The sequence below is a fragment of the Temnothorax nylanderi genome, unplaced genomic scaffold (assembly GCF_030848795.1).
Source record: "Temnothorax nylanderi isolate EJ_2023f unplaced genomic scaffold, tnyl_v1.0 TNYL_tig0435_pilon, whole genome shotgun sequence".
Classification (NCBI taxonomy): domain Eukaryota; kingdom Metazoa; phylum Arthropoda; class Insecta; order Hymenoptera; family Formicidae; genus Temnothorax; species Temnothorax nylanderi.
Genome location: NW_027249497.1, coordinates 1 through 144,179, shown reverse-complemented (window position 1 = coordinate 144,179; position 144,179 = coordinate 1). Strand labels below are relative to the sequence as shown.

At 37.8% G+C, this 144,179-nt stretch overlaps 11 protein-coding genes, 4 long non-coding RNA genes and 2 pseudogenes across 32 annotated transcripts in view; 6 read left to right on the top strand and 11 right to left on the bottom strand.

Annotated features, from left to right (window-relative positions):
• The window catches only part of LOC139782714 (uncharacterized), a 5,368-nt gene extending 1,234 nt beyond the window's left edge, over window positions 1-4,134 (top strand). The window contains exon 4 of the mRNA XM_071721750.1: window positions 3,487-4,134. Coding sequence (XP_071577851.1) covers window positions 3,487-4,134 — 648 coding nt within the window. The remainder of the gene's footprint in view (window positions 1-3,486) is intronic.
• An 8,824-nt stretch (window positions 4,135-12,958) lies between these two features.
• Window positions 12,959-14,793, bottom strand: LOC139782713 (uncharacterized). The gene is made up of 5 exons (XM_071721748.1): window positions 14,753-14,793; window positions 14,274-14,424; window positions 14,001-14,163; window positions 13,610-13,926; window positions 12,959-13,516 (listed from the first exon to the last, which is right to left on the bottom strand). Exons 1-4 carry the CDS (start codon window positions 14,791-14,793, stop codon window positions 13,679-13,681), a joined length of 603 nt encoding a protein of 200 aa, XP_071577849.1. The 3' UTR covers window positions 12,959-13,516; window positions 13,610-13,678.
• Window positions 14,794-14,809: 16 nt separating this feature from the next.
• Window positions 14,810-16,555, bottom strand: LOC139782712 (uncharacterized; annotated as a pseudogene).
• Window positions 16,556-18,619: 2,064 nt separating this feature from the next.
• LOC139782711 (uncharacterized) lies at window positions 18,620-22,522 on the top strand. The gene is made up of 2 exons (XM_071721747.1): window positions 18,620-21,867; window positions 22,006-22,522. The coding sequence occupies exons 1-2, from the start codon at window positions 18,620-18,622 to the stop codon at window positions 22,520-22,522; spliced, it is 3,765 nt and encodes a 1,254-aa protein (XP_071577848.1).
• A 170-nt stretch (window positions 22,523-22,692) lies between these two features.
• Window positions 22,693-23,769, top strand: LOC139782710 (uncharacterized). The gene has a single exon (XM_071721746.1). It carries the CDS (start codon window positions 22,693-22,695, stop codon window positions 23,767-23,769), a length of 1,077 nt encoding a protein of 358 aa, XP_071577847.1.
• Window positions 23,770-24,881: 1,112 nt separating this feature from the next.
• LOC139782716 (uncharacterized) lies at window positions 24,882-32,706 on the bottom strand. 2 transcript variants are annotated; one of them, XR_011720956.1, is made up of 4 exons: window positions 32,092-32,706; window positions 31,238-31,978; window positions 30,984-31,094; window positions 24,882-25,942 (listed from the first exon to the last, which is right to left on the bottom strand). It is a non-coding gene; the product is annotated as an uncharacterized lncRNA (long non-coding RNA). The 2 variants fall into 2 exon arrangements; XR_011720955.1 differs by lacking the exon at window positions 32,092-32,706 and having other exon boundaries at window positions 31,238-32,055.
• On the bottom strand, window positions 27,023-28,110 carry LOC139782707 (uncharacterized; annotated as a pseudogene).
• Window positions 32,707-45,908: 13,202 nt separating the features above from the next.
• Window positions 45,909-50,827, bottom strand: LOC139782723 (uncharacterized). Its single transcript, XM_071721759.1, has 2 exons — window positions 46,627-50,827; window positions 45,909-46,547 (listed from the first exon to the last, which is right to left on the bottom strand). The coding sequence occupies exon 1, from the start codon at window positions 49,360-49,362 to the stop codon at window positions 48,115-48,117; it is 1,248 nt and encodes a 415-aa protein (XP_071577860.1). The 5' UTR covers window positions 49,363-50,827; the 3' UTR covers window positions 45,909-46,547; window positions 46,627-48,114.
• Window positions 50,091-51,296, bottom strand: LOC139782709 (uncharacterized). Its single transcript, XM_071721744.1, has one exon. The coding sequence runs from the start codon at window positions 51,294-51,296 to the stop codon at window positions 50,091-50,093; it is 1,206 nt and encodes a 401-aa protein (XP_071577845.1).
• Window positions 51,297-71,606: 20,310 nt separating this feature from the next.
• Window positions 71,607-88,924, bottom strand: LOC139782722 (uncharacterized). Of its 2 annotated transcripts, XR_011720968.1 has the most exons (4): window positions 88,789-88,924; window positions 73,107-73,275; window positions 72,553-72,713; window positions 71,607-72,475 (listed from the first exon to the last, which is right to left on the bottom strand). It is a non-coding gene; the product is annotated as an uncharacterized lncRNA (long non-coding RNA). The 2 variants fall into 2 exon arrangements; XR_011720969.1 differs by lacking the exons at window positions 73,107-73,275; window positions 88,789-88,924 and adding an exon at window positions 72,829-73,066.
• On the top strand, window positions 86,879-89,367 carry LOC139782720 (uncharacterized). Of its 6 annotated transcripts, none has more exons than XR_011720965.1 (5): window positions 86,879-86,899; window positions 87,252-87,602; window positions 87,914-88,033; window positions 88,240-88,574; window positions 88,813-89,367. XR_011720965.1 is itself a non-coding variant. In XM_071721754.1 (5 exons), the coding sequence occupies exons 1-5, from the start codon at window positions 87,114-87,116 to the stop codon at window positions 88,957-88,959; spliced, it is 744 nt and encodes a 247-aa protein (XP_071577855.1). In that variant the 5' UTR covers window positions 86,959-87,113; the 3' UTR covers window positions 88,960-89,367. The 6 variants fall into 6 exon arrangements, 1 of the variants encoding a protein (XP_071577855.1); XR_011720967.1 differs by lacking the exon at window positions 86,879-86,899 and adding an exon at window positions 86,932-86,950 and having other exon boundaries at window positions 87,478-87,602; XR_011720963.1 differs by lacking the exon at window positions 86,879-86,899 and adding an exon at window positions 86,959-87,130.
• Window positions 89,368-89,563: 196 nt separating this feature from the next.
• Window positions 89,564-91,444, bottom strand: LOC139782721 (uncharacterized). Of its 3 annotated transcripts, none has more exons than XM_071721756.1 (4): window positions 91,161-91,444; window positions 90,498-90,734; window positions 90,295-90,394; window positions 89,564-89,943 (listed from the first exon to the last, which is right to left on the bottom strand). In XM_071721756.1, the coding sequence occupies exons 1-4, from the start codon at window positions 91,262-91,264 to the stop codon at window positions 89,758-89,760; spliced, it is 627 nt and encodes a 208-aa protein (XP_071577857.1). In that variant the 5' UTR covers window positions 91,265-91,444; the 3' UTR covers window positions 89,564-89,757. The 3 variants fall into 3 exon arrangements, with proteins under 3 accessions (XP_071577857.1, XP_071577859.1, XP_071577858.1); XM_071721758.1 differs by having other exon boundaries at window positions 90,498-90,711; window positions 91,161-91,443; XM_071721757.1 differs by having other exon boundaries at window positions 90,498-90,705; window positions 91,161-91,443.
• On the top strand, window positions 91,392-96,403 carry LOC139782708 (DDB1- and CUL4-associated factor 11). The gene is made up of 11 exons (XM_071721743.1): window positions 91,392-91,398; window positions 91,610-91,670; window positions 91,737-91,830; window positions 92,044-92,284; window positions 92,397-92,543; window positions 92,633-92,808; window positions 92,884-92,976; window positions 93,152-93,398; window positions 93,566-93,718; window positions 93,815-93,921; window positions 94,310-96,403. Exons 1-11 carry the CDS (start codon window positions 91,392-91,394, stop codon window positions 94,442-94,444), a joined length of 1,461 nt encoding a protein of 486 aa, XP_071577844.1. The 3' UTR covers window positions 94,445-96,403.
• Window positions 96,404-104,446: 8,043 nt separating this feature from the next.
• Tan (C45 family peptidase tan) lies at window positions 104,447-122,520 on the top strand. Of its 8 annotated transcripts, XR_011720959.1 has the most exons (9): window positions 105,609-105,913; window positions 106,568-106,754; window positions 107,608-107,805; window positions 108,833-108,937; window positions 109,731-109,947; window positions 110,084-110,324; window positions 119,960-120,095; window positions 120,186-120,417; window positions 120,535-121,913. XR_011720959.1 is itself a non-coding variant. In XM_071721752.1 (7 exons), exons 2-7 carry the CDS (start codon window positions 106,641-106,643, stop codon window positions 120,036-120,038), a joined length of 954 nt encoding a protein of 317 aa, XP_071577853.1. In that variant the 5' UTR covers window positions 105,608-105,913; window positions 106,568-106,640; the 3' UTR covers window positions 120,039-120,481. The 8 variants fall into 8 exon arrangements, 3 of the variants coding, with proteins under 3 accessions (XP_071577853.1, XP_071577854.1, XP_071577852.1); XR_011720961.1 differs by lacking the exon at window positions 105,609-105,913 and adding an exon at window positions 104,447-105,559 and having other exon boundaries at window positions 119,960-120,417; XR_011720960.1 differs by having other exon boundaries at window positions 105,608-105,819; window positions 119,960-120,417.
• On the bottom strand, window positions 115,302-117,964 carry LOC139782725 (uncharacterized). Its single transcript, XM_071721760.1, has 3 exons — window positions 116,458-117,964; window positions 115,968-116,118; window positions 115,302-115,816 (listed from the first exon to the last, which is right to left on the bottom strand). The coding sequence occupies exons 1-3, from the start codon at window positions 116,984-116,986 to the stop codon at window positions 115,699-115,701; spliced, it is 798 nt and encodes a 265-aa protein (XP_071577861.1). The 5' UTR covers window positions 116,987-117,964; the 3' UTR covers window positions 115,302-115,698.
• A 658-nt stretch (window positions 122,521-123,178) lies between the features above and the next one.
• LOC139782717 (uncharacterized) lies at window positions 123,179-123,755 on the bottom strand. The gene is made up of 3 exons (XR_011720957.1): window positions 123,670-123,755; window positions 123,428-123,586; window positions 123,179-123,336 (listed from the first exon to the last, which is right to left on the bottom strand). It is a non-coding gene; the product is annotated as an uncharacterized lncRNA (long non-coding RNA).
• Window positions 123,756-139,646: 15,891 nt separating this feature from the next.
• LOC139782715 (uncharacterized) lies at window positions 139,647-142,376 on the bottom strand. 2 transcript variants are annotated; one of them, XR_011720954.1, is made up of 6 exons: window positions 141,776-142,376; window positions 141,498-141,656; window positions 140,353-140,649; window positions 140,198-140,259; window positions 139,976-140,109; window positions 139,647-139,895 (listed from the first exon to the last, which is right to left on the bottom strand). It is a non-coding gene; the product is annotated as an uncharacterized lncRNA (long non-coding RNA). The 2 variants fall into 2 exon arrangements; XR_011720953.1 differs by having other exon boundaries at window positions 140,353-140,635.
• Between the last annotated feature and the right edge of the window lie 1,803 nt (window positions 142,377-144,179).

The window sequence follows — 144,179 nt, the reverse complement described above, 5'->3', positions numbered from 1 at the left end:
GGGAAGACGGAAACGTGCCGTACAGCATGGTGAAACGTTTAATTACATCGGCCGTGCTCGGTGAGCAAGAGGACGACGACGACGACGACGACGAGATGCCGACTCTCGTGTACGTCAAGGGATGCCAAAAACGAGAATGGCTGGTGGATCTGCTCGAGAATTATGCGAGAAAAAACTTAACCATCGAGACTTTGGATGCGGATTACGAAGATGTTGAATCTTTAAATAATCTAGATGTTACCAATACTGTGCGATGTGGAAAACATGTTAAGAATTGCGCATTGCAAAATGTATTGAAAATATTTAACTGGTGGTCGCGACGCCAGAGAAAGATGTAATTTTTTTAAATAAAAAAAATATAAATTTTACAATGTTTAATTTCCTTTCCCCTTTAGTCGATAGTATAAAAATTAAAGAATAAGTAGGTATACGTGACGAATTCTAACTCGAGAGCTTCGAGGGGGATGGGGTTATCAGTTTTAGACGAACATGTCTGAACATGTTTCGCGGTTGATGTCATGCGGAGGGGGGATGGGGGAATATACGTCTTAACCCTTAGTCTGTAAACGTTTTTTTGGCACCTTTAGTCTGTAAACCTGGGTCGTTTTCGTCCTGACGTTTGTTTAAAGTGTTAAAGTGTTACAAAAAATCTGAAAAAATTCATGGAGGTAATTCAAACCTTCAATTTGAAGTAGGGGAGACCGGGGCTAAACCGCCAGTTTTTTTTCGGTGCCGATTTTTAACAAAAAAATAAATAATTTTAGTTAAATGGGGTATATCACTGTAAAGAGTGAACCTTTAGCTACAAAATTTATATAGGAAATTTTTATCTATGTTGCTTTGTTTAACCGGTATAGAGCAAAAACGACAACGGTGGAAAAATTGAAATCTCAAAAATGCCGGGGTTGAACCGCCACCCCCCGGGGCTAAACCGCCACACTCCATTTTCAATATATATACGTACATCTAATCCTGAAAAATGATAGGATACATTTTAATAATTGTTTTTTAAGAGAAAAATATAAAAATTTATTTAAAATTTTTATGCAAAACATTATTAAAAAATAATTGTTTTACCTATTCCATAAAACAATTTAGGCACGTGAATACAGAGGTTAACCAAATCGTAAACTCCCCAACGGCACGTCACATTGTCAACGCGGGCAACCACGGGAAATACGCGTGACGGCGTTCCGGTGCCATAGGATCAGTGCGGACCCTCGAGCAACCTAACCAAGCCGCGTTTCTCGCGGGGGAGCGATAAATAGCGACAGGGGGGTTAGAAAAGCTCGCGGTGGAGCGCGACAATTTTACCGACTCGACGGCGTCCTCGCGCCGATTCCTCGACGCGCCGACGACGACGACGACGACGGCCACGACCACCACGACGACGGCCACGACCACCACGACCACCACGACGACGATGACGACGACGACGATGACCACCACCGACACCACCACCACTACAACGGCGGCGACAATGACGCCGAGACTATGCGGCGAACGCTGGACGATGCGGTCGCACGCGCAGACTGTCACTGACACAACGACGATTTACCGCGGCCGGGAGTCGGGACGATCTACCGCGCGCGCGGCATGTCAACTCTCGCGCGGAAATCGCGGGATCTCAGAGCCGTGCCGTGCCTCGCCGTACCTCGCCGACGTGCCGTGAGCGTGAGCGATCTCGAAAACAACGGTCCGCCATCTTTTCGGTCTGCCAAAACACCCGTTTTGCGACGATACGTGCGTACCATTTCCCTCCTACACAAACTGACGCACGTGCAAGGGAAGACAGAATCACGCTCGAGGGAAACCTAACCTGAAATCGCCGTGAGCTGAAGTCGTGTGCCCGGCGCGCCACAGTGACGAGACTGGCGGACCAGCCCCGGGTGCTTACTGGCGGATAAGCCCCAAACATAAGTTTCAAGTTTGATCGCCCACGAAATATTAGACATCAACGATAATGAAAAAACTACACTGGATTCGTGTTCAGCATGCATAACTCTTTATAATCACGTACCTCGAGATTTGGAGAGCAAATATTATTGTAGATATTACAATATTTCCACGCGCAGAAAATTTCACTTTCACCTTCCGAAAACACGTTTGCCCTCGTAAAAATCATAACACGGCAGGTAACCTGCCGAAACTCCGTTGGTCACATGGGTACCATAAGCAGCGTTTACAATGTTAATAGCGAGTTCGCACAATATACAGGTTCCGAGATATTTGATTTGGCGGTTCAACCCCGTTGGCGGTTTAGCCCCGGTCTCCCCTATCAATCATAAAATTATAAACAATTTAATTTTTTCACATAATTTGTATTAAAAAAATGGAGCAACTAGGGGTAAAATTATTTGTTTACTCAAAAAATCATAACTTTAAGACAAATAAAGATATCGAAATGAATCAAAACGGAAATTGAAGGGGAAAAACGTACCTTTCATAAAAAAAATATTGCATGCAATTATTTTGAAATAAAGTGCTTAAGTTTTGAACCTGAAAATTGCCAATAAATTAGCCCCAAATTTCGTAGTAAAAACAGTAATAAATATATAATAATTCAAAAATTAGTAATAAAATCAATAAGAAGTCAATAGTTAAGGGTCACAACATTCTTTTATTATCAAAAAATAAAAAATTACATTTCTTGAAATCCTAATTCGTGGAATGGGCCACTTTCCACGCACGTGTGATATAAAAATATTTTTGTAATTTTTTTAATCAATAAGAAGTCAATAGTTAAGGGTCACAACATTCTTTTATTACCAAAAAATAAAAAATTACATTTCTTGAAATCCTCATCCGCGGAATGGGCCACTTTCCACGCACGTGTGATATAAAAATATTTTTGTAATTTTTTTTTCGCGGTCAGAAGTTTTTGTGACACTTTTACGGACACAATGAATACTTTAAAACGGAAAAACGAAAAAAAATTATTTACGGTTTTGACTAACGTTGACTGTAAAGGTGGGTCGTTTTCGTCCGGAGAAGAATTTAAGTGTCTGCTGCGACGGCCGGAGGGAGGATGGCACGGTGAAAGTCGGTAAGCGGGTCCTCGGGGAGCATAATTTTTTTTACGGAGGCATAGTAGCGCCCTCTTTTCCCGTGTTCAAAAGTTACAACTACATTTGATTTTCGCCCGGACGAAAACGACCCAGGTTTACAGATTAAGGGTTAATACAGAAAAAAATCCTACCTTAGTCCCCTCTCCTAAATTTCAGAGCTCTGATTGCGCGTTCCAGAAACATTAATTTCCCCCTCCTTCATCATAGTTTTGGAAGTTGCTGCGTATACTCGATTAATTTTATACGATTAGTCTCGTATCGGCTGCTTGTGTCAACGGTCCGCTTCTCATAACCGAGAGAAAGAATGTATTCCGTTGAAGGAAGCAATGGCGGCAGTAGACGTATGAATTATTACGTACCGATTCCCGATGTTGAAACTCCAACGTGTGAAAACAAGTAAGTTTTGTTTAATTTATAGTTATATATTTTTATATCTTTTTGCAAATTGTATTATTTTGAAAGTAATCTCATTATTTTTTTCTACAGCATCTCGTTGGAGCGTCGCGCGGTTCGTATACTAGGCAGACGATACGCATTGACATCAACAGCTTATAAATATTTGGATATTGGAATCAGCGTGGGACCTGTGTCCTTTGTGGAACTACTTCTCGGTGATAACCGAGGAAATCAGATGGTGTTGGCTCATACGACGTGGACAGCGCTAATTGAAAGACGTGCGGATATCAAACGACTCCTGCAGTCAACCGCACCTTCATCAATGTTGATTCGAGATCTGCGTATAGAACTCGTAAAAATACGTGATGCGAATGTTGTAAAACTTACATTATATAATAATTGCATGTATATGAAATCATCGACCGTATTCTTCTTGTTCGAACTAGAACATTGCGTCGAAAATGTGTATTTTCAACTATGCCAAAATGTTCATGGCGTAAGTGAAAAATTTAAACAATTTGTAATCATTTTACGCCAAAATTGTATAACCGATAAATGTGATGCAGCAAGAATCTTGCGCGACGTTTTTGATAAAAATTCGATTATTGATTGCGAATTATTAGCTTATGCTTTAGACAATATTGTATACGATGCGACACATGAGAAATAAATTAATGTTTATATGATAAAAAGTTTATTATCTTTCATTTCTCCCAATTATTTATTATAAAGGAAAGAAACGCGAAGTGGAATAAGAGAGAGAACGCGAACGAAGAGATGCGAACGAGAGAGAACGCGCGCGAGGGAGAGAGAGAACGCGAACGAGAAGACGGTCCTTTTCGAAAGGAAGAGAAAGAAAAGAAGGGAAAGAAAGAAATAACCCGCGACGTCATAACCGATCGATGCTACAAAACGTGACCCAGTAAACCTGTGACCCACATATGTTCACCAAAAAACCGATAAATTGTCCTAAACAACGTGCGTAAAGAGGACATCGCGATGGTTAACTCTAGACATGCACAGCGGGGGTCTCCGAGAGACTCCCAGGCCAACTTTCTTTTTCGGCGTTTCATTGTTTCTCTTTTTATTACCCCATATATCTCGGAGTTTTTTTTAACGTACATCTAGGGTTAAGTCGCCTAAAATTTTTGGTCGAGTATCTACGTCGACCATCGATGCTCGCATCTGCAGTGCGAGATGATATTCGTTTTATAAATTCTGTCATCGACGTTCGTCAATACCCTAATGCCCCCCCCCCCCTCCCCGCGCTTGATAACCTACTTTTCTTCCTACAAAGAAAAAATGAAAAGGACCGCGGCGTCACGCTAGTTGAGGGTCATAAATTATAGCCGCCTGTCATAGGCGCTCGCTCGCATCTGAAGTGTGAAATGATATCTGTTTATAAATACTATCGGCCGAACATCGACATTTGTTTATAGAACATGTCCCGACGCGCTCGCCGAAACCCTACCCCCCCTTCCCTAGGACCCCTCGCCCTCGAGTCCCCCCCCCCCGCTCCCCCCTCGGAGCGCACGCCGAAACCTTGATACTCCCTTCCCTAGGACCCCCTCGCCCTCGAGTCCCCCCCGCCCCGCTCCCCCCTCGGAGCACCTGATATAGAAGTCTCAATATTACCCTACTACCGAGCATTATTTAAAGAATTGTCCGAGTAAAGGTTGTTGCAATCGCTGTCGTCGAGCACACCATTCTCTCCTTCACAGCGATAGTGAAGAGAGTGGTGCCAAAGGCGAGCCTTCCGCGATGGACTCGCCGTCCTCCTCGCCGTCAATCGTGTCAGTCGCCGTTGCCTCCGAGCCACAAGCCGCACCCTCATCGTCCGTTCAAACCGTGCATGCTACTCGAGATTTTGTAAAACCGCCGCCTCACGTGCTTCTCCCCACAGCATGGGTTAGCCTAACTACAATAGAAGGCCGCACCTTTAAATTACGTGCTCTATTAGACCAGGGCTCGACATACAGTTTCATTTCGGAATCGCTTTGCCAGACTATGCGAACCAGGTGTCATCGCGCCGGGTTAAAAATACACTGTTTCGGAGAGAAATTTAGTGGAGTCGCGCGGTCTCAAGTTGATCTCACGCTCGCGCCCTGCGACGGGCAGGGCCCGGTATTCCCTTTTTCGGGCTACGTATATCAAAAGATTACGGCTTATGCCGCCTCTCAAATTCAGCCGGCCGCAACGTGGCCGCATCTACGCGATTTACCGTTAGCGGACCCTAATCCTTCCAGTAATCACCCGATTCACGTACTCATCGGCGCAGATTTATACGGGTCGCTGCTACTAAACGACCTCCGGCAAGGTCCCGTTGGCATCCCGACGGGCCAGCTCACCGTTTTTGGATGGATACTCTCCGGTCCTGCCGACACTGCTCGCCCAGCCGGGGAATCTACTCCCGTCCTGCATTGCGTCTCCTGTGAGGATACGAATTCATTAAATCAGAGTTTTTGGGAAGATGAAGGTATCCCCACCCGAACTCCTCTCACCGAATAGGAGGAACGTTGCAAACGCCACTTTGCTACCACGCATTCTCGCGCTACGTCGTGCGTTTGTCGTTTAAAAACGGCCTCCCTCACATGGGCGACACTTTTCGCAAGGCATTGTTCTTGTATTCCAAAATGGAACGCAGACTCTCGCAGAAACCCGCGATCGCCACTCAGTATCACGATTTCCTAAAAGAATATGAATCCATGGGGCACATAGAGGCGGTACGCGCAGACAAGCGCCTTCAATACTCCGCGGTGTACATCCCGCATCATTTTGTTTTACGCGAGTCTAGTACGACTACAAAGTTACGCGTCGTGTTTAACGCGTCTAACAAATCAAGCGATAAAACTGCGCTCAATGATTTTTTAATGGCTGGCCCTAAGCTCCAACAAGACATCGCTGCGATAATCATGCACTGGCGACTATTCCTTTACGTGTATATGGCGGACATCGCGAAAATGTTTCGGCAAATCTTAGTGCATCGGGATCCAACGAATTCATTGGCGCCCTCCCAAAAGTCTGTTGATTCTCCTCTATCGCTTACTCACCGTGACCTACGGTCAAAAGTCATCGCCGTTTCTCGCATTGCGCTCCCTTCTTCAATTAGCTCGCGACGAATGTAAAGACTTTCCTGACGCTGTCTCCATTATCGAAGAGTCGACTTACGTTGATGTTCTTTTCGGAGCGGACGACCTCCAGTTTCTGCTGGAAAAACGCAAACAACTCGTTGGCATGATGAATCGGTGAGGTTTCCCCCTCCGAAAATGGGCCGCGAATTCGGCTGAACTTCTGACGGATATCCCGGAGGATCAACGTGAATCCTCGGACCACCCGATCAACCGGGATGACACGCTTAAGGTCCTCGGCCTGTCTTGGTCGCCCCATGATGACTTGTTTCGTTTTGTAATTTCGCCATACGCCGTGACAGTTCATACCAAGCGCTCCGTGTTATCATTTATTGCAAAGCTGTATGACCCTCTCGGTTGGGCGTCCCCAATAGTTATCGCTGCCAAAATCTTGATGCAGGAGCTCTGGCTCCATAAAATCAATTGGGATTCCCCCATCCCCGATGATCTTCTGAATCGTTGGATCAATTACTGTTCTGATTTGCCTAATATTAGTGAAATACGCATCCCCCGATGGACAGGGATGCGGCAAGATAAAATTGACGTTGAATTGCATGGATTCGCTGACGCTTCCATTAGAGCTTACGCTGCGGTAGTTTACCTCCGAATCTCACATTCTCCAACAAACATTCAAGTAAACCTCCTCGCGGCCAAAACAAAGGTCGCGCCGTTAAAAACGGTAAGCGTTCCACGACTGGAGCTTAACGCTGTCGTTCTATTAAAGCCGGCTGCTGGAGTGGGTAAGAGACTCCATGCGCTTGATGCGAGCGCTCTTGTTCGGATGGACCGACTCCCAAATCGCGTTAGCTTGGATTCAACAGCATCCATCTCGATGGAATTCGTATGTCGCTAACCGCGTCTCCGAAGTGCAGACGTGCCTTCCGTCGGTGCGCTGGCAACATGTTCGCTCTCAAGACAATCTTGCCGATTGTGCTTCTCGCGGCTCCACTGCCTCTGATCTCGCCCACCATGACTTATGGTGGTCCGGGCCTCCGTGGCTTATCAAATCCCCGGCCTCGTGGTCAACACTCCCTACTCCTACCAAACAGGACATTTTGAAAACGGTGTCTGCCGAAGCGCGTAAGGCTACAGTCGGATCACGCCGATCCAACTCCGGAGTGGGATCTGCCCACCTCTTGCTCGAGCTGGATCCGGCTTCTTCGCATTACCGCATACATCCGACGCTTTGTCCAAAACTTAAGAAATAAAGTCGCCTCTTCGGTGATTGTAAAGTCGCCTTTTACCGCCTAAGAGATCCAAGAGGCCTCAGTCTTTTGGCTTCGGTCGGTACAAGCGACTTACTTTTCTGAGGATTGGAAAGCTCTGAATGCTCATTCCGCCGTATCGCGAGCAAGTCCATTACGCTCACTCCATCCTTTTATTGGAAAAGATCAATTAATCCGGCTGGGCGGGCGGCTCGAAAACTCTGCTCTGAGTTACAATGAGCGACACCCAGTCATACTCCCTAAACATCATATGTCGGAACTCTTGATTGATCAAGCACACCGATGCTCCCTCCATGGAGGGACTCAACTCACGCTCCGATTTCTACGTCAAAAATACTGGATAATTTCCGCGCGAAGTCTGATCAAATCTCATATCCATAGATGTGTTACATGCCTTCGATATTCCGCGAAAACTCCGACGCAACTAATGGGTGATCTCCCGAACCCCCGAGTCAATCCCTCTCCTCCTTTCTCCCACACGGGCATCGATTACGCCGGACCGATGAGTATTACCCCCTTTGTCGGCCGTGGTCAAAAGGGGAGCAAACACTACGTCGCGGTGTTCGTTTGCCTCGCCACTAAGGCGATCCACCTCGAATGTGTCGAGGATTATTCCACTGATGGTTTTCTTGCGGCATTTCAACGTTTTGTCAGCCGGCGCGGATTACCATCGGATATGTACAGTGATAATGGCACGAATATTCGGGGTGCGGATCGCGAGCTCCGACGCAGCTTTCGCGCTCTTACTAATGACCCCTTCCTCAGAGACACCCTCGCTAACGACGGTGTAAAGTGGCATTTTGTACCACCGGCTGCACCACATTTCGGGGGGCTTTGGGAGTCTGGCGTTAAAAGCCTTAAGCACCATCTCAAGCGGGTGGTCGATGCTCGTAACCTCTGTCTCGCCTGGAATTCGTGACTCTTATGTAAAATAGAAGCTTGCTTAAACTCGCGACCGATCTCTCCACTCAACGACGATCCGTCTGACGTTACCGCGTTGACGCCTGGTCATTTTCTTATCGGTCGACAGCTTACTTGCGTGCCAGAAGAGTCAGTACTCGAAATCAATGCGAATCGTTTATCGCGATGGCAACACGTGCAATTCATGCTCGAACAGATTTGGCGTTGTTGGTCGTCGGACTACTTACACTCGCTACAACAGCGTCCCAAATGGACCGAATCTCACGACAATCTCAAAGTTCACGAGTTAGTTTTGCTCAAGAATAACCTACTCCCCCCTTCAAAGTGGGAACTCGCTCGTATTCCGCAAGTCCATCCCGGACCTGACGGTCGTGTACGCGTCGTCACAATACGCACCGCCAATTCCGAGCTTAAACGACCAATAACTCAGATCTGTCGGTTGACTGCGTCTATCTCTCCGCCCGAACCAGTAGAAGCCCATTAAAATTGACCTATTGTTTGAATATTATTATGTTAAGAACATTGTATGATCATTCCTTGAATGCTGTAAGTTAAGTGTATTAGCGAATAAGAGCATAAATGTATATAGTGTATATAAGATATGTATATAATAAGGTTGCCGCACTCGCCCTCGTGCTCTCTTACGCGACCTCGTCAGCTACTTATCCTGACTTTCCCCCCTTTTTTTCTTCGCATTCCGCCGAATACGAGGCGGGCGGCATGTTGCGAATTGAAGATTCGACGTGAAAGCACGGATCGTTCGCGAACGCTCGAAAAGCACCGAGACGCGTATATTTACGTTCCCTCCCTTTTTTTTCTTTTCTCGAGCAAACGGCTCGCAGGTGCGGAGCGCGTGATCCGCCGCGTGATCGCAAGTGTCTCGCCCAATAGAATGGTCGCTAGACAATTTGGAGCCAATAAGACGATTTATCGTCACGACATTTCTAGTGGCATAACACGGAGCACCGGCCGCGATCGTTTGCTCGCTCCTGCCGGGATCTCATGCAGTGAACCCTCGAAACTTATACACGACGCTCGGTCGGATAATCGAGAGATCTGCGAAATAAAACGGAGTCGTATTGTAGCGAGTGCGCCATTCACTGTAAATAGCTTGAAATAAAAGGCGTGATAAGAACAAGTGATTCATTGTGCCTCCCCCTGCGTAGCGCGAGAATTAACGCCTGGCGATCCACTAACAATAATACTATACAGAGTGTTCGATTAATGTAATAAAAAAATCGCATATTCCATATAAAAAACTGAGTCAAAAAGTTCTTTACACAGTTTTTGGAAACCTTTAATAGGTCAGTAGCTAGGTAAGTTTATCCTGCAAAAGGTTGAGTGACAAAAAATATAAAATGTTTCTATTAACAGTATAAATTAAGCCTATTGTTGATATGTCATTAATAAACAGTATTTCATTAATAAACAATAATTATAATAAAATATGCTCAAACGGAGTCTTTTGTGAAATATAAAATATGAGATTATATAACATATATGACATGATTTCACCACGTGTAAAAATCAATTTTTAAAACATTATTTTTAAGTTTATTCGAATTGATTGTTCGTACAGATTTTGTGTTCTGACATATGCACTCTACTTATAAGTTGAAAGTGCAAGGAGTAAATATTTGACATGTTCGGAACATCGCGATTGTCAGTTACTGTCGCCAAAAAAGTTAAAAATTTGCCAACTCTCTTTTGACAACCGCAATTGACAAGCGCAACCGAAAATAACATTTTTCAACTAGCAGTTGCCATTGTTTGCGACGTATTGTAGAATGACCCTTAGATAAAGCATTTGTATATTTTTACAGGTGGCAGATAGTAAAGATAGAAATTAATAATTACGCAGATCTTTAGAGACGTAGATGTCTATTATAAATGCAAATAAATATCTATAACTTATACGTCACATAAATGCGTATAGTAAACTGTTGTGAGCATATATCCAGTACATCAAAAAACGCCACTGAGCGGCTACCTGTGAGCGCTCAATGAGCGCTCAGTGACCGATTGACCGCGTTCAGCAGACACAACTGTTGAGTTCGTCTTATCAACACTCTGCGTTGATTGGTTGGTTCTAAAAGTAAGAGCCAATCACGTTCGACTGCTACTGAGCGGCTTGGTCTGCTGAACGCGCCCATTGTGCTTCTGGATGCACCCATTGTAGATCGGCCCTTACGCGAAGAAAAATTCCGTTTAAGTGCTGGTCTACAACCTTGTTTTAGAGGGTATTTAAGCTCTAAGCCGTAAGAAATTGACCAATCACAGTCGAGTATTTTCCTCATATTCCACTGTGATTGGTCAATTTCTTACGGCTGAGAGCTTAAATACTCTTTAAAGCAAGGTTGTAGATCAGCATTAACGCTCGCGTAAACGTAGTATGTGCAACGTTCCGTAACGTGCATATTCGCGCATTTTCTATAGTAAACGTTACGTATACTATAGATAAATGCGCGCATATGCGCGTTATATGCCCGTATCAGACTACGGATTGGGATTGAGATTGGATTGAAATTTGACCAATCAGAGCAAAGTTTACTAAACTTGAGATCAGTTTTCTCTGTTCTAATTGATTAAATTTCAATCCAATATCAATCCCAATCCGTAGTCTGATACCGGGCTTTACGGAACGCAGGGTAATGTCTGGATTGACCTTTAAGCAGGGCACACACACTTTTCGTAGAACGTAACAGTAAGGTTTTGACCAATCGCGTTGCTCAATTCCTACTTCTACGGTTACAGACGGCCGAATCGAGCAACGCGATTGGTCGAAACCTTACTGTTACGTTCTACAAAAAGTGTGTGTGCCCTGCTTTAACGGGATTATGTGTGAACGTGTGAAGACCTAGCGGCTTTTTCCGCTAAATATAACCAATAATAATCTTTTCTCTGTCTGGAGTGTCTACGGTAGAGTCCCTTTATAAGAATCTGGACAGACTGGTCCTTATTTTCATTGGACGTGCAACACCATGGCGGAACCAATCACGAGCGATAAAATAGCGAGCCTTAGGAGGCTCTCTCAGGGCGTATTATGGAACTTTTCGTTATGAGCAACTTGATGACAACAATTGCCTTCTTACGAACAAAAGGTATAATAGGTTGTTGGAAACCACAAAGCAACAGGACGGAAACAGTTTCTTAATCAATAAGTTGCCAAAAACCTGACAGCATTTTTAAGGAAACCGTTGCCGTTAAAAAAAATAAAAAAAATAGTTAAATTTCTATTCTAACATAGAGAAAGTAACTTCATGTATTGTGTATAAACTATCACACACACACACACACACACACACACACACACACACACACACACACACACACACACACGCACACGCACACGCACACGCACACGCACACGCACACGCACACGCACACGCACACGCACACGCACACGCACACGCACACGCACACGCACACGCACACGCACACGCACACGCACACGCACACGCACACGCACACGCACACGCACACGCACACGCACACGCACACGCACACGCACACGCACACGCACACGCACACGCACACGCACACGCACACGCACACGCACACGCACACGCACACGCACACGCACACGCACACGCACACGCACACGCACACGCACACGCACACGCACACGCACACGCACACGCACACGCACACGCACACGCACACGCACACGCACACGCACATATATATATATATATATATATATTTGCAAATTGCATCGCGAAATGAGAGACAAGTTGCTATACAAGTTTGCTGTACAAGTTATCGAGAATATCACAGTAGTAATGTATAATGATAAGTCGTACATAGTTAACTAATTTTATAATTTAAAAAATGTTTCAAAATAGCTTATCTTATATAATAAAAAAAAAAAATACGATATTATTCCACAATAGAAAAAGCAATATGTTATATTCATCAATGTTTCTTGTATGCTAAAAGGTATATGTGTTCAAATACATTTAAATCATCTATATCGTAACGGAAATCTATAATCTACTTATATTTTACGAGAAAGGATTAATTAAATTCTTATAAAGAATTACTTATTTATAAGAAAAATATTTATATATTTATTTATTTATGTTTAAACTTCTGTCATTAAGTTGCATCGAAATATGTCGAATAATACAAAACAGAAAACTAAATACATTGGCAGTAATGTCATGTATATTAACAAAAATAAATACTAAAAAAATGTTTAAATTTGTGATATCATAAACGTTACTTATAAGTATCACAAGACAAAAAAGAACAAAAATTGAACTTATTAATGACAGACCATAGACCATAGACTGTTGTAAAAAAATATTTTTGAAAACCTTAAGATAAAAAATGTTCCGAAATAGCTTATCTTATATAATAAAAAAAAGATACGATATCACACAATAGAAAAAGCAATATGTTATATTCACTTATAGACTTATAGTACCACCTACTATCGATTGTATGCTTTCTGTACTCAAGCTTAAGATATATTCGGCGCTTTCCATATCTAAGGAAGTCAACAGAGTAACTGGTACATCATTAGCGGACGGCTCGTCTAGTAAATCTATGGAATCTGTAGAGTGCGGCGGAGTTGGCACTAAATTGCATTGCGTATGTACAAGCTTATTGCGAACTTCGTCAATGGATCTACGTCGTTTGGGCGTATAAACCTTGACGCATTTTCCTACCGTGCTAGGAGCATCTGTGCTACTCCCGGAACAGCGCTCCAAGTTGTTTTCGACTTGTGGAAGGCAAGATTGCGACAGTGTAGAAGTTCAATTTTTCTTGTATGCTAAAAGGTATATGCGTTCAAATACATTTAAATCATCTATAACGTAACGGAAATCTATAATCTACTTATATTACGTGTATATTTGAAACTCACTAAAAAGACATGTTTATTAATCATCAAAATTTGATGAGTGCTCGCTGCTGTCATCGCTATCATTCAGATCTAAGTGTTCAATGCGTTGTTATTGTTTTCATTTTCTGGTTGATTTCTGTCATCCTCGTGGTTGCCAACATCTTCATTGTATAACGCATATGCAGCGGCCTTTAAGTTTTTTCGGTTTTCTTGTATACCTGGGTGCCTACCCCTGGCATTCCGGATTTGTTGTTTCGCTACTTTCAAGGATCCGACAACCGCTCTTTGGAATTCTTCCCTGGTTGGTTTGGGGTAGTACTGATTCGATGCTACGGCTTCTGTAAAATAATACATTATTTAGTATCGTAATCAATTAATATTGTAATGACAGCAGAGTAACAAATATTCTTACGGTAAATCGCTTGGCATAAAACTGTATTATAGAATGGGACTTTATTAGCATTTACTCCCCACCACGTTAATCGTTCGACCACTTGCGTCGTTATGGCCTCCTTCATGCATTGATGCACGCTATCTTTTAATGTTATGCAGTTCAAGAATTTGAAGTAGCGTACCTATATAAATACAAATTATTACATAATACGTGACTGGAATATACGTTAATAAGGCAATTTTTTAAATTAAACATGTACATTAAATATAAATTAATTCGATCAATACTTACAGTTTCATCGTAGGCTGCAGCGTTGTCTTTCGTAAACATTTGTATTGCTTCTATTGTCGAAAATAAAAGGACTTGCGGCTTCGTGGACATTGCATTGACGGCATTGGAATCGATTTTTCGCTCTATTGAATCCAATCGTTTATTTGTTAGTCTGAAATAATTGATTACAATTATTAATATTATAAAACAAAATTATATTAAGTGTGTAAAAATTTCGCGATGCAATATTCAACAGTAACACTCCAACCCATTTGTTGTTTTAATATTTCATATTTATCGAAATTTTAAATAGACTGATTTTTCCAAACAAATGTACATTTTTCCCAGAACACGCCAGAAATGAGAAATATAATAGATTAAGAGAAGATTCAAATTGAGAAATGTTTTTCACAAAAATAATTATATAACATATCAACATATATTTAAATAAAGTATAATTTGAAGCATGTATTTATTTGAAGCCAACAAATAAATGGTACAACAGTTTCACAGATGAGTTAACATTCAAATGACAAAACATTTCACCTTTCAGTCTGTCAATAAGTGCTTGATAATGTCTCAGGAAACTCCGGATCCCAAAAACCTTTAAAAAGATTATATTTAGTATATATAACATACAAAAGTGATAATAAAATAAAATTTTATACCTTCTGGCGTATTTGGTCGCTCATATTTGCGTCGATGTCGCGAGCATTGATTCTTCCGTTTTTGCAATTCTTCTTTTGACAATGACAAATTGTTATAATACTGAAAATCAAATCATATGAATTACTTTTTATAAGAAAAATATTTATATATATATTTATTTATTTATGTTTATATTTATATTTATTTATATTTATTTATATTTATTTATATTGTTTTTTTATTCATATCTCATATATCTATACTGTTAATATTGCATTACTTCTCTGCATTCCCAGCAATCCCAGCCCTTTAACTTTGCTCTGTCAGCTTTACGTCGCATGTTAAGGGGATGCTGGAGCCGCAGACGAACTCGATCAGCGTCGATAAAGAAGTGCTCACCGATTCTTACACATACATACAGAACGCAGGCGAACTCGATCAGCGTCGATAAAGAAGTGCTCACCGATTCTTACACATACCTACAGAGCGCCTGCTCTAGGGCTACCCGTTATACTGATCCGTATGTTTTTGGCTGAATTCGGGGAGACGCGTAATATGTGCATATGAAATTTTCAAAAACACTTTTCTCTTATACTAAAGCTCGCAGCTCATTTCTGCAAGCGCAGGATTCTTCTTTATTGTATTTCCGATACCGCTGCCAGGTTTTTGTATACGTACACAGTCTAAAACTTTTATGTGCAGCAAATGTTGTCATAAGTCGACCGCAGAATCGAAAATAAAACTGTAATTTTCTAATTTTTTTTCGTTTTTCATACGCAAATGGTGTCTGCGGTATTCGTTATCGTCCATACTTTAATTCTGGACAAAAAATTTTTAATTCGGTGAAATCAATCAAAAGATTAGTGTGTCTGAAAATTTCGCGGTAAAACAGAGCTGTCTCCAGCATCCCCTTAAGCTGCTCTGAAATGTCCTTTCTTTTTGACCATCTGTAAATAATGTTTTCATTAGATATATAAAAGCAACTTACACACACATACATTATCACAATTATTAAGTGATATTTACACATTAAACTTATTCAATAACATCTAAAATTATCCATTTTATTTATATTTGCAGGCAGATAAAAAGTTTCGTCTTTGATATCGGTCTTGTTATGCATTTTTATTGGTGAAAGATAACTTATGTTAACTTTATCTTTCAATGTATTAACATTTTCTATTTGCGTAAAAGTATGTTTAGGCGAAGGACATAATCCAAAATCTATATGTTTTGCAGTTTTTCTCTTGAGTTTTAACCACTGTGACTTTAGACGCTTTAGACGTAACACTTTGCGTAAAACTGACTTCTATCACATCTTCGGAAATTTCACTAGTGTTGTTCACTAGTGTCGTAGCACTATTTTCAGTTACAGTTGCATTTGCATCATTATTCTTGACTGGATAAAATGCAAGTCGAGATTGTTTCAATCTCTTCCTTAGATATGGTCTAGAGTCGAGTATTGATGGACTTGGTGGTTGATTATTTTCATCGGTATTTATGTGCAAAGATTGATATGCATCTGATGAACTAAATTCCGTATCGGAACCTAATTCCAATAATGGGCTACTATTGCTTTCTTGCACATTAGCGTTATTCAACTGTTGTGACGTCGCTTCATCCTTTGTTTTTGTGCAAGGTATATTAACTGCCATTTGGGATGGAAAACGGCTACGAAATCACATATACACATACAATAATAATTAATCGATGAATTAAAATATGTATACATGACATAAATAATACCGAAATTGGCTTATATTCCAGAGGGTCGATTGTGTATTTCAAAACTTAGTAAAAATTACAAAAGTGAGCGAATTCACCAGGTGTTAACCAAAGAAATTATAAATATTATAGTAAATTCACTCACTTTTGTAATATACGTAAAGTGTATGTTTAATATAAACGGGTTAAATCATGAAATCCTCAATATTTTTTATTGTACTATTTGGTAAAATATGTATTGGGCATATTTTATTAGTCGAGATATTTGCATTTTACTTTAAAGATTAAAGATTAAACAACAGTTTTAACATGCACCAGTGCGCACTAGTGCAGAATTGCAAATTGAGAAATATTTTCAAAATATATATAATCAACATATTTTAAAATAAAGTATAATTTAAAGCATATATTTATTTGAAGCCAATCAGAATATCGAAATGATTATGAATATTCAAAATATATCAGTTTGTTCGGTAAATTCTTTTCTTAAATTTATTATCGGTATAATCGGCCCAGTCAAATTTGCTCCGACCGATTATCTTTTGCGACGACCATACGTCGGCGCGAGCTTCGCGTCGAGCTGGCCGTTCGGCTCTGTCCGGCGCTCCTCGGGCCGGTTCGCGCCCTCGCTGGGCCCGGCTCGCTGCACTGCAGATTCGTCTCGCCACCTCGCCGGTTCGCACGTGTTAGCACGGGTTCGCCATATTATAAGTTGTGCGCATTGGTTTTGATTCTGTTCGGGACTCGATCTCGTGTGTGTGTTGCAATATTAAAACAGACAACTCAGAGAAACAGTGTAATTCATTTCTCGACCCGCCCGATTGCGAGATAACGCCGTAGATCATTCGCGGGAGCGCAGCCACGCGCTACATATTTTACATTTGGTCCTTTGAGCCGGATGATACACACATCCACCTCACGCACGAGTCAGTCGAGCAAGCCTCCGAGCAACCAGAAAGTCAGCCAGTGAATCAGCGAATGCCAGCCGAAATCCTAGACAAGGTGATCTTCGGCCGTGGCAATCACGTGCGCGTACACCGGCACCATCAGGCACAAGGTCAAGATCAGTCAAGATCGACCGAGCGCCATTTCGGAAGGCGTACTATTTGCCTTCTCGTAACAACAGTTACGACGTCTGGAAATTTCCAGAGACGGACGAACATCATTGTCTGGTCTTTCCTGCCGCATTCAAGGCGCCGCATCCAAGGCGCAGCGAGCGAAAAGGCTAAAAAAGCAGCTATCCGCCTTCCACGAGGGCAGCAGATATCGAGAGACGACGGCAATCGTCGAGATACGGCGGGAATCATCGGAGGGACGGCGGAATCATTGAGAAGCGACGAAGGAAGCTTCCAGAGACGGCGGCAGAAACATCGAGATTCGACGGCGGGAAACTTCCGGCGGGAAATTTCCAGAGGCAACCGAGCGCCACCGTCACCCCCAGCCGCCATATTGAAGCGTTACAGGAGGGAGAGGGAGAGAGGGAGGGGGGAGAGAGAGAGAGAGAGAGAGAGAGAGAGAGAGAGAGAGAGAGAGAGAGAGAGAGAGAGAGAGAGAGAGAGAGAGAGAGAGAGAGAGAGAGAGAGAGAGAGAGAGAGAGAGAGAGAGAGAGAGAGAGAGAGAGAGAGAGAGAGAGAGAGAGAGAGAGAGAGAGAGAGAGAGAGAGAGAGAGAGAGAGAGAGAGAGAGAGAGAGAGAGAGAGAGAGAGAGAGAGAGAGAGAGGGGGGAACAACACATCGTCCCGCGCTTTTCGCGTTTGTTGTAAGGTAAGGGAAATTGTTTTCAGTGTTGTTGCCGACCAGATTCTTTCTTGTGCTTGTTCGCGTATTCGTTCCGTCCGTTCGCTTATCCGTTACGTATTCCGCTCGCGTATTCCGTCCGTCCGTTCGCGTATCCGTTACGTATTCGTTTCGTCATTTGCGTATTCGTTTCGCCACTTGCGTTTTCGTGGCGTCAGTCAGCGTATCCGTGTCGTTACTTCGTGTATTCGTTTCGTCATGGCCAGCGAACAAAATCTAGCTGCGTTAAAAAAGCAGCGCGCGACTACAAAGGGTTCGTGCACGCGTACCAGTACGTACGTCGGGTCAATTACGGCCGTTACGCCATCCGTAAGCGCTCAGCTCAAAGAGCGCAAGATAAAGCTGGACCAATATTGGTCAGAATATAACGCGGTGCAAACTCAAATCCAAATCGTCGACGAAAGTGAAACCACAGATCGTTCCGCGTTCGAAGATTCATATTATGCATTAGCCGCCAGAATTACAGAAATTCTTCATCACCACGACCTCCCCTCGCGGGACGCGGCAACACCGTCACCGGGAGTGTCCGGCGTCTCCAACAGGTCGGAGTCTAGAATAAACGTGCGGTTACCGAAGCTAGATCTGCCAAAGTTTTCCGGCAAGTACGACGAATGGTTTCCCTTTTTCGACGCCTTCAACTCAATAATTCATTCGAGCGATTCTCTTTCAAACGTTCAGAAACTGCAGTATTTGCGCGGATGCCTCTCGTCCGAGGCAAGCGATGTCATTAATTCTCTCGAGATTTCGGATTTAAATTACAATGTGGCGTGGCGCCTGTTGAAGGAACGCTACGATAATAAGCGAGTCATCGTGCATACACACGTCAAGGCGATCATGGAGCTTCCCTCCATGACGAAGGAGAATGCTGTGGAATTGCGTCAAATTGCGAATGGCGCAACGAAGCACATTCACGCGCTTCAGGCATTGCGGCGACCGGTCGCGTATTGGGACGATCTTTTAATATACGTTTTGGTTTCCAAACTCGATTCACTCACATCGCGAGAGTGGCAAATTTCCCTGACCGGCTCCGATCTTCCAACCCTGAAGCAGCTCTTAGATTTTATCGCGCATAGATGCCAAGTGTTAGAGGCCACAGGCAAATCAAGTATCAGCACGCGTTCTAAGTCAAACGCGAAGCATCAGGCCGCCTGTCACGCGGTCCTAAAATTCAAATGTAGTTATTGCAACGGCGATCATTCCATATATCGATGCAAGGATTTCTTGGCGCTTCCCATCGCTCGTAGAATTTCGGAAATTCGCACTCGAAAACTTTGTGCCAATTGTTTGCGCTCCACCACGCACGTAGCTAACAAGTGCACTTCGGGCTCCTGTAAGACATGCAAGGCCAAGCACAATACGTTGCTTCACGCGAAAACCGAAACTGAGTCTTGCGATGGCAATAATAACGGGGAGAATAAAACGGCAGCCACAACAACTCCCTCTTCAGCGGTAGTTACGCACTCAAGCTCTACGAGTGATAAACAAGTTATGCTCTCCACAGCAGTCGTCTACGTGGACGATCACGAGGGCTTGCCCAGGGAATGTCCTGTTTTACTAGATTGCGGATCGCAGGCAAACTTCGTCTCAAGAAAGTTCTTAAATCTTCTCGCGATAAAACCGCGGTCATCAGACATATCTATTTCGGGAATAAATGGAACGGTCACTCAGTCCTCGCAAAATGCTCATTTAAAGCTATACTCTAGATTCAATTCATACTCTGCTAATATCATTTGCATTGTCGCGGATCAAGTAACAAATAAACTGTCGGCGTTCAATCTCAAGCGTGACACATTTGACCTTCCACGTAATTTAAAATTGGCGGATCCTCAATTCCACAAATCTTTAGAAGTCGATGTCCTGATAGGTGCGGAATTATTTTGGGACATTTTATGTGTAGGACAAATCAAGGCCTCAGCCAAGCACCCTATCATGCAAAAAACTCGTCTAGGGTGGATTCTAGCGGGTCGCTTGGGTGGCATTTCCAAATCGGTTCAACGCGTTCAAGCCTTTCACGCGAATGTATCCAACGCGCAGTTGCACGAGCAATTAGGACTTTTCTGGAAACAGGAAAATGTCATGAACGAATCAAATAATCTCACGTTTGACGAAGCTCATTGCGAGCAGCACTTTCTCGACAACGTTTCGCGAACACCTCAAGGTAGGTTCGTGGTAGGGCTTCCCTTCAAGGAGCATGTTATCAATAAACTCGGTGACTCTAGAGAAATTGCATTAAAGCGATTCTTAAATCTTGAAAGGCATTTCAAACGGAATCCTGTCTTAAAGGATCAATATTCGCGATTCATGAGTGAATACCAATCACTAGGGCACATGCGAAAGGTGGACGTTCCACCATATGAGGAATCACTCTCCTTCTATCTTCCCCATCACAGCGTTTACAAAGCTTCCGATCAAGCTTCGAAAATCCGCGTTGTCTTTGATGCGTCATATAAAAGCAGCTCAGGACTGTCCCTCAACGACGCGCTCATGATAGGGCCCGTGGTCCAGCAGGATTTAACCTCCATTTTGATGCGATTTCGTACATTCGCATACGTGTTCGTGGCGGACATAATCAAGATGTACCGTCAGATTCTCGTTGACTCCGCGCAGACAAAATTCCAACGAATTTTATGGAGAACAGACACAGAATCAAACGTGGACACATACGAACTGAATACGGTAACGTACGGGACGGCTCCTGCCTCTTATTTGGCCACGCGGTGCCTTAAATATTTGGCCGAAATTTATGCAGCGCGCTTTCCGGTGGGGTCGAAGCACGTTCAGCGCGATTTTTACGTGGACGACCTTCTGACAGGGGCGGACAAAATTGAAGACGTCAAACTAGTTCGCGACGAGGTGATACAACTCCTGCGTTTAGGATCCTTCGAACTTAGCAAGTGGGCGTCGAACCTTCCAGCCTTGCTGGAGGAAATAGATGATCAATGCGGAGGACCAGTCGACATAAACAATAACGCAAATCCGCGTATTCTAGGAATCCGATGGGATCAGGCGTGCGATGTATTTTGTTATTCGTATCAAGCTCAGGAAAATTCGAAGATCGTGTCCAAACGAACAGTACTCTCCGAGGTGTCTAGATTGTTTGATCCACTTGGCCTTCTCGGCCCCGTAATAGTCACTGCGAAGCTCCTACTTCAGGAGCTTTGGCAGTCGGGTTGTCAATGGGACGAATCCGTCCCGCAGCATATTCACACGCGTTGGTCGGGTTTCAGATCAGAGTTAGCTAATTTAAATCAGTTGCGAATCCCTCGCAGAGTTAAGTTCGCCACGGACTCACAATCCGTGCAAATTTATGGGTTTTGCGATGCGAGCCAACACGCGTACGGCGCGTGCATTTACGTCCGTACTAAAATAAACGAAGATGAATTTCGTATCGAGCTATTATGTTCGAAATCCCGTGTCGCTCCGCTCAAAGCAGTAACCTTACCCAGGTTAGAATTATGTGCAGCGGTTTTGCTAGCTCAATTAACAAAAAGGGTCATTGATGCCCTCGAATAGGCAGAAATTCAGATATTCCTATGGTCCGACTCTACGATTACCCTAAATTGGATAGCGTCACCCTCTCGCAGGTGGGCCGTCTTCGTCTCCAATAGAGTTGGGGAGATTCAGCGTCTAACCAAACCAGAGTGCTGGAGGCACATCGCTTCCGCGGACAATCCGGCTGACGTGCTCTCGCGTGGGCTCAATTCCTCGCAGATACTAGACTCGCATTTGTGGTGGGAGGGTCCGGAGTTCTTGCGCTCCGACGAGACACATTGGCCGAAAAACGAGTTTCAAATATTAGGAGACGATACCCCTGAAAGACGAGCTGTTCTGGTGGCCGTCACTACGTCCGAGCCATCCATCGTCAGTGACTTGTTAGCTAGACATTCAAACCTGGACAAAATGTGTCGCATTTTATCCTACGTCTTCAGGTTCGGCAGGAGGCACCAGCCGTCTGGGCCAACAGTCTTTGTCTCTCCCGGAGAAATCGCTACTGCGCTAAATTTCATGTGTAGAGCAATTCAAAGGAACGCATTTCCCGAGGAATACAGGGCTTTAATAAAGGCGTTACCATTAGCTCATCAAGCAGATTGCTCCCTTTAGCTCCCTTTATCGATGGGAATGGATTATTGCGAGTGGGCGGCAGGTTAAAAAATTCCGGGTTACCGGCCGACGCGTGTCATCCCATACTTCTCCCGAGTCAGCATGAATTAACGAGGCGTCTAATATTCCGCGAGCACGTGCGCAATATGCACGCCGGAACACAGGCCACTATGGCTTTCGTGAGGCAGCAATTTTGGCCTCTTTCATTGCGATCTGCCACACGTAAGATCGTAAAAAACTGTATAACGTGCTTCAGGGTGAAGCCAATTCAATCGGAGGCGGTCATGGGTGCGTTGCCTAGCGAGCGCGTTACGCCCTCCAAACCCTTTGCTCATTGTGGCGTAGATTACGCCGGTCCGGTCATTCTAAGGGAGGGAAAGCGTCGCAATGCCCGTAACCACAAAGCGTATATTTCAATTTTTGTATGCTTCGCCACGAAGGCGGTTCATATTGAGTTGGTGAGTGATCTCACCTCGGAGGTCTTCCTTTCCGCGTTTCGGCGGTTCATATCGCGAAGGGGAAAACCCATCTGCATGTATTCCGATAACGGAACCACCTTCGTCGGAGCGCATAAACAATTAAAGGAGTTATATGATTTCGTTGGCGGCAAACAAGCACAAGCGAATGTTAAGCATTTCCTTCGTGAACAAGGAACCTCATGGTCCTTTATACCTCCCAACGCTCCCCACTTCGGGGAATTGTGGGAAGTAGCAGTCAAATCTGCCAAATATCATATGTCGCGTATCGTTGGACAAACTCATTTGACATTCAAAGAGATGTCAACGGTTCTCTGTGAGATAGAGGCGATTTTAAACTCGCGGCCTCTCACTCCGCTTAGTAGCGACCCGAATGATTTGACATGTCTCAGTCCGGGTCACTTTCTGGTCGGCACGGCACTAAACAGTATCCCTTCACAGGATTTGTATGACATTAACGAAAACCGTTTAACGCGCTGGCAACGAATCGAGCAAGTCAGACAGCACTTCTGGCAAAGATGGAGCGTCGAGTACCTACATTCCTTGCAGGAACGTTCCAAGTGGAAAAAAGACAAGGGAACGCAATTAAGGCCGGGGCAGTTAGTTATAGTCAAACAACAGGGTCTTGCCCCCTTGCAATGGGCGTTAGCCAGAGTCCAGGAAGTGCATCCCGGTTCCGACGGTGTTACAAGAGCAGCCACCGTCAAGACGTCAAAGGGCTCGTTCTTGCGACCCTTATCGACGTTGGCAATATTGCCAGTAGATACTTAAGTTTAATTCTAATTTCGATTGTCTATGTCGCGTCATTAAATATATGTCAATATTGCGTATGCGTTTCTAGATTATAAGTCACACATAGATTTATTTGCGTTACCAATTTTAAGAGGCTGTTTGAAAGCCGATCCTTTCAAGGCGGGCGGCATTATGTTCGGTAAATTCTTTCCTTAAATTTATTATCGGTATAATCGGTCCAATCAAATTCGCTCCGACCGATTATCTTTTGCGACGACTGTTCGTCGGCGCGAGCTTCGCGTCGAGCTGGCCGTTCGGCTCCGTCCGGCGCTCCTCGGGCCGGTTCGCGCCCTCGCTGGGCCCGGCTCGCTGCACTGCAGATTCGTCTCGCCACCTCGCCGGTTCGCACGTGTTAGCACGGGTTCGCCATATTATAAGTTGTGCGCATTGGTTTTGATTCTGTTCGGGACTCGATCTCGTGTGTGTGTGTTGCAATATTAAAACAGACAACTCAGAGAAACAGTGTAATTCATTTCTCGACCCGCCCGATCGCGAGATAACGCCGTAGATCATTCGCGGGAGCGCAGCCACGCGCTACATATTTTACACAGTTGTTCTTACTTTTGTAAGTGTACTCAGAATCAAAAGAGAATAAATTTTCATTACTTGTTTAGTTATATTTTCTAAATTACATTTTACAAATTCTTTCTTAAAAACAAACTCGTAAAGTTTAAAAACTTTCATGAGCTATTTATTAACAACTTTTAAAGAAAACAAATGTATATCCTTTAAAAAAAAGTTATTATCTACTTTCAATGTTAAAGTAGTTGTCTCGAAAATCACAATCCACAAGAAAAATTTGAAAATTTAACTGTATATTAATAAATGTGAGATCTACACGTTTGTGCAATTTAAAAGTTATTGACCGTCCCGAACCCGAGATAATCGCTTTCAAAAATTGCACTTTTCCTTTGTATTGCATATAAAGCGTATAAAAATCTGGTATTTTTATTTTTTACATTTAGAACAAACCACAACACAGTGATGAAAAACGAATATGTAGTAGAAGGACACTTTAGGAATACTAGTAAAAAAAACCAAAATTATTGACCATTTAGATTTAGAAATACAATAATAAATAGACCTCGATTTTTACGATTATTCGACGTAAAGAAGCGACTGGAGGACAAAAATAACAGAATAGTCTTTTGTTCTGTGTGTGAGGGACAGAACTATCCAAAAGTTTTCAGTCTGTAACTGTAAATAGTCGGATGTTTTCACGTTAATTTAGAGTATAAAATTTTGGATTGGACTGTCGCGAGACAACTACCTTAACAGTATGTTGATATAATTTAAAAAAAATACTACTTACTGCATTTCACGCTGTAAGTCGCGAAGTACTTCAATAACTTGCTGTGTTTCGTTTCCTTCTCTTGCGTTATTTTCCAATTGTATTTCATGTGTCGGTGTATTTTGAACAATTGGTACTGCATTTCCTAATTCTTGTATGTCATTCGATTCTTCCATTAATACATTTGCATTGGCAACATTTGCAACAGGTTGCCCGTGACTTGGTTGTAAATTGTGTAGCAGCGGCATTTCATTCTCCAGGGGTAGAATATTATTGGCTAAATGGTTGGTGGTGCTGTATTTTTCTAAACTCGATCTGTTATGTTTCATGTGATTCTCCATTAAATTCACGTTTGGTTCATGAGTTAATACACGATGAAAACTGTTTTCATTAATGGATTGTTGTGGTGGCATACTAGTTGCATTACTCGCATTAAACGAATGAAAATCATCAGCAATCTGTCGCTGCATATTTTTAGTAAAATTGTCTGTTGTGTGTTGTCTAATATTATTAGAAACATTCCGTCCAGTAAGAGGTATTGGATGGTACAGTGATCGATTATGTATTTGATTAGATGCATTTTCGGTCTGTGTTTCCGGAGTAAATGTATTTTGGTTGGTTTGATCGTACATAATGCGCGCCTTTGTAACCGTATATCTTGAATCGTTATTAGAATTTGAATTATATGTCAAATTTTCATAATTCATAGTATTGCGGATATCTTGCAAAGTAGCTGAAACTTTTTTCTTTGTTTTCTCTTCATTAATAAGCTTAGGTTTTCTACGCTTCATATTTTCTTCGCTCGATGTGGTTTCGTATCGATAAGGCTTTTTTGCTGATCTTTTTGGACGGTAAGTGGTTCTAAAAAAACAAAAAATAATCTGAACGTTAATATTGTGAAGATTTACATGAAGTAGCAAGTATGATACTGTTGTAACTGTAGAAAATTCCCACGTCACTGTATTATTTTAACATGCTTTGACCTCAACATTTTATTCATTACTCTAAAGATTTGAACAAGCAATGTATCGAAATTTTGCGAAAAACGTTTACTGACAGAGTCGACGAGCATACAGACTCAAAGTCGAAAATAATAATATAATCGTTTTATAAAAATCTGAGACGTTCAATTAATGTACAGGACTTATTTCAAAGTTAACAATGACATACTTCATAATCATATTCTCGTGTAGAAAGTAAAAAAATGTATTTTTTTCTTTGTACATACACTTGTGAATAAAAGATTTATTCACAATTTACGTGTTACATTACAGGAGTTGAAATACAACGTGAAAATGCATGCGTCGTGAAAAGTATAAATTTTACAATTACAAACCTTCAAATACTTGAAGATGGTCGATGGAAGGATACGTGATATGACGCAAAAAATGTTTACAATCACTTTTGATAGCAAAGTAATGTTCATTGTTATTATTTACATAAATATATTACGCAAACTTTATAGTATACCAACATTAACAAAATCAATAGTTTTACAATCAATTAGAGAAAACGCCTTCTAAGGTCAGGACTGAATCTTGGCTGCCTAATAATATTATTTGCGTAAATTTTATGCACAATTCTTAGTCCCAGAAAACTACACGCCGTTACTAACGGTGAAACGCAGGCTTAACTAAAGCCAGAACAGTGCAATCACATTTTTTAATTAATAATCAATTTACACTAACACAAATCATTAGAATATTAGAAATATACGATAAGAGAAGTACGGATGTATAGGATAGATAACACTCTTGAGATCTTTCAAGACCGTTAGTAACGGGGGGTGGTTTCCTAAGGCTAAAAATTGTGCATAAAAATCACGCGAATAATGTATTAGGCAACCAAGATTCAGTCCTGACCGTAAAAGGCATTTTCTTTAATTAATTGTATATCATATCGCGTTCCTGTTTTACTTATTATAAATTGTTTTGTTTGTTATTATTGCATTACTGCAACGACAAATTCGTGTTTTACCATTTTATTTTGCATTACTTCGTTACTAGAGAGACAAGTCCAATAAGGCATTTTAAAACATTTAGCTTTGATATTTTCTAATGGAATAATATCATAATCATGAGCTAATTCAGAACACTTGTAAATACCGACTGAGGATGAGCTGATGCCAATACTATAAAAATCTGCTACTTGCAGAAATTTCTTAACGACAATGAAATAATTATTTTCATATTGTAAAATATTTTTTACGCAGCATATACTTGAGTCTGATAAAATACAACAATTGTCGCGTACACAAACGCCAATTGTCATATCCGGAGTTTTTAAAAATTTGTATTGGTCATACGTTCTAAAATTATTGTCAGCGTAAGGTAATGGACCTTGTTCGTGTTTTTTCCACAGTTTAATATAATTATGTTGTACAATAGTTCTTTTTTTGCACTGCTCTTGCTCTGCACGTCTTGCAGCAATTTGCTGCAAGGAAAGATGTGGTTTTCTACACATTCTTCTGAAATAAATCATGTTGTTTTCGTATGGAAATGCTGAGTAACTATCTAAAGGGCCAAATCGGAGTACATCTTCAACTAAATGTAGAATTCCATGAATATTGTATGATAAAAAAGTTGATCCATAAATGTCTTCACAAAGTAACACAAATTTTTTGATAGCCATTTAGGAAAAAACAAGATTTTTATTTGTATTATATACCGACGATACTAAAATGCGCATGGAGATGTGGAAAAGCAAAAAATGATCATATACATAATCTTTAAGAACTTCTTTGAAACATACTACTCCAACATATAACATAATTAAACGCCACTGGGTGGCTTTGAATTGATCACAGTCATCAAGCGATTCAACGTGGCGTGCAAATTCTCGTGGGCAGTACTTTGACAGAACCTTCAATCGATTTGAAATAATTTGGATTTGACTCCTTGTTAATTTAGTGTTTTTTGTATAAGTTTCGCGTAACCATGTTAAAATTAATTTTTTCATTACTCCTAGGCAACACATATGCATATATTCGAAAACAACATCTTTGACCATATCAAAGGGTAAATGAGATAATGGACTTGAGCATTTATAATGCTCCTCATCTATTTGTCGTCTGTAATCTTCATTTGTGCGATGCCTATGCTCAATACCTCTAAGTACCATGTACCTTCCAATAGTAAACCCGTGAACTGTACATTTTGAGCATGGACAGGAAGAACGGTGATTTTTATGCCCTAAAATAAACGCTCTAGCTGGCGCATCTGCGATAAAGCATCGCAATTTTATTGAGAATTTTCTATCTTCAAAGATGATACCACCCTCATTAAAAATTTCATGTAAATCTGAGTTACAATACTGGAAAAACTCTTGTGAACTATTAGGTTTTTTTGGACCTTTGTACACCCCTATAGTTTCTGGAATAGATTTTGGAATATTAGCAATTCTGCACTGAATTGGCCAGATGTCATGTTTTCCACTTCTGTGTAATTGTGCGCCATCCGTACTAATGTCAATTTCGAGAACTTCTGGAATTGATGAAAAATTTATCTGTTCAAGGGTTCGGGCTAGGCATTTTTTTACCCCAAAATGTAAATATTCTCCTGGCTCAATTTTATGTAAAATTGGGCGAATTCGTGATGTAACGAGCAATGTTCGTATATCTTTAGGTAGAAATATAAAGCAATTATGAGTTCTTAGAACAGTTAAAATACGGTTACCAAGAACGTGATTTGCATCGACTAAAACAGCTGCTAAGTTTTCCTGAAAAATTGCTTTATCACTTTTATTCATAATGTCTACTCTACCTACGTTGTATGTACATAAAAGAAATTCTTCATTTGGAGGAAGGTGTGCAACCGGAGCAAGCCTCTCTTGTACAAAATAATTTGCGTTGCAGTCTTCAAAATTTTGAGGTTCCATAATATTTTCAGTCAAGTAAGTAATATTTTCACGCGAAGTATTTACAGGACAAATCAGACTATCATCTATCAAAAGTGATTTTGTCACACCAATTGCTTTTTTGCTTCCTCATAGAGGAAGCTTTGTTTTCGTGAAAAAATTTTTTTTTCAAGTATCTTTGGCAAAGTGTTTAGAATGTTCTAAAACGTCGAAAAATCACTTTTGTACAAAATGTCCGTGTGTATGTGTGTGTGTATGTATGTAACGCTTCTGTTGTCCGTTAATGCTCTAACTTCCGTAATTTTTTAGATATCGGAGTGCATTTTTTTTTAATCGATAGAGTATCATGTAAGGAAGGTTGGGATTGAATTGGGCAATGATCGGTAAAGCGGTTTTTTTTAAATAAAATTTTGAATTTTTGTAGAAATGTTCGTTTATGCTCTAACTTCTGCAAATTTGGAGATATTGATCTATTTCTAATTTTATTACATTTTTCAGTCTTTTCTACCCCTATTTCATATATAATGTTTTAAGATTTGGTTGATTAGACCCAGCTTTATACGCGATCAAAGGTCTATAATTTTGCTCGCATGTCCCTTATGGAAATGTGCCCTTGAGTGCTCAATGGCGGTCAGTAGGAATGTATGGTTGCCCTACAGTTGCAATGCGAATTATATGGAAAAGTTAATGGAAAATATTGAGTGGCAATAAGATGAATGGAAACGCAATGGCAAGATTCGAATGATAACTTTTTCCATACAGGCGTAATGGAAACTGCTAACGGCTTATGAAGGTTAAAACTTGTATATGGAACTTGCAATGCAAATTATATGGAAAAGTTAATGGAAAATATTGAGTGGCAATAAGATGAATGGAAACGCAATGGCAAGATTCTAATGACAACCTTTTCCATACAGGCGTAATGGAAACTGCCAATGACTCATGAAGGATAAAATTTGTATGGCATTTTTCTACCTTCAGCCAATGTTGTTCAGTGTGAATTGTAATGGAAATTCGTCAATGGTAAATAATATGCGTCAGACAATATATTGTATAGCATTTATTGTCTTTCACATTTTAATCCATAATAGACATTTGACATTCATCGTCAAAACGTTGCCGTAGTGAGAGGTGAAAGATTATTACGACAAAAAGTAAGTTTTTGAGTTAAATTTCCATGACTTTTGCATTTATTTGCGATTAGCTTTTAGGAAAAGTATTTTTGTAATCGAATGCTATAAACATTAACCTAACTAAGAACGTAGCTACAACTCTTTCAGGTATTTTTTGAGTTAAGTGCCACATAACCTACAAAAAGACCCTTAGGGTCTATAAAGGTTAGACTGTCCGTTGAACCAAAGGCAATGGGAAATGAAGGCATTTTTGCCAAAGATAAAAATTTCCACACAAAATCCCATTGGTATTACCAGTGTTAATACCAATGGCAATACTAATGGCAATACCAACGGCAAAACCAGTGGCAATACCAATGGCAATACCAATGGCAATACCAATGGCAATACCAATGGCAATACCAATGGCAATACCAATGGGATTTTGTGTGGAACTTTTTATCTTTGGCAAAAATGCCTTCATTTCCATTGCGTCTGGAACAATGGGAATTCAATGGCATTTTTTAATGGCAATAAAGGGCACATTTTGCTAAGGGATAAAGCTAAGTCTAATCAACCGAATTTAAAAGAATTATATATGAAATAGGGGTAGAAAAGACCGAAGTAAAAATTGTTTTTTGAGTTTTCGATGCCAATATGTGCTTATGTTCGAAAACGTCGAAAAATCGTAGAGTATCATTAAAGGTAGGTTGGTGTTGAACCTCAAACTTGAAATTAACCAAATCTTAACGAATTATATATGAAATATTAAAGAATTATATATGAAATATTAAAGAATTATATATGAAATAGGGGTAGAAAAAACTGAAGAATATAATAGAATTAATAAAAATTGCTAATAATGAAGGGTGTTTAATGCACCAGCTCACGCATGAGCCAGACCTTTTGATTTATAAGAAAGAAAAGACACAAACCTTATCTGAGGCGAGGAGAGACTGTATATTTCTGACAATGAGATAGCACGACTATCAATTTGAATCACAATCAAACGTGAGGAACATAAACGACGATAACATCTTAGTAAGCTGTGTGAAATACAATAAACGAAATAAATGATTAATATGGAACAAGCTTTTTCTTAGTCAAACTAAATGTTTAATTACTGTATAAGATAATACAGTTTATTCTACAAAATGATTGATAATATGAATATCAATCTTTAGCTTACCTCGAAGAAGTAATTATGATCCAGCTCAATATATATTGAAAAGATTGTTCCTTTTATACAACATCAGATAAATAAGCAATCATATCGGCAATATTAAATACAATATAATACAATATTTGTTCAACGAATAGTCGTTCTGGTTTAGATAATATCTGTCAATCTTAAATTAGACATCAACTTTCTGAAAGTAAGAAGTAATCTTTGTATTGATATCTTTTTTTTATGACCAGCTTCTTGCAGTTAATAACTGACTAGATTGCAATTAAGTGAGCAATCCAATTATATATGGACAGAACGACCATTCGTGGAAAACGAGAACGCTGTGGAATATTAAAACTTCTCCATATTAAAGATCACTATTTCGCATAGGACGAATAATAGTTAACGAAAGATAGATAACTATCTTAAACGTAAGAATATGTCTAAGATTTGTCTGACGACAAGAATTCTCTTCTTACCAATAGGAATATAAGAAGTGAAATCTAACGTTAATTGCGCTTTATCGAACGCAACACAATATTCATGGACTTTAAATAGCAGTTTCAAGTATCTAAATGACTTTTAGTAACGCGAGGATCCTTTACATGTATTTACAAATAGCTAGTCGGTTATGTTAACAGTAATCTCGGTTGCAACCGGTGAATCAAAGAAAGAGATAATGACTGTACTGAGCTCAGATTTTCAACGTGTGAAGCTTGGCGGCTTCGCTCGACGGACGAATTATAATGCACTCGTTCGCCCCTGAAACCAAGATCGAAATGTAACCGGATTTATGTAATCCGTTACATCGCGCTAATCGAAGATTAGCTTCCCCCATTACGGATCTCTGGTTTCATTAGAAAGACAGATTTTACCTTGTCACAGTAGACCTGATTGACTAAAGCGCTTGATCCTTGAACCAAGGATTTATCCGGGTGAGGCCAGAAAGATCGTCATCTCTTTTGCCGGTATGGTCTAATGGCCACTCTTTTCCTTGTACAGAAGAAGGATGCAACAATGGCGACGATCCCGTTTCTGTGATAGCAAGGAGTCGTGACGACGATGCCAGACTTTGTGCCGGTATAGTCCCGTGGCAAGCGAGCTTGTCTATGCTCACATATATCGTTGAGCCGTATGAACGATAGCCTCGCAACCACTATGTATTCTTATGATTTGATTAGCCTTTTAGAAAACTAAAACCGACTTCGTCTCACTGAAGAGAACGATGATACCTCGACTGATCTCGACAAGCGCCCGGAAACGAATGCTCTCTCCAACGATCGGCACGCTCATCGACGCACGCTTCGCTACCGGAACTAATGCCTCTTCCGGCGATCGGCACGCTCGTGGATCAAATCCAGTTGCGCCACGCTCTCAGCGCTGAACTATTGTTTTGAAACATGGCTGACACTGAAAGCGCGGGTCGCTCAAAATGATACAAATCCCGCCATCTACCTTATCTTGACTGCATTAGTATTATGATAAACGCAACAGAGGACAGCTAATATACAGTCTCTCTTTGTCTCTCACTATATCTCACTGAATCTACTTTCGCTTCAAACAAAGGGGTTACCGATTTTTATCTAAAAAAAAAACAACTAAATTTACCAAAATTTCTATAACTCTAGAACTGATTAACCAAATTTTAAAGAATTATATATGAAATAGGGATAGAACTTTCCGGGAATTGCCATAAAGTATACAATTTTTTATTACCGATTTTTGGAAACCGGTTCCGAAACTTTTAAGATTTGGTTGATTAGACCCAGTTTTATACGCGATCAAAGGTCTATAATTTTGCTCGCATATAAAGCTAAGTCTAATCAACCGAATTTAAAATAATTATATATGAAATAGGAGTAGAAAAGACCGAGGTAAAAATTGTTTTTTGAGTTTTCGATGCCAATGTGTTGCTTATGTTCGAAAACGTCGAAAAATCGTAGAGTATCATTAAAGGTAGGTTGGTGTTGAATTATCTTTTTTTTTGTTTATGGTATAACTTCCGTAATTTTTTAGATATTGGGATGTTTTTTTTTTTTAATCGATAGAGTATCATTCAAGGAAGGTTGGTATTGAATTTGGCGATAATCGGTAAAAGGGTTCTTTTTTAAAAAAATTTTGAATTTTTTTAGAAATGTCCGTGGTTGCTCTAACTTCCGCAAATTTGGAGATATCGATCTATTTCTAATTTTATTATATTTTTCAGTCTTTTTTACCCCCATTTTATATATAATTTTTTAAGATTTGGTTGATTAGACCTAGCTTTATACGTGATCAAAAACAAAATTAATATAAACGAAAAAGTATAATTAAAGAAAGTTAAGGAAGGATAGAGGTAGATAGACTTTTAGGAAAAAAGTAAGAAGAAGATGCAGCTTGTAAATTTTATGAAAAAGTTTGAAAAAAAATTGTGCAAATTAGAAATTTGCACTTGGCTTCCTCATCAAATTGAGATGTGGAAATTTGCACATAGCAAAGTCACAATTTTGAAGTGAGAAAGTAGGAAATTAGCAAATTAAATCCACAACGTATTGCTATTTTTAGTTTTAGTTTTTTTAGTTTTTTTAGTGAATGTACATAATTATGTACACAGGCCCCTAAAGGGTTAAGTGTGCAAGTAGAAACCTTCGCTCACAAAGCTTCCTCTATGAGGAAGCCAATACAAATAAATACTAATAATTATACATTAAATAAAATAAAAGCTTCCTCATAGAGGAAGCTTTGTGAGCGAAGGTTTCTACTTGCACACTTAACCCTTTAGGGGCCTGTGTACATAATTATGTACATTCACTAAAAAAACTAAAAAAACTAAAAATAGCAATACGTTGTGGATTTAATTTGCTAATTTCCTACTCTCTCACTTCAAAATTGTGACTTTGCTATGTGCAAATTTCCACATCTCAATTTGATGAGGAAGCCAAGTGCAAATTTTTTTTTATTGCACCATCTTTCTATATAATATTTTATATAATATATAATACTTTTTGAGATATTCAAGGAAAACTTGGTAACTTTTTAAATATATATTTAGCTTGTGATATCTTGATGATTGTTTGCCAGAGAAAAAAGTGGTACAGAGGACTTTTTAACTTAATTTTATTTCAAAAATGTGCTGTTGCAATAGTATACTCCAATTTTTTTTAAATATTTGTGTATGCATCTTCTTTGAGTGTTTACAAATATTTAAAAAAAATGGAGTGCTATTGCAACAGCATATTCTTAAGACAAAATCAAGTCAAAAAGTCCTCTATACCACTTTTTCCTCTGGCAAACAATTATCAAGATATCATAAGCTAAATATTGAAAAAGTTACCAAGTTTTCCTTGAATATCTCAAAAAGTATTAGGCAAATAAAAGAATTTTTCAAACAAAAGTTGTTCAAATTAATTAATAGAGAAAGATGGTACAATAAAAAATTGGGGTTTTTATTTTAAAAATTTGACTTAGGCCCTACCCAGCGAGAAATGATCCATCGAATCGACGTCTAATTGACGTCGAAATCATCGATATTACATCATATCGAAATAATGCTCGAAATTTGAAGCTTATTTCGATGTTTGTGCTATATGACATTTTTTTAAAGAAGAGATTATTTGTGACATACATTCATCGCGCCAGACTGTAAACAGGCAAATTATGTATTTTCTGTTAAGACATCGATATTTCATCATTTCGATATCGATTCAAAGCTATTTTTATTTGCCTGTCAAATATATAATAACATTGCCATTATATAGAATGCAATATGAATAAAAAATTATATTGTATTGGCAGACATGGATAATGTAAATATTTTATGATTTGAGCATTATAATAATTGCGTTACAATTTTAATTTTTTTAGGCTTCTATTTCCATTAAATAGTTACTTTATAACTGTAAAAGTCACAACAAAATTCCTGTTTGTAATTTGACAATTTTGAAAATTAAAATACACAATTTATATATCTGGCATAAACAGAGTATATTTACATATTTACAAGTGTTTATTGTGTCAGTGTCTTTAATCTCATTTTGCTTGAAAATGATTTTGCCTCCTCTTCGTTTGGTCTGCCGCGTTTCTTCCTTCCTTCCTTGGGCTGGTTTCCGTGGATGTCGAAGGTGTCCGTGCGCCTAGGAAGTTGGCGAGCGTCCACGCGCTACTGCCGGAGGTGTCTATACGCCGAGGAAGGCAGCAAGCGATCGTGTGCTACTGCCGAGGGCGACTAGCGCCTTGAGTCGGTGAGCATTCACGCGCTGCTGCCGTAGGCGTCTAGCGTCTCTGCCAGGCGACCAAGCGCCGTTTGTTTGGCTAGCGTCTCGCGCTGTGAGCCGGGCGACTGTGCGCCGTGAGAGTCGGCAAGCGTCTAGCGCTGTAGCCGGGCGACTCGCGCCGTAGGTGTCAGCAAGCGTCTCGCGCTGTAGCTGGGCGACTCGCGCCGTGGTCAGCAAGCGTCTAGCGCTGTAGCTGGGCGACTCGCGCCGTGTAGGCTCAGCGTCCGGGCGCTCTTGCCTCTTGGCGACTAGCGCCGAAAAATATCTGCCTCGGTCCCGTAGGGGGTCTCCTTTTATACTAGTCGGTGCGGAATGCGCGGGCGATGCGACGCCTAGCGGCGTTGTCGCGAACTGCCGGTAATGCAGGCGCCGCGCGGGCGTGTATCATTGGTGGCGCATGCCGCCACATTATCAAAATAAAAAATAAGTTTAATTATGAAAATAAATATTAATAATTGGACTTATTAAAAATTAAGTAATTTGTTCAGATATTGCGCTCGAATTCTTTTCGCGTTTTACAACGCCCGATCGTTTCACATTAGATGGCGCGACGCGCGAGTCGCCACTCTCAAAGAGCCCCCGCCTCCTTCCTCCCTCGTTAGGTGTCATGGCCGCACTTGCTTGCGTTTCTTCGAACGTGTCGAGTCCGTTACCTCTTTCTTGACGGATTGATCGTTGCGGCGCGTGTTCTAGAGACCAACCGACCGAGAGTTGGATCACCAGGGAGAGCTCACCGCCAGGAAAGGGAGAGCTGCGGCAGCTAGCGTCCGAGAGGGAGGATCGAGGCGAGGAGTCCGGTTCAGCGAGCGAAGCCCTTAAGAGATTCTCATTGGAACGCCATATTTGTTACTTTCATTTGAGGGTTCATATTTTTAGGGTTTATAGCGTCATTTTTAAGGATTAACCATTAATTGAAGGTTAACTATCACTTGAAGGTTAACCATTATCCAAAGAAAAACCCTTAAAGTTGGGTGTGATTTCGGACCGCCAATTGAAGATTAACCTTTAAATGATGGTTAACCTTCAATTGGCGGTCCGAAATCACACCCAATTTTAAAGGTTTTTCTATGGTGTTTTTTTAACGGTTAACACCAAAAGTTGAGTATTTTTCCATAAGGGCTGATTTTAGGAACTGTATGCTTTCATTAAATTTATTTTGTGTTCTTTCATTGTTTTCTTTTTTATTTAAAGCCATTATAGGACTTTGTGCAGTTATTAATCCAAACCATTTAGACATTATTTCAGTAAATTTTGCTGTTGTTTCATATTTTTTATTACCATTTTCATGGTCCATATAATTAAATGCACCACTCACATATCTATTTAACATATTCACTGCGTGACCAACTTTCATTTTATTAAACGTTGTCGTTTTAATAACATTTTTACATGCTATCCGTTAAAGTTCCCAAATTTATAATATTCCATTAAAAAAATGTAATTCAATAATAAAAATAAGTAAAAATGCAATTAAAAAATAGAAAATATTCGAATTTTCTCTTTACCTATAGATCGAAATTTCAGGATTGCTGTCTATAAATTTATCAAATTTTTTGATAGCCATTGGTAATGTCTATCTTATTTAAAAAAAATTATTTTCGAAAAAAAATGAAGAAAAAGTCTCTTAAAAATCGAAGTTATTGGAATCTCATTTTCTTATACGTCTGAAAAATTTCGAAATTAAGTCTAGAATTTGTGAGATTTTTTTGAAAAGAATCAAAACGGTCGCACTGAGAAAAACAAATATTTTTTACTTAAATCCTAAAAAAAAAACAGTCATATTGCCCATTAAACATTTTTTCGATATTTTCTTCGAAAAGTACAGTGAAAAAAGAAAAGAAAGACCACCTTATTTTTTACAATATCTTTTTTCTTCTTAAAGTTACAGGCATTTGAAATTTTCCAAATTTTAAACTGCATTTTTTTTAAATCCATAACTTAAGTATGAGTAGAGATAAAAATCTAAAAAAAATCATAGAAGCTACTTTCATTTAGTATGAAAACACAAAAAATTTTCGGCCAAATAAAAAATGGTCGAGGACAATCATGGGTTGAGTTGGCACTGTCACGTTCTGTCAAGTTAATGTAAATTGGTCCGTTTTTGGGTCAAAACATTCAAGTAATTTACCCGGGATTTGGACCAGGTTGTGCGATAAAACTAGATTAAAGGAAAACTCCTGTTGCCACGCTATTTGGCAGCGACAGTTAAGGGTTGTGGAATTAAAGGATTTATTTAAAAATTGGTTTCAAGAATTAAAATTACCTTTATTTGGGGAAGAATTTTCTTATAACAATTATTTAAGATCTGGTTTAAATTAAGATCTGTCTTGAGATTTGCAGAAGTCAGAATTTAATTAGCTCAAGTAAAGATTGTCGCAAGGAAATGATTAACTGATTGACAATTGAACTACTGACTCCCAACAACTACTACTGACTATCGATGATTTTTCGCGCTTATTTATATTCAAGTGGCAAGAACCCCCCGCGCGAGCTTCTCACCACTTCTATTGTCTTTACGTCTTGGAGGAGGAGGAAGGTCTTATCACTAGGTGTAATTTTATGCCCTGTGAGCCGCGGCCTGGGAATCGTCTCCCCATCAGAAATCGGATAATTAATCAATATTGATTACATTCTTGGCTATTTTAAGATTGGTTGAATTTTGCTCGCACGTAACACCTTCCCCCTTAAGTCATACGTGGTACGTTTGTTACCGCGTATGAATTATCAAAAAGAAAAATTGAATCGAAAATTATACATTATTTATTTTAGGTAATGGTTTTCATGCAAAATGTATAAATAAATCTTGTTTAATAAATTTTTAATTAATGTGCAAAAGAAAATAATATAAGTATAATAAATGTGTTAGTGTAGATATATATAATGAATGCATAGAGTAAAATAATGCGTATAATAATATATGATAGAGTAATATAAGCTAGATCTAAAATTTATAAGCTAAAACTATAATAATGCATATAATAATAATATATAAAATAATGCGTATAATAATAATAGAATTATATAATTATTAGTAGAATCGATATATATTCTATATATTCACTTATTTTTTTTTTTTTTTTTTTTTTTTAATATACTTTATATCTTTTAACCACCTCTATTTCTAAATTTATTCGCAACGCTCGTGCCCTCTCGTACATTTGCTTGTGTACAAGGAACTCTTCAATACAATCACGGCACTGCCGGGCCGGTCTCAAGCCCAAAATCACCTCTTTGCAGATGGAGCAGCAGAATCTAGTCGATTGTGGGAGCTCGAAACGTTGTGAGCTAAGGGAATGGTACCCCCATTTAATTTCATACCCATTGACCTCGGGGATTGCCTCATCCTCCTCGAGTGATGGCAGTTGATCTAGATAACAGCCTAGGCACATTTTTGTTCTTGGCCAGGAAGAGTTGACCAGTATCATTCCATCCTCCCCCTCCGGGTCGCGAAGGCACGCGCCGTTCATGATAGTTTCATATGTATCTTCGTGCTTCTCGGGCAGTACCCCGTCGATTGGCCCATAGAACTCATTTCTTTCTTCCTCACTCCTTTCATCAGGCGTCGGCGGTCTCATTTTGATACTATTTAACTTCACAGAGGGTACATCTTCAATGTCAGCTATATTTACTCTTCGATGTCTGATTCTGGTTCCCCCGATACTACTCGTGTGGGACGTATTTTGGCATTTCCCGGGGTCGCCCCTGTCCTCACGGGAATCTGTTCGTTTCCCTGATTTGGTGAATTCTGACGGAGATTATTATTATACAGGGTGATCCGAAACTATCGTTTGTCCTTAAAATGTCGTATTCCTGACTTAATTTTGAGACGATTTTTCCTTTACCAAAACTTTATCCGAAGCTTAGTTTTTGAGTTATTACGAGAAATATTCAGCGAATTACGGAACGAGTACGGAAGGTAGGCAGGGGCGGCGCGACTCACCGTCCGACGCGGGTGATTATGTGGGGTGCTCGCTGCGATCAGTGATCGGTGCTTGCTACACGCGATGGATGTACACACGATACGCGTACCACACACACACACACACACACACACACACTCACACACACACAATTACTCACTCATTCATTCTTACCTTGCAGAGATTCGATGTCTTCATACTGCTGATGAATATTTGCTTCATGACCGTTGATGTCAATGAGACGTTCCCATGACACGCCGAGTAATTCTCAGTCATCGAACGATTAATCGGTAATAATTAACAGCGATAAACCGGTAGATTTGCTTATTAATCTTATCGGTCAAGTGCGTGAGTAAATCCGTGAACGTGTCGATACGTGATACAATTTGTCAAAGAAAAAACTTCTCGCGTATTAGAAGTTTATTCTTTGACAAATTGTATCACGTATCGACACGTTCACGGATTGACTCACGCACTTGACCGATAAGATTAATAAACAAATCTACCGGTTTATCACTGTTAATTACTACCAAATAATCGTTCGATGACTGAGAATTACTCGAAGAAAGAAACACATTACGCACAATCACATCACAGTAAAAGGAAAACTTCTACTTGATTACATCACAGTAATTAAGTAGAAGTTATCCTTTTTTTATTAATTGTCACGTAATCAACACTTTTACGAATTTACTCGCGCACTCGATCATAAACAATTACGGTTAATGCAATTAATTACTACCGATTAATTAATTATTACTTTAAGAAAGATCACTTTAAGAAAAATCACTTTAAGAAAGAAACGCGTTAAATACTTGACTGCACAGCGCACGTTAACACGATGCTCGATGCGGAGCACTTCTCGACGACGACAACAAACAGTCAACAGGTTATGTTGGTACTAGCGCTGCCGAACGTAAACATGTGACATTATGGAGGATTCACACTGCGTTCGATTGCGTCTCCATCACGCGTGATTGGCACGAGACACATGTCTTGTGATTAGCTGAAACCTCCGCGGTACTTACGAAAACGTGTAGTATTACTGCGAACACAAGATGTTCCACGTAGAAATGTGTTGGTCGCTCTGAAAAGAGCGAATTTATCTTTGGTCGCTCTGAGAAGAGCGGATTGGTTTGAAATTGAAAAAATTTTATAACAGGTGCTCAAAATGACCACCATCCATTCTAACGCAAGCTCTCATGCGTTTTAATAAATTTCTTTCGACGTTCTCCATCATTTCTTCGTCGATGGCCCAAATAGCATGTCGCAATCTTGTATCTAAATCATCGACATCCTGGGGAAGCGTTTTATAAACTTTTTCCTTACAATATCCCCATAAAAAGAAATCTAAAGGATTGAGATCCGGAGATCTTGCGGGCCAACGTATCGGACCGTACCGACCCATCCAGCGTCCAGGAAAGTGCTCGTTCAAGTAATTGGTAACAATTCTGGCGTTGTGTGGCCCAGCACCGTCTTGTTGAAACACAATCTTGTTTCTCTCCAATAATGGAACTTCTTCTAAGAAATCTGGTAGATTATCTCTTAAAAGTTCCACGTATGTTTGGCCAGTTAAAATATCCGGAAGAACAATCGGACCAAGTATTTGAGTTCCCATTATTCCAGCCCACAGATTTATCTTCCAGCGAGTTTGGAAGCTTCTGGGTCGCGTAACTGCGGGATTTTCATCGCTCCAAAAATGCATATTATGCGAATTAAAATGTCCTTCTCGTGTGAATAATGATTCATCGCTGAATATCACACGAGAAGAGAATCTGGGATCTCGATCTACTTTTCTCAGAAAGTCTTCGCAGAACGTTCTTCTTGCACGATGATCTCCTGCTTCCAAATGTTGCACGCGTGTGTAGTGAAATGCGTGCAACTTTTCTTCTTTGAGTACTCTTTGCACGGTTCCATAGGATAAATTGAGTTCTCGAGCAACCACCCGAATACTCGTTTCAGGATTATGCTCGAAAGCACGTACAACTTGTACCATGTGCCGCAAATTTCTCGCCTCGCGATCTCTCCCAGTTTCGTGCATGTTTGGAAGGACATTGCCAGTCTCGTATAATCTTTGAGCTGCTCGAAGTATGACGGGAGCCGACGGATGTCTTTCTCGATTTGGATACAATTCGGCGTACCGTCTTGCAGCTACGTAATACTGTCCGTGACACTCGCCAAGTGCCATCAGCATGTCGTAATATTCTTCGTTTGTGTATCGTACTGCCATATCGTCCTCTTAACGCTTCTAATAATCGAGGGATTATTGATTCCAGTGTCGATCGCTCTATCCTATTTATACGATCTTCGCGGGGGTCGATATCCCCTCCCCGCGACCCGCGACGAATAGCGAGTTTCGCGAGTCGCGTGGGTCCACGCGACGCCCACGCGACGCGCATCGCGCGACCCGCGAAACTCGCTATTCGTCGCGGGTCGCGGGGAGGGGATATCGACCCCCGCGAAGATCGTATAAATAGGATAGAGCGATCGACACTGGAATCAATAATCCCTCGATTATTAGAAGCGTTAAGAGGACGATATGGCAGTACGATACACAAACGAAGAATATTACGACATGCTGATGGCACTTGGCGAGTGTCACGGACAGTATTACGTAGCTGCAAGACGGTACGCCGAATTGTATCCAAATCGAGAAAGACATCCGTCGGCTCCCGTCATACTTCGAGCAGCTCAAAGATTATACGAGACTGGCAATGTCCTTCCAAACATGCACGAAACTGGGAGAGATCGCGAGGCGAGAAATTTGCGGCACATGGTACAAGTTGTACGTGCTTTCGAGCATAATCCTGAAACGAGTATTCGGGTGGTTGCTCGAGAACTCAATTTATCCTATGGAACCGTGCAAAGAGTACTCAAAGAAGAAAAGTTGCACGCATTTCACTACACACGCGTGCAACATTTGGAAGCAGGAGATCATCGTGCAAGAAGAACGTTCTGCGAAGACTTTCTGAGAAAAGTAGATCGAGATCCCAGATTCTCTTCTCGTGTGATATTCAGCGATGAATCATTATTCACACGAGAAGGACATTTTAATTCGCATAATATGCATTTTTGGAGCGATGAAAATCCCGCAGTTACGCGACCCAGAAGCTTCCAAACTCGCTGGAAGATAAATCTGTGGGCTGGAATAATGGGAACTCAAATACTTGGTCCGATTGTTCTTCCGGATATTTTAACTGGCCAAACATACGTGGAACTTTTAAGAGATAATCTACCAGATTTCTTAGAAGAAGTTCCATTATTGGAGAGAAACAAGATTGTGTTTCAACAAGACGGTGCTGGGCCACACAACGCCAGAATTGTTACCAATTACTTGAACGAGCACTTTCCTGGACGCTGGATGGGTCGGTACGGTCCGATACGTTGGCCCGCAAGATCTCCGGATCTCAATCCTTTAGATTTCTTTTTATGGGGATATTGTAAGGAAAAAGTTTATAAAACGCTTCCCCAGGATGTCGATGATTTAGATACAAGATTGCGACATGCTATTTGGGCCATCGACGAAGAAATGATGGAGAACGTCGAAAGAAATTTATTAAAACGCATGAGAGCTTGCGTTAGAATGGATGGTGGTCATTTTGAGCACCTGTTATAAAATTTTTTCAATTTCAAACCAATCCGCTCTTCTCAGAGCGACCAAAGATAAATTCGCTCTTTTCAGAGCGACCAACACATTTCTACGTGGAACATCTTGTGTTCGCAGTAATACTACACGTTTTCGTAAGTACCGCGGAGGTTTCAGCTAATCACAAGACATGTGTCTCGTGCCAATCACGCGTGATGGAGACGCAATCGAACGCAGTGTGAATCCTCCATAATGTCACATGTTTACGTTCGGCAGCGCTAGTACCAACATAACCTGTTGACTGTTTGTTGTCGTCGTCGAGAAGTGCTCCGCATCGAGCATCGTGTTAACGTGCGCTGTGCAGTCAAGTATTTAACGCGTTTCTTTCTTAAAGTGATTTTTCTTAAAGTGATCTTTCTTAAAGTAATAATTAATTAATCGGTAGTAATTAATTGCATTAACCGTAATTGTTTATGATCGAGTGCGCGAGTAAATTCGTAAAAGTGTTGATTACGTGACAATTAATAAAAAAAGGATAACTTCTACTTAATTACTGTGATGTAATCAAGTAGAAGTTTTCCTTTTACTGTGATGTGATTGTGCGTAATGTGTTTCTTTCTTCGAGTAATTCTCAGTCATCGAACGATTATTTGGTAGTAATTAACAGTGATAAACCGGTAGATTTGTTTATTAATCTTATCGGTCAAGTGCGTGAGTCAATCCGTGAACGTGTCGATACGTGATACAATTTGTCAAAGAATAAACTTCTAATACGCGAGAAGTTTTTTCTTTGACAAATTGTATCACGTATCGACACGTTCACGGATTTACTCACGCACTTGACCGATAAGATTAATAAGCAAATCTACCGGTTTATCGCTGTTAATTATTACCGATTAATCGTTCGATGACTGAGAATTACTCGGCGTGTCATGGGAACGTCTCATTGACATCAACGGTCATGAAGCAAATATTCATCAGCAGTATGAAGACATCGAATCTCTGCAAGGTAAGAATGAATGAGTGAGTAATTGTGTGTGTGTGAGTGTGTGTGTGTGTGTGTGTGTGTGTGTGTACGCGTATCGTGTGTACATCCATCGCGTGTAGCAAGCACCGATCACTGATCGCAGCGAGCACCCCACATAATCACCCGCGTCGGACGGTGAGTCGCGCCGCCCCTGCCTACCTTCCGTACTCGTTCCGTAATTCGCTGAATATTTCTCGTAATAACTCAAAAACTAAGCTTCGGATAAAGTTTTGGTAAAGGAAAAATCGTCTCAAAATTAAGTCAGGAATACGACATTTTAAGGACAAACGATAGTTTCGGATCACCCTGTATATACGCCTGCGACATTCTTCTAATGTATGCCCGGATTTTTTGCAATACCTGCATATTATTGTTGCATTTAAATTTTGATTATTTGTGTTTTGTTGTAACCCTGAAGTTATTGGTTGTTTTTGATTATTACTATTATTATTATTAACATTATTATTAGTATTGTTCTGCGGATAGCCAGATGTACTTTGATTTCCGTTCTTACTATTTCCCTGAAATTTATTGATTTGCCAGCACCGATCTGCTGTATGGCCTTTCTTATGACAAAATTGACAGGTTACGACTTCAGCTTCTATACGTCGTGTTGATGCTCGCTTTTCACCGGGTGTATTCTCAGCAAGCACAACGCTCCTTATCATTTTAATTGTCTCTAATTCCCTTTCAGCATCGATTGCGCGACTCTCAACCTCTTCGAACGTTCCTTCTTTTGATATTATAATTTCGTTATTTAAACCGCGTAAGAAGCTTGTTTTTAGGTGATTTTCAATTGAATTTCGAAATTCTGGACTTATCTGTCCTGATTCCCTTCTTTGTGCATCAAGTATTCGTTTCCCTAATTCCCGGATACGATTTGCATACGTGACTACTTTTTCGTCCTTTTTCTGATATAAATAAGCTAATCGTCCCTGAGCTTCATAAACTGTCTCCCTAGGCCCGTATTTAGTTCTCAAAAATTCTACTAATTCTTGCATTTTATTGAAAGTTTTCCCGAGAATTGATCTATGTGCGTCCCCTTTTAATTTGTTACGTACTGCACGAACTAAGTTTATTTCTTGTGTCGGCGTGATCATGCTGAGTGCTTCCTCACAACCCGCGACAAAATATACAAAAGAAATATTTCCTCCATCAAAATTTGGCACTGCTTCTAATGCATCTCTGATTGAAAAGTGCAAATAATTACCTAGTGTTCCTTCATTTATGACCGCCATTCCTGAACTCGGTGGTCGTGAACTTTGTGATTGTTGTAATTGTTGAATTACTTGCTGTTGATGAGCCAAGGTCCTTCGTAACTCATCGATGTCCATCTCTCCTGTCCCAGTACCCGTTGCTGTTTCCGTTTCGGAAGGTGGAGTACGTAGCGTACGATTCATCTTAGTTTAATTTACTTTTGTCACTGTTTACTTTGTTCTTTTTTTTTTACACAACCTTTAGTATCCCACCGCTGTCACCAAAAATTTATGTCACGTTCTGTCAAGTTAATGTAAATTGGTCCGTTTTGCGACGAAACCCAGTCCCGGGGCATCGCCGGGGATGCTCGCATTGTACAGCGAGGCATCCACTCATCAGAGAACTGCTACGCAGAGTCGAGGTTGACTCGGCCGATCAGACAGCCAAAGACATCACCCTGATGATGTTCCGTACGGCAACTTTGCGATCGGGCTACATGCTACGGGAGACCGCTAGTTTCGCGGATAGCGTGGAACAGCTAATGAGGAAGAGCCTTCGACGAATGGTTTCGTCAAAACATTCAAGTAATTTACCCGGGATTTGGACCAGGTTGTGCGATAAAACTAGATTAAAGGAAAACTCCTGTTGCCACGCTATTTGGCAGCGACAGTTAAGGGTTGTGGAATTAAAGGATTTATTTAAAAATTGGTTTCAAGAATTAAAATTACCTTTATTTGGGGAAGAATTTTCTTATAACAATTATTTAAGATCTGGTTTAAATTAAGATCTGTCTTGAGATTTGCAGAAGTCAGAATTTAATTAGCTCAAGTAAAGATTGTCGCAAGGAAATGATTAACTGATTGACAATTGAACTACTGACTCCCAACAACTACTACTGACTATCGATGATTTTTCGCGCTTATTTATATTCAAGTGGCAAGAACCCCCCGCGCGAGCTTCTCACCACTTCTATTGTCTTTACGTCTTGGAGGAGGAGGAAGGTCTTATCACTAGGTGTAATTTTATGCCCTGTGAGCCGCGGCCTGGGAATCGTCTCCCCATCAGAAATCGGATAATTAATCAATATTGATTACATTCTTGGCTATTTTAAGATTGGTTGAATTTTGCTCGCACGTAACAGCACACATGGAATGCCCCATATATATATATATATATATATATATATATATATATATGTATGTATATATATATATATGACATAAAAAATAATGAAAATAAAACTTACATCAATATTATGATTATAAAAAATAGTTGGCTCAGCATCATCTTTTAATTTATGTGTACCATCTACGCGAGGTTTTTCCCACATTGCATCAGAAAAATGTGACTATAAATAAAATCATTTAGATTAATATAATAGTTCCTTCATTAGTTATTTATTATAAAAAATACATTTTTATACTTACATGACAAATAAGTCCATGCTCAGGAGGTTTCCAATTAGGCCACAGATTGTTGATATTTTTTATCCAATTTAATTTTTTTTTACATCTTTTGGAAATCTTCTCATAGAATATCCTTTTTTATTGTTGTTAGTACATTCAGGTATACAACAACCAGCCATTGTTGCCAGAGAACCCTTTTAAAAGTGAAAAACGTATATTTATCTATGTACATCTCGATATTTTTAAGTTTTGGTTATTGTATGAGATTGCGCCTGAAACGACGGCAACCGGCTTCTCTACCTTGCCCCTGCGATTCCCGAACAGTTATCTTATCTCTCTATTAAGCTAAAATAAAAATATAAGCAAACTCACTTTCTATGTAGACTAATTTGGAGATGATATAGATCTTTATATACAATGCGACCCGTTTTCCTTCGGTCTCGCTAGCCGAAGGGGCGCTGCCGCAAATTAACTACTAGCTTTCTCCAAAGTACTTCCCGTATAAGTTTTTCCCGACAAAACGTTCCAAATGGGCGCTAGGTGCGATTACGCGCACCACGTTCGATGACTCTATATTCGATCTCGATATCTGCCACCCAGGCGGGAGCTCAGGGCGTAACGTCCTTTTGTGGAGGAGTCAGGAGGGGGCGTAGCGCAATCGACACAGATTAAATAATAACAATGTATATTTCAGAGAAATCATAGACAAAATATAGATGGAATTGAAGTGTCAGTAAACGCGGTAATCTAACCGTGTTCGCGCGCGTGTGAGTGAGGAAGGGATAGTGCGTGAGAGACCACTAACACCGGAAGCTTGAAGTAACACAATAGTTTATTTAACAACCAAAAATAATGCCGAAATTAAAGAGTGACATAACTTATAAATGTATTTGAATTTAAGTGAACTCGGAAACGCGGGCGTTTTTACGCGAATTCTCTATCAACACTTTCTCGCTTGTAGTGTTGGATAACCCGCGCGTGAATGAGAAACTGACCATCACAATATCGCTCGATGACAGATCGTGACCTACTAATGCACTGTTGATGACTGGCCACGCGCCGTAAGTTCTACGGGTTTTTATACCCACGCGAGACAATGAACGCGCCAGGGATGACGAATGCTTAGCTAAGGTCAAAATGTCATGGAATAGAAGCTTCTCGAACTGAAATACCGAAGGTGCATATAGCCATTGTCTTTCAGATTAAAGTATCGATCGTCGAGAGTGACTCGGCTTTGTACGGAGAATAAATCTTATGACGTGAGCGCGAAGCAACAGGGGTGGTCCGCTGGATAAATATCGTGTTACACTGCCGCTGTGACTCATGACACAGTCGTCTAAATGAGAATAAGAATATTCAAGAGCATTCGTGATCTCGAGCATTCGCGATCTCGAACATTCCGCCCGCCTCGTCAGGTTATCTGACGAAATATAATTTAATGGCGAGACTAATACAATCTGTGAACCAACTCTACGTAAGTTACTACAAGCAGCACTCTCGCTCAAGGTCTTAGATATCTTCCGGGTCACCGACCCGTGGCAATAGAATAATCTTCGTCGTGGTCCGCTTCAGAGTGGTAGCTGCGGTCCGTATGGTGACCACTCGGACTTGCTCATCCTCTCCTGGGTGGATGGCAGTCACCCGTGCCAAGGGCCACTTGGTAGGTGCAGTCTGCTCGCCCCGCACCAAGCACAGATCACCAACTCGTGGGTTGTCGTCCTTGGTCCACCATTTCTGCCTTGAATTGAGAGCTTGGAGGTATTCGGAAGACCATCTTTTCCAGAAATGGTCCCTCAGCTGTTGAAGAAGTTGCCATCTAGATAGACGGCCGGTTGGCTCCTCTGCTAGTGACGGCTCATGGACAGCGCTGATGGCTGCGCCTATCAAAAAATGTCCCGGTGTAAGGGCTGCTAGATCCTCTGAATCGTCAGAGAGAGGTGATAAAGGTCTCAAATTGAGACACGCCTCCACTTGTGCCAGGAAGGTGGAGAGCTCCTCGTAGGTCAGGGTGGCGTCTCCAATCACTCTTCGCAGATGATGTTTTGTTGACTTTACCGCTGCCTCCCATATGCCTCCGAAGTGCGGTGCCGAAGGTGGGTTGAATCGCCATTGTACGCCGTCATTTGCAAGGGTGTTTGCAATGCTGTGATCCATGATGGCGTCAAGAAATAGAGCTCGTAGTTGAGCGTCCGCTCCGATGAAATTGGTCCCCTGGTCGCTGTACAACGCCGTACATAGACCTCGCCTGGATACAAAGCGCTTGTAGGCTGCTATGAATGCTTCTGCGGTGTAATCTGATGCCACCTCCAGGTGCACCGCTCGGGTGCTGAGACACACGAAGATGACCAGGAATCCCTTGTGTGCTTTCTGACCCCGTCTTTTAGTTGTCCTTAACAAGATCGGTCCTGCATAATCCACTCCCGTATGAGTGAATGATCGTGAAGCCCGTACCCGCGGAAGGTCCCCCATCAGTGGGTGTGGGGAAGCCGCCCGCCATCGCACACACCGCACACAACGGTGGATGTGCTGCCTCACTTTCATTCGTCCGCCTGGAATCCAGAAGCGTTGTCTTAATAGACCGAGCGTAAGCTGTACGCCACCGTGTAGAGCTCGCCGGTGGTAGGCGTCCACGATGAGGTTCGTCAGATGAGAGTGTCGTGGTAGAATCACTGGGTGCCTCTCGTCTCTGCTCAGAATGGCGTGCTTCAGCCGCCCGCCGACACGAAGTATGCCCTTCTCGTCTATGATTGGGTGCATCTTCAAGATGCTGCTCCGCCTCGACAACGCCTGACCGCGTGCCAGCGCTTGCAGCTCATCTGCAAACCAGGCCTCCTGTACGACTCGGATCCACCTCTGCTCTGCATCCTCGAGTTCCTGAGGCGTCAATGTTCCTGTAACAAACTGTTTATGACGAGATTGCAAAACATTAAGCCATCGTAGGCCCCATGCTGTAACGCGCAGCAAGCGCTGGAATCCAGAGAATCGGAGAAGATTCGGATCTTCCTCCGGGTCCTTTGATGCAAAGTGCACGTGCGTCCGCTGCTCAGGCAAGTCCCCGATTTCCTCTGGTAAGATCTGGCTGTAGAGTTTGTCTCCAGATTGAAGCCAGACTGGTCCTTGCCACCACAGATGATGCTGAAGTAACTCGCTGGGCGAGAGTCCTCATGATGCACAGTCGGCTGGATTCTCCTCGCTCGGAATGTGATGCCAAATTGCGTCCGGAAGAGCTCGCTGAATTTCAGCAACTCGGTTTGCCACGTTACGTTTTCCATTTTGACGGGTGGCCCTGTATCCAAGCTAGAGCCACCTTAGAGTCAGACCAGAGATGTTTTTCTGCGCCTGATAGGTCCAATGTTATCTCCACATCCTCGATGATCTTAACCAACAATGCGGCAGCGCATAGTTCCAGGCGCGGGAGCGATACTTGGCGAAGCGGGGCCACCCGCGTCTTCGCCTGCAGCAGAGAAATCTTACTCTCGCAGTCGTTAGTGACCTTGAGATAGGCCACTGCTGCAATTGCGTTCTGATGCGTCTGCAAAACCGTGAATCTCCATCCTGAGATTCTCTCCACCGGTGTTGAGCCAGCGCGGCACCAGCAATTTCTCGAGTAGAGGAAGCTCCCTGCGGAACAATTGCCACGCTCGGTGATCCTCAGGGCACAAAGGCTGGTCCCATTCAATTCGTTGTAGCCACAACGATTGTATCAAGATCTTGGCTCGTACCACCACTGGTGCAAGCCATCCTAGCAAATCGAAGAGACGCGCCGTCTCTGAAAGCACAATTCGTTTAATAATGTTTCCTTCTCCGCAAGGACGTACCTTGAATGCAAAGACATCGAGGCAAGGGCGCCATTGGATGCCTAAGGTGGAGTGGCCGACATCGGATTCCCACTCCCGCAGGCTGCGAGATTGTCGACGCTCCTCCGGAATGTCATGTAATAGTTCCTCGTCATTGGCGGCCCATTTGCTCAGTGGAAAGCCGCCCGCCGTGCAGATCTCAATCAGCTGATTTCTTAAGCCTCGTGCGCCTTCCTTGGAATCATCTCCGGCGAAGATGTCATCGACGTATGTGTCATGTTCCAAAACAGCCGCCCCGAGAGGAAAGCGGTGTCCCTCGTCCGCTGCAAGCTGATGAAGCGTCCGGATTGCAAGGTACGGTGCATATGAGAGGCCGTACGTCACAGTGTTGAGGCGATATTCCTGAACCGCCTCGGCGCGGTCTTTCCTCCAAAGAATCCGCTGAAGATCCCGATCGTCGGGATGTACCAAGATTTGTCGATACATCTTGGCGATATTCGTCACCATGACAAACTGATGCTGTCGCCATCGCGTCAGAATGGTGCCCAGAGTCGGCAATAGATTGGGCCCCGTGTATAGGTGCCGGTTCAGGGAGTCGCCTGAGGTAAGCTGCGCCGATCCATTGAAGACGACTTGTATCTTGACCTCGTCTCCGGCAGCCTTCAGGACTCCATGGTGTGGCAGGTAACAGGTACGTGTCTGTTTCAGCTCGCAGCTCTGCGGCACGGGGGTCATATGCTGCAACACTTCATAATCTTTTAGAAAATTAGCATATAATACATAGAGCCTTCCGTCAGACTCGAATTTCCGCTCCATGCCTTTGAGTGTTCTCTCCGCTATTCGCTTCGTCTCGTCGAGACGAGGTAGAGTCGGTGCGACTGGCAGGCGCACCATATATCGCCCATCTTCTGTCCGGCTGTGTGTCTTCTTGAAAAGGTCGTCACATTGTTGTTCGGTCTCCGTGAGAGGTAATGGAGCTCGCGTCGGCTCCTCTTGTTCCCAGAACTGTCTCACGAGAGCGCTTAAATCCTCACCGATTGAGCAGTGGTGAGAAATGGCTGGACCTCGCGGCCCAGTATCCTTGACGGCACCCGAGAGGATCTATCCTAGAGCGGTCCGCTGCGCCACGGGTGTGTACGGCTCCCCTTTCCGCACTCCGTCCTCCAGAATTGCTGCGTAGATGTCCGCGCCCAATAGAATCTCCACAGGATCCCTGGCCCGGAAGTCAGGATCTGCCAGCTGCAGATCATCGAGGTGAGGCCATGCCGCCTTCCCCCAATTGATGCGTTCTCCATAAATTGTTATGCGAGGTAACACCAATGCGGTTACCCGAATCGCCGCCTCGGTTGCCTGCGATGTAACCTTGAGATCGACCTTGCCCTTTGATGACCCCGTCTTGCTGCCACCCACTCCAAAGATGACGATAGAGGCGGGAGAGTGAGGAAGATGTAGACGCTGCACGAGCGACTCAGCGGCCAGTGAAACCTCGGAACCTGAGTCAATCAGAGCACGTGCAGAAACTTGATTTCCATACCTGGCCATTATGGAAACGCGAGCCGTCGCGAGGAGAATGACCGCTCGATCTCCACCGAGCTTGCTCGCATGTAGCGAGGAGGTAGATGCCCCTGTGGCATCGTTCCTGCGCTGACAAACGTCGTGGATTGTAGTGTGATGCCGCTCATCGCACACTCCACACGTCTTCTTTGACGGGCATGAAGAAGCGAAGTGCTCCCCGAGGCAGTTGTAGCAAAGTCCTTTACTTTCTACAAACTCCTTCTTCTGCGTAGGTGACTTTTCCTGGAACATGCCGCAGCCCGTGATGTAATGCTCCTTCTCGCACAAGGAGCACCTTCCGCTTCCGGGTTGCCTCCGTGCTGGCTGGGCCCGCCTCGCTTGCGGGTTGCCCCCGTTCGACCCCGCGGTCGTGCCCGACGCGGTCGTACCCGGCGCGGTTGTACCCGACGCGGTTGATTTCTGCGCGAAGTGTGTCCGCTTCGTTTGCGGATTGACACCATTCGCCTTGCCGGTCGTGCTCGATTCACGACCGCTCGGATGAAGAGCCTCCAAGGCTCGTAAGCGACATTCCATGAACGACTTCAGCTCGGCATAAGCTGGAGGGTCAGTAGAGTTGCTTATACTATTCTCCCACTCGCGCCTGGAGCTGGGATCTAGTAATTCTACTAAGATGTGCACGAATAAATCGCTACTGTTGTCGACAGGACGCCCGATGCTCTCGAGCGAGCTGACGGTCTGAATCATCGTGTGAAACAATCGTCTTAATCCCGGAACCGACTCGTCCTTCAACTTTGGCAGCGCTGTCAAAGCTGAGAAGCAGGCTCTCACCAATAATCGTTTATTGTCATAACGTCCGGTTAGCAAGGTCACCGCCCTCTTATAGTTATCCAATTGTTCGGGAGGGTCCCGTTAGCGCACGGTGCGATAGCGCACAGCCCGATAGCACACGTCGAATTTAAAATAATTCCCGATAGCCCACATCCCTTTAGCACACGTCCCGATAGCACACCAAATAAATGGCGCACTATCCCGATAACGCACCAACTAATATGCACATTTGCCCGATAGCACACAAGAAAATGAAACATAGTACCGATAGCGCACGAAATGTTGGAAGCATTATCCCGATAGCGCACGAACGTTTCTTTCCCGATAGCACACGAGGAGCGCTAAAGGGACGTGTGCTAACGAGAAAAAAAAGTTTCTTTCCCGATAGCGCACGAGGTGCGCAACATGGATGTGTGCTAAAGAGAAAGGACGCGTTTCTTTCCCGATAGCGCACGAGGTGCGCTAATGGGACGTGTGCTAAAGAGAAAAGATGCGTTTCTTTCCCGATAGCGCACGAGGTGCGCTAATGGGACGTGTGCTAAAGAGAAAAGACGCGTTTCTTTCCCGATAGCGCACGAGGTGCGCTACAGGGACGTGTGCTAAAGAGAAAAGACGCGTTTCTTTCCCGATAGCGCACAAAGTGCGCTAAAGGGACGTGTGCTAACGAGAAGAAAAACGTTTATTTCCCGATAACGCACGAGGTGCGCTGCAGGAACGTGTGCTAAAGAGAAATGACACGTTTATTTCCCGATAGCGCACGCACGTTTCTTTCCCGATAGCGCACGAGGTGTGCTAAAGGGACGTGTGCTAAAGAGAAAAAAACGTTTATTTCCCGATAGCGCACGAGGTGCGCTAAAGGGACGTGTGCTAACGAGAAGAAAAACGTTAATTTCCCGATAACGCACGAGGTGCGCTAATGGGACGTGTGCTAAAGAGAAAAAAACTTTTATTTCCCGATAGCGCACGAGGTGCGCTAAAGGGACGTGTGCTAACGAGAAGAAAAACGTTAATTTCCCGATAACGCACGAGGTGCGCTAATGGGACGTGTGCTAAAGAGAAAAGACGCGTTTCTTTCCCGATAGCGCACGAGGTGCGCTAAAGGGACGTGTGCTAACGAGAAGAAAAACGTTTATTTTCCGATAACGCACGAGGTGCGCTAAAGGGACGTGTGCTAAAGAGAAATGACACGTTTATTTCCCGATAGCGCACGCACGTTTCTTTCCCGATAGCGCACGAGGTGCGCTAAAGGGAACGTGTGCTAACGAGAAGAAAAACGTGCGCTAAAGGGAACGTGTGCTAAAGAGAAATGACACGTTTATTTCCCGATAGCGCACGCACGTTTCTTTCCCGATAGCGCACGAAGTGCGCTAAAGGGACGTGTGCTTAATAATTTCTTAATATAAATTTTACAAATACTTTTATTTTAGCGATACATATTCATTCCTCTACAAAGTGTAAGAAACGCGTCTATTCACACAAGCACACGTCCCTGTAGCGTACCTCGTGCGTTATCGGGAAATGAACGTTTTTCTTCTCGTTAGCACACGTCCCTTTAGCGCACCTCGTGCGCTATCGGGAAATAAACGCATCTTTTCTCTTTAGCACACGTCCCTTTAGCGCACCTCGTGCGCTATCGGGAAATAAACGTGTCATTTCTCTTTAGCACACGTCCCTGTAGCGCACCTCGTGCGTTATCGGGAAATGAACGTTTTTCTTTTCGTTAGCACACGTCCCTTTAGCGCACCTCGTGCGCTATCGGGAAAGAAACGCGTCTTTTCTCTTTAGCACACGTCCCATTAGCGCACCTCGTGCGCTATTGGGAAAGAAACGCATCTTTTCTCTTTAGCACACGTCCCATTAGCGCACCTCGTGCGCTATCGGGAAAGAAACGCGTCTTTTCTCTTTAGCACACGTTCCTGTAGTGCACCTCGTGTGCTATCGGGAAATAAACTTTTTTTTCTCGTTAGCACACGTCCCTTTAGCGCTCCTCGTGCGCTATCGGGAAAGAAACGTGCGTGCGCTATCGGGATAATGCTTCCAACATTTCGTGCGCTATCGGTACTATGTTTCATTTTCTTGTGTGCTATCGGGCAAATGTGCATATTACTAGGTGCGCAACTAAGTTTCCGGGTTTCACACATAGATGGCACCAATAACACATGTACTCGACTTACATGTCTGAAGTTGTCTGAAGTTATAGCTTGGACATCTGTTAACAATAACCAGTTGTTATATAAACACATATCGCAACGCAAAAATATTTTTTCTAACAACGGAGATGTCGAGTTTTGTGCCAAATAAACAGCATTTGCGGGAAGCTTTGCTTTTCTGCTTTAACTTGAAAAAAAATGCAGCTGAAGCACGTCGTTTGCTTGAGGAGGCCTACGGCGAACATGCACCATCGAAAACTACCTGTGAAGATTGGTTTAAACGCTTCAGAAGTGGCGATTTCGACACTGAGGACAAGGAGCGCTTTGGTGGGACCAGAAAGGAATCGTGTACTATGAGCTGCTGAAACCGGGCGAAACTGTCAATGGGCATCGCTCCCGACAACAACTGATCAATTTAAACCATACATTGCTCGAAAAACGGCCAGAATGGGACACGAGACACGAACGAGTGATATTGCAGCACGACAACGCTCCGTGCCATCGCAGTTCCATCGTCCAGGACACCATCAAAACGCTGAAATGGGATCTGCTACCGCACCCGCCGTATTCGCCAGACCTGGCGCCTTCCGATTATCACTTGTTCCGGTCGATGGCGCATGGCTTGGCTGGGCTACACTTGACCAATTTCGAAGAAGTGCAAAATTGGTTGGATGAATGGTTTCGGTCCAAAGACGCGTCGTTTTATTGTCGCGGTATTCATGTATTGCCAGAGAGATGGCGAAAATGTATAGCTAGCGAGGGACGATACTTTGAATAAACCATTTTTTGTATTTCTCTTGAAATTTTCCATTTTTTATTGATCAAAAAAACCCGGAAACTTAGTTGCGCACCTAGTAGTTGGTGCGTTATCGGGATAGTGCGCCATTTATTTGGTGTGCTATCGGGACGTGTGCTAAAGGGATGTGGGCTATCGGGAATTATTTTAAATTCGACGTGTGCTATCGGGCTGTGCGCTATCGCACCGTGCGCTAACGGATCCCGCTCCACGGGGTTGACGCACTGACACTCACACTCGTAACGATGATGTAAGATTGCCGGTATATAATATCTATATCCGGCTCGAAAGACCAGAAATGTTCGCGCGCGTGTGAGTGAGAAAGGGATAGTGCGTGAGAGACCACTAACACCGGAAGCTTGAAGTAACACAATAGTTTATTTAACAACCAAAAATAATGCCAAAATTAAAGAGTGACATAACTTATAAATGTATTTGAATTTAAGTGAACTCGGAAACGCGGGCGTTTTTACGCGAATTCTCTATCAACACTTTCTCGCTTGTAGTGTTGGATAACCCGCGCGAGAATGAGAAACTGACCATCAGAATATCGCTCGATGACAGATCGTGACCTACTAATGCACTGTTGATGACTGGCCACGCGCCGTAAGTTCTACGGGTTTTTATACCCACGCGAGACAATGAACGCGCCAGGGATGACGAATGCTTAGCTAAGGTCAAAATGTCATGGAATAGAAGCTTCTCGAACTGAAATACCGAAGGTGCATATAGCCATTGTCTTTGAGATTAGAGTATCGATCGTCGAGAGTGACTCGGCTTCGTACGGAGAATAAATCTTATGACGTGAGCGCGAAGCAACAGGGGTGGTCCGCTGGATAAATATCGTGTTACACTGCCGCTGTGACTCATGACACAGTCGTCTAAATGAGAATAAGAATATTCAAGAGCATTCGTGATCTCGAGCATTCGCGATCTCGAACAAACCGGCAGCTAATACACGCGCGGAGCACGTGATAGCATCATGTCCGCGAGACTCCCCTTCGAGCGGGCACAACACGCTATTCCTGACGTAGCACGAACGCAATATCGCGATTATCTCTGTTAATATTCGCAAAGACGCAACACTACACAATACCGCAATTATCTCATTAACATTCGCAAATACGCAACCCTAACACAATACGTCTAATCGCACGACAAATATCCACAAGTACGCCACACTATACCATAAACGCGATTAACACGTTCGCGAGATTTCCTTTCGAGCAAGCGCGACGATACTTGCCCGCGCAATGCGACACAAAATATCCGCGAGGCTCTCGGTAGGACAACGCAATATATCCAAACGCAATATCTCCCGAAACGCGCCGTCCGCGGCACGCTCTCACATACGCAACACTACACGATAAACGCAATATTTCCCGAAACGCACCGTTCACGGTACGCTTCCAAACGCGACAAATATTCAGATTTACAGATACGCAACACGATACATTAAACGCGAATTGACTGTCGGCCGCGTTAGAGTTTCCGAGGAGGGCCTTCCAATAAACTTTCCGGGTACGATCTCAGCCAGCCCCGCGCACGCGAACTCAACCAAATGCCACGACAAATCTAATCGGCATCCGCGGTAACGGGAGCCGGTCGCCACGTGTAGAGGTTAATCGGATCGATCTACACGGTAATCTAATCGATAATTGCATTCAACCGTACGGGGCCGTGGCCGAGATCGAGCCCTTAATATCGCGGCAGTACCGGAGTGGAGATCTTACAATTTGCTGCTCGCTGCTGCTCGGTGGCGTCGGTGCACTTTCTCGGGGATGTTACCTCGGCTGCGGCTGGTTCGACAGTGAAGAGTGGCCGGTCCGGCGCGGCGGGACCACGCTGGACCCCCGCGCACGCGCCCCAAGGCTCGCAGTTCTCCGCCCCGCCGATTGGTCGTGCGTGCCGCCCTGACTCGCGGCGCCGCTCACAATGTCCGTCATTTTCCGAAGCCCATTCAAATGGGGTGTCATATCTGCGGGCCCATCGCGGTTTCCAGCCCGGCTGGCCAGGCCATGGCTGTGCCGCTCGGCCTCTCGGTACCGTCGGAGGAAATGTCTGGGTCGTCCACCCGCGCTGCAGTCGCGGTGGTGCACACTTGGTTGTGCTGCGGCGGGGTCAGGATCGTGCCGTGCGAGACATTCCAATGCGCTTCCTCGACGGTAGACCCTGGTGGCTCGCCCGTCGGCCAACCACCTCGTCTAGCGTTCCCCACGTGCTCATCCGTCCCTCGCTGCGACATTAGTCGTTACATCTCTCCTTCATCATCGATCCCACGCTCCGGCACCACCTGTTGTTTCTATGAAATCTAACTTAAAATATAATTAGCGCAATTGACCCTCCCCTACTCGAGTCGAGGCGCCATCCCCGACCTTTCCCTCGGCCGAGCTACCGTCTGGGCGGTGGACGCGACAATGTCACGTCACAACAACGTCGACGATACAACGATTCCAGGATATACGATTTACGTGTAGTCATTGCCGCCATAGTTTTCCTTCCGTCTAGGGCATCTAGCCTAGAGTCCCTATATACGTGACATTCACGCCATGTTGTTGCACTCCCAAAGTCTGTCCAGACTCTTATAAAGGGACTCTAGTCTACGGTCGTATACGTTAAAGCCCTGTCTACAATGAGTTGTATCGTAAGTCGTAAGTCATAAGTGAATCGACCAATCAACGTAGAGTGTTGGTAAATGCCAATATTTATGACACTGACTTACGACAGGGATACGACGCGGTTGTGACCACGGTCGCGTTCAGTAGAGCGACTGCTAAGGCCCGGTCTACAATGGATGTTGTAAGTCGTAAGAATTGGCCAATCACAGTTCATTATTCTTCGACCGCAAGGAGAATAATGGACTGTGATTGGTCAATTCTTACGATTCACGACTTACAACACCCATTGTAGACCGGGCCTAAGGGTGCTGTCCCATAGACATCGGAATTATCGGAAAACGGAATCGGAAAGGTGGGATGGTGGGGAGCTACCCGAGTCGAAATTTTTCTCCTATTTTCGACCTTAATGTTCAATCTAACACCTACTTTCGACCAAAATGTTCAACCTAACACCTACTTTGATACTTTAAGCAGTCATATTACCCTATTTTGAACCTCTTCAACCTCTGGCTCCTATTTAGAATCTGACAATTCTGTTTGAATTAAGAAATCATGCTCCTACTTTAATGTTCCTAACGTTTTCTTAATCTGTTTTGATGTCAACCTATATAGAACTGTTATTTTTATTTAGTTTATTTTTATTATTATAGGTTTATTATATTTTCGATTAAATATTATATATGATTATTAAACGTTTATAATAACGTTTATCAATCAATCAATATATTTATTTGTGTCAGGAATAATTTCCCATTACAAAGGGGTTAGGCACAGCCATAATTACAATATAACAAAAATAATAATTTTACCTAATTGTCATACAATTACATCGCGATATAAGTAGTAAAAAGAAGCATAAAGGATATCACGCAGACGACAAGTGAAAAGACCACAGTATACAAATCAAAAGTAAAGTGCCACGAATAATCAGCGCAACAGACCTAAACTGCAGTGCGTAAAATAAGAAATTATACAAATTTTTTGTCGCCGCAATCGTTGCGTCCGTAACTATTACACTATATATAGCGTCTTGAACCTCACAGTCGATATGAAAAAAGCCAAAAAAATAATTGCGAAGTGACGCGTAAAAAGGGCATCGCATAATAATGTGTGGAAGCGTTTCATTTTCACTCAGACTACAAAAATAACACTTTTCTCTGGTATACAATTTAAACGACTTCCCATTCATAACAAAATTACAATAATAATTATTTGCTAATCTAGTTTGAGCTTTGACTTTATACAAATTCAGTGGGCATTTCTGCGGGTATGCCAAAATACCATGATATTCAGAATTTCTGCTAAAATGAAATTGACTTGATAAAGATTTATCATATTTCGCAAAATCCCGCTCTCTGCAAAACAATGTGTATCGCATAAGAATATCCTCACTGTACGATTGCCATAATTCAGCGTTCAAATCATCCCAAAGAAAGTCATAATTCAAGGGCAATAAAACAGCCTTAAGTTGAAGAACCCAGTTGAACGGAAGAGCCTCTTCCATGTTTACAACATTTTTTGCTAAGCTAATGAGTCTATTAAAGCATTTCTTCGGGAATCTTTCATTTCCCATCTTGAGCAAGCAAATAACCCAACCCAAAGCACTCTTTAAAACTTCAACGGATATATCTTTAAAACCTAATACAATATTTAACGTGCTCGTTGACGTATTTCTAGGTAAGCACAAGTAGTTTCTTAAAAAAATAAGTTTGAGCACTTTCTAAAAGTTTTAAGTATCGCAGACCCCACATTTGCGCGCCGTACAAAAGGACAGAGGAGATCATGGAGTCAAACAATTTCAGAATACCAGCCCAAGAATCTACTTGTAATCTTTCTATCATTGCTATTACTGTATCCGATGCCACCCTGGCCTTACATATCGCAGCTTCCGCAGATAAACGGCCTACAGAAGAGCTAGAAAAGGTTGTTCCTAAATATACATAAGATTCGACTACTTCAATATTCTTTTCATTACACTTAAATTGTTTGACTTTATCACTCACTCTGCCCGAGCTTCTAAAGATAACTATCTTGGACTTGCTCTCATTCACCTTAAGACCGTTTTTGCTGCAATGCTTGTCAACAGTTTCAATTATATTCCTCATCTCAGCTGCAGTTGATGCGAGTATAACTAGATCATCTGCGTATAATAACATTAACAAATCAAAATATCCATCAATCGGAATTCCCTTATAATTTTCAGATTTTAAGCAATGTACTAAGTCAGCAATATAAAGGCAGAACAAAAGAGGGCTCAATATTTCACCCTGCAAAACTCCCTTTGTGACTTTTACTTTGTTTGTTAGACCATCCTTTGCTTTTATAGTAACTACCGCACACTCGTATAAGCTTTTTATTACTTTTATAAATTTGGAGCTTACTCCTAGATCTGATAATTTTTGCCAAAGTCTTGAGTAAGGGATTGAATCGAAGGCTTTTTCAAAATCGACAAAAAAAGCAAAAACTTTTCTTCCTTTTAAGCGTAATTGGCATTGAATAGCAGCTTGCAGGGTGAAAATATTGTCTAGACAACCCCTATGACGGCGGAAGCTCGTCTGTTCCTCCGGGATTTTATTATTTTCTTCTGCCCAATTCATCAGTCTATCACCCATAATCTGAGTAAAAATTTTTGCGATATGATTAATGAGAGCAATTCCTCTATAGTTATTTGGGTTTAAATGATCACCCTTCTTGTGCAACATAAAAAGCGTAATCTCTGCCCAATCTTTAGGAACCACCTCTGTCGCAAGTATTTTATTAAAAAAAGACACTAAATAGAGCTTCCAATTTTCCGGACACGATTTAAAAAACTCATTTGTAAGACCATCACCACCCGCGGCTTTATTAGATTTTGCTTTCATTAAACTGCGTTCTAATTCCTCCAAGGTTATTTCTGAATCTAACTCTGCGACTTCTACATTCGGTATTACCTGGTTGGAAGCTTCTATTTTAGGTTATTGTTTTTGGTAAAAGGAATACCAGTCTTTCGCAGGTAAACTATGTACTGTACGACTTAGGGGTCTAACGCTTTTAATTGCACCCCAAAAGTCTTTTGAATTTTTTATACAAGCAAATTTGTCTGTAATAATTTGTTTATAATCTTTCTCTTTGTTTCTTAAAAGTGTTTTATATTCTCTTCTATGGCGTATAAATTCCTCGCGAATTGACTTATCTAAATTATTTTTAATAGATTTTTTTAAGAGCCAATTTAATTCCTTTTTGGATGTTCTACACTCCGTATCAAACCATTTCTTTTCATTTTTTTGTGCGTGATTTAAATTACTGTTTACTGTCATATGGGAACTTTTTGCAGCTTCTTTAACGGCTTCTTGCATTTTACTATTTAGTTCATCAACAGTTAAAACATTAAAATTTGCAGCTATATGACGTGACCATAATAGATTATTTTGAAAAGACGACTGGTTATTCGGTTTCCACTTATATTTATTACATTTCTTTTCAGTTGAGGTCGTATCTAGATTTTTTTCCCAAGGTAACCAAACATCAACAAACAACGGTAAATGATCTGAGTTAGTAATTATTTCTCCCACGAAAAAGTCTTTAATAAGTGCCGCTTCAGATATATTACACCAGACTATATCATTCACGCTAAATCCTTGGTCGCCAATAAAAGTAAATTTAGCAGGTCTATCACTAATAGAACGACCGTTTAACATTACAAATCCATTATCAGTCATAAATTTTTCGACCTGGACTCCCCTGTTATTTTTTTCTCTATCACATGAAACACTATTACTGTATAACGACGTGCCTTCGATTAAGTCCGCTTGTATATTATTAAATTCGCCTAATCTAACGTTAAAATCGCCGCCAATTAGGAATAATGAACATGGAAATCTCTCTTTAATATCAAAAATAATTAAATTCAGGTCTGAAAGAATTGCGGTTAATTCTAAATTTGGCTTGAAATAAACAGAACAAATAATAATATTAATATTATTATCATTATAAATTCTGGTAACTATCCATTCTTTTGTAACGTTTAAAATTTCTACCTCGAAAGCTTTGTTCGTTAACGTAAGCAATCCACCGCTACCTCTACCGCGAGAATTAATGTCACCAGACGCATTTGACGATACATAATTGAAATCATTAGAAAATTTTGCAATTCTTTCCTCTTTAAATTCTTTACACCAAGTTTCTGATATATTTAAAATACATGCGTTTGAAAAATCATCTAATTTTAATAGATTATTTATTCCATGTGCGTTCCAAAACAAAATCCTGACACCTGTTAGTTTTTTTTACCATTTTTGTTTACAATCGTGTTATCGTGAGTAATTTCCATATCATTAGCAGTGTTAGACGAAGTCATCACGGCGCAGGCTGCCCCCCGGTTTTGGTTCTGAAGTACAGTTGCAGTACCCTCTAAGTCAGCATCATATGCGACAATATTGGATCGGGTACCAGATGAATATTGAGCTTTTCTAGATGATCTTGCAGATGGCTTCAGTTTCTCCTGCACGCTGTCCCAGAAGTACCAGATTCCGTCTATCTGGATTTTATTAAACCCAAGTTTGATGTCCTCTTTCCCTTCGTCCTTCAGACTTCGTCTCATATCCCTCAGGTGCTTCGCAGTTGCCGCATCAGCTTGCGACAGATCATCATTGATGTAATACGGCTTTGTTCCCAAAATTGCTTTTTTGGTTTTCATAATTGTTTGCTTCGTGGTATAATTCAAAAGTTTTGCAACGATAGTGTTTCGTTTTTCATTCAATAACCTGGCTTCAACAACACAATCTGAGATTCCGAATTCTGTTTCGAAAAATCTTTCAACATCCACCTTAATATTAGCGTTAGAACGATTAATTCCCCTGACAATAACATTGTTGCGTTTTAAAATTCTATCGTGTGCAGCCAATAGGTTCCGAAAATCAGATATCTCAGATTTACAGCTGGAGACTGTGTGTTTCAAGTCAGCCATCGAGCTATTTACTTCCGTCAATCCACTGTTTACTTCCGCAGTCGTTGCAGCACGGTCTCTTGCTACATCCTAAGCAATTTGGAAGTGAGCTGCCTCACACGCCGCTACTCTGTTTTCTAAAGACTTTAATAGATCTTTCCATTCTTCGCTTTTTTGATCTATAAAGCTTCGTACTTCAGAGAATTGTTTTTCATTCGAGACAAACATTGTCTGGATTTGATTCGAGAAGGATTTTTCCAATCTCTCCGTCATTTGATCTATTCTGGAAAAAATAGCCAAATTTGGATCTTGGTTCGTGTCTCCGCTTAAACTCTGTGATGATAACTGAGTTTTTGACTTATCTCCCGTACCTGAGGTCCATATATTTAGCCCCTCATCTACGACAAAATACAAAAATATTAATATATTCGGATTGTACGTCGTTTGTACATGAATGTAGGGGAGACCGGGGCTAAAAGGTCAGTTTTTTTTCGGTGCCGATTTTTAACAACAAAATAAATAATTTTAGTTAAATGTGTTATACCACTGTAAAGAGTGAACCTTTAGCTACAAAATTTATATAGAGCAAAAACGACAACGGTGGAAAAATTAAAATCTCAAAAATGCCGGGGTTTAAACGTCACACTGCATTTTCAATACATATACGTACATCTAATCCTGAAAAATGATAGAATACATTTTAATAATTGTTTTTTAAGAGAAAAATATAAAAATTTATTTAAAATTTTTATGCGAAACATTATTAAAAAATAGTTACGAGGGTTCCTCTTTCCGCAGAAGTCACTCGCCCGACTTGTTTCACTCCTCGACGTCCGATGACTCTATTCGGTGTCTGAACGGTTGTAATTCCCGTCTCATCCATATTCCATATGCAGTGAGCCTGGAAATGCCCGGAAATGCCTTGGAAAAGCATCTGGACTGCTTACTGACCGATTAGCCCCAAACACAAATTTCAGGTCTGATCGCCCACGAAATATTAGACATCAACGATAATGAAAAAACTACACTGGATTCGTGTTCAGCATGCATTACTCTTTATAATCACGTACCTCGAGATTTGGAGAGCAAATATTATTGCAGATATTACAAAATTTCCACGCGCAGAAAATGTAACTTTCACCTTCCGAAAACACGTTTGCCCTCGTAAAAATCATAATACGGCAGGTAACCTGCCGAAACTCCGTTGGTCACATGGGTACCATAAGCAGCGTTTACAATGTTAATAGCGAGTTCACACAACATACAGGTTCCGAGATATTTGATTTGACGCTTCAACCCCGTTGACCTTTTAGCCCCGGTCTCCCCTACTATGATTTTTAGTGTTTGTACATTCTTAGTTAATTTAAAAAAAAATAAAAAAGTTTTACTAACAAGACCAATAAAAGTTAGCCCCTCATTATTTCAAAAATAATGATAAATCACAGTTTATTGTGCTTAATCGTTTGTACATCGTTTGTACATCGTTTGTACATTCTTAATAATTGATTTACTTTTCATTTAAATATATATTTTTTTGTTCAAAATATAAATAAATAATTTTTATTTGAATTTGGCGGGTAAATCTTCGGCCGGTAAGTGCGTTTACATTGGCGTCAATTCTACCAATGTCAAGACTCAAACAGTAGCCAACTGTTAAAACGAAAAAATCGCCTTACATTGTTTACGTGAGTTATTTTAATAGCTTGGTTATGTTATTTATATATAATTAGCTCACTACTATAGTTCACGGTATCATCCCAATGTTAGTTTTATTTATCACAAATTCTAATTCTACTATAAATTAATTATTTTATAATATATATTTTTTATGTTTGTAAAATTTTAATGTTTTGTTGTCTAGAAAATAATTTTTTCAATGTACGGCCTAGGTAGCAGAGTGACGTCAAAAGACGTATTATTCCGTCTTAATTCTAACGTCATGACGTCTTTAGACGTCATCTGGCTACCTGGGGATGAATGACCTTAAAGCCTCTTGCACAATGCCAGGCAACGGGCAATAGGAACAGGGAATAGAAATCAGAAATCATGTATAAATGCAGAATAAACAGTGACACAGGCAATTGACACAGAGTTTCCGTGTTGAAAATTCTGTGCCTGTTGCCTGTTGCCAACCAATCATAACATTCGAATTTTTTAGGTTGTAATTGACGATTTTTTGATTATTTCCTGTTCCTATTGCCTGTTGCCTGGCATTGTGCGAAGGGCTTAAAGAGCAATTGTCTCTTAATAAACTCCTTTAATAATTAATCTCTTATTTTTCCGTTAGAATGAGAATATTTTTTTTAATTTACTTGATAATTATAATTATATTTCCAAAATATCTATACGTTTACATGATTCATATATTAGTAATTACTAAATTATTATAAGTAATTACTAAAATTTATTAGAACTGAATAATTTTATAAATATTATTATTATTGTTAAATAAAATAGTAATAAATGAGAGTTGAAGTAACCATTGCTGTTTGCATTATTAAATGCACGGCAAATAACAAAAATTAAACAATATAATAATTTTTTAATTTTTTGTTATCTACTTTGTAACTTTTTTTGCCTTATAAATAACTTGATTAACGAAAATTTTAATATAAATTAATGAAAATAAGTTTTATTTTTATAATATTTTTGTATTAAAAGGTGGCGACAATAATACACATTTTTGTGTGTTGCATAAATAGCTATATATGATATTGATATGATTTATGTGTTTATTTTTTTTATTATTACAGTGAAACGTCCCAAAATGCCACGTCGTTCAACTGTTACGATAAAAGAGAGGATTGCGTTGGTTGAAAAATATATTAACAATTTCAAAAAAAACCTTATCCTATATCTACAGCTAACATTTGGAAACTGATGAGTAAAGAGTTAAATGGACGATGGTCTGCTTTCAATGTTTATGTGAATGTAACTCAGAACCGAATGGGTATTTTATCCACGGCATTAACGAACAAGGGAATACCTTTTTATAACGATACTGATGTCACATGCAACTCTACTATGAATTTGTCGACATTAAATAACAACCACGAAGATCTAAGTGAATTTGAAACAGAATCACATGATTTAGATGAGTTTAAAATTCATATTACGAGTGAAGAATGGAAACAGATGAAAGGACCAATTATGCAATATAATGATAATAGAACATATCCGATTTTACAACCTGGTGTATGGACAGACATTTTATCTCTAGCTCTTTATTATCAAATGGAACTTCCTTGTGCATTTGTTTTCAAACATTCAAAGATTTATGAAAGTTCAGACAGTCTTCATTATTTACGCATTGCAGGACATTGTAAAAGTAAAACATGTAGAAATCCAATTTTCTGTTACTTAACTTAGATAAAAATCCAGGAGATACTGATTTTGATTTAACAGTTAAAACGCGCGACACTATATGGGATAATAAACATGAAGATGGAAAACGACCACTTCGAGGACTGAGACGTCAAAAAATCGGACAAGAAGTTTTTTATCAAGGATGTGGTAATTGGCAGAAAAGTCAAGTTGCAGTTGATACTAAATTTGGACATCGTGTTGGACCACATATTCCCATTTTAAATATTCTTCGACAAGCTAAAACAGAGTATGTAAATAAGAAACTTGGAGTTGAACCTTCAGATGGGCAAGACATCATAAACACTATTGAACAAATGAAATACAAAGTGCCTTACCATGGATTTATTCATGAAGTGAAACGAGATAAATTCTTTGTTTCATTTAGTACTTCATCTCAACTATATGCTTATAAAAAATATTTAAATAAAATGAAGAAAAATTCAGTTATACAAGTTGATGGGACAGGAAGTATTATCAAGCCTCTCACACGTTACGATGGATCTAAATCGGGTCATATCTTTTTGTATTCTATAACAGTAAATTTTAATGAAACAACTCTTTCAGTTCATGATGCGTTAACTGAAAGTCAAGACACTAATACTTTATTAGGATGGCTTAATGAATGGCAAAGATTGGGTGCACCAAAACCAGCCACCGCTGTATGTGATTTTTCGAGAGCTTTGTTAAATTCGTTATCGTTGGCTTTTAATTACCAAACGATTAAAGCTTATATTGAAACGTGTTTTTTGTACTCATCTAAAAACAAAGAGTATTATTATCGACCTACAATTAATACATACATCCGAATTGATGTAGCTCATTTGATGAATATGGTACGTAAATGGCCGTGTTTTAAAAATATGCGACATAAAACAATTCGTCGTTTTTATTTATATGCTTTAGCTCTCATGGTTGATAGCCAAACATTGGAACAGTTTAGTGAAATTTTTTTGTTAACTTATACGGTTGCTTTTCATGAATTTTATGACACAAAAATTGAGACGGTAATTGGTGAAACTGTTATTGATGCTAGAAAGAAATTGGAAACATATATAGAAAATCGGCAATTTTTTATTCATATTGATGAGAGTATCATTTTTGATAATGAAAATGAAGTATATTCTGAAGATTATAGAGATAATACAATGTCATGTACTCATCAAAGTTACATTAAAGAATACATCGATAATTTATTAACTATTGCTAAAAGTTCAAAAACTCTGGGTACAGAACCTAATCCATTCTTTTTTATTGATTTTATTGACAGTCTTTTACCACTTGTGTATGAGTTTCCATTATGGTCTTCTGCTGCTCTTCCTGAGTTTACAAAACGTGCAAGTTCTGCTTCAGTGGAAGGACATTTTAACGATTTAAAAAACCGAGTATTAAAGAATTATCCTGGGCTTTTGAGAGCAGATAAATTTTTGAAAATAATATTTGAAGACCATTCTAGTAGTGCTACAATATTAACATCAAAATTAAAAGTTTCTAATCAGGAAAAAAATTCAAATATTGAGTCACCAGTAAGAATACTGTCAAATTTAAATAATTCAGAACTTGTTTCGCCATCACATGGATTCCAAGTATCGAGTATAGAAAATCAGAAAGACTGTATGTTTAATTGTCGAAATTTCCCAGAATCTCCTAACAATGAAGAAGAAATTGCACACAATAATAATAATAATAATCAAACTAATGATCAAAAATTAAATGAGCAAAAAGAAAACGTAAAGAAAAAATGTGGTTTTTACTATAAATCTCAACCAGATATTCGTCATCGTAACAATCGCATTAAAGATATTGATAAGTCAATGCTATTAAAAATGGTAATAACGTTAATCAACCGACTCTAATTGATAAACAACCCTATTTTGCTAGAAATACCTGTCCATTCGACTCTATAATACAAATATTATCCACGGCAGCTATGGATGAATCACAATATTTTACATCAATACAATCAAATACCAATGAGACAATGCAATTTATTCTCAATTTTATTAAAAGAGGACCTTGTGCAGATATTTACAAAGAAAGATGCAGACTTGTAAAACAATTATTTAGCTCCAAAATTCAAACTAATTTTGATGAATCGCGAAATATTTCATCGTTCTCTATTGATTTATGGAATAATCCAGCTGTTATCTGGATAACATGTTTTCAATCTGAACCAAGTGCTCTAGATACATACCATTGTTCAGTATGTGGTACTTATTCAGCACCTATCTCCACTTTATGTATTAATCACAATATAATTAAAAAAGATGGATTTAGTGCACTTCAGAAGGCATTACTTTTTTCTGAACGTTCGACGAAGTTACTTCAATGCCATAAAGAAAAATGTTATGGAAGCTGTTCTCGTCAAAGAACCTACAATAATGAAATATTTATTGAATTGGATATTCGCAAAAACATCAACGCTGTTACAGGAATAAAGTGCGAATTAAAAGATTTTCCAATAAAGTTAAATTTAAATACTAACGAATACAGGTTTAAACATTATTTTATTCTTTTAATTATCAAATTGTTCACTTTTATTTTGAAAACATGTCATTTGTTATTTACATTTCTTTTTAGATTGGCAGGAGTTGTTGCCCAACTTCCGGGACATTACGTTTCTTATTGCAGAAGAATTGACAATACTTGGGAACTTTGTAACGATATGAGTACTAAAGTCGTTCGATGCAATAGATTCGAGAAAGTAGAACCATCAGCTGTCATATATGTCAAAGTGAGCAGCAAAGAAAAAGAAGTACTTTCATCTACATTTAAAGACCAAAGTGACAAGAGTTTCCCAGTAAAAGAAACCTTAGATGATTCCGATACTCAATCGCACGATAACTGGCGCAACAAGGGTAAAAATGAAAAAATTTGCTGGGACGAATCATCAATTAATAACAGTATGAATGAAACTCCAATCGACACAAATAACATATCACAAGTCTCAGTATTGTCAGACGGGAGTTTTCAGCCAACACTGATGATTAATAATAAAGTTTATCCAATAATAGGAATAAAAAAAATTATACCGTAACTATATACTTATATACCTACTATGTAAAAAACTATGTGTAACAAGTTAACAACATTTATATTTTATATAAATATTAATATATTTATAAATATATTTTATATAAATATTTTATTTTATATAAAATAAATAAAGTAATAAATATTTATTTAAAAATATTATACACTAATTAAAATAATTATTATTATCCCTTTAACTGTATACGTGGGTCTACGGCGTCGGTGCAAAAACAACATCTGCTTGTAAATTAAAAATAAAATATTAAATAATAAACGATGTTTATCAAAATGACTATCAAATCATCAATTATAATGTAGACAGGTGTTTTGTGAATTTTTTTAGATTTGTTAAAAATATTTTAAGATGGGGAAAATAGAGAGCGTCCCGTTTGACCACAGCCCTCGGTGCCCGGAGTATTTTCACCAACCAATCAGATATTTTTATTTTAAATCAGCCAATTGATGACGTGGTCAATTGAGTCCTACTCGGGAAAATAACGTCGGACGTGACAGACCCACGTGTACATTATAAAGTTCGTAAAAAAACAACATATAAGAGAGTTATGTTAATTTGTGACAAATTGTACTATTTATTTATAATTTATGACTTTTATTCAACAAACAAAATATCGTGACATATTGATGACATAACCAAGTCTGTCAAAATAAATTCACGTAAACAATTTAAAAAGGTGAGATTTCATGGGCAGTGAAATGCTGCAGCAGCGAGCAGCAGTTTAGTAATTTCTTAGAAAATTCCTAGGAAATTACTAAACTTTCCTAAAAATTACTAAACTTTTCTAGAAATTACTTAGTAATTTCTAGGAAATTACTAAACTGCTGCTCGCTGCGTCGCGTTATCACAAGTTAACTAATCAAAACATCCCATTTTATTACATTGCTTGTGACGGGATGTTAAGATAACCAATCTTAACGACGGACGACACGACGCGTGACGCGCTCAGTGGAAACTCAGCCTAAGTGTTTACGCATTTACATAAAGTATTATGTAAAGCGATTTTTTTCCTTTTAACAGTTGGCTACTGTTTGAGTCTTGACATTGGTAGATTTGACGCCAATGTAAACGCACTTACCGGCCGAAGATTTACCCGCCGAATTCAAATAAAAATTATTTATTTATATTTTAAACAAAAAAATATATATTCAAATAAAAAGTAAATCAATTATTAAGAATGTACAAACGATGTACAAATGATGTACAAACGATTAAGCACAATAAACTGTGATTTATCATTATTTTTGAAATAATGAGGGGCTAACTTTTATTGGTCTTGTTAGTAAAACTTTTTTATTTTTTTTTAAATTAACTAAGAATGTACAAACACTAAAAATCATAGTACATTCATGTACAAACGACGTACAATCCGAATATATTAATATTTTTGTATTTTGTCGTAGATGAGGGGCTAAATATATGGACCTCCGTACCTGCCATGTTTATATTACCAACAGCCTCTTTCAGAGCAGAAGATTCCTTCCTTATCGACGCTAAAGGCGAAGCCAAGAGTGATAACAGTAAAACTGGAGACGATAGACCAGACAATGACGATGATTTTTTCTTTTGATACCCCAGAAAATGTGCACCAGCACCCTCGTCCCTTTTCCTTTTCAGATATGGCGTCAACGAGCAATCAGAATTGCACCTGTGTCTTCCCAATGCCACCGCATTTAATAGCCTACCTCTTTTGGGTTTTGTTGTATTCTTCTTTTGTTCACTATTTCTTGGAGAAGAGGTAACAGGCGTCGACCACGCTTCCTGGTTAGTTATAGGCAATTTCTCTGGCTCGGCCGAGTGGCGAGCATTACTTTCCAAAGCAAGGTTAAACTCAGGAGAAAACAATCGTTCTTGGTCGCTCATTGAGCCACATAACCCTTACGGAAAGAAACTACAGCGGATTACAGAAAATTATATTACAGGAACTACATAAAAGTATTACACAAAATTACAGACTGAAGTATTGTAATATACTGTAATATTTTCGTACTATACGCTCGGATTACAGGAAAATATTACAGGATTACAGGACTACAAGATTGCAGTCCTCTTAATACTAGAGGACACTGATTTCCGATATTCACCCGGCATAAAAAAAATTATTTTTTTCTTAGTTTTATTACTTTTTTATAACTAAATTTGTTTCTTAAGATGCAGTCTATGATTATAAATATTTTCTTGTATTTGAAAAACACACTTACCTTGGTGGGATTCGAACTCGGGACCTCGGGACCTCTGGATCGTGAGCCAACTGCCTTACGTGGTAGACTACTTCTTAATTTGATGTAAGTGTTATATATAGTCTACATATGTCATAACCAGCACAAATATATAATTTTTCAAAAATCATCTTAAGAAACAAATTCAGTTTAAAAAGAGTAATAAAATTTTTAATTGAATATATGATATAATATTTCTTAAAGTCGGGTGAATGTCAGAAACCAGTGCCGGCTCATTATGAAATCTATATATATATAAATGTATGTATGTATGTATGTATGTATGTATGTATGTCCTTTATACACTCTTGAACTATTCGACCGAATTTTTACCAAAAGTATATGAAATAGGGTTGGCTTTCTGTAACTTGAATGGATTTTGATGGCTCATATTGAATTGAGGTACAGCCATGATCACGAGGTAAGCGGTTCAATTGTGTAGTGAGATCTCGAAAGGGATGACGCTGATGTACGTCAATAACATATCGATGGTCATGCATTGCAAGAGAGATGTTTTCATTATTTTCTATAGCCAAAGGTATTGCAGAAGATCGTAGCACTCTGGACCCATCTGCACGTACTTTTTCCCATTGTGATGCATCAAAATGATTCTGAAATTGTGCCAAAATTAATCAATGCATCATGTGTAAATATGTCACATATGCGAGGAGTAATAAAAATATCTCACCTCACAAATGTAGCTGGAGACTCCAGGATACCATAATGTCTGTCCAATCCTCGACATCCAAACAGAACGTCTTTCAGGATCTTTAGGAAAGCAAAAGAGCTGCTTTCCCTGTCCCACCCGAACATTGCAGCCCTTTACTACACACGTACGGACCATTTCAACTGCATATAAAAAAACAGTAGTATGATTACAGTCTTATAAGATTTTAATGTAAGTAAATAATTAGGTAATAAACATTATACATTAAGTAATGACAATGCAGAGACACAAACTAACCTTATATTAAATCTGTTCAATGTTTATAATATGATATGTTAACTGACATTGGAAAAAGGGACCCATAATAATATAATAATATTACATATACTACGTTTACGCGAGCGTTACTTCTGTAGTAACTTACGATATATCACTCGTTTACGCGGAGTAAATTATCGTAAGTTACTACAAAATCCCGTTTACGCGAAGGAATTATCATAAGTTACTACAGAAGTAACGCTCGCGTAAACGTAGTAATATTCATATATTACATATTACGTAAAATAAGATTTTACCTTATAATTTCTAAGTCTCCTTCTGTATGTATGTACGTAGCACTGCATAGCTCGCTGTTGTATATGGAGCCTTACATTGCCATTGGTACACAAAATGGCGACTAAACCACGTGACTCAGTTGACCAATCAAAAGGAGTTCGCTAATGTCGCTTCTCTGATTATAGGACTCTACACACATCAAGACTGTCATTATTCTATTATTCTGTCAATAGACCTATTTGTAATGAGCCGGCACTGGTTTCTGACATTCACCCGACATTAAGAAAAAATTATATTCGTATATCCGATTTGAAATTTTATTACTTTTTTTAAACTAAATTTGTTTCTTAAGAATTTTTGAAAAATTATATATTTGTGCTGGTTATGACACATGTAGACTATATATAACACTTACATCAAATTAAGAAGTAGTCTACCACGTAAGACGGTTGGCTCACGATCCAGAGGTCCCGAGTTCGAATCCCATTAAGGTAAGTGTGTTTTTCAAGTACGAGAAAATATTTATAATCATAGGTTGCATCTTAAGAAACAAATTTAGTTAAAAAGTAGTAATAAAATTTCAAAATAAATATATTTTTTTTTTATGTCGGGTGAATTTCCTCATTAGAGTTCAAATTGACATCGATTCGACATTGTTTCGACATTGATTCGATTGCTATATTTTTCATAAATATCAAATAATTCTTCAAACAAAGAGGTTGGAATCCCTCCGTTTGCAGACTCTATTATGACATCAAAAAACGTTATAAAAGCGCTCTAGTTATCATACGAAATATATCGATTTTTCAAAGATTTCGATATCGATGAATGTCAAAGCTGTGACCACCTGAATACCGAAATTGATGTGAAGATCGATTTTATATTGATATCGAGATTTCGATATCTAATCGACGTCGATCCGATGTATCATTTCTCACTGGGTTAGATGTGAATAATAAGAGGTCGAAAGAAGGAGTAAAATTTCGACTCGGGTAACCAATTAGAATGATTCCGTTGCGTGTTTTCACATCTGGGTTCTCCATGGCGATTATTTTTCGGAACGAAATTCATGCATGTGCGTAATTCAAATATCTGGCGGTCACTGGCGGTTAAAGAGAAGTTGTGATACGTTGTATTTATATATTTATTTTGATTGAAAAAAGGGGAATATAATGTCATCTGCTGTAAGTATTGTAATTATGAGATACGTATGCTAAGTTATGTTATATTAGGTTATAATGTTGATATATTGATGGTCTAGCATACATTTCTAGCCTAACATACATATACAATATGCTTATAACAGTTTCAATGTGCGTAAAATTCAATTACTTTAATTATGTATATGATGTTATTTATTTATTATTAGACAGCAAAATGTGATTACTGTGGATGGTTGTTGAAAATGGATGTTATTTTGAAACATTCCTGTTTTGGTCTTTTCAACGCTGCATGTCAGATTCTAAGCGTGGATGAGGCTGAAAAAATTGTTATGACAGGTATGAAAAATTTTGTATATAGTGTATTTATGTAGTATTATATATAATATTTTTATGCAATGTAAACAGTACGAAATTTTCGTTACAATCAATAGTGAGTTTCCATTCTTATTGTTTAGATATCAATTTGATGGAGACAACAGGGGATGAAAGCCTAAATGATGTAACAGGGAATGAAAATAATGCTTCAGAACCACAAGAAGTAGATGAAGAGCTGATAAGTATAGTTCAACTACGACCAGCCTTGTATGATCCTTGTATATCACTTCAAGAAAGAACTAAATTAAAGAAAAAAGATCTATGGCAGGAAGTCAGTAATTGTCTAGGAGGTAAACTTATGATTCAACATTATCATTACATTCTTTTTATAAACATGTTTTTTTTTAAATTAATATTTTAGGAGCATATTCACCTATTAGCGCCGAAAAAAGATGGCAATATTTAAGAGATTGTTATACAAAAGCTAGGAGGAATTTTAAGAAAATACAGAGCACTGAAAAAAGGAGTGGTGCCGCAGGTACTTCCATAAATGAAAGAAATAAACCATCTTTCCGCTATTACGATGCAATGAGTTTTCTTAATGATACATTAGAATATGAAGAGTAAGTTATATTGAATGTGTTAAATGACATGTCGAATAATAACAACTTTTATTTTCTATTTTTTTTTCCAGAACATGTACATCTTTAAGATTTCCAAACAGGAAAGATACAGCTCAAGTAACGAATAACCTTCCTGTTCCTTAACCTTCCTGTTCAAATTCACCTATAGCTATGAATGACAGCAACGATTTAGAAAACAGGCCACCTTTAACGCCATCACCGGGTATCTCTGTAGCGACTTCATCTTTGCGAAGTTCGTGTTTAAAATAAATACACACACACACACACACATTAATATGAGGATATTAGAGTTTTTAATAATTTAATCTACTGTTTGGTTTCAGAAAGACAACATTCAAATAACATCGACGAAGTAGATAGAGCTTTTTTACCTTAAGCACGAATATTCAACCCAATCCTATATGGGTGTTTCTACGTAAATAGCGTTTTTTACTGTCCAAGCTTGTTATATGTTCATGATTGAGAGGAGGGTAAGCAAGCGTTGTGAAAGTTCACTACTGCATCGTATTTGAAGTATCGCACAATAATCTGTTAATTGGGGAGTGGCTTATCCAATGGAAACATGCAGAAACTCCTAAAATTTGTCAGTTACCTGGCCTGTCCATTGTCGAAAATTCTCTATTCCAGTTACACTTACTCCCTCCAATTGCAAACTCAATTGAAAATTCCCCATGTTCATTCAATCATAATATAGAACTAAGATTTTAACATCATTATTAAACATAAATCTCCCTTTGGAACCGAAAAAACCGGCTTCAAACTTGGTCCGGACATATGGAGTAAAATTGCACATTTTGAATTTTACCGCGGTTCCGCCATGTTGCATCGATTCAATGGGAGTCTGGTGTAGAGATTTCAAGAATTGGACATCAGGTGTGTTGTTTACATTGTTGGTGGTTGGTTGTTTTGAGCGTGATACAATCGTAATCGTGTATTTCACTTGAGAAAAGGTATGTCATAAAATTACGCGTCATTTGCCTGGCACATCTTTTTTTATTATATCGCAGTAAATTTTTCCTTCTAGTGGTAAAATTCTGATGATATTCGGTAGGCTAAACTTGATTTTTAATGGAAATTGGTTTACGTCAATTCAGGAGAAAGTGAGATTAATTTAACCATGAAATGTCAGTCTACTGGCATGTCATTCACCTGGCCATTCATGGGTTTGACGTTGAAATAAAATCAAACACGGTAAAAAACGTTGAAATAAAATCAAACACGGTAAAATACGGCGAAATAAAATCAAATACGGTAAAATACAGCGAAATAAAATCAAATACGGTACAAATACGAAAATGGTAAACCGGCATTTATCAAATTGAATTTTTTTGCTAATTGTGAATTTATCTCGGGAATAAGTAATTTTAGGAATTTTTTTGACATTTCCTCTCAAAATCACTCATTGTTGAGGTAATTCAATATTTTACTAGACATGCAAAGTCGACTCATTACCGCACTTTACCAGATCACTGATGAATAAGCCATTACTTTCAGGTTTTTGATGTTGTAGTACGCTGGCTTTCAGGGTGTTTCTGCTTCTATATTCACTCAAAAACAGGAAAAAAAAAATTTTTTTAGGTATGTTTGAAATTGAGAGATTTGCAATCTGAAAAAACGCTATTTACGTAGAAACACCCATATATTGATGGGTTTATGTTACGACTGGCAGAAGGAATGCGTCGACTTCCCTACAGGAAAAGATCACAGTTAGAGTTGGAGTTTTTAATAAAATTGCGTGAAATGGAGGAAAGATTGGGACTATTAAATAATTAAGAGGATATCTGTTATATCATATATTATATTATACTTAAAGTTTTACAAAAAAATATTGTAGACGTTATAAAATAATGAATCTATAAATTAATTTTAAAAAATCATTGTGTAATGCCTTCTCTCATTGCTGTTCTATGGCTCCAGCCACTCCATTATCATTTTCATAAGAAATACTTTTGCTATTTTCGCTTTCATTTTTTTATTTCTATAAAATAAAACATACTTATAAACAAAATATAATGTACTATTTTTATTATATACTGTCTTTAACAAATTAAAACTACTATAAGCATATTGTATATTTAATCGACTATAATTGGCCAAAATTTTCACAATTACACGACGTTTCGACCCAAGCTTCGGGTCCTTCTCAAGTAATCTAACAACAAACAATTATAAAAATCGCAGCGTCAATACAGCGGGTCAAAACATGTACGGAATTTAAATCGTGAGTAACACTTAAAAATACCTGATGAGGAAAACGTGCCATTATCAAACAATTCTCAGTCAACAAGTCGTGAAATTTTGATAGAAAAGTCACAGAGTGCTATAAAATAAATTTGTCAGTAAGTTGTCAAAAAAGTAAAAAGGAACACGAACAAAGAAAAAACTTAGTTACACAGAGAAAGTTTTCCAAAGGCACCGGTTCGTATCATGCTCGTTGAGTTAACGAAGTATCGTCAGAACGGCACAGCAATTACATGTTTATGCGATGGAAGTCGGAAACGAACTGAACATATCGCGTCATGTAGTTGAGAACAGATCGAAAGGGACGGAGCGGGTGACCCCAATACAAATTATAAACAAGAGATGACGTTGTCATAAATAGGGTTTAAGTTGTCCGTATCTTTCTGTAAATTAATGGTATCGGAATATTTTTTGATGAGAAACATTTCAGCGATTTCTCTTTTTTTAGTATTTTTTTCTTTATGAAGTATTTCAACTTCAGACCATTTAAATTCGTGGCCGAGAGAAACGCGGTGCTTGCTGACCACAGAATGCTGATGATCAATCTTTTTTATATCATTGAAATGTTCCGTGACGCGAGTTTTCAAGTATCGCTTCGTTTGACCAATATAGGAAGCACAACAATCGTTACAGTTGATTCTATAAACCACCTCAGTAGACTGGTTTTTATCGAGACGAAAACACGCAATGGAATCATTCTGATTGGTTAGCTCCCCACCATCCCACCTTTCCGATTCTGTTTTCCGATAATTCCGATGTCCATGGGACAGCACCCTAAGGGTGCCGTCCCATGCGAACGGAATTTCGGAAAACGGAATCTCGGAATCATTCTGATTGGTTAGCCTCATGGGGTACAGTACAAGCCCTATGAGGCTAACCAATCAGAATGATTCCGAGATTCCGTTTTCCGAAATTCCGTCCTGCATGGGACGGCATCCTAAAGGTGGAAGCACATAAAATTGCAGGAGCCATGAGCAGAATGCAGAAGCCATATGCGCATGCGCTACCCTTACGAAAAAGTAGTACTAGCAATCAGTACTCAGTACTGAGTGAACAGTACTCGTAGTATTGAGAGTATTAGTATGTTAATACTCATGAATACTGCAGAATGGTCGGTACTGTGTCTGTCAGTGCCTACAGTACTGGCAGTACCACAAGCAATAATACTCATTAGTACTCCAAAGTATTGAAGTGGTCAGTACTTTATCAGATTAATATTCGGAGAACTATTATGATAGTACTGCCAGTACTGTAAGAAACTAATAGGCACAGATTATTGATAAATTGGTTCTCTAGCACAGTCTTGGTTTTTCAATTGACCAAAGATTTGTAATAAACAGGATTTAAACAGATCTCTTCTACGTGTCACAGGGTACCCTACCTTTCACATTACATGTCACAGTGTACCCTACGCTATGGCTCAATCGACCCCACGCGTGGGGTCCACTGTGACAAACGCAGCATTTCGAAATATCATTATTTTTGCAAAATATTTCTGAAAATTTACTTCTTAAATCATTTACAAACAAATTTTATTATATTAAACATCGAATAGTCTCATTTATATTATAATGAAGTTATTAAAATTTTTAAATTCACATTTTTAATGTGATTTGAAAAAACGTGGTTCAAGGGTGCCCACTCTCCCCTACTGCGCCTGTACCATACGTTAGTATCTCACGATTATTTGATAAGTACTAAAAGAGTACTGAAGGGAGTACTGGTGGGAGTACCCAGATAACACACAATATTGTATAAATATGTTATGCTGCGTCAAATATTCTGTTAAGAGAATATTCCCTTACGGAAAGAAACTACAGCGGATTACAGAAAATTATATTACAGGAACTACATAAAAGTATTACACAAAATTACAGACTGAAGTATTGTAATATACTGTAATATTTTCGTACTATACGCTCGGATTACAGGAAAATATTACAGGATTACAGGACTACAAGATTGCAGTCCTCTTAATACTAGAGGACACTGATTTCCGATATTCACCCGGCATAAAAAAAAATTATTTTTTTCTTAGTTTTATTACTTTTTTATAATTAAATTTGTTTCTTAAGATGCAGTCTATGATTATAAATATTTTCTTGTATTTGAAAAACACACTTACCTTGGTGGGATTCGAACTCGGGACCTCGGGACCTCTGGATCGTGAGCCAACTGCCTTACGTGGTAGACTACTTCTTAATTTGATGTAAGTGTTATATATAGTCTACATATGTCATAACCAGCACAAATATATAATTTTTCAAAAATCATCTTAAGAAACAAATTCAGTTTAAAAAGAGTAATAAAATTTTTAATTGGATATATGATATAATATTTCTTAAAGTCGGGTGAATATCAGAAACCAGTGCCGGCTCATTATGAAATTACTTATAAAATATGAAATTAAAAAATAATAAAATGTGGTTAAAAAGTGATACATTAAATCTAATAAATTTCAAACAATATTTATAGAAATAATTTATATATATACAGCTGCATTGAAGTAAAAGTATACTATATATGGAGGTGGAGGGGTAAAAACCACAGTCGTGTAACTCAAATTTTTAAAAATATTTTCTCGTGTGCATAGATGCAATCTGTACAATATATAAATTGCATCTATGCACACGAGAAAATATTTTTAAAAATTTGACTTACACCACTGTGGTTTTTACCCCTCCATATATGATAAGACTCGCTATTTCAAATTTTATGGATTACTGGTAGCATTACGTTTAATACACATGTGTAGTAGTGTATTACACATTTTGTAGATTACATGTGTAGTCTACTACACAAGTCACTTACCACACGTGTAGTATATTACACATATAATGGATTACACGTGTAGTCTACTACACAAGTCACTTACCACACGTGTAGTATATTACATATATAGTGGATTACACGTGTAGTGGATTTCACTCTTCATGATTAGACGTGTATTCCATATTACAGGGATTTCACGCACTAAGTAATTACAGCGTGTAATAACTACAGATTATTGTGTTCCTTTCTGTGATAACTACAGGTGGTCCTGTAGTAACTACACAAGTGTAATATTTACTGGCTGTAGTTTCTTTCCGTAAGGGTTCTCAACGAAATCATCTATAAATGTTAATAGAATATTTTCGTTTTAAAGAATGTTCTATAAATGTACTGGAAATATTATAAAATTGTCAGTAGAAATATTCTGTTAGTATATTCTATAAATATTATAGAGTGTAACAAAACTAATCAAATTAAGCGGCGAAGTCGAACTACTACAGCGCCGCGCCACTCCGCGAGCACGTACCACGTACTAGAAACAATAATAAAGAACGCGCGCGCGCTGTGGAACGCTGGTCGTTGGGCACCGTGGCGTGAACAGGCCTGTTGTAACGTAAAGTAGGTATAATTTGCATCTTATGCATTTTTCTTGTCTCTTGGCGTTTTCGACCGAGGTGGGTTTCAATCCGGGTTTCAACGAAATCGAGCATTTATTCGTCAACGCGGGCGAAATGACCAGTAGATGCTCGATTTCGCTTGTAACTGGTTGAAACCCGGACTGAAACCCACCTCGGTCGAAAACGCTATCTCTGAGAAAATAATATACTTTTTATATTATAATAATTTTATATTTTTATTCAGATTCAGATCGAGTGATAAAAGTGTGCAATTAGGCATCTGCGACTACACAATCATTTACAGAGGTTATAAATTTTTTGTTTAGATAAAGTTTATATATGTAATACGTTCATGTATTACTATAACATAATAAAAATATGTGTTATAATAAACGTACAGAATTTACGCAATTATATATAATGTTATTTGTATAATTTTCCATCATATAATCCATATTTATATACAATCTAAATTGTACAGCGTGTTTTAATAATGAAAAATAGATTGAAAGAATATTCTGTATTATATTCAAGGAATATGAAAAGAAGCTTTTTAAAACTATCTGAATAATGTTTATAGAATGTTCCAGAAATATGTCATCCAAATCGTACAGCAGATGTTTATGCAAATATATATTTTAGGAAAAAAAGTAAGAAAAGGTAAAAGTGAGAATCAAAATGTTTTATCATATATACCTATATATATATATATATGATAAAACATTTTAATTCTCACTTTATACCTTTCCTTACTTTCTTTCCTATCAAAATATATATTTATATAAACATCTGCTGTACGATTTGGATGACGTATTTTTGGAACATTCTATAAACACTATTCAGATAGTTTTAAAAGTATTGGATGAGTATTGGATGAGTACTGGGAAGGAGTACTGACGAAGTCAGTATGGTCGAATTTAGTAGTACTTGAGTATTTATGTCTCCAGTACTTTCACCAATACTTTTTCCAGTATTAAAACCAGTACTAATTTTTCATAAAGGTATGGTATCTGTAGAGCTCTACAAATACCATAGCGTTCTGCATTCTGCCCATGGCTCCTGCAATTTTATGTGCTTCCACCTTAAGGGTGTCGGAAAACGGAATCGGAAAGGTGGGATGGTGGGGAGCTAACCAATCAGAATGATTCCGTTGCGTGTTTTCACATCTGGGCTTCCCATGGCGATCATTTTTCGGAACGGAATTCATGCATGTGCGTAATAATTCAAATATCTGGCGGTCACTGGCGGTTAAAGAGTGTTGTGATAAGTTGCTGTTGTATTTATATATTTGTTTTGATTGAAAAAGGGGAATATAATGTCATCTGCTGTAATTATGAGATACGTATAATGTTATGTTAGGTTATAATGTTTATATATTGATGGTCTAGCATACATTTCTAGCCTAACATACATATACAATATGCTTATAGTAGTTTCAATTTGTTAAAGACAGTATATAATAAAAATAGTACATTATATTTTGTTTATATTGTTCTATGGCTCCAGCCACTCCATTATCATAAGAAATAATTTTGCTGTTTTCGCTTTCATTTTTTCATTTCTATAAAATAAAACATATAAACAAAATATAATGTACTATTTTTATTACAATATATACTGTCTTTAACAAATTGAAACTACTATAACCATATTGTACATGTATGTTAGGCTAGAAATGTATGCTAGATCATCAATATATAAACATTATAACCTAATATAACATTACGTATCTCATAATTACAATACTTACAGCAGATGACATTATATTCCCCTTTTTCAATCAAAACAGATATATAAATACAACAGCAACTTATCACAACACTCTTTAACCGCCAGTGACCGCCAGATATTTGAATTATTACGCACATGCATGAATTCCGTTCCGAAAAATGATCGCCATGGGGAACCCAGATGTGAAAACACGCAACGGAATCGTTCTGATTGGTTAGCTCCCAACCATCCCACCTTTCCGATTCCCTGCTGAAAATGACCGATTGAATCCGATTGGTTCCGCATTAAATTTGGTGAAATTGAATCGAAATGAATGCGTTTTCAATCCGGTTAATCGGATGCCCGATTGGAAGTGAATCGGTTTTAATAACAAATCAATCGGAATCGTTTTTAATTCGGCATTTCCGGATTGATCTGAATCCGCCGTTATCGGTTTCAATCGTATTAATGCCAATTCATTTTAATCGGGTGAATAAAGTGACCAAACGAATCGTATTGAATCCGCATCAATCGTAAAATTTTAATACAACACCGGAATCGAATTTAATGCGATATTTCCGGATTCATCTGAATCCGACTGAATCGGTTTCAATCGTATTAATGCCAATCCATTTTAAGCGGGTAAATAAAATGACCACATGAATCCTATTGAATCCGCATCAATCGTGAAATTTTAATACAACACCGGAATCGGATTTAATGCGATATTTCCGGATTCATCTGAATCCGACTCAATCGGTTTCAATCGTATCTGCGCTTAATCCATTTAAATCGGGTAATTAAAGTAGCTATGTGAATCGGATTAAATCCGCCTTAATCATTAAAATTGTATACAACACATAATTTTTACGTAATAGAGTTTTTACTACAGGATTTCCTTTTGGTAAAGTCATGAGTTCTATATTTGCAAAACTGTAAAATGTTTTTATTTAAATAAATACTGCACATTGTAATAAATTCGTAGTACAAAGAATGGAATTATAATAAAGTAATAAATAATCCTGTTTATATATCCGGAATTCAAGGATTCTATCAGTTTGAATCGGTCAGTTAATCCGTATAAATCATTATAATTTCGTGATTTCGGGGTTCATGAAATCATAACGATTTAAACGATTGACTAACAAGGGAACCTCGCGAAGTGGAAAATTCTGATTTTAATGAAACTTTCCACACATGTAGGAGGAGTAAAAAGATGAATTTAGATATTTTTTGTAGCGGCCCAAAAACGGTTTTAAGGGGTGAAACCACTGCTCATATGTAGAGCGGTTTTTTGCTTTTCTCGATATATTTCGAAAAATATTCGAGATATCAAAAAATGTTTCAAATAAAAGTTTTATAGTAAAATCTCCTCTATTCAACAACATTAACAAAATTTTGAAAAAAAAGTTTTGTTTAAAAAATTATTTTTAAAAAATATTATATTAATGTTTTTGAATAGAGGAGATTTTACTATAAAACTTTTATTTTAAACATTTTTTGATATCTCAAATATTTTTCGAGATATATCGAGAAAAGCAAAAAACCGCTCTACATATGAGCAGTGGTTTCACCCCTTAAAACCGTTTTTGGGCCGCTACAAAAAATATCTAAATTCATCTTTTTACTCCCCCTACATGTGTGGAAAGTTTCATTAAAATCAGAATTTTCCACTTCGCGAGGTTCCCTTGTAAGACCGATTCAAACCGATAGAAAACGAGTGAAATTACATCCTTGAGTACGAATCCGTTTCAATCGTTTCCAATCGGTATAATTGTTATGAAATCATGACGATTCAAACCAATAGGAACCGATTGAAATTACATCGTTAATTGATTACGAATCCGTTTCAATCGGTTTCGATCGGTGTAATCGTTACGAAATCATAACGATTCAAACCGATAGGAACCGATTGAAATTACATCGTTGAATACCAATCCGTTTCAATCGTTTTCAATCAGTGTAATCGTTTATAAAATCATAACGATTCAAATCGATAGAATTCGATTGAAATTACATCCTTGAATACCAATCCGTTTCAATCGTTTTCAGTCGGTGTAATCGTTATAAATCCGTGATTTCCGGATCAAGAATCCAGATTCATGCGGATTCAAAATTTTTAATCGGATTCAATCGGTCATTTTTAGCAGGGTTCCGTTTTCCGATAATTCCGTGTCCATGCCCTTACGAAAAAGTAGTACTAGCAATCAGTACTCAGTACTGAGTGAACAGTACTCGTAGTATTGAGAGTATTAGTATGTTAATACTCATGAATACTGCAGAATGATCGGTACTGTGTCTGTCAGTGCTTACAGTACTGGCAGTACTACAAGCAATAATACTCATTAGTACTCCAAAGTATTGAAGTAGTCAGTACTTTATCAGATTAATATTCGGAGTACTATCATGATAGTACTGCCAGTACTGTAAGAAACTAATAGGCACAGATTATTGATAAATTGGTTCTCTAGCACAGTCTTGGTTTTTCAATTGACCAAAGATTTGTAATAAACAGGATTTAAACAGATCTCTTCTACGTGTCACAGGGTACCCTACCTTTCACATTACATGTCACAGTGTACCCTACGCTATGGCTCAATCGACCCCACGCGTGGGGTCCACTGTGACAAACGCAGCATTTCGAAATATCATTATTTTTGCAAAATATTTCTGAAAATTTACTTTTTAAATTATTTACAAACAAAGTTTATTATATTAAACATCGAATAGCCTCATTTATATTATGATGAAGTTATTAAAATTTTTAAATTCACATTTTTAATGTGATTTAAAAAAACGTGGTTCAAGGGTGCCCACTCTCCCCTACTGCGCCTGTACCATACATTAGTATCTCACGATTATTTGATAAGTACTAAAAGAGTACTAAAGGGAGTACTGGAGGGAGTACTGGAGGGAGTACTGATGGGAGTACTGGGGGAATACTGGAGGGAGTACTGAATGAGTATTGGATGAGTACTGGGAAGGAGTACTGACGAAGTCAGTATGGTCGAATTTAGTAGTACTTTGAGTACTTATGTCTCCAGTACTTTCACCAATACTTTTTCCAGTATTAAAACCAGTACTACTTTTTCATAAGGGTGGGACAGCACCCTAATGGTGCGATTCCATGGTACGGAACGTATGCGCAATGCGGAATTGGCGGAACGCTCGTGATTGGTTCGACCTCTTTTACGTTCGTTCCGCCGACTTTTATCCGCAAGTTTTTATTTTATCCGCACGATACGTGCGGAAACTGCGGAAGCCTACTTGTGTCCTTGTGTGCGAGTGTGAAAAGACAAAATGTCAGAATCTCAACAGAGATCCGTAAGAATATTATTAAAAACTATTTAAATTTTTGGCTTTGGTGGCAATTGGTGACAATTTTGTAGGTTATGAATGGAATTCGTTAATGTGACAGACGTATTGCATGTATGTACGTGTGATTCCGTTCCGCTGAAATATAATTTTCCGTGTCCCATGGAGCGGAAAATGCGGAAGCGTAGTCTGTACGTGCCAATAATATACACTGTTCCGATAGATACAATGAAAGGATCTATGGGAAACAATCTTGTGATTGGCAAGAGTCAATTGCGCTTCCGCGAATTCCGCTCCATGGGACATCGAAAAAGATATTTCAGCGGAACGCAACTGGCGGAATATCTGCGATTGGACAGACTTCATTCCGCCAATTCCGCATTGCGCATACGTTCCGTACCATGGGATCGCACCATAAGGGTTCGTTCCGTTTCACGCATATGCGCGCATTTTCTATAGTAAAGGCTAAACGTTAAGGCTGATTTATAGAGGCCGTAACCGTTGATTTAAGCCGTAATCTTTAAGAAATTGACCAATCACAGTCGATTATTCTTCTCACATTCGACTGTGATTGGTCAATTTCTTAAAGATTACAGCTTAAATCAACGGTTACGGCCTCTATAAATCAGCCTTTACGTATGCTATAGATAAATGCGCGCATATGCGTGAAACGGAACGGACCCTAAAGGTCGATTCAGACATAACCGTGCCGTACCCGTACCGTATTTATACCGTGCACGGACAGAAAAATTAGACAAGGATGAAGACAATAGGAATCCTTGTCTAATTTTTCTGTCCGTGCACGGTACGGATACGGTACGGGTACGGCACGGTAATGTCTGAATCGACCTTAAGTTGTCATCTTACCAACACTCTGCGTTGATTGGTCGATTCACTTATGACTTACGACTTTACGATACAACTCATTTGACCTAGTTTACATCGTGCATTTGATACGCGTATCACGTACTATATTCGTACCAAATTTGTACTAAATATTTAGTACGCACGATGTAAACACTGCCGAATCAATTTGGTACGAGCGTATTGAGGCTCTCTACACCGGACCGTTTAATACGCGTACCAAGTACTATATCCGTATCAAATCCGTATCAAATCTCGGGTTATCCCGGTGTAAACCGAAATTTGATACGAATTTGATACGGATACAGTACTTGGTACGCGTATCAAACGGTCGGTGTAAACTATATATAAATAGGAGTATCGTACTAAACTGATACGCGTACCAAATGATACAAATGACGATGTAAACGCATGAAACTCAGTTTGGAGGGAATTTAGTATTGAGCATAACCTCAATGCTAAAAACCGGTTACTTGTGACTTGTAGCTCTGTATATAATTACGTAAAAATGTCTTGTAAAAAAGGATTGAATTGGGGAGAGGAAGAAACCCGAACATTTTTAGAGTTATGTACTGACAGACAAATAATTGTATTAATGGACGGAAAAAAACATAAACATGTAGATATTTTAAACTTATTAGTAGAAGATATGGAAAAAAAAGATTTTTCTAAAACGGCCCAACAGATAAAATTGAAGTTAAAAAATTAAAAACTAGCTTATTTTAAATGTAAACGTGAAAATAATGTTAGTGGTGCAGCAAAAAAAACCTGTCCATTTTATGAACAATTAGACATTTTGTATAGTACTCGGCCAAATGTGCAAGTTCTTAACGATTCTTCAGGAATCGACACTGCTAATGTTCAAAATGAATCATGTAAGTATCATAATTAATTTATATATAAATGAAATTAGCTAATTTATGTGAAATGCTTTAAATTCTTGAATTTTTGATCTTTGAATTTGTACTCAAAGCCTCGAAAACAGTCTGAGATCCTGAGTGTATGATACAAAGTACATCTTTATCTGTTTCAAAATCTGTAATAAAAACTAATAAATAAAAGAAAGTAAAACATAAAACTTAGTTAACGTAGTATAACATCCACTCAGAATCCTAGTCCTGAAACGTTCGATAGTGTACATAATCATTATTAAAATAAAGAAATAATTAATTGAATATGATTTCAGCATGTGAATATACAGAGGATCGTTCAACTATAAATGACAGTGACATCCCAGAAGAAAGCGAGTCTAGTTCAACTATCAGCAATGAACCTCCTAGAAAAAAGAAACGTGGATTGCTTTCAGGTATAGCGCTATTAAATAATATCAAATGTTTCTGGTCAATTAGCTGCAATTTTAATGTAATACCAACTTTAAATGTATAATGTACATACATATATCGTTGATAAAATTCTACATCATATAATATATGTAGATTATTGTACATCAATGTTATGCATTATTGATATTAGCAGATAAATATAAGTATTAATATAGTTATAACATTACAGGTAGAAAAAGCTACGAAACTATTCTAGACAAGTATACAGACAATCTGATGCTATCACAACAACAACTTTTATCAGATATTATTATAAAACAAAATGACATGCAGAAAGAGATGATAAAAGTTGAAATGGAAAACCAAAGATTATGGGAGAACGAAATAATAGAGAAGGAGCATGCATTTCAAAGAGAACAGATGCAATCTTTTGTGCAAGCGTTGCAAGCAATAAATTCTCAACCTTCTCCATCAAATTATGGAATGCCACAAAATTTTCTTATGCCTCAAAATTATGGAATATTAACAAACTATAAGTTTCCACAAAATGTCAAAATTATTCCAGTATGTTTATAATAAAATTAGTCCTGTGTTAAGCGAGATTTGCGTAAGCAGCATCCGCAAACTTGACAAATTTAATCGTAAAGATTGAGGAAGGAATTGGTTAATTCCGTTAAATCTGACAAAATTGACCGTTTCTCTTCTAAACCATTACTGTTGAATTCGTTAAGTTTACGGATATAAATCACGTTTTATAGTAATATATATTAATACTTACATAATATAACATCTTGTTTAATAGATAAAAGAAGGAAGTATCATTGGGTCAAGCCAAATAAATAAATCAATGGCGTCAATATCCACATCTTCTACCAATAGACCAATGGTGTCAACATTCACATCTTCTACCATTACTGAGGAGAACAACAACGACAATTCAAAGGCATGAAAATTTTTTGAAACATACTGAGCAATACAAAAATAAAAGTATATATAAGTGGATATATTATATGAACAAAAAAGTGTTATAAAACATGTTAAGTTTAAAATTTTAATGTACTGAAACCAAATAATATATATATAACTATATATAATTATAAGTAGGCATAAGATAACTATAAGTAAGAATATAAGTATATATATTATAAGATAAACCAAAGTGTTATAAAATATATTTAGTTTAAAATTTAATAACTAATGTACTGAAATCAAAGTATTATAAATATTAAGTTTAGTAGAAGACATTTAGATACAATAAGGTAAAATGTTATTAAAATATAAACCTGTTCAAATGCATATAAAAAATATTAAATAATATAAAAAATGTTACATAAATAAATAGAAGTATTTATTAATATTTACATTTATTATATATACAATATACATATACACATATTTATTAACACACATTAGCTTAAGTAGAACTTCAACAGACAAAGTAATTCCGTTTTATAATACATGAAAGAAAATTGTTTATCTTAATAGTGTTTTTCGAAGAGGGAAGTTTGCGGCTAAGTAATCTTTTAGACATTCTCGAATAATAGTAGAACGTATATTGTCTCGTTTACAATTTATTTGTTGTCTTGGTTGTACAAATACTTCATCTAATTCAATAACCGGTTGCAACCACTCTTCAAGAAATCTGTCTTTATTGTCTTCACAAAAATTGTGCAGCACACAACATGCAACTGTAACTTGAGGTACAAATTTATAGTTACAATCCACTTTTTTCTGTAACATTCTCCATCTAGCTTTCAGTCTTCCAAATGCCATTTCCACTGAAACCCTTGCGGAATTGAGGATAGACATTAAATGATTCTTCTTCAGGTAAAAGTGAACCAGAATAACTCTTCATTAACCATGGCAGAAGTGGATAGGCTGGATCTCCAACTATCATGAAAGGTATTCCTTGGCCGTTTACATGTTTTTCCATCTATAACAAAATGAAAGTTAAAAAAAAAATAAATTAGTCTCGTATATCAATATATATATATATATATATATATATATATATATATATATATATATATATATGTATACAAACATATAAAATTAATAACAAATATGACAAATAGTTTACAGTTATTTAAATTGAATTATATATTATTATCTACAATTTATCAGTTCCAAAATGTACAGATAAGAAAAAAAATTTATATCGATATGAGTAGACTTGTCAAAATAGGCACTAACAATAAGTAAAATAATCAGTCAAAATTCATTTCAAAGTCGATTCTACTGACAAGGATCAAATACATAATTTATAAATAACAAAGATAAAAACCTGTGGTATTATTTCTTGTGAGTGTTTGTATAATGTACTATCTTTGAAAACTGCAGCATCATGAACACTACCAGGGTGCTTGGCAAAGACATTACGAAACCTGTAAATAATATTGTAAATGTAAATAGACAGTTATTTGTATATATTTTCAGAATAGACATTTTCTTATTAATATGTATATTTGTATCATATCTTTCAATTACCTTCCATTATGATCAACTATTGCTTGAACATTGTAAGATGCCCATCCTTTTCTATTGACAAAATCTCTATAACCTTCTTCTGGTACTGTAATAGGTATATGTGTTCCATCGATGCAACCAAGTATTTGAGGGATATGAGATATGTTTTCAAATTGCATTGCAATATATTTAGCTTCATCTTGGTTTGGCATATTAATATAAGCAGGAGCTAAAACTTCATTAATTGCTTTCACAACTCTGTAAAGGTATTTTTTCACTGTTGACTTATGTACACCAAATACATTTCCAACTACTCTGTATTCAGAACAACTAGCAACTTTATACAAAGCTATAGCAAGTTGTTTTTTTTACAGATACAGGCTCCCTAGCTTTCAAAAGTTGCATTTTTGGTTTTAATGCATTTTCGAGTAAATCACACAATTTTAAAAAATTCATTTTTGACATTCGAAAACTTTTGACCCATTCCGAGAATCAGTATATTCATTTAATACAATAGAGTCCCAAAATTCGTAACTTCTTTTTTTCATCCATATTCTTCTGTATTGTATGCCTGTCGTAATTAGTTGTGGAGGTATCGGATTGTTTATTATTACTTTCCACATAAAAATTAAATTAAATTTTTGTTCCAAACATAACCTTAGTAAACGTTGTAATAAGGCTCACCGTTTTGCTCTTATTATTAGCATCATGCGTCTTCTTCGAGTATATTGTAAATTTTGAAACATAAAAAACCTGGCCATACACTTTGACACACTATTATTATTCATATTTTCTCGTTTTTATTCAACTAAATACTACATCACTTACGAAATAAACTTAATTTGCTATTCTCAATACCACCAGTAGGAGGAAATCAACATGAATTAAATTCGTATTATTTTTTTCCCTTAGTACATGCTTAGTACATTCGATGTAAATGCGCCCGTACTAAAGCTTTCATGCGCACCAAATTTAATACGCGTACCAACGTTTCGACGATGTAAACTAGGTCATTGTACTGGAACATTCTCGCGATCGTCTCACCGTTGCCCCACATATTTTTCGGCTCTTGAGGTCGTATTCTTCAGGTTCCAGGTAGTCGTTGACGGGAACGAGGAAACGCTTGTTCTGAGGAAAAACGCACTTGCACTCGGGACGTTGTATTTGTATACGCTGCGCTTATCATCTCCACGCGTAATTTCCCGCATAGAGCTGTACGACCGTGCCAAACATCTTCGGAACCGTTTTTTTTTGTTTTAGCGGTCGCATTATAGAGAATACATCTGATGAATCGGAGGATGAATTGGCGCGAATTCGCGCGCGAGCCAAGTTTCCAGATACAACCAGATTAGAGGTGAGTTCAACCGTGGACCCGGTAATCTAGTTCTCCGGTTGAACGCGCGGTCCAGTAGTGCATTTGGAACGGCTCAGACAAGAACGTGATTATTTTTTGCTATTTTGCTATTTTCATTTGTTACTATTTTCGCTCTCCTTCATCTCCTTGCGCCTTGAATCTCTTGAAGAATTCTCTGGATACCATGTAACATTGCGTTATATTACTTTTCAGAAAAACGACATAACTGTCATCACCAAATATACCTCTGGGATCGTTGATCAGAAAAATACGTCCATCACACCTGTAATACAGAGGAGAGCCGTCAAGCCACATGGTTTTAGTGTTAATGAAAAATGTAGGATAAGTAATAGTCTTTTGCCGAATAAGCAGCGCTTTATACAGGAGTATGGTTCGAAGGTATTCTGTGGTTCATACTCCAAGGATGGAGAGTTCTTCGTCACTGCCACACAAGGTAGATTTACATCTATTTTTTCGTGTGCTGTGGATTAGTGTACAAACTTATCACATAGTATGGTTATATGATAGCTTGACTGCTCATATCAAATACTCCTGAATTTTTGCAGATAAGTGGTTGTACATATATCGGACACGCAATGGTAATTTTACCTTGTACAGTCGGATGCAAGCGCATGATGTTGGCTGGAGTGTGCTGGACATAGCGTTTAGTCCAAACGGTGAACACTTTGCATATTCGAGTTGGGCGGACTGTTGTAAGTGGCATTGTTATTAGGCATTGTGCTTTTGCAATCATGCAATGGTAGATCTTGTACAGTACGCATTCTCTCGATATTTTTTACAGTATATCAGTGCAATGTATCTGGAGATTCACTGGACACACTACCATTGTCCCCAGGGGTAAGGCGATTTTGTGTTTTTTCCGTGGCCTTTTCAAGTGATGGCACGGAAATCCTTGGTGGCGCCAATGATCAGTGCCTTTATGTATATGATCTTGAGTGCCAGCAGCGAATCTTACGGGTTTGTAGAATTATTATTCAGCGAAGGAAGCACTCTTGCCATTCCTTACATTGATATCTGTAATAATTTTTATAGTTTGAGGGTCATGAAGAAGACGTAAACAGTGTTACTTTCGCGGACGATAGCTCGCAGATCTTTTATAGCGCCAGTGACGACGGATTATGCAAGGTATAATGCCGCCATCCGTGAGACTGCTCTATTCAACGTTATAAGTCAAATGTCGCTGTATCGTGAAAGAAGTCGATGCGCACTATGATACTCGACTATGAACCGACGTGCACGCGACTATCCGGAAAGTCCTTGCTCTGTGTATTACGTCTTCAATGTCTTCCTGTCGGTTTAGGTATGGGATAGGAGAATGGTAAACGAATCTAATCCGCGTGCGGTTGGAGTGTTGGCCGGTCATAGAGATGGGATCACATACATTGACTCACGCGGCGACTCACGGTATTTTATAACCAATTCTAAAGACCAATCCATCAAGTTGTGGGATACGCGCGTGTTCTCCTCTTGTAGAGCCCAGCAAAACGTTCGCCAGCTTATCGAGCGTCAGGATTGGGACTATCGATGGCAGCCTGTACCTCAACGATGTAAATATTTATTTACAAGCCAAAAAAAGGAAACAGAAGAATAATTCTTAAAACAACCATTGTTTTTACCTCTAAATTATTCAGATATATCTGAAACGTCTAAGGTGACAATTGATCTCTATTGTCACACACTATTACCAAATACATACGATATTTTCCTGTTCCAGTATGGGAACGGGGCTTCTTAGAAGGTGATACTAGTGTGATGACGTATTATGGTCATTCAGTCCGTAAGACTTTAATACGTTGTCGCTTTTCGCCACCGGACAACACTGGTCAGAGATACATTTGCACGGGGGATTCGACAGGTCGGTTTATCAGTAAGTTCCGAATGTTACTCTTCGCTTCTCTCAGTACACGAAACTGCCGTAAATGAACAGGCTGAGTATGTTTCCCCCTTTTTTTCTTATTCGTAGTATATGATCTTTTGACGGGAAAATTAGTACGCAAGATAAGAGGTCACACGGGATGCGTGCGCGATGTTAGCTGGCACCCTTTGGATTACAACCTCATTACCTCGTCTGTGAGTAAAATCATTTAACCGCAAAAACGTATTTCATACTTTTCGAACGAAAGAGAAATCGCAATTGGAGAGTTGTTTGTATTTTTGCTCGAAATTCGTGTTCATAAGAAGAGAAAATAATACTTTGGATTATGCAATTTTTCAGAAAAGAAAATTGAAAAATCATGGAAAGTGTTCCTCTGTCAATAAAATTGTCCTATGGTGTTTTTACTTTTTTATAATGATACGTAGAACTTATGATGCTTACGTAAAACTTGCATCTTATATGTGTATATATATATGGCAATTCAAAGTTTCGGTATCTTTCAATCCATGATTTAAGTGAGATTACATGCGTCGTTACGATAAGATAGGTACGCTTAAATATAAAATTGTTTCGTGCTTGTAGTGGGATGGTAAAATATCCAAATGGGAATATTGTGCAACCCATGATGCGACGAACGAAGATGAGCAGCGACCTCCGCTACGACGGAGTGAGAGAATAGCTGCACAAAGAAGAGCAAGGGCGCTCAATGTAATATGAGGTTTTCCATTTTCCATCGTTTTCCTTTTCTTTTCTTTCGAAGCAAATCTTCTGTTCGCGATATTGCTTAGAAAGAGAGAGAATGGGGAAAACTTCTATCAATCTTTCCTAGATGTCCATTTTCGATGTGATTCTCCGTCAGGAATGTAAATAGACATTGTACAAGACTGAATGACGAATGTGATTTTTCTATCCGTCTCTGTCGTTGTGTTTGGATATTTTGCGAGATTCTCACGATCGATCGATTTTCTTCGCGCCGTTGGTATAGATTGAGTGAGAATCGCTGTTCGATCTGAAACGATCGACACAAACTTATGTGCACCACAGAATTTCTTCCCTTTTTTTTACGTTATAAGTATTTTATATCGCGAAATGTTCTAATTGAACGATCGCCATCTAGTTGTTATGGAATCTTTGTTAAGTCTCTCTCATATCTTATCTCAACAAACATCACATTTTGATAATTGCGATTAGTTCTTATTTTTTATAAGGAAACACGCAAATGTCATTCTCTTCTCCCGACCTTCATGAGTTATATATATATATATATATACATATATATATATATATATATCTCCTATGTCCCTGAAAAATAAAGTTCCGTGAAGCAGTATATGGCGTACCAGCGTTTGGCATAAAAGAATTTGGCCAATCACAGGTTTTACTCTCGTTTTCGTTACACCGGTGTAAATAAACTCCATGAGACAGCACTGATGAAGCTTTCAGCATGACTTTTTAACACATACATTTATACATGAAACAAACATTACATATGCGTGTACTACGATTTTGTGTATCATTGTAGTAACGCATTGTGTAAACGCCGGGATGCTGCACAACCAGCGTAAAATCTGTACTGGCGTAACGAAAACGAACGTAAAGTCTGCGATTGGCCAAGTTCTTTTACGTCATACGTTGTTCCATGGGATTTTACATAATTAATATACATAAGCAACATTTAATTCAAAGTTCATCAATTTGAGGAAAGAAGAGGAATTTGCATGTTTTTTCTTAGATTGACATTTTCATCTCATTTAGATGCATTCGAATTATTTAATCAAATTGAAATTGAATTAAAACTTAAGTAATGACTTTCGGAATAATCTTTTTCGAAAATATATCCGTACAATATGCAAATTTGGATCGCCCCATTATCCGTTTCTAGCTGGGTAGGGAAATTACAGCTGTATGGTTGAACACTTTGTGTTAGAAATTGCGTATGTGTATGATTATCGAAGTCGGCATCTCGATCTTCATTTTATGCTATATAAAGGGAGATTTCTTTTTGACTGTAATATACAATATTTCATATTTCATAAAGTAAAAAAGAAACCCGGTGCATTTATATTAAACGTGACGCGTGAATCTTTCTTATAATCAAAACTTTAAAATAAAATAATTTTGCGTTGTTCCTTAACGCAGAATAATGTCTTTACAATCGCAAAATAACCTTGTTCTGTGATACGCAGTGATACTTATCTTAAGATTCTGTAGACATACACGTAGAAAAATTGTACATATACATATAAGATTTTGTGTTCGTAGAAATGATTTTTTCGCTGCGCGAGAGTATTTTGACGTAGCGGCATCAAAGGAACATCATTTTAATTTGATTTAACATTTGAAATATAAACTCGAATGAATTGTTTTAATTAACAATTAGTTTAAAATTGTTTAAATTGCGCAGCGAGAGAAATACCGTTCTTTCCGCACAAAGAAGCTTATAATTAATTAATTTCTTTAATTAATTAATCTTGTTAATTAATTAATAATTCTGTTAATCAGTTAATTAATTAATTAACAATAAACGAAGAATATGATTTTAAATTTTAAATTAATTGCAATCTTTACCATAATTAATTGCCATTTGATGTAATTTTTTATCTAAAAAAATATAACATTTAAAAATATAGGTAACATATTGTTGGTTTAATAAAATATCAATGATATTATATCATACGGCTTGGCGTTTTGATTATATTATCAGTCTTTAATCCTTTTAGGATAGAGATCTTTTACCATTTAAATTTTTCCTTTCGCGATTAAAAATATCGTAAAATTACTCAAGATATTTTTTTCAAGTTTTTCTCTCACCTTCCAAAAAAGCCTATTTTGAAAGAATAAAAGCATTACACTTGGTTCTCATTGTATTGTCTATTGTATACTTTTATATTATGCTTTTATTAATTGCATATAATTACGTAACGCGCGCGCGCGAAATCTAACACGCGTAAGAGGAGGAAAATGAAAGCATGTAACGTATCCGCATTTTTACAGCGGGACCGGCAAGATCTTTGAGCTGGCGTGACCTTTCGGAAGCCGCGTAAAATAGACGATAATTGATTTAACTCGGAAAGACAAGAATTTGGAAGCCGCACAAATTCCGATGGATCATGACGTAACTTACGGCTCGAACTTTGCGCGAATGTTGTTGCGATTATTACGGGAGTGTTTTAAATATACGCGGTAAAACTATATACTATTACTTTTATATCTCGGATGAACTACTATTCTGAAGCGTCTAATGTATGTACCTTGTTTGTCAAGAGGAAATCTTTGCAATGACCGAGAGCCCAGATAAGTTTTATTTTTGAAAATCATGTAAAAATAAAATATCTTTATTAAAAAATTTTTTTACATTATAAAAGTCAGATGCAGCAACGATCGATTCGCAGAACCAAAGAACAATATGTATATATATTGTATAACGTCGAAATTTTTCTTGGCGGACCGGATCCGGCTCACGGGCCATAGGTTGGTGACTTCTAGTCCAAATAGATTGTGTGTCTTTATTTATATGTATGACGCAAATTATTTATACATTTTTAAATGCGTGAGGATTTTGTTGATCTTTTGTCTTGAGTACATTTTTTAAATTCTTGAGGAATTTCTCTCTATGCGCGATGGGCTAATTATCTTGGAATAAAATTACTCGAGCCACATAATTGTCTGTAATTTTCATGTATTTTTTCTCGCGGATTTTTACATGAAAATCGTTGACAGTTATTTCGCGAAGACAAAGACAAGCCTCGGCACTTCCAGATTTAGCGGTGAAGATGCGCATGTTAAGTCCCATTGTCGATGAAGAACACGCGCGATGATATGTTTACCGGATGATCCTTGAGCGCAATATTCGCGAGGGATAAGATCTTTCTGCAGAATGCGACTTATTCGGATCTAGACGCGCCGTTGTAAAAATTCTCGATGCTATAAATGGAGCTACCTTAATTTCTAGCGCAATGCCATATTTACGATGACGGCATGTACGTATAAACGAGGTATACATTTTTTCGCACGTTTTTTCTTCTCATTCATCGTAATTATGATGCCGAGATACAAGGACCACGCTTTCTTGCGAAAGATAAAGAATTACAATGATAGAGATCTAAAAAAGATTTATTGGAAATTGAAACATCATCGATTTTGTATTATCTCGCGAATTATATTTCAAATAAATCTCTGGAGAAAACAATTTTTGCTGGAAAGAGATAGGACATATATTTGTAATCCATATCTAAAAAAGTCCATCCATCCATCCATCCATATCTAAAAAAGAGATGTAAAGTCGATACTCGAATCTATCGAAGTTTATTGTTGTCGCTTTTCCGCGATGCCGATTGGTTCTCTCGCTGCGCTTACTTCATTTGCAGCTGTCATCGTATATTTTGACAGTTGTGTGTATCAAGGAGTTAATAGTGTAAAGCGTCGTCTACAATGGCAGCAGGAGTATGCAGTAAGACGTAAGCAGTAAGCTATTGACCAACCACAGTCAATTATTCTTGAATTGTAAAAATCCCATTAGTCAATAAGTTACTGCTTACGTCTTACTGTATACTCCTGCTGTCATTGTAGACGACGCTTAATAGTAATAGCATAATGTTAAAGCTGAATAGCGCGCGCAAAGCGCGCGTCTGTGGTGTCTAGTATAAATAAATAAGACAAGAGAAAGATAAGACCCAATATTTTTGCTGTATAGTATATGCTCATGAAGAATAGAGATAAGGAGGCCGAACTGGCATGGAGAAATTGTCGAAAAGTGCGACTGAATGCCGAGCCAAGTAGTAGTTTACTAATGCTCCGCAAGGTTGCGCTTTCGTCTCACGGGACTTATAGCGTTTTTCACTGGCAGAACTGGTGCGCACTCACAATCAGTGCACATTAAAGCCGTTGTACACTGATTTAATCTCTAATATTTAAAGTAAAATGCAAATATTTCGACTGATAAAATACCCAGTACATATTTTACCAAATAGTGCAATAAAGAATATTGAGAATTTCATGATTTAACCCGTTTATATTAAACATACACTTTACGTTAGTTTGTGTACGACGGCTTTAATGTGCACTGAATGCGCACCAGCTCTGCCAGTGAAAAACGCTATTAGAGTTCCTCTAGTAAGAGTTAGGACACCGTCCGCCATTAATGGGGAATTATGCGAACGATCGAGAGAGACAGCCTCCCCACTCGTACTTTTCATGGGTCTTTGTCTCACTCCCACTTATAGCTTTGTCTCACTCCCACTAACGTCTTCCCCATTAATGGCGGAACCAATCAGGAGTCAGACCGAAGTGTCCTAACTCTTACTAGAGGAACTCTAGGGACTCACACGTACGCGGTACACACTCGCAATACACTCACATGTATACACGCGCATACACGTCCCCAGCCTGCAATCTCTCCTCCCGTGCTCTCCTCCTCCTCAAGCCATCGGGTATCTTGTGATTGCAATGCCATCTATAGGTAGCTACAGGTACCATTACCGAGCCTCGGTTTTCGTCGCATGTCCAATCCATATAGTTCGGCCTCCTTATCTCTATTCTTCATGAGTATGCTATATGGATACGCCAAGAAAAAGATTGATAAACGTACTGTTTCATTATTATCTCTTAAGGCTCCTGGTCCCTGAGTCGAGAACTCTGCGTTGACGGTGGCGACGTACCGTCGCGGCAGAAATAAGAACTCTCTCCAATGGAGAATTCTGTCCTTTGTGACATGTTGACAACCTATTTTGTGTTGCGTTAAATTTCTTTATTATTTGCTCTGTACTTGTGCTATAACGTTTAACGTATTCGTGAAACTCGTAAAATTGACCGTATGGTAAGATTTGCAAGAAATACATATGCGGAAGGAACATTCTCCACTCCTTTCGATAGTCGTCAAACGGCTTGTTTTTCCGTATGTTTAGGCTTCGTTTTATGGCTGTTTGTTTATTGTCGAGGGAGAAGGATAGTATCCGGTCAATTTTAGAAGTGTGCTGAAACGATCTATAGTGATTTTTTATTGAAATGTCTTTTTATTTCGGAATTTACCGCAACCTAAAATAGGGTAATTTCTCGCCTCGATAGCAAGAAATTCAATATAACCGCGGTGACTACCCAGAAGCCTTAACGATGCGATTTTACTTCACGTATTTTTGCCGTAACAAAACATAATAATCGTCCAAATGAAACAGACTAACTGTTTGAGTTAAGTGTAATTTAAGCAGGGTTGGGTAAGTTATTTTTTTTAAAGTAACTTTTTTTAAACTAAGTTAAACTAATTGTAAGTTAAAGTTAATGGCTTATAAAATTAATTTAGTTACGTTAAAAAAAGTTGCATGAACAAAACTAACTCATTTAAAAGTTGTGTTAAGATTAAATTAACTTACGTTAAATATTATTAGTTAATTTTTAAAAGCATTCTTAATATTAAATTAGAATGTTGTAGGGGAGACCGGGGCAAAGTTGTCATCGGGGCGGAGTTGTCACTACAATTATCTCGAAATCTGTATGTTGTATGAACTCGCTATTAAATATTGTAAACGTTATTATACTTATGGTGCCCATGTGACCAACGGAGTTTAGTGAGATTATACGCCATGTGATTTTCATTTAAGGCAAACGTGACTTCGGAGGTCAAAAGTGAAATTTTTTGCGCGTTGAAAATTTTTAATATTTCAAATATTATTTTTTCTCCGAATCTCGAGATAAGTGATTCTGAAGAGTAATGCATGCTGAACACGAATCCAGTGAAGTTTTTTTTATTTTCGTTGATTTCTAATATTTCGTGAGCGATCAAACTTAAAATCTGTGTCTAGGGCAAAGTCGTCACCAAGCCACCGGGGCGGACTCGTCACTGTGACGACTTTATCCCGGTGGTTTCACTCTATTTTTCGTTGCAAATGCGTTATTGTATTTCTCAATTGCAAGAAAATGGTACGCACGTACCATCACAAAACGACTCCCGTCGACAAGGAACAACTCAGGAAGGCAGTTCTTGCGGTAGAAAAAGATAAAAATAATCAAAAAAATAAAATTAAGACAAAAATAGCCGCAAAACAATTTGGAGTCCCGAAAACTACGTTGAACAACTGGCTGAAGAAGAATAATGATGAAATAGCACACTTGGATGACGTGGCCGTACGATATCATGGAAGCTTCAAAAATCAAAGGGCGAAAATCAAAGTCAAGGAAGCAGCAGTGGTCGAATTCCGACGAGGACTTGGATAATATGTGCTGCGTGTGCTTAGAGATGACAAAGAACAGAGCTGAGAAGAACTGACGAGAAACAGTTTTTTGCGGTGCGAGCATAGGGCACATAGTGCGTGCGCTTTTCTTGTAATTATTTTCCGCCATCGTGTTTTTAATTAATGTTTCCATTTTTCTATTAAAAAATAATTAATAAAATGTATCCTATTATTTTTCATGATCGGAATTATGTATTTTTATTTAAAATCCAGTCTGAGAATGGAATGACGACTCCGCCCCGGCAATTTTGACATTTCAATTTTTGCACCTTTGTCGTTTTTACTCTATATTGGTTGAACAAAGCGACGTAGACCAAACATGCCCTCATAAATTTTATAGCCAAGGGTTCACTCTTTACAACGGTATGGGGACGGCGACATGACAAGCTCAGTGCAGAGGGCAGCACCAAAAATGGAGACTTGTCATAATGTTTACGTTTAATGAGTAGAGAGGTTTGGAGAATTTTTTAACATGCCGGGGAAATGTGTGTGGCATATGGATGTAAAAATAAGGGAGGGCATCGGTTCCCGAGGGACAAGATGATGAAAAAACGGTGGATCACTGCTATAAAACGCGATTTATGTCCGAATACAAATTCGCTGTGCACAAACCACTTAGACCTGAGGATTATATTACTACCGGCTTTGAAAGTAGTGAGTTTACAATAAAATTAATAGACATATAATGAAACATATGTTTAGTCGCGAATTTGCATTCGGACATAAATCCTCGCGTTTTATAGCAGTGATGATCCACCGACGTCCACCATTTATTTTTCATCATCTTGTTATTCTTGTCCCTCGGGAACCGATGCCCTCCTTTATTTTTACATCCATATGCCACACACATTCCCGGCATGTTAAAAAATTCCGAAATATTCACGTTTATGTACACAGATTTTCTCGTTAACGATATGCTCGGTACTCGGTGACAGCTCGGTGTGTCTTCAATTTTGCTAGCGCCCCTAGCGGCTAAGAGTGGCACGCGCCGTCCCCATACCACATTTTACTAAAATTATTTGTTTTGTTGTCAAAAATCGGTACCGAAAAAATAGTGACGACTTTGCCCCGGTCTTCCCTATTTTTTAAAAATTTGATTAGGAGAGACCGGGGCGAAGTCGTCACTATTTTTTATTTCGAGATTCAAAAATACGTTTGCCTTAATAAAAATCACAACATGGCACATAATCTCACTAAACTCCGTTGGTCACATGGGCACCATGTTTACTATATTAATGGCGAGTTCATACAGGTTTCAAGATAACTGTAGTGACGACTCCGCTCCGGTGACGACTTCGCCCCGGTCTCCCCTACTCTAAATAACAAAATAATTACAATATGGATCATCAAGTAAATTTAATATTTTATTTGTAAATTAAGTTTATATATATATATATATATATATAAAAACTTAATTTACAAATAAAATATTGCAATTAAGTTTATATATATATATATATATAAACTTAATTTACAAATAAAATATTGCAACATGAAAAACAAAATTGCTATATCTTATATATATATATTTTTTTTTATACAGGAATCTACTTTTTTCTTTTTCAATTACGGAAAACTAATAATAGTTGTAAGATATACATACAGATAAACATAGTGATTTTTACACAGGTATTAATGATTATATCATAAAAAATTAACAAAATGTGCAAGTAATCTTGTACTCCACTTTGATGCTGGCCATGCCTGCACGCTTTTTGACAATTATATATAAAAACAAACTACCAATAATTACAAAATACCAATAATACTTGTTCGTTTGCAGAATTACATATATTGTAGAATTATAATAAAAATAAAGATAGAAAAAAATATGGCGTTCAGAGATGAAAAAAATTTTTAACTTAAGAAAAAAAATTAATAAGTTTAAGTTTATGTGTTTTAAAAATAACTAATTAAAGTTAAAAATTAACTTAGGGGAGACCGGGGCAAACTTAACACCAGGCTTTTTCCCAATTTAAATCTATCGTAGAAACTTGCCTTTCCTACTGTAAATGCGTCTTTATGTGTCAGTATTATCAACAGAATTTGGTGACATTCTGAGTTATGGTGTAATTTCTAGCGCGACATAAGCGTTTTTGATGGTAAAAAGTAATTTTTCTGATCTCTCAAAAATTTCTACTCTTTCATCGAGCTTTACTCTTACAAATCTACCGGTAAGTGATTTTGATGGGAAAGTCGATGCTCTGTACGAATCCGATAATAGTTTTTGCATATTTTGAAAATTTTTATATTTTTGGAGTGACAAAAGTAAAAAATGACGTTCGGGGCAAAGCCGACACCACGCCGTTTCACCGGCTCCCAATAACAAACGATGCTTGTCATACAGCCATATGGCCCATGACAAATGTGTGCGCACGTCTAATCGCGAATTTACTTGCATAAATTGTTTTTCAGACATGAGTTTAGATGAATATAATTGAATGTTCAACAATTTTTGTTCTTATTATTTTCAATTATTGTTTTACTTAATTCCGAATTTTTGTACTTTTTAAATACACGATAAACAATGTATTTTTAGTTTCAGACAATAAAAAATAAGTTCCAGATCAAATTGTGTCGATCAGGCAAAGTGTCGAGTTTGCCCCGGTATTTTTCAATTTGAAAATTTGTCTTCGCGTCACTTTCCTTTCCTGGAGGCAAAACTAAGCGACGTACAGCAAAACTTCCTTAAGCAATTTTGTACCTGAAGGAACACTTTTTAAATGTGTACCATTAAATTTGCTTGAAAATTTTAATTAATTGTTGAAAATTGCCTTTAAAAAAATTGTGTCGAGTTTGCCCCGGTCTACCCTATTTTAAATTAACTAAGTTAAGTTAAAAGTTATTAACTTTTAATTTCTTTCTTTAATTTCTAACTAATTAACTATAGTTACTATCCAACCTTGAATTTAAGATATAAAAATGTAGAATAAGTGTATATAGATATGTAAACATACCGCACTGTTGCTGATAGTGCTATAATATTGTATACAGCCAGAGATGTGTAAAATGGGTGTTCAAACCCATTTGAAATAGAAAATGCAAAATAGTTGAAACCTTTCCATTTAAAAATGCAAAATACAAAATGCTTTTTAGACAACTATTAAAAATAAGAAACGGAAAATAGGCATTTTTTAAATGGTTTTAAAAAATAAAAATAATTTTTTTAAATATTTATGTTTTTATATTTATTTAAATTTAAATTTTTATTTTTTATTATTTATCCAGTCCGGATCGTAAATAGAATTTTTCTCTCTAATTTTAATTATCATATCAACGGTCCTTATTATTTTACTTATTATTATTGTTTATTATTTATATTTCTTACTATTATTTCTTGTACTTAAATTCTTATTTCTTTTAATATAAACTTAAATTACAAAAATTGAATTTTATAAACATTCACATATGGGATTATAAAAAATGTTTGCTTACATTTTGTTTACAGATATTTAATTATTCTTTTAAAATTACATTTTGATTGCATTGTTGTTTAGAAGTGGATGCTTTAAAAAAAAAAAGAAAGGCGCGTCTTACATAGGAATTAAGTATCTATAAAATATTTTTTAATTATGTTATTCAAACTTAAGTTTTACGAAGCCAATATAGTGGATATCAAAAGTAAAAATTCGACTATTTTTAATTTTGATATCCGCCATATTAACTCTGCCATTTTGAATTTATCAACTTTGACATCAGATTAGTATTCAGCGAACTGAAAAACCCTTAAATTTGAATAACATAAAATAAAATATCTCATAGGTCCTAATTATCGCAATTTTGACGCAATAGGCTCTATGTTAATCAGCAATATCTTTTTAATCATAATCGTCACAAGAAATTCCTTTTAAGGGTTAAAAGTCCTATAACTACATACTTAATTTTAATTGCAATAAAATTTCTCCAACACGTCACATATCGTAGTGATAATGTGACAAAATATGTACATTAAAGTAACCCTTTTTTTTGCAATTTTAACTGCTTATTTCTTAAAATTGTGACGTAATAGAGCAATTTAGTAAACGGGACCGTATTCAGCGTTTAAAACTACGGGAAATGATTATTCTGGTTCTTGTGCACTTTTTTTTTTGTTAATCGCGATTAATTTTTAGTTTGCAAGAAAAATGCATTTAAAATAGAAAATTTAAATGTAAAATAGTTTTTGAAAAAAATGTATTTTAAATGCAAAATATAAAATAGGCATTTTACATTTTGTATATATATATATATATTTCCATTTTAAATGCATCTATTTCAAATGATGTACATCTCTGTGTAGGCATCTATATTTAGGAAAGTGTCCCATCTCCAGGAACATGACTATTTACAACGCAGCAACCTGAGTCTATGTTTCATTTGGACGATTCTTATATGTTCCAATAATCAACTAATCTGATATTCTTTTCAGAATCATTTATTTGATCAAACGGTCAGAAAATGAAACCCATCTTTGTAATGGATATCACATTATTGATGCTATCGTCCACAGCAAAGTTGATCCGAACAAAGTGATAACAATTAATAGGCTTTAATTAATAGGCTTCCCTTCTCTTTGAATGGTTATCAGCGGCCTCCTGCCTTCTGGATCCGCCTTCGAGATCGTTTCAAGGTAATGGGCGACAGCACACACCACTCGGCGATACGTAAATTCTTATTCTTTATTTTTTGTTTCCTTGTTAGTGGTGGTAAGTGACCCCGCCCGCGCAGCGTTACCACGGCTTATGCATACGTAAAGCGATAATGTAAACGCTATATAAAAGCCAGATAAGAGGCATTCGCGAGTCTTCCTACTCGCGAAGACTGCGAGCTGTCAGTCGCGCGTTGATCGTTACCAGCACGTGCAGTTGTTAGATAAGATATGTTAGTTATGTGAGTGGTGCTGCGTTTGATACCGCGATCATTCTCCATTCGCAAAGTTCTCCACTCGCGATTCCTCATTAACGCCGAGCGCGGAAGAAGTTAGGTAGGCGCGTATCGGTGAATTTACTTACTTTTGTTCCTCCTCTCTGCTATCTTTTTGCATAAGAATCGCGCAAATAGAGATTTTTACGTGCTTCATCTGCTTCCACGAAATTTGATACATCCACATCAAAATTATGTGGGATCAGTAGGCGGCAATTCTTGCATTATCGGTTTCCTCTAGGTTTATAATTACGCGTATAATATTAATTTATTTTCGTTAAACTTCTCACTAATAGAAACCAGCAAGAAATCAGCCGTAAAAACTGGAAACAGATTTCCAAAGCCGTTATTATAAGAAAAAGACGAAAACAATGCATCTTGACGTGAAAATAATTTGCAGTACACGCATTAATAGATTTAGCAGATTAATCGATACGCTGAATATATATTGTATAATCAGATAGGTATTAATAATATATAAATATATTTGGATCGCGAATGAAGGCATCTGTTACGAAACATTTTAATAATCATTCATATATTGCAGTTTTTTTTTAATATTTGTCAAGTGCTAATCAGTAGGCGACTAATATTTGATAGATCACGATCATTTTCCGTGCTTCGAGGACTGATTTAATTTGCAGTTCTGATTCACCTAATCTCATTTGAGATAATACGTTTTATATAAAGTGTGGTATTTTGTGCTATGATCTAGGACAAATATCCATAATTAAAAAGAAAAAGAAGAAGAAGAAGAAACAAGTATCTTTAGTCTTCACGACAAAGACATGACAACTACTGAAACGTGCAAGATTAAGTCGACGACCAAGAACATAGGTCGCAGAAATGTCGTTCCCGTAATCCACGTTCGAGGAACGCACTACGAGATCGGCTTTGACATTGTAAGAATTAGATAATATTTATTCAATGATGAAATAGAGATTTTGCGAATGCACAATGCGATTCTTCAAATTAAGCATTGCCTTTCCCCAAAAACTCTTTCAGAGTTCGAAAATCAGAAAAACGTTCTGTTCCATTTTTAAAATCTTCGAAAGATCTGAAGAATAAGAAAGTTTCGAATTTTGTATTAATGTATATAATGAGTGTGTCTCATTCTTTTTAAAGGAATTTTGTGTTATTTTTATATATAATAATTGTTTTACTTTAATATTTAGGATAATAACAGTCATTTTTTAGTGCAATAATTATCGCATTTTAATTTAGCGTATAATAACAGATATTTCTATTCACTCGATTTGTTTCGAAATTCGATGTTGTCATTTTTAGTGATAAGTCAAGCGTGTCCTATTATAATTTTTTCTGTATTCTTTAAATGAAAAGAAGATTGTATGAGAAATAAGCATCTGTCAGCGGCCAATGTAATTTATATAGTGACACTTGTGTTCGCATAGAATATCGATAACGTAAAGCACACATGTAAATCACGATCGCCAATGCAGCTTGCAATGCAGTTTTCTCATGTCTGATCCGAAGGAATGAACTCCGATATGTCACACGCGATTTAAAAAGGTGCATAGCTAATCTGATCGACGTTAAGTGTAAGGTGATTAGACATGGATGGAGAGACAGTAAAAAAAGGAGAACGGTCATTGGCGTGTTATTCACCCGGATTAAATTCCTGTTGCTCTACATATAGTTATCACGCGGCATTGGTCAATGTAACGCCGTGTGTGTTCGATTAATTTTCGCATTTACAAAATCCGTTCTCTTTATCCTTTGTTTTTTCTGCATTAGGGACGCACCTTCGCCAAGATAATCCAGGATTTCGTGGACGTCTATCCACCGCTGAACGAGATTTATCTGCCGCTATTCGCGACTGAGCAGGGCAAGAAGGTTTATAATGAAACCCTTGACGCGGTTAAGAAACAGTTCCCGCAGTATTTGAGGGAAATCGAGGGAACGGCGGATGGTGCGAATGTATCGTTCCACAAGGTATGAAAAGTAATTTAATACGAAAAGGAATAAAAAGATATTCATTATATCGTCTTGAAGATATAATTAATTAATTGAGGCCATTGATGGAAAAAGGGCACATAGACTTATGTGCCCCTTTTCCGTAAATCGTCTAAATCGACTCAGGTATGTGTTATATATATATATATATATATATATATATATATATATATATATATATGTATATAATATATATATATAATATACAAAGGACATGCTCCTTCTTTAATGTTTACATTACGTAGATGCTGTTGTACTGCCGCGCGATCCTGAAGATTCGCGGTGTGTAATTTGAAAAAAAGATGATGAATATATCTTTATATAATTCATTGGAGCTACAAGTGACAAAAATTATACATTCCAACTTATAGAATAAGTCTTACTTAAAAAATTAATTTTTTTGTTTATTTTTCTATTTAATTTTGTATTTTTTATTTAAACAATATATAAAACAATTGTAAACTAAATAAGTAATTATATTTAATTAAATAAACAAAAAAGACCACTTTTTTATGATTTTGTGCCCTATTTATGGAAAAAGAGCACATAAACCAATTTTTTAAAACAATTAAAAATAAACAAATATCATCTTCAAATCATGACTTCTGTTTTCAAAACGTTTGAAGGACATGTTACTACACCTTTAAAAAAATTGATTTTAATTGCATTACTTTTTATTAAGTAATACGACTGTAATGAAAACTTTGAAGTCGATTTTTTCGAAATAGCGTTTTGACGTATGTGCCCTTTTTCCATCAATGGCCTCAATTATTAACAGTAAAGACCGATCGAGCAAAGTTACAATTTCTTATTTCGACCATCTTTGATTAAAAATTAAATAATTAAATCAATTTTCTCTTAAACTCAGCAAATTTGTTTGATTTGCTTACATTTAAGAAAGAATAAGTATTATTGGAATAATAATAAAAATTAAGTACTTAAATAAAAATTTTCATTGTTTTTATGATTTTGAAATTAAAACTAAGGCATAATATGATTGTCGTAGTTGTTTCTGATGCATCTGGACGACATTATTTTGAACGTTACCGGAATGCAGGGAAATGCACTTCCAGTCGGTTGTTCAACCATCATATGCAACCAATCAGGACATGTAAGAATGATAATAAATCAGAATAGATTATAGTATATCTCACTGTGTGTGTATGTGTATACATATAATGAGCACTCAAGGCAAAATATCGCGAAGTTTAATTTAACATTTTATTATTACCTAAACATAACATTAATGAAAATGTATGACAAATAACAGCGATAATCACCTACAATAAATAATTACTATATCAGATAACAAATCAAGAAGTAAATAAAAAGTTCCAGTTTTCTTCGGAGTAAACTCAGTCGACAGATATTTTATTTTCCATTGATGTATGTCACATAATAATTATCTGTTGTAGTAATTATCTTTGCATTATCTTGATATATATTTTAATCGCTGTTGTAAAATGTGAAAGTTAAAAGAATATGTACGAATATAGTAGGATAATGCCAATTTTGTTTTCTGTGAAAAACAATAATAATAATACCGGAATAAATTATCAACTTGAGAAACAACTTCCTCCTCCGTAAATCTCTTTGAAACGATTATTGTCTTATGTAACCAAGTACAAAACCACAACCATTATCTCATCATGACGTTATTATCTGAACAGTATTCGCAAATAAATTATAAATATTTGCACATCAAGTCCAAAGTCCGTATACATGGTAGAAAATGTTATGTACTCTACTCTCTCTGTTACTGATTATACTATTATTATATTATTTTATTCTATTTATGTCATATTATTTAATTACATGAGATTTATTTTATTATTCTTGTATTTATTTACTTAGTTGTTTATTTTTATTCCGTTTCCGTGATGCGCGCTTAATGAAAAGCACAGGAGATCTTGGGTCACAACGAGGATGCCGTCAGCGATACCTTGAACCACTGGTACCTCGTAAGTGCTCATGTAATCGAGGCGGGTTACAGGGAAGAAAAGTTTACTTCGTTGAGCTACGCTGGTTTCCTGCCGGGTTACACGATGGGCTACAATCATCACGGTCTCGTTTATAGCATCAACACCCTCAGCGCTGCGGTCCTGCAATCCGGCAAGACTCGTAAGTTTTATTTCTTTATAGAATACTAAGCATCTTCACAATTTAATTGTTAGTTGTTCGAAACGTAAGCTTATTGGGGAATAATTGCATTTGTGAACCGTTTTGGGCTCTAATCGAGATTTCGTTGTATATACAGCGCGATATTTCCTGACGCGAGCTCTGCTAGGCGTGGAGAACTTCGTGCAGGCGCAGCAGACGCTGAGGAACGAGGGTTACGGTGCAGCGGAGGGCTTCTCGGTGAACATGACGTTCCTCGCGCAGGAAGGCGACCGGATGTTTCACAATGCCGAAGTCGGCCCGGCCGAGGTGGGCGCTAACCGATCGCAGCTCAGCATTCTGACTGTCAGTCCGGGCGAGAATACGTCGCATTGCAACAAGTACATGATGCTTACATATATTGCACATAGATTTACATATTCATAAGAGCATTCCGTTCGTAAAATGACGCGTTTATTTACTTTTCCCGCTCCTTGAATACATCATTCTTTTACCTACTCTTGTTCCTTTTTAATCGTATATTAGCAAAGCGCAGAATATTGAAGTAATCGAATAAAATGCATACGACCCTGGTGGAAAAATATCTCAGAATTTTTCATATTATTAATCAGAATTTCTATAAAAATTTTTGCTAATATATCTTTGTAGAAATCTGAATATGAGAAAATTCATGCAATTTATCAGAAATTTTCATACATACGGATACTGAAATATTTCGAAAATCTTCATCCAATTATTTCTGAAACCTATCTGAGAAATTTTATATATTTTTTCAGAATTTTTCATAAGTCCCAATTCTTGCAAAATTTTTGAGAAAATATGAGAAATATGAGAAAAATATGATAAATTTTTTCACCAGGGGACCATATACTGCACGGATCAAGTGGTACGGTACGCGACGGTGCGATACCAAGCACATAAAAAATGTGACTATGATTACGTTTACACGGCCCGATTTACGCCAAAGTTATAACATCAATGTTACGTTAAATGCCGTGTAAACGCTCTTTTACGACGAAGTTATTACATCGATGTGGTTTACACGGCATTTAATGTCAATAGTTATAAAATTGATGTTATAACTTTAACGTAAATCGGGCCGTCTAAACGTAGTCTATGTTTACTATGACTATGTTCATGCAATCACGATGATGTGGTACTACTAAGCTTATTATCAGGGAGTTTTCACGTCAATCAAACTTTAAAGACATCATTAAGACGTCTTTAAGATATGGAGTGATCTGACTATGAATATCGGCCTAAAAGACATTTATAAGACGTCTTATGTCGCGATTTGAGATATTATGTTCACTGGGATATTTCTTATATAATGTTTATCGCGCGCGTAATTTGTTGCGATCAATATGATTAAGATCGGTGCAGTCCTTTGACTATTGACTCCTTATGTATCACAAATTATAATTTATTTTGTATTCTCTCTATATATTTACTCTAAAAAGAAATGTTTATTGAATACACACGTACACATGCACATACGCGCAAAGCGAGTTTGTCCCGCAAACCGCATTCGTAACTCTCGTACGTGCATATTTAGATGTACGTACGTATGTACATATGTGATATATATGTACTTAAACACGCATACATTTTCCTATACATCATTTAGCGGTTTCACAACTGCATTGAAGCGCGTAATATTTGAACGAATGTGTGATGTACGTGTATATACGTAATAAAAGCATGTACCCAGATAGCAAGGTGTTTGCATTGTTGCTGTCATGTTGCCGACAACATAGTATGTGTTGCTATCAGAATTGTGGCAACTGAGTCTGCATTTGTCGGCAAGTTGATGCCTTCACGATACAACAATTTTGTATAGCAACTTGCTAGCAACTTGTTGACAACTTACGCTGCGGTCTAAAATCATCTGATTCAAAATTCGAGCTGTTGCTGTCATGTTGCTGTAATAATTCATAGGATCACACAATGCTGCAATGTAATATTGCTAGCAACGCGAAGTAAATTTGATGCTGCTCTCTTGCCGACAAATTGCTGGCAATACATATATTCAATGTTGCCTGCGTGTTGCTTCAAATATTAAATTACTCGAAATCAATTGAAGCAAATGTACGGCAAGTTGCCAGCATCATAAGCAATCACAGGTTTGCGCGATTTTGCTCAGACACGCTTTGCTATCTGGGTACATATTGTTCTTTTAATGAGTTCACGGATGACAATTAATAATGTCGTAATATTAAAAAATATATATTTTAAAAATAAAATAAGGTTATCGAAAAATGAATACTTTACGAGATATTTCATATTTTATATTAAAAATATCATGACAAAATTTGAAATATCTCAGGAAATTCTTAACGAAAGAGAGCTTTATTATAGTGTTTTGAAAAGTTCTGGAGGTAAGCTACAAGAACATGCATTAAAAAATGGGGGTTTTCATTTAAGAAATTAAAAGTGACCTTTTTGTGATCTTCGAACTACTATCCAAGGTCAAACCAATGACACCATCTTATGTCCCTCTTGAAGTCACAAAACATTTGTATGAAATATTTTTCTCTGAAATGCTTCGTTTCTGCGAGATATAAGTTTGTAACATTTTAACAAACTCAACCTGTATATAAACTCTTCACAAAACTTAAAGGAACATTAAATTTTTCTCAAAAAATAGGCAAAATTCAAGCAGCTGTAACTTCGTTAAAAATGAACGAAATTTAAGTTTAAAAAAAAAAAAGGATTTTAACCCTTAAATGCCACACCTCTCAAGAATCTCGTAAATGACACATGGGGTCTAAAAGACCCCAGCATGAAAAATGTCTCCTTACTTATTGATTTTTTGATATTTAGTTATGAAAATTATTTTCAATGTTGTTCAAGGCTTAGAAAAGAGAATAAAATGCTTATATTGTTAAAATTTCAATTTCAACATAGTATAAAAAATTAAGATCGCCAACAGTTAAAATGTTGGCTCCAAAATCAAAAAAATAATAAATAATAAATAAATAAATATGAGCTCCATATTTGGCGGGAACATTTGAAAATATATCATTCTAAAGGGTCTGGGGTCCGCTGGACCCCGGGTGGCATTTAAGGGTTAAAGCTTGAAATCTCCACTTTCGAAAGGTCACTATTATATTTTAGTTTCTGTGAGTTTGGTAATTTTTACATATAGAAAACTACGTGCTGGACAAAATGGAAAATTTTCTTCTCACTTTGTGGGCCTGTCACGTGCACAAAAAAAATCTGCGAAAATTTTCGACTTCTTAACATGAAAGCTTAAAGTTTTCCCTACAAAATATATATTTTTTAATGTTTCTACGATTTTTTGTTACTGAGTTATCGCGGATTAAATAAGAAATGAGCATTTTGACTTTGATTGCTCATAACTTTTAAAATTATAGCTCATAATTTTTTTTACTTAAAACATTCTTTAGGATGTCAAAAATAATATGCAATTGTTCCCAATGCTTAAAAAATTCGTTTTTATTAAAAAAATATCGTTACTTAAAACTTTAAATGCGTTTTTCTCAAAATGCATTTTTCAAATTGGCGAGCAGTAGAACTCAAACAATTTTTGACCAATTTACTTGAAATTTTGACAGCATCTTTAAAACTAAATTATCCAAAGAAGTAGATACAGATTTTACGATTCATTAATAATTTTCTAAGTTATAGAGAATTTTATACAGTTTTTTTTACATAAAAATGAAATTTTTTGTTCAAATGCCATTTCTTCAAAAATCCATATTTTGAAAAATCCATATGTACTTCTCTAACAAATTTCATGTAAATAATAAAAATTTTTTTGTTTTGCCCTACGATTAAATGGTGACCACTTCTACTGCTCTCCCCGAAGCGAGTCAAATCAAACAAATGCTGCTTTAGACCCGCTATTTTGGAAAAAATATTAACTTAAAAAATTTTTTGATATACTTCGAAATATGTATAATAAAGTGTATAAATTGGAGGATATAGTTTCGAATGACCCCTGCTCCCGATCGACCTAAAATTTTACACATAAGTTGTTTTCGATGTGAGAAATAAAGTACGCGTGGTCCCAAGTACGGGAAATAAAAAAAAATTTATGAGCACTTATCGACTAATAAAATTGATTCTATATAATATATACAACATATAAAAAATATAATATACATAATATATATAGCACGCGTGTAAAGTTGTAAACCCATGTGGCAACTCGTATCGTGTGGAAAGTGTATGCGTGGAGGAAGTAGGTTCCGCTCCCCTCTGCAGGGGGCTCCACTACTATTAAACTAGACACATAGTGTGCCTTACAAAGTACATGTGTGAACTTTCCACGCGTGGAAAGTTGTAAGCCCATGTGGGATCTTGTTTCGCGCAAATGTGTATGCGTGGAGGCAGTAGGTTCCGTTCCCTGCGGGGGGCTCCACCTCCAAAAAAACTAACCTGACCCAATTGTTGTGTGGATGAAAAAATATATGCGTGAATACTATAGATTCACACTTTTCCACCCACAACAAAATTAATGAAAGATTTATTACTTTTACCAAAAAGTCTTGGTTATTACCGGTAAAATTGATAAATTTGCTATAATCCCAGGCAGCATGTTAATATTCTCCGAGTGTTCGCTGAATGTTATAACCGTTACGAAATAACTGTTATCTGCGTGTTAGGTGTTCGCCTAACTAATGTTCGAAGAATGTTCAGAGAATGTTCGTGGAACATTACGATATAACGTTTGACGAGCTTTCGTCAAACATTCGGATAACACAAAGCACGGGGGGATATTCCCTGTATACAGGGGGCAATTTTCGGGGAAGCAGCTTTTGAAAATTATCCATTTCGAATGGCGTATTCAGGATAATATTACCCATTTCTTTAATTCTAAATTTGCCACTGAATGCGCGTAACAGATGGGCCAGCAGGCTAAAAATATAATTTATCTTTCCTTCATTTTTTTCGCACCATCATGCTCACCTTCTTGAATGCACCTCTCATATCCATTGTAACCCGTGTGACACTTGATACACTTTAAGTATGCACGAGCTGGTGCGTCATAAATAAAGCAATGAACAAAAACTCTGAACACTTGATTATTGTATTTAATACCATCATTCTGAAGTACCTTAAGTTCATCTATAAAATTCGTCAAATACGAATCCAATGGTTCCGGCTTACCAGATCCACAGAAAAGGCCAATCACAATTGGTCTTTGGTCATATAATCCTATACATCTACCTAGTATGGGCCAAACATCAACAGAACTGCTGTTGGAGACTGGCAGGCCAGCAATATTTATATCTATACCTAACTGTAAAAAATTCGGTTTAATTCCACTCTCCATATGTTTTACGAGTCCGTACTTAATACCAACATGGACGTAACCACCATTATTTCAATTCAATTCAATTAATCTTTATTTCACTCCCCTTCCGGGGTTGGAAAGGCGTTTTTTTTTTTTCAGTAAAAACGTTCCCAAAAACCTTTACAAATTCTGCTATACAATAACATCATATCTATTCCCCCAAAAAGACCTGGCCATTGTGCGACCTCACAAGATTAACACCCGCCCTTCCTTTCCCTTATTAACCCTCCTGTCCTCCTCCTCAACTTCCTTCCTTCTGCTCCTTTTGGCTCCTGTAGCTCTTCACTCCATTTCCTTCCATCTGCTTCCTTTGAAAGATTTTCTTCTTTTCTTCCTTCTATCTCGTTTTCTCTGTTTCCTGTTTCTCCTTCCTTCCAGACTCAGCTCTCTTCTACAAAATCATAACAGGTTAGAAAAGAAGAAAAGACAAATTATCTTGGGCCCCTTCTCCCTCCCTCCTCTCTTTCCTCCCTCTCCAGCAATCTGCTCTTCCTCTTCCTTTTCCTTTTCCTTTGTACTCTCCTCACACTTTCCTCCATTCCTTCCTGTCTTCATTCCAGAATATCTCTTTTCCATTGATCCACAATCGACTACTCGTGGCTACCGCTGAATTTCCCTTTCTTCTCTCACTTCTTGCCTTTTCTTCTATCCTCCATCTCACGTGTCTTTCCTCTCTAGTCAGTTCCTCGTCCACAGTTACCCCCATCTCTTCTTCATTTCCCACCTTTTACTGAACAGCTCCTTTTTGTCTTCTTCGTCCTCCATTTCTACTATCAGCAACTCCTTTCTTCCTTCTCCTTTTATCTCCACCACACCTTTAACCCCCACCTTCCTATCCAACGCCATCTCAGCTATGATCTCCATAAATTCTTTCCTTTCTACTGGGCCTAATCCCTCTAATCCGCTCCATACCAAGGATCTCTTCCTCTTCGCTGCTCTCTCTCTTTCGGCTATATCCTCTCTATGCGCTCTCTCTCTCTCGCTTCTTTCTCTCTCGATTCTCATTTTTTCTTCCCTTCTCTTCACCATCTTCCGTGCTTTTCTCTTCTCCCTTTCCGTGCCTCTTCCGTTCCACTCTTCTTCCCTGTCCTCTTCTCTCCTTCCCTCTCCATCCGTGCTTCACTCCTTCTTTTCCACCCTGCTCGCCGATCCATCTTTGCTCTCTCTTTCGCTGACCTCCTTCTCCTCTTATATTTTCATATCACCTCTTCTTACCGTTATCCTCTCTTGCGTGTCTCTTCCTTTTCCCTTACTCTCTCTTCTCCTGTCATCTTCCTCCAATCTCTCCTTGCTACCTTCGTTCCTTTCGTCCTTCTCTTTTTTGTCTCTCCTTGCTTCGCTTCTTCCTCTCCTCCTTCTGTCCTCCTTCTCCTCCGTTTTTTCCTCCTCTTCACTAAATTTCCTTGATTCTTCGCTTCTCCCCTCCTCCTCGCTTGTCACCTCCTCCCACCAACTTCCACTCCATCCTTTATCACCCCATCCTCTTTCTGTGCATTTCCCTCCTTCATGTTTCGGTCTTTCATCCACTGTCATTCCTTTGCCGCTTTCCTCTTCCCTTTCCTTCTTTTCGTCCCTCTGCTTCTCCTCCACGTCTGTCTCTCCATCGCTCTCAACCATTCTCCTCTTCTCCACCTCTCCTCGTCCTCCGTCTTCCTTACTTTGACTCTCTACATCCTGCCTCTTTTCCACCCTCTCCAGCTGCCTCTTTATCTCCCTCATTTCCTGCCTGCCTAAGTTCCTGCCTAAGTTCCATTCCTTCCCGCTTTACTTCTTTCAGGATTTCCTGTCGCATTTCCCTCAGTTCCTTCATAATTTCCTTTCCCCAGCCATCCTCCTCCCTTCTCTGTCCTTCTCTCGGCATCCTCACCCCCCTTGTCGCTCCGCTATATTTCTTGCCTTCTCCGCTTCTTCTTACTTCCCCGACTTTACTCACTCCCGCTCTTCCTATCTTCTGCTCTTTTCCTCGCTTTCGTTGCAATCTTCTCTCCGCTTTCCTGGCTCTCCGTTTCTCCACTGTACTTTACGCCTTACGCCTTATTACCACGGTCCACGTGCCATCGCCGAGCGTTTCTCTTCTTCAATCGACCCACCGTCCTCGATCTATCGATTTCTATCGGTCTTCTTTCATTCGTTGTTGTGCTATACTCATTGCGCACCCGCCTTATCGACCTCCCTAGCAATCCCCCACTCGCCGTCGCGACAGCCGGTCTCTCATTCGTCGCCGTGCGCGCAGGCACCGTGAGCCCCAAGTGCCGCACCTCGACGCCCCGCAGTGGTGCCAACACACTCTTTTGGAGGGGCCGACACCCCGCGCCGTCTCAGCCCAGCCGGAGCCCACCATCGCCGCGCCACCTTCCTGTCATGTCTACGTCATCTTCCTCTTCCTCTGTGCCTCACCTCTGCCTTCCCTTCCCCCTCTTCCTTCCTTGACCATATCCTCCAACGCTTCTCCGAAATTCCAGTATCGTTCTCTATCCACTTCCCTCTCGGAGCTTCCTCCATTTTCTCCGCCTCCTCTGCGCCTCCTCCCTCGGTTCCAATGCACTGCTCCGTTCTCCTTGCCCCACTCCTTTCCAAAAACTTCCTTTCCTCTCCACTTAATTCCCGACCATCCGCTCGCTCCAAAAGGAGGTTTCTTTTTTCCAACCACCATTATTTAAAAGCTTAATATTCACATAGACTGGTGTTTGCATTATACACCGTGGATCTAAAGGCAAGTCAAGATGATCAGGCTTAAGTTCAGTTAGCAACATTTTAACTGAGTCAAATAAACACGTGAAGAACAATACCATCTTCGAAGGCGTACAACTAATGGCTCAATATCTGGTTCTTGATTTGATTTTGACAAATTGCTATCAATACAATTATTGAAAATTTCAGCCATTCTTGTCGGAATTAATACTACATTTGTTGAGAGCATTTGCGAAACAGAATCTTCAGCATCACAATCAGTTTGGGTAAAATGCATAGCATTATTATTAAGCATAGTTATTATTAAGTGAAGAGATTATGGGTTCATCACTCAAAAAAGCACTAACATGAGAAGAACTTGCGTTTGGGGAGCAGAGAATAACAGTAGGATCATGCGATGTCCCCTCTTCCAAAAAGAAGTCATCATCCGATATGTTTTGTGTTAAATTCACTAATATCTGTGCCATTTTCTGAATTTGACGTTGAGTAACAAGTTTTTTTTCCCGACATTTTTTTCGACTAATGTTCGTAAAATATTTGACGTCTATATTTTAAGAGATAACCAAATAGTCTTTTGAATTTCCACCTTCCTAATCTGAAATACGCGAAAACACTTTAAAAAATCAATTTTCAATAACTATCGTAACAAAAGCAATCATGATTGTCATAGAGACTAATAACTGGTTACCTAATCTCTATGCACGACTAGCCTACAACTTAACGTTAGGCTGATAGCAGAGAACGTTAAGTGTCTGCATTTCATTTCGTTCTCTGCCATCAGCCTTATAATTCCTGCATAAGAAGAAACATTGTAAACTTACCTGGCATAATAATGTTCACTGTGCAATAATATTTAATTAAAACCCGTAGAAATGATCTGTGTCCAAGCAGTCCAAGTTAGGTGAGAGAGAGAATGGTAGATTGATAACCTTTGCTTGCAATGCACAGGCGCAGAGATGACGTCACGCTCACCGCGCTGTTACGATGCGATTCGCGTCTGCGTATTGCGGACGAAGTTTAATACCTGTTCCTTCTCTCTCTTCATAGCCTCCTTCTCACTCATTCCCTTTTTGCCTCTTATTCTGTTCATCCCCCCTTGCTCCATTCCCAATTCCCAGTATCCTTTATTTGATGATTCGATCCGTTTTTAAAAAAATTCGGACTTCGAGTATATTTTGCTACAAGTGTTGGATCAAAATGTTCCGAAAACATTCGCATCTGAACACAAAAATAACGCGACTAAAAGGCAAAATAGTAATATACCTGCAACGTTTGTTCAACGTTTAGATCATAACTCTTTGAAAGAATTTATTTTCAGAATGATAGCTGACTGTTCGGAATCAAACAGTAAACATATATAACACAAAACTAACATTCAGCGAACATTAGCATGCTGCCTGGGATTTATCACATTTATCACCGTATGTTGAAAATTATGCATAATAACCAGTAATTATGTATAATTATCGAATTTATCACTTTTACAGTAACATATGGAGGGGTTAAAGCCATAGTGGTGTAAGTCACTTTTTTTAACCTATCGAGTTAAGTTCATAGATGCAGTCTACACATGCAGATATGTTGAAAAAAGAAGAAAAAAAAGTAGTCAAAAAAATTGACTTACACCACTATGGCTTTAACCCCTCCATATATATCATATAGAATCAATTTTAGTAGATAAATGCTATCATAAAAAAAAATTTATTTTCCGAAGTTGAGACCACGCGCCTTATCTGTAAACCACTTATCTGTAAACTTATCTGTAAAATTTTAGGTCGATCGGGAGCAAGGGTCATTCGGAACTACACCCAAATTGGATTTTGTAGTTACTTTATTGTTTCTCCAAAAAAATTTTCTAACAATCACGCGATTTTTGAAGATTCAAAGTGGTCTAACCCCTTAATTAAGAAAAATGCATGGTAGCGCATCTTCTTGTACTAATTTACAACGACGCCGCTAGGTGGCGCATAATGGTAAAACTGACTCGTAAGTAAATTTCAGTTGGGAGCTAATATTCGCTGTGTGCGCAGAGACTAGTGCTGCCACGGTTAGTGAAATATCGCACTTTTTGATGGAATAGCTGTATGGAATAGCTGTCAACGATTGTGAATATTCGAGCTACGTAAACTGTCGTTAGGTAATTTCAATCTTAATTTTAATGATGATATTACACAAATTATAGTTGAAAAGATTTTTTGAGAGAAATTAACCTACATTTGTTTTAAAGGTTAACCTCTCTCTGACTTTTTGCAATGAATCTTATCTTACGAACGGGATTTGGACCTGTCACTCATGACATTAAATTTAATCCAAGTGCAATACCAAAAGGAAAAGCCTTAGCAATATCACATGTGGTTCGCGTTGAAGAATTGCGTAATGAAAATATAAGTCATTTAATAAGGTGCAGTGTAATACCGCAAACATCTGTCAATGCTATTCCGTACAAGGTACAATTACATGTAAGTATATCAATATTAATGAAATTCAAGACAATCGTAAATAAATAAAAAAACGTTTAAACAAGGACAAAAAATTATTGTTTTGATTAATTATTTATTCAAAATACATTATTGCAGCTTTCCGATAAACGTCACATAACTTGTGCATCGTGCACGTGCGTATCGCAAGCCGGAAGAAAATGCAAGCACATATATGCTCTTATACATTATGTCAACTCTAATAGGAGTGTTACAAAAACAAGTCTTGAGCAGGAATGGGGCAGACCATCAGACAAGCAGTTGGGCCATGAAATGTATGCAAAACCAATGCGTATCGCAAACTTATTTAAATCGAAAGCACCCGAGACCAATTGTGCAAATTCCAGTGTTCCTCTTAGTCTACAACTCGGAGATCTCAAGCATTCCTCGGCATTACGAATAATTCTCAAAGAATATAACGTAACCCAAAACGAACGATTCGTCAAAGAAATTTTGTTACAATATATCTACTTAGCGATTGAATTCAGTGACATTAATAATTGCGATGCATGCATTATTAATTTGCTTAACTTTTGCGAGGATCATCTAGTATACTCATCAAATTATATAATAGCGGATGAAGTGCTGAAAGCTTTTTACGCACGAGAAGTTAATCTGGGTGAGACTCAAATAATCCAGATATGCGTGGACACTCGGGGACAGTCTTACTCAGATAAATGGTTTTCTGTGCGAAACATTAGGATCTCTGCTAGCTCAAGAGCACATTCGATCAAAACAAGGCAATCAGAAAAGATAGATGCTTTGGTCAACAAGTTTTTGACTCCCTCGTGTATAAACGGTCAAGCTAAAAAAAATACACAGTATGGCTCAAAAAACGAAGGTAAAGCTTTGAAAGAATACGAAGCCATCCATGGAGCAAAAGTCATTCAGATAGGAGTAGTGGTATCAAAAACTCAGCCGTGGCTTTGCGCATCACCTGATGGTGTGGTAATTGAAGATGATTGTATAACGAAACTAGTTGAAATTAAGTGTCCTGTCTCGTGCGAAAAACTTCCGGTTGTCTACTTTCATTCGTATAAGATAAACGTAAAATATCTATATTATTGGAATGGCAATATCGAGCTAAAAAAAGTCACCAATACTACACTCAATGTCAGATACAGTTGTATGTGACTGGACTGACGGTATGTGACCTTTATGTCTGGTCTCCTAAGGGAAGCTGTGTCGTGTCAGTTCACAGAGATGAAGATTTTTTGAAATTTCTGATCCCAAAACTTGAGAAATTTTATTTTCAACACTTTTTGGAAGCAATAGTGCGTTCGGACAATAATAATAATGTATAAAAAAATATTATAATATATATAGAATATATAAAAATAATATATACATATAATAATATATAAAAATTTAAAAATTAAATAGTAAAATAATTAAGAGGTTTCTCATAACTTTAATATTTTATTTACTGTCAAACCGTACCTTTGGTGAAATAAAATATTAAACAATGTTTTTATTTATTTTATATTTTATTAATTCGATATTTATTTGTATACAAGTATTTGGATATTTATTTTTATACTGAACATATCATATACCGAGCTCTTTATTCTATTCTAGTCTACCTTTGCGATCTCTGTTTCATCTAGATCTCCGTTTTTAATAATCGGTGGCTGCAAGTTCACAAGGACGCCACACATGAATACAATATTATCGGCATGAGGAAGCATATCGATTGAAAATTTATCCAAAATTTTGTAAATTCTCAATCTTTGCATAATTCTTTCGATGTGAATTCTCACTTTCGCGACTTTATACGTTCTCTCTACATCTTCAGCTGAAAACTGTGGATCGCGTAAGAATGGCGGCATAACAATTAGAGCTCCTTTTCCATTTTCATCAATAACAGTTTGAATTCCAGGAAAACCTTTATCCGCGAGGACAACATCACCAGGCTCGAGCAAGTCTAATATGCCTGAATTAATAGTGATTTGACTATCACTAGTTCGTCCTCCATAACAATTCGAGATAAATGAAATTAAACCACTCGGAGTGCATCCAACAAAAATTTTTGCTGTAAAGCCTTTTTTATAATGCGAATACAGGTACACCCGATTTTCTACAGTATTTGGTTGTTCCACCTTTATTTCGGTACAATCGATAATTACTCTGCAATCCTTGTACGATGTTTTGAAAACTTCGGGCAAAGTATTTTGAACTACTTCTCGACAAGGCCAGAAAATGAATCGACTACAAGCAACTCTTAATAATTGCAAAGTAGTATAAAAGATACGAGAGAGGTAGTTGTTCTATGAATGCGAAATAAAACTCCTATGGCTGAGAATGACATTCCAGTTTTCATCTTCAAGAGGAATATAAGAAGCCGATTTTTTGTAGAAATCTTCTTCGGTTTGATATCGGGTAATAATTTGAGCAGCAATTGAAAAGTGGATAAGGTGACACCGCCAAGATCAAGCATTTCTTGCTCCTTTGTTATTGACAATATGCCATGAAAACCTGTTGTACACACTATTGAATTTTTCAAATTAGAAGTATCAGGACCAATCGCTTTGTCGATCTGAACAATATCAGAACCGCAACATTTGTCTATCATATGCCTTCTCTTAACAATTTGTAAGCCTACGATTTTCAGGTATATATACTTGAGTTTGTGCATGGCAAATCTCATTATGCACATATTGAGTGCATATAAACATCTCTGTTCTTTCATAGAGATTTTTACAATCCACAGTAGTTTCAAACATCGAAACCTGAACCTCCTGGTTAACTTTGAATGATGGTGCAGGGGCCTCGATTAATTTATCAAAATAAAAAGACTGCTCTTGCGGTTCCTCTAAAGTATTTTTTCCAGCATCAACTTTCTTTACATTGTCCTTGACACACAATGTATTGCATATTCTTCGACGCATATGTCTGTTGAATCTACACAAAATAATACACACTTAATTATATTTTATTTTATAAATTATAATTTAAATTTTACTACAAACAAGTAATTATAATTTTTATTTACCGTTGAATTGAAGATTTCTCGGTAGAACTTAATTCATGATTTTTTTTTGCCGAGATGCTCGGAACGTAACTCGGACTTGATTGTATTGAAGATGAACGATTCTCCACGAAGTGTGCACTGCAAATTCGTGAATATTTTGTTGGTTGCCAATCATGTGAGCTACAGACAAATCGTTTCAAAAATTATTTGTATGACAACATAGTACAAATTATTTTGGTATTTATTTAGAATACGGGCCTCACCTCCAATATCGATAAAATTATGTTTAACCGACGCGTTTTTACACGAAACGAAAGAATCTGGAAGAAAAACGCGGCGGTCTGCCTCGCGAAGCGAGATATTAATCGTTAAAGTTGACGACTATTTGGGTTAGAAAACCTGTCATATCGATGAAATGTAGCGACATGTACATGCCCCGTGGTCACATGTCGATTAAGGATAATTTTATTGATATTGGAAAAGTGAGGCCCGTATTCTAAATAAATACCATTATTTTAAACGAGGTGAAATATGATCATATAATCTCAAAGAATATACTTACTTTATTTTTTGTACCCAACGTATCCACATTTTTCGCTGCTCAATTTTATAAATCGCTTTTGGAAAGGAATAAAATTTTATTTCTGAACTTGTATTGTGAAATACATTCTTACACGTGTGCACGCAACAATTTAAATTTCCTTTCCGCAATTTTTCCATTACGATGTATTAGAAAACTCCAGCAAATAATGCAAATTCCGGCCACCATGGGCGCTCTAAGTCCTACTTTTCCGCTATAGTATACCAGCGCACACAGCGAATAAGCAGGCCTCCGGCGAAGCAAAATCATAACATTCGCAAGACATCTTTGCCAGCAATATAATGCAAGACTCACCCAACACTGCTGCGATGATATATGTAGATATACAAAATAATATTTTTTAAAGTAAGATATAAAAATGTATATTTTCCAAATATTAAAAAAAATCTTTCAAACGTAAGACAATTATTGCTGAGTTAAATATATTTTATTTTTTGAAGCAATATTTCTAAAAAATTTTACAAATATTATTGAATATATTTATTTTCAATTTTTTTTAAATATTTTTAAAAATATATTTTTTACATGATCTGGCGGACATAGAAACATTCTAAAAATATTTTTTTGAATTATTTTAACTTTTCTAAAAAATATTTTAAAAATATTTTAAAAATATTTTGTGCTGTATGGGCAGGTGACAGCTGTATGTGCCCAAATTTTTAATTTTTTTTCGTTTTTGATGTAAAATCGTGTGTCCGGAAATAGATTTTTGTGCGTACTTTAATTCTGTAAAAGAGTTTTGCAATTTTGTAAAGCCAATTCAAAGATTTCTTCTAATTAAGAAATGTCGGTAATTACTGCCACTATAGGATCCCCTCAAAATCCTTTTTTTAACTTAAATTTCGTTCATTTTTAACAAAGTTACAGCTGCTTGAATTTTGCCCATTTTTTAAGAAGAATTTAGCGTTCCTCTAATTTTTGTCAGGAGTTTATATAAAAAGCAAAATTTCCGTACTTATTTGTATATGATATCATATATGATCATATATGACCGTATATAATTATAGATATATAAATTATATATAAGAAGCATTTATCAACGTAGATTATATATATATGATTATATGTATATAATCATATATAAACACAACACATGTATATTATATAAATATTATATTTTTAAATTCGGATTGTCCAATAGATGGCATCTGATTTGTTTTTCGTATTTAAAATTTGACGAACAGTGGTATAAGAATGGTATCAAAAGACACGGCAGCCCTGGCGAAAATAAGAAGCTTTATAAAGTGTTGAAAACCGTTCGATGAGGGTTTTTTTAAGAGTTTATACGCTTCCAAGCTTTGTAAGAACGCTTACACAACGCCGTTAGGTTTCAAACGTTTTAAAACGATTATCAAACGCTATATATAACGTTTCGTGAAAGTTCTACAATGTTGAGGAGATGCTTTTCAGAGCACGTTTAGTAAACGCTGATTCACTTTCGTGCAGAGAGTTTGTTGTCAGACTTTTCATACGTTTAGCAAATGCTTTTCCCAACGCCGTAAGACAAGTGTTTTCCTTCCGTTCAGCAAACACTTCTTCAATACGGCGAATTATAGGGTGTTTACGCAAACGGCTTGGAAACGCCTAAGAAACGCTTTTCCCGACGTTGTAACACGAGCGTTTTTCCTCCATTCAGCAAACGCGTATATAAGCAGACCCCCTGTGAGGCGAAAAGTAGATTTCGAAATTATCCTCCATTATCATTAATAAAAATTATTTTTCTAACGACAAGAGTAAACGCTCGTTAAACGCTCAATAGAGGCTGGATGCAGTTTCCAATGATAAAAGTAGGCTGCGGTCCACTTGACGTTACAAATGCTTTGAAACGTTCTTCTTCTCCTTCTTTTTTCATTGAAAGAAAGGAGAAGAGGAATGCTTCGAAGCATTTGTAGCGTCAAGTGGACCGTAGCCGTAAACGCCTATTAAATGCTTAACAGAGGATCTAAAAATGTTTTAAAGAACTCTCAGCAAACGTCATACGTCATGTAAACGCTGTGCAAACTCTCAAAAACGCTATGTACAAACGCCTTTCAAACGTTGCAGTGTGTGAATTTCCGCTCTATGAACTCTTTACTGACCGTTTCCAAACTCTCAACGAACTCCCGCAAACGCTCACGTAAACGCAAAAGAAACGTTCACGAAACTTCTTATTTTCGCCAGGGAGTGTCTCATGCCAAGCAGCGCCAAGTTATATACATATGTAAATCACTTCACCTTTGATTCTAGCTTTTGAAAAAATATACACTTAATTTATCAATGCCTTATTCCTTAATCGAAGTTAACAGAGTTCTTTTTCAATATTTATTGACCCAGTCAAAATAGGTCCGATTTAAGCATTTGACAGAAATAATTCCAAAAGTTTTGAAATTTATTGGTAGAGATGTTCGTTTAGGCTTACTAATGAACATCTAAAAAGTCCTGAAAAATTGAAGATGAGCGTTTGCCGCCATCTTGAAAAATAGTTATACTTTTTCAGTTTTTTTGCATATATCTCGTAAAATATTGACTTTATTGAAAAAATAGTCATTATCAAAATAAACAAGACAATAGACAATTATTAAATTGTCAACAAAAAAGTATTATTTAATTTTTTCATAACTATAATAGTTTTCGAGAAAATGGGCTGCGAATGTCGTGTAAGTAGCTAGTGAGGTCCAAACACTTTTTATATTATACACGAAAACCTCTATTTTTTATTGTACCATCTGTTTCTACTAATTAATTTGAACAACTTTTATCAGATAAAAATTGAAGTGTTGCAAGGGGAATGTAATATTTGTTTGATCTTAGGTGTAGGCATTAAGATCATGTAAAGGTCACTTTCAATTTTTCTAGTGAAAAAGTATATTCTTGAGACCAAATCAAGTCAAAAAGTCCTGTAGGGGAGACCGGGGCAAACTCGACACGATTTTTTCAAAGGCAATTTTCAACAATTAATTAAAATTTTCAAGTAAATTTAATGGTACACATTTAAAGAGTGTTCTTTCAGGTACAAAATTGCTTAAGAAAGTTTTGCTGTACGTCGCTTACTTTTGTCCCCAGGAAAGGAAAAGTGATGCAAAGACAAATTTTTAAATTGAAAAATGCCGGGGTAAGCTTGACACTTTGCCTGATCGACATAATTTGTGTTATCGTGTATTTAGAAAGTACAAAAATTCGGAATTAAGTAAAACAATAATTGAAAATAATAAGAACAAAAATTGTTGAACATTCAATTATATTCATCTAAACTCATGTCTGAAAAACAATTTATGCAAGTAAATTCGCGATTAGACGTGCGCACACATTTGTCATGGGCCATATGGCTGTATGACAAGCATCGTTTGTTATTGGGAGCCGGTGAAACGGCGTGGTGTCGGCTTTGCCCCGAACGTCATTTTTCACTTTTGTCACTCCAAAAATATAAAAATGTTCAAAATATGCAAAAACTATTATCGGATTCGTACAGAGCATCGACTTTCCCATCAAAATCACTTACCGGTAGATTCGTAAGAGTAAAGCTCGATGAAAGAGTAGAAATTTTCGAGAGATCAGAAAAATTACTTTTTACCATCAAAAACGCTTATGTCGCGCTAGAAATTACACCATAACTCAGAATGTCACCAAATTCCGTTGATAATACTGACACATAAAGACGCATTTACAGTAGGAAAGGCAAGTTTCTACGATAGATTTAAATTGGGAAAAAGCCTGGTGTTAAGTTTGCCCCAGTGTCGAGTTTGCCTCGGTCTCCCCTACCACATTTTCCTCCAACAAACAATTATCGAGATATCGTATTGAAAAAGTTATCAAGTTGGCCTTAAATATCTAAAAAAATTTAGGCAAATAAAAAAGTGTTTCAGGCAAAAGTTGCCCACGTGACCAACGGAGTTTAGTGAGGTTATGTGCCATGTTGTGATTCTTATCGAGGGAAACGTGTTTTCGGAGGTCAAAAGTAAAATTTTTTGTGCGTCGAAAATTTGTAATATCTTAAATATTATTGTGTCTCCGAATCTCAAAGTAAGTGATTCTAAAGAGTAATGCATGCTGAACACGAATCCAGTGAAGTTTTTTTATTTTTATTGATTTCTAATATTTTATGAGCGACCAAACTTGAAACTTGTGTCCGGGGCGAAGTTGTCACCAAGCCGTATCATGGAGGCTTCCGGCGAAAATCAAAGTCAAAGAAGCAGCAGTGGTCGGATTCTAACGAGGCCTTGGATAATATGTGCTGCGTGTGTTCAGAGATGACAGAATAGAGCTGACGAGAAACGTGCGAGCGTAGGGCACATAAGTGTGTGCGCTTTTCTTGTAATTATTTTCCGCCATCGTGTTTTTAATTAATGTTTCCATTTTTCTATTAAAAAATAATTAATAAAATGTAACCTGTCATTTTTCATGATCGGAAGTATGAATTGTCATTTAAAATTTTGTCCGAGAATGGAGTGACGACTCCGCCCCGGCAATTTTGACATTTCAATTTTTGCACCTTTGTCGTTTTCACTCTATTCCAGTTGAACAAAGCGACGTAGACCAAAAATGTCCGTATAAATTTTGTAGCCAAGGGTTCACTCTTTACAACGGTATACCACATTTTACTAAAATTATTTGTTTTGTTGTTAAAAATCGGCACCAAAAAAATAGTAACGACTTCGCCCCGGTCTCCCTTATATGTAAAATTATGAGCGAAATAAAATAGGAGCAATGGTAGCGATCTGTAATGATGAGGAAGCAATGTACAAGTTTCTAATTTGCACTTTTTTTAATTTTAAATTTAACTTTTTTTATGACCCTTGAAAAAGGGTCAGCTTAGTAGCACAAGTGGGGTTTTACAATTGACGCAATGTCAAATCGATGTTAATTTTTGGAGTTCAGGCTACATATTCCATATATGGACTTCGCATGTGGACCTTTGATCGCGTATAAAGCTGGGTCTAATCAACCAAATCCTAAAGTATTATATATGAAATAGAGGTAGAAAAGACTGAAAAATATAATAAAATTAGAAATAACCCGATATCTCAAAATTTGCGGAAGTGAGAGCTGCCACAGGCATTTTTCAAAAAATTCAAAATTTTATAAAAAATGAACCCTTTTACCGATCATCACCAAATACAATACCGACTTTCGTTTAATGATACTCTACATGTAAAAAAAAATTGAGCCCGATATCTCAAAATTTACTAAAGTTAGAGCAATCACGAACATCAAATCCGTACACACACGCACACACGCACACACGCACACACGCACACAAGCACACAAGCACACAAGCACACACGCACACACACATACGGACATTTTTTAAAATTGGGATTTTTCGACGTTTTAGAACATTCTGAACACGAAAACAAACAAAGATTTCTTTATGAGGAAGCAAAACCGAAAAAGTGCACCTATTTTTCAAGATGGCAGTGAACGCTCACCTTCAATTTATTAGGATTTTTTAGACGTTCATTAGTAAGCCTAAGTAAATATCTGTAACGATGCGTTCCTTTCAAAGGCATCGCTCCCGGCAAACATTCTCCGGATGCCGCCCGACCGATCCTCCGTCGGGCGAGGACAGGGCTCGGTGCGCCCACCTTTTTTAAACGTACCAAAAGTACCGTGTGCGCGAGCAAAAGCGCGGCACCGGTACCTCCTCCCGCGCGGCTCCGACAAACGCCGACGGGAGCCGATCCGCGCCGAAGACGAGCGCGCGTACTCGTACCCCCGTGCAGCTCGCCTAAGGATCGGCCTCCCTCCCACCGAATCCGCCGCGCCGGGATATATAGGACGGCGTTCCGGCGAGAAGAGGCACTTTGTCTCCGCTCCAGCGTTCCGCTGTCTCCGACGAAGCCTACCGAATCCTAGGGCGACACACCAAACGGGGTTCAGTGCTCTGCGCCTCGACCGAGAGCTCTCGGGTGTCCCCGACTTCCGTCAACCAAACTCCCGACGGCAACGGCTAAGCGGGGTCGAGCACGCTCGGCCTCGTAACGAGTTCTCTCGCTACCAAAGCCCCGGACTCCTGCATCCTACCGACCGGCCAGCTTACACCTGACCGGCCGCTCCGTTGTAAATATCGCGTTCCGTCATTTTTGTACTACCGCGCCGTGTGCAATTGCACTATACCCCGTTGTAGATATCGCGTTCCGCTGTTTCCTGTAATACCGCGCCGTGTGCATCCACACTTTACCCCGCTGATACCGCGTTACCGTGCCGCGTGCACCTGCACGATACTCCGTTGTAGATATCGCGTTCCGTTATGTCTCGTAATTCGTAATACCGCGCCGTGTGCACTTGCACTATACTCCGTTGTAAATATCGCGTTCCGTCATTTCTAGTAATACCGCGCCGTGTGCATTTGCACTTTACCCCGTTGATACCGTGTTCCGTCATCTCGTGATACCGCACCGTGTGCACCTGCACAGTGTCTTCTGTATGTACAATATTGAATAAACGTTGTCGTGTAAGTCATATCTGGTTACTGTCTCTGGGCCTCCTATTGAACTCCTGATCCGGCGAGCTAGTCCGCGTTCGAGTCACAAGGCAGGCCGTTACACATCTCTACCAAGTTTCAAAACTTTTGGAATTATTTTTGTCAAATTTCCTATTTTGACTGGGCTATATATGGTTATATATGGTTATATATGATTATATATATTTACACATAAATATATATAATTTCAAACCAAATAAGTAACATTTGCTTCGCCAGAGAATAATTAACACAATTAAGAATTTTTAATTGACTATATACTGGCAATGATTATAATCGTGGCAACGATTATAATCGTCGTGACAAATCGTCACCGCGTTTCGACCAAGGATTCTGGTCATTTTAAATTGATGTAATTTTAGATGCTTATAATATAAGCGTCTTAATTAAATTCATTGCGAAAAATATTACCTCAGCCAGGGTTCGAACCTGGAACCTCCCTCATTCCGTGCGGGTGTCGTACCAATTCTACCACTGAGGCATGTGGTAATATTTATCGCAATAACAATGTATTAAGATGACAAACAATATAAGATGGAACACCGATTTTCAGTCAAAGATGTATATTCAAACGAAATAAGTAACATTTGCTTCGCCAGATAATAATTAACACAATTAAGAATTTTTAATTAATTATACATATACTGGCAATGATTATAATCGTGGCAACAATATAATTTCATTGTATATGTATGTACATATATATTATTATACATATATGATTATATATATGATCATATAGAGACAAAATTCATATATAATTGCATTATATATAATCATATACAGTGGTGATCAAAAGTTTCGGACAAGACAGATTTTTTCCATATTTTGGGTTTAGGAAAAACAAACAAAGAAAAACAATAAACTTTAAAGAGAATAACATATTTTACTACGAATAAACGTTATTAATGATAAAAAATAACGTATAATTATTTTTTTATTTAACAAAAAGCAAAAAACGTATGATCATAAATATCGGGCCAGAAACTTCAAATTACTTTAAATCACAAAAATTAATTGAATGACTAGAAAATACTTGGAAAAAAAATATTTAATATTTGGTAGCTATGCCCTTAAAAATAATGACTGTTTTGTAACGACGTGGCATTTACTCGATTAAGTGGGTGATTGTGTTTCGAGGGATCTTTTTCTACTCTTCACTTAAAATCCTGAAAGAGCCTAATTGTTTATTCGAATGTTTCTTGTTAGCTACTCGGCGACCAAATTCATCTAAAAAATGCTCAATAGGATTTAAGTCTTGAGACTGAGCAGACCATTCGAGAACTTTCACTTTTTTGGCAGACAAATACTGTGATACGATCTTTGAAGTATGTTTTGGATCTCTATCATGTTGAAAGATCCATCCAAGGCATACGAAAAGGCTCTCCATACTATGACTCCACCCCCACCGTGTTTCACTTCGGTATTTGGTATTTGAACAGTATATTCGATGTCCTGTTGGTGCCAAATACGACTCCAAATACCAAATACCAAATACCAAAGTGAAACACGGTGGGGATGGAGTCATGGTCTCGAGAGTCTTTTTGTACGAAGGAATGGGCCTATTGGTAGAAATTGAAGGTATGATGGATCGCTTCGTGTATGAGGACATACTGGACAAACCTCTGAACATTCGAATAAACAAGGTTTTTTCAAGATTTAAAGTGAAAAATAGAAAAAGATCCCTCGAGACACAATCACCCACTTAATCGAGTAATACCACTTAATCGAGTAAATGCCACGTCGTCGTCATTATTTTTAAGGGCATAGCTACCAAATATTAAATATTACTATTGTTTTTTTTTTAGTATTTCCAAGCGATTTAATTAATTTTTGTGATTTGAAGTAACTTAAAGTTCCTGGCCCGATATTTATGATCATATGTTTTTTGCTTTTTATTAAATAAAAAAATTATTATACGTTATTTTTTATCATTAATAACGTTTATTCGTAGAAAAATATGTTATTCTCTTTATCATCATTTCTTTTGTTCATTTTTCCTAAACCCAAAATATGAAAAAAAATCTGCCTGGCCCGAAACTTTTGATCGCCACTGTATATATTTACCTCGAAAAAACCTAAGTAACAAGTGGTAAACGTACTCTTTGTATCTCGAAAAATCTGGAAAAAATCTAAGCAGTAATATCTTTATTTCCAAAAAATTATAACCCAAGTGATACACATCACAAAATTATGTTACCTTATCAAAGAAGAGTCAAGCTTCAAGTGATCTATTACAATTACAAAAAAGAAATGATATTTCTTTAAATTACAGCGCCAATTACAGAGAGAACATATATATTGCCTCAAAAAATAATTGTTGCACTACTTTGAAAAATCTTTACATGGTGTCAATTAGAAAAAGAATGTATGATAACAATTTTATAAGATTAAAAAATTTTATTTAAATTTAACAAGGGAATACAAGATATTTAAATACAAAGTTTACATGTGTATTTTTTAGTGGTCACAAAGAATTACAGAGGAACAGTACAAAATAAAAATATTTTATTAAAATATTTAATCCAACGAGGGAATACAAGGTATTTAAATACAAAGTTTATACAGGGTGTCACTGAATGTTTGGTACTTTTCTCATATTTAGATAGAGCGAGCCAAACTGAGTCGAAAAGTCATGTACCATTTTGCAATTTTCGCGATAGTTGATGAGTTATTAATGATTAAAAATCGCCGTATTGGCCCGCCCACCGCCAAATCCAAGCGCGCGGTGAGATGCGGCCGCCTCGCGGTCGGCGCGCGGGCAGTTGTTTACTCCAAGCGGCGACGAGCGGCGCGTAACGCCGGGCCCCCGTCCTGAGCGATGATAGTTTCTCGCCTTTTTTAAATAGAAATAAAATTTTCTAACATAGAAAAATTTTTTGTGCGTACTTATGTACATACGTGTGTACATGCATACACAGTAAAATATCAATTGTACTGCTTAAAAAAGCGATTACTCAATTTACTTTTTTTCTGTTAGTAAGTAACGGTTGTCTTTAAGAAAGAATATTTTCTTGATAATAGTCTTAAAATGTACAAATTTTAGAAAGAGTCTTTATCATGTACTCGAAAGAAGAATTTATACTCCTTCAAAGAACATAATAAAATTTTATTAAAGAAAAGTCAAAATAATAAATAAAGTAATATGAGGACCCTCGAGATTATAAAATAGGAGAAGTCAAGGCTATGACGGTCAGACGCAGATCACAGTGCGTAATATCAGAAATAACTGATTTATTCGTCGTTTTGATACATTACATCGATCCGTACGTTTCGGCTCAGCTTTGAGCCATCTTCAGCGGTAGTTACAGAAGTTAAGTTACACGTTCTCCGTACCGTATGGTGAGTTTACTGATTCAAAGTATCAGAAACATAGACCAATTGATCCATATCTGTAAATTTGTTCAATTAATGTTGAGATATTAAAAAGATCTCTTAGTAAACTCACCATTCGGTCTGAAAAACGTGGAATACAGAGCCATGTACATAATGAATACTCTCTGCGAGAAGACTTGACGATCTTGTCGACACGATACATAATGATTTGAAAGGTCTTGCAAGAAGAGGCATGTCGTAGGTCAACACACCGGCGAGGATTATAACATAGCACGATTTGACACCGTCTCAAAATGACACGGATTTTTTGCATCATGCATATGTCACGGTTTTGAGCAAATTGTAATCCATGCTCATGAACTTGGTCGTTGGCAAATCGGGGTTTTACTATTGGTACATGCAATATTGTGACGGTGTCAAATCGTGCTTTGTTATAATCCTCGCCGATGTGTTGACCTACGACATGCCTCTTCTTGCAAGACCTTTCATATCATTGTGTGTCGTGTCGACAAGATCGTCAAGTCTTCTCGCAGAGAGTATTCATTATGTACATGGCTCTGTATTCCACGGTTTTCAGACCGAATGGTGAGTTTCCTAAGGGATCTTTTTAATATCTCAACATTATTTGAACAAATTTACAGATATGGATCAATTGATCTATGTTTCTGATACTTTGAATCAGTAAACTCACCATACGGTACGGAGAACGTGTAACTTAACTTGTGTAACTACCGCTGAAGATGGCTCAAAGCTGAGCCGAAACGTACGGATCGATGTAATGTATCAAAACGACGAATAAATCAGTTATTTCTGATATTACGTAATATAGCGTACGCACTGTGATCTGCGTCTGACCCTCATAGCCTTGACTTCTCCTATCAAAATAATTAGCAAATCGAATTTTTGTTTTAATTTTATATTCTTAACTAAAGAACTGAATAATTAGAATTTAGAATATTATTTATTTTAAGTAATATTATCAAGAAAACATTTTTTGTAAAGATCATCGTTACTTAAAGGAAGAGAAAATTGAGTAATTGGTTTTTTTAGCACTAGAATGATATTTTTTTGCGTGTGCGTATACGGCACGCCGTTTTGCTATTTAATATCATCATAAAAATTCTACCAAATTAAATTGATACTCAAAGAAAAGAAATTATTATTATGTCTAGATACTTATAATTCATCGAATTATTATTAAGCTATAATTGAAAATGCAGAATTAAAATTATGTCTATACAAAATATTAATTCTGAATTTATTTTACGTTATGACATAAAAATTTTTCGGGAATTAAAATTATGTACATAATTGTAATTCACGAATTTTACTTATGTACACAATTTTAATTCTTAAATTTTTATTACGTACATAATTGTAATTCTCGAATTACTCTTTTTCTTTTAGTAAGTAACGGTTATCTTTAACAAAGAATATTTTCTTGATAATAATCTTAAAATGTACTTATCACAAATTTTAGAAAAAGTCTTTGTCATGTACTTTGTCATGTACTTTGTATGAAAAAAGAATTTATACTCCTTCAAAGAACATTATAAAATATTATCAAAGAAAAGTCAAAATAATAAGTAAATCGAATTTTTGTTTTAATTTTATATTCTTAATTGAAGAATTAAACAATTAGATGCCTCTTCTTGCAAGACCTTTCATATCATTGTGTGTCGTGTCGACAAGATCGTCAAGTCTTCTCGCAGAGAGTATTCATTATGTATGTACATGGCTCTGTATTCCACGTTTTTCAGACCGAATGGTGAGTTTCCTAAGAGATCTTTTTAATATCTCAACATTAATTGAACAAATTTACAGATATGGATCAATTGGTCTATGTTTCTGATACTTTGAATCAGTAAACTCACTATACGGTACGGAGAACGTGTAACTTAACTTCTGTAACTACCGCTGAAGATGGCTCAAAGCTGAGCCGAAACGTACGGATCGATGTAATGTATCAAAACGACGAATAAATCAGTTATTTCTGATATTACGCACTGTGATCTGCGTCTGACCGTCATAGCCTTGACTTCTCCTATTTTAATCTCGAGGGTCCTCATATTACTTTATTTATTATTTTGACTTTTCTTTAATAAAATTTTATTATGTTCTTTGAAGGAGTATAAATTCTTCTTTCGAGTACATGATAAAGACTCTTTCTAAAATTTGTACATTTTAAGACTATTATCAAGAAAATATTCTTTCTTAAAGACAACCGTTACTTACTAACAGAAAAAAAGTAAATTGAGTAATCGCTTTTTTAAGCAGTACAATTGATATTTTACTGTGTATGCATGTACACACGTATGTACATAAGTACGCACAAAAAATTTTTCTATGTTGTTAGAAAATTTTATTTCTATTTAAAAAAGGCGAGAAACTATCATCGCTCAGGACGGGGGCCCGGCGTTACGCGCCGCTCGTGCCGCTTGAAGTAAACAACTGCCCGCGCGCCGACCGCGGGGCGGCCGCATCTCGCCGCGCGCTTGGATTTGGCGGTGGGCCGGGCCAATACGGCGATTTTAATCATTAATAACTCATCAACTATTGCGAAAATTGCAAAATGGTACATGACTTTTCGACTCAGTTTGGCTCGCTCTATCTAAATATGAAAAAAGTACCAAACATTCTGATACACCCTGTATATGTATTTTTCAATAGAATAAAAGATTTAATCACAAAGAATTACAGAGATAGTACAAAATAAAAATATTTTATTAAAATACATAAATTTTTCTTGTAAAAAAACTTGGCGCTGCTAGACCTGGAAATTTTAAATAAATAAATAAACTTATCCTATACTTAATTATAAGCCGCATTATTCGCCGTCGTCACGCACACCCATATCACTCGCTTGCACATACACACCACGCTGATAATCATTTTGTTACTTCCGTCGCATTCTTCTATGAATTATTTTTATTTATTGTTATCCTTATTTATTTAAAATTTCGAGGTCTAGCAGCGCCAAGTTTTTTTACAAGAAAAATTTATGTATTTTAATAAAATATTTTTATTTGTACTATCTCTGTAATTCTTTGTGATTAAATCTTTTATTCTATTGAAAAATACATATATAAACTTTGTATTTAAATACCTTGTATTCCCTCGTTGGATTAAATATTTTAATAAAATATTTTTATTTTGTACTGTTCCTCTGTAATTCTTTGTGACCACTAAAAAATACACATGTAAACTTTGTATTTAAATATCTTGTATTCCCTTGTTAAATTTAAATAAAATTTTTTAATCTTATAAAATTGTTATCATACATTCTTTTTCTAATTGACACCATGTAAAGATTTTTCAAAGTAGTGCAACAATTATTTTTTGAGGCAATATATATGTTCTCTCTGTAATTGGCGCTGTAATTTAAAGAGATATCATTTCTTTTTTGTAATTGTAATAGATCACTTGAAGCGCGACTCTTCTTTGATAAGGTAACATAATTTTGTGATGTGTATCACTTGGGTTATAATTTTTTGGAAATAAAGATACTACTGCTTAGATTTTTTCGAGATTTTTCGAGATACAAAGAGTACGTTTACCACTTGTTACTTAGGTTTTTTCGAGGTATAATACTACCACTTTCTTTTTTTTCGAGGTAACAACATATACACTACTATACGTGTACTTGGCGCCTTTCTTTACCTTTTTTTAAAGAAAGGTAATTTTGTACGGATATCACGCCTTTTTGTAGTATTACGCATTTTATAAACAGTATGTACAGGGTAAAGCTATTTGGAGGTATTATACTACCACTTTGTTTTTTTCGAGGTAACAACATAATACATATACACTACTATGCGTGTACTTGGCGCCTTTTTTTACCTTTTTTTTAAAAAAAGGTAATTTTGTACGGATATCACGCCTTTTTGTAGTGTTACGCATTTTAATCTTATAAACAATATATCTTATAATCTTATAAACAGTATGTACAAGGTGTGAAGCTAAAGGTGTTACGGACTATTATTTCTAAAGAAAACAACAATTTAATATTTTGTTTAGTTTTTTAAAAATAAAAATCTGTAACCTTTTTAGTTGTACACCTTGTTAATGCTATATACATATGTATACCACAGAAAAAAATTACTACTTAAAAATAAAAATGTAATGTGTCTGAAGTTGTTAATAATAGGTAAAACGTTTGACACACACACACACACACACACACACACACACACACACACACACACACACACACACACACACACACACACACACACACACACACACACACACACACACACACACACACACACACACACACACACACACACACACACACACACACACACACACACGCGCGCGCGCGCGCGCGCGCCTTAGGGTAGCAGAAGAGAGAACAAGAGAAAAGTATCTTCGCGAACAATGGAGCTAGTCTCATGACGATGAGTCAAGTATGTACAAGAGCGAGATCGCAATGACCGATATGCAAGTGGATTAACCTAGTCGCGAAACGTTCACCCGTTATACTGTTGAAGAACCGACCGCATAACATTCCGTCTTTTTCTAATCCCGCTGTGAATCGATTTTTCAGCTAACGTATATCTTATGTCTTCGCAAAGCGTAACTTTTAAATCCTTTAGGGAGATCAATCACTTCAAGACAACACATTTTTTTTAGAGCGATTGAAAAGAAAGACAGAGAGCTTGTAAATGTCGCGAATAACGTCTTGGACGAGTATAGTAGCGTATACGTCAAGTCGGGAGGCGAATAGAAGTTAAGCAATGGAGAAAAAAAAGACAGACCGAGATTATGCGAGTTAATTCAGTTATGATATATTTTTATATATTTTACAGAAGACGTATAAAAGATGTAAGAGGACTTGCGGTAAAAATTCATGCAAGTCTTAATAACTTCAAGGATTAAACTGACGAATATACAAAAGCTACTAAATGTACTCAAAGCTACTTAATGATTAATACAATGCTAAATAAAGTGTTGTACAAAATTTGAATAGAGTCAAAGATTGCGGTCAGCTACATATTATATACACGAAAATTATTATATACACGAAAATGAATTACGAATGATTATTACATAACGATGTTCATTGCGCTATATTTTCGCTTTGTTAAAAAATTATAATAAATTATAATAAATTGAGTTAATCGCAGCGCGCGACAAAGTTATGTACGTGAGCACTGTGAGCGATTTAATGATTGTAACCTTACTTGTATACATTTCCTAGAAAAATATTTCTATATTATGTTTAACAACAATATTAAATATTAACATTTCATAACTGCCAAACGTTTCCAGTTGAGCGCAATTGCACGAGTTACGAATCATTTATAGACTCTTTTTCTCAGTTAACTAGTTTCTACTGCATTGAAATCTTGCATAGAAAAAAATGTATTAGCATATCGCGCAAGAATCATCGATATCTAAGTAAACAATTAATCAAATATATACAGTATATATGCGTACATTTGGATTAATCCGAAAGCTTAGTCTCCATCTTTTGAAACATAAAATAATTTTATGCCACAACAGTGAAGTGCGGAATATTAAATAAAATGCGCCATTTAACAATAACTTCTAAGGTAACAAGTTTAATCTACGGTGACCTAAATTTAAACGTGAAAAGAAATTAAATTATTTCAATGAGTTCTCGAATCGTCCCCAATCAGAAATAGACATGAGTCACGTAGAAACGAATTTCCTAATTCGTCTGAGTTATTCGATACAATGTTCTAGTTTAAATGTGACACTACTTTGTAAAATGTTAAGTTTTATTGTTTTCTCTACTCTACGATCAATATAACAATCTTTATAAATTTCTTTCTAAATAAAAATATTCTACACAATCGAAAAACTATTTTACAACATGAGTAAAAAACGAAGTAAAAAAGCGAAATAATCAATTTTGACGCGATTAAAGGGGATCATCAATGGCGATTGTATTAAACTCTAGTCCATACTGACTAAGAATCGCGGATTATGCGTGAAAATTGTAGAGTTTCTTGACAACTCTTATGTACAGATGGATTCAAGTGTTTCTGGCTTCATTCATCTGGTCCCATGCCTACTTGTTCAGCATGTCCGTTCATTACCAGTTCTTCAGTAAGGGAAATTAGCTTTAAAAAATCAATTAATTTCAATTAATTTGCGCATCTGCAAAGAGATTCTCGAAGATTGGATAATAATAACTACTTACCTTATAATTTTGTATCATAAAATAAATATTTGCATAAATATTAGTTTGAATGCGACCTTCAATCTGAGTTTGGGCAGCAACTCCCTTTGAGGAACAATTTTGTACCACATTGTAAGCTTCTGTCGACCATTTACCTGCAAAAGAGTAACATCAAAGTATAATTACATATCCAAAGATAAATAATTTTGAGTGTAGAGATGTATATATCTAAAATCTACTTACACGTAGGAGTTGATAATAATCTCGTTGATTGAAATGTGGCTTGGATCAGTCAACTCGCGAAACTGTAATATAATAATAAATCGATTAGAATTTTCGGAAACATTACTTCATACGATTCTTTCACACGATGACGGTTAATGTTAATTTTTGATTACCTTATTATTACGTTTCGCGTGTTCTATACTTGTCGTCATAACGAAACATCTGACCGAGACATTGCGCTTCTTGGCTATCTCAATATATCTCTTTCTCGAAGCTGGATCAGGATTGGTATTGTCTATAACTATACTTTTTCCTTGATTCAAGTATTGTTGGACTGCAGCAATGCACTTCTGACGAGCTGCCTAAAGTGTCTCTGTTGACGTATCCGTATTCCTTCAGATAATTCTTTGCAAAATGCGATTTTCCGGAGTCTGGACTGCCGACCATAAGTACCACCTGTTAATGGATATCTATAAGCACGAGGAAAGAGCGGGCCTCTGTTCACATTTGACGTTCACGATGATATTCGTGTTATGCACGATGCTTCTGTCGAAACCGAGGAATCACATGCCGGAAAAATTTTACTTAGGTATTTATCATTAAAAGAATAACTTTGTATAATTCTCTTTTATGTTATTTCTCATTAGATCATGGTACGAGAGAAACAAACACATTTTTCCAGCGAGTAGATGGGAACCTTTTGATCCAACGAAAAGTTATGACAAGTATACAGTGTCGGATAAAAATAGGAAGAAAGATAAAATCTGATAAACTTAGATTCAACGAATTGTCCAATTTCGTTTAAAGGATTCAGATTCAAAGGACTGTAATTTAGTAGAGCTATATACATAATCGAGTAAATGAATTAAATATTATCACATAACTAAATGAATTTGAATCTGAATCCTTTAAACGAAATTGGACAATTCGTTGAATCTAAGTTTATCAGATTTTATCTTTCTTCCTATTTTTATCCGACACTGTATACTTGTCATAACTTTTCGTTGGATCAAAAGGTTCCCATCTACTCGCTGGAAAAATGTGTTTGTTCCTCTCGTATCATGATCTAGTGAGAAATAACATAAAAGAGAATTATACAAAGTATTCTTTTAATGATAAATACCTAAGTAAAATTTTTCCGGCATGTGATTCCTCGGTTTCGACAGAAGCATCGTGCATAACACGAATATCATCGTGAACGTCAAATGTGAACAAAGGTTCGCTTTTTCCTCGTGCCTAATCGCAATATTACATACATTAAAATAACATGCCAACATTGTGATATTGCTTCATAAGTTTTATCACTTAGTATCTTTACCTTAGTTACAATAAAATCGTAAAACGTATAATGGTGCGGTAATATAAGAAAGATCCTCCTTGACATACATTAACTGATCTACCATTACTGTTTTAAGCTCGCTGAATTCACGCTTCGGAACTTCTAAACATCTCTGAAGAAGCTGATAGATAGAATTACCTGTATGTGAAAATTTAATTTATGCAGTAGAACATTATATATCACGCCAATGTTACTCCAAAAGTAACACTGGAGTATTTTAATAACTTAAAAATTCTCTAAATCACTGAGACATTCACCTTTCTTCATTATAACACTCCGACGATAGCCAGATCCATCCCAATAACTGAATGTGATCTCAATTTCTTCTTCCTTCAACGCGTTCTGCTTTGTAGCCCATTCTTGCCTCAATTCTTCCTTAAGTTTATTTTCCTCCTCCTTCCTTTCCCTATCTGGCAAGAAACTTGTATCTACATCTGGATTTTTCTTAATCTTCTTAATCGCGAGGCCATCAGATTGCTCATTTTCTGACTGCGGGGATTTTTCGGCATTGTCTTCATCCAGATTAAAAGACAAAGCTTGAATCTGTCTCTTCTGTTTGTTCTTTTCTTTTCCTGCTCTTTTTCACGTTCCTTGTATCAAAGCATGATATGTATGACTAGATGACATTCAGAGCACTGGGCGAAAATCACATAACATTCAGAGCACTGGGCAGAAATCACATGTGTATATATATATATATATATAATCACGGCAAACCGCATATATAACATCGTGTTATTTTTATTACATTTAGGAAAATTATTTCATATTAACTCAATAGGCGTTAAACTTGCATACATAGGGAGCTTTCCAGCAAGTGACACAAGCCGACACAAACGTCGTTCTATCTTTCTTTTTTGGCAATAAGTAACAAAGACAAAACGATACCTGTGTCGACTTGTGTCGCTTGCTGGAAAGCTCCCATAAGTGAATCTCGCGTTTTATGTAAAATTTTGTAAGAAATCGCCGAAATCGGTAATCTAACCTATACTACGTTTACGCGAACGTTACTTAATTCTGTAGTAACTTACGAACGATACGATAATTCCTCCGCATAAACGGGAGATTTTATAGTAACTACGATGATATTGTTCGTATAAGTTACTACAGAAGTAATACTCACGTAAACGTAAACTATTATTCTTTGACTTATCAAGAGTTGTAAACTATTATAATTCCTGTCACATGCACTTAGTCGCGTAAAAGAGTCACGGTGCGGTTTCGCTTCGCGTCGTATAATAATAGGATAATTAGGGGAGACCGGGGCTAAAAGGTCAGTTTTTTTTCGGAGCCGATTTTTAACAACAAAATAAATAATTGAAGTTAAATGTGGTATACCACTGTAAAGAGTAAACCTTTAGCTACAAAATTTATTAAGGAAATTTTTATCTACGTCGCTTTGTTTAACCGGTATAGAGCAAAAACGACAACGGTGCAAAAATTGAAATCTCAAAAATGCCGGGGTTTAAGCGTCACCCCCCCGGGGCTGATCAGTCACACTGCATTTTCAATACATATACGTACAGTTAATCCTGAAAAATGATAGGATACATTTTAATAATTGTTTTTTAAGAGAAAAATATAAAAATTTATTTAAAATTTTTATGCGAAACATTAAAAAATAATTGTTTTACCTAGACCTATTCCATAAAACAATTTAGGCACGTGAATACAGAGGTTAACCAAATCGTAAACTCCCCAACGGCACGTCATATTGTCAACGCGGGCAACCACGGGGAACACGCGTGACGGAGTTCCGGTGCCATAGGATCAGCGCGGACCCTCGAGCAACCTAACCAAGCCGCGTTTCTCGCGGGGGAGCGATAAATAGCGACAGGGGGGGGTTAGAAAAGCTCGCGGTGGAGCGCGACCATTTTACCGACTCGACGGCGTCCTCGCGCCGATTCCTCGACGCGCCGACGACGACGACGACGACGACGACGGCCACGACCACCACGACGACGACGGCCACGACCACCACGACGACGACGACGACGACGACGACGACGACGACGACGACGATGACCACCACGACGACGACGACGACGACGACGACGATGACCACCACCGACACCACCACCACTACAACGCCGGCGACAATGACGCCGAGACGATGCGGCGAACGCTGGACGATGCGGTCGCACGCGCGACTGTCACTGACACAACGACCAACAACGACGATCTACCGCGCGCGCGGCATGTCAACTCTCGCGCGGAAATCGCGGGATCTCAGAGCCGTGCCGTGCCTCGCCGTACCTCGCCGACGTGCCGTGAGCGCGAGCGATCTCAAAAACAACGGTCCGCCATCTTTTCGGTCGGCCAAAACACCCGTTTGCGACGATACGTGCGTACTATTTCCCTCCTATACAAACTGACGCACGTGCAAGGGAAGACAGAATCACGCTCAAGGGAAACCTAACCTGAAATTGGCGAATTCGCCGTGAGCTGAAGTCGTGCGCCCGGCGCGCCACAGTGACTGACCAGCCCCGGGTGCTTACTGATAGCCCCAAACACAAGTTTCAGGTTTGATCGCCCACGAAATATTAGACATCAACGATAATGAAAAAACTACACTGGATTCGTGTTCAGCATGCATTACTCTTTATAATCACGTACCGCGAGATTTGGAGAGCAAATATTATTGCAGATATTACAATATTC

Excerpts from the sequence above, each read along its gene's own strand:
- LOC139782720 (XM_071721754.1), top strand. Across the intron at positions 87,603-87,913 it reads TAATGTTCAAAATGAATCAT|CATGTGAATATACAGAGGAT; the intron begins GTAAGTATCATA and ends ATATGATTTCAG. Across the intron at positions 88,575-88,812 it reads AAAATGTCAAAATTATTCCA|ATAAAAGAAGGAAGTATCAT; the intron begins GTATGTTTATAA and ends CTTGTTTAATAG.
- LOC139782721 (XM_071721756.1), bottom strand. The coding sequence starts at position 91,264 with ATGAATAATAATAGTGTGTCAAAGTGTATGGCCAGGTTTTTTATGTTT. Across the intron at positions 90,395-90,497 it reads ATAGTTGATCATAATGGAAG|GTTTCGTAATGTCTTTGCCA; the intron begins GTAATTGAAAGA and ends TATTATTTACAG. Across the intron at positions 89,944-90,294 it reads CACAAGAAATAATACCACAG|ATGGAAAAACATGTAAACGG; the intron begins GTTTTTATCTTT and ends ATTTTGTTATAG.
- LOC139782708 (XM_071721743.1), top strand. Across the intron at positions 92,544-92,632 it reads TTCGAGTTGGGCGGACTGTT|TATATCAGTGCAATGTATCT; the intron begins GTAAGTGGCATT and ends TATTTTTTACAG. Across the intron at positions 93,719-93,814 it reads TTCGACAGGTCGGTTTATCA|TATATGATCTTTTGACGGGA; the intron begins GTAAGTTCCGAA and ends TCTTATTCGTAG.
- LOC139782725 (XM_071721760.1), bottom strand. The coding sequence starts at position 116,986 with ATGAGGGAGATAAAGAGGCAGCTGGAGAGGGTGGAAAAGAGGCAGGAT. Across the intron at positions 116,119-116,457 it reads AAGAGGTGATATGAAAATAT|CTGAGATGGCGTTGGATAGG; the intron begins AAGAGGAGAAGG and ends TGGAGATCATAG. Across the intron at positions 115,817-115,967 it reads GAAATGAAGAAGAGATGGGG|ACAGGAAGGAATGGAGGAAA; the intron begins GTAACTGTGGAC and ends TCTGGAATGAAG.
- LOC139782710 (XM_071721746.1), top strand. The coding sequence starts at position 22,693 with ATGGCTTTCGTGAGGCAGCAATTTTGGCCTCTTTCATTGCGATCTGCC.
- LOC139782709 (XM_071721744.1), bottom strand. The coding sequence starts at position 51,296 with ATGGTGCGCCTGCCAGTCGCACCGACTCTACCTCGTCTCGACGAGACG.
- LOC139782713 (XM_071721748.1), bottom strand. The coding sequence starts at position 14,793 with ATGTTTTGTCATTTGAATGTTAACTCATCTGTGAAACTGTT. Across the intron at positions 14,425-14,752 it reads AACTCATCTGTGAAACTGTT|ACTAACAAATAAACGATTGG; the intron begins GTACCATTTATT and ends CAATTATTTCAG. Across the intron at positions 13,927-14,000 it reads TTTATGCCAAGCGATTTACC|AAGCCGTAGCATCGAATCAG; the intron begins GTAAGAATATTT and ends ATTATTTTACAG.
- Tan (XM_071721751.1), top strand. The coding sequence starts at position 120,211 with ATGAATCTTATCTTACGAACGGGATTTGGACCTGTCACTCATGACATT. Across the intron at positions 120,418-120,534 it reads CGTACAAGGTACAATTACAT|CTTTCCGATAAACGTCACAT; the intron begins GTAAGTATATCA and ends ACATTATTGCAG.
- LOC139782711 (XM_071721747.1), top strand. The coding sequence starts at position 18,620 with ATGGCCAGCGAACAAAATCTAGCTGCGTTAAAAAAGCAGCGCGCGACT. Across the intron at positions 21,868-22,005 it reads AAAGCAGTAACCTTACCCAG|GTGGGCCGTCTTCGTCTCCA; the intron begins GTTAGAATTATG and ends ACCCTCTCGCAG.
- LOC139782723 (XM_071721759.1), bottom strand. The coding sequence starts at position 49,362 with ATGCACCCAATCATAGACGAGAAGGGCATACTTCGTGTCGGCGGGCGG.